Source organism: Pimephales promelas, chromosome 25 (genome assembly GCF_988280905.1).
Source record: "Pimephales promelas chromosome 25, fPimPro1.hap1.1, whole genome shotgun sequence".
Classification (NCBI taxonomy): Eukaryota; Metazoa; Chordata; class Actinopteri; order Cypriniformes; family Leuciscidae; genus Pimephales; species Pimephales promelas.
Genome location: NC_142793.1, coordinates 22,394,904 through 22,517,922, shown reverse-complemented (window position 1 = coordinate 22,517,922; position 123,019 = coordinate 22,394,904). Strand labels below are relative to the sequence as shown.

Here is a 123,019-nt window from a genome sequence, read left to right as displayed (position 1 = left end):
GTAGTAATAGTAGAATTAGTGGTAGTTGCGGTAGTAGTAGTAGAAGTGGTGGTGGTGGTGTAGTAGTAGTATTGGTGGTAGTTGTTGTAGTAGTAGTAGTGGTGGTGGTGTGTAGTAGTAGTATTGATGGTAGTTGTGTAGTGGTGGTGGTAGTGCAGTAATAGTAAAGTAGTAGTTAGTAGTAGCGGAGTTTATCTGATTAGAATTAGCAAAATGCTCCAGATGTCGGAGGCGTAATGCCTAAAGAAAGCTACACCCAACCTCATTCTGCACATAAATGTCTGTATAAGAGATTCGGTGTCACTGCCATTCCACCATCATACTTGAATAAACATTTCAGTCTATTTTAATTTTGCTATTACACAATTAGCCGTCTCAATCCTCTTTTGGGATAATTCTCTGAGATTGGCAGGTAGAAAGTTTTGCAAGTATCCCATTACCCATTCCAGCTTGCCATGGCCACAAAAAAACATTAATTCACCTGTTACAAAACACACAGAAAAATGAATTCAGGCGGCTAATGCTTGCTAATCACACAAATCCTCCTCTGGAACCTTTGAACCGTTTCTTAAAGAAACTCACACACTCCTTTAATATACTCCCTTGAAATGCCAGAGGAAACAAATATAGAAATAAACTGTGTGACAAACCCATCATTTTTATCAACCGGATATCACGTGTGTGTGTGCAGGTGGTTAATCTGACGAACACTGCATAGACCTTCGATGAAACGCTCAGATTGTATCTGTACACACACTTCATTGCTGTGTGAGCAGACTGCAGTGGCTGGGATTAGAAACCGGCCAATCGCGAAGGCTGCTGGGAGATTTAATGAGCCTGATTTCTGCCTGATCAGTTGGACTTAATGCAGGGCACACCTCTGAGACAGAAGAAGAAAAGAGGAAAAGAGTCAAAGTCAGCATCCTAAACGAAAAAAAAAAAGATTTTAATGATAGCATGTTGCTAAGCTAACATAACTATTATGCAAAACACTAATAGTTTTTAGTTTAATTTATTGTTTTTACTTGATACTCTTTTGTATTTAATTAAATATATTTATAATCAGCATTTCTCTTGACTTGTCCACCATCTTGGAAGTGTTTAGTTTTTCACTCTCTGGCCCGGTTTACACCCGTATCACAAGTAGACGAGGGAGACACATGTTTACACCTGGTGTTTTAATCCATCTCTTTTGGACTTTTTCATCTTTGCGGGTTAGCGCTTAGTCAGGTTAGACGTCATATAGGGTTTAATGAGGCTGTGAGGAATAGATGTACAGTCTTTACAATGGCACACACTGTATAAAAGTCCTAGATCACGTGTTTTTCTCAACTCACAACTTTTGTTTAATGGATGTTTGGAACATTTTCGTCGGATTGTTGTTAAACAACTGTATAATCCATTGAAAGCAATGGATTCTATCCCTCACAGACAACTTTCTATTCCTGTCAAATATGTTATATGGTGCTTCCCTGATTAAAGGTCTATTGCTCATTAAAAATGTAGGTAAGAGTCTCATATTCTTCTGCAGAATTGATAGGGTTTAGCGTAGGTTATCCAGGTGCCATTAAGTGATTGTGGCTAATCCACTATACGCTCTGCAGATCCCACTTGAATCACCCACGCATATGCCAGAGGACTTTGCTTTTCAGTTTGGAAAGATCACTTATGACGTATGAATAATCTGCCTCTCCCAAACCCCCATTTTAGATTTGCATTGAAATAATGAGAAAAAAAAAATCCAGTCACGACTAAAGAACAAATTAGCATACGTGCTGCTAACCGCTAAACCATGGCTATGACACAACAACAGACACTTTTAAAGTGCTAAAAAGAAACATTTTGGGACTCAGCGCCACAAAATGACATCAATAAGACATTGTGGTTTTATACCTCATGCGTAATATTTAAAATAAGTAGTTTTTATCCAATTTGAACCTTTGAGTTTCTTTTATTGATAGTCAAGAGAGAACAGGGCAAGAGCTGGAAAAATCCAGATACGACTAAATAACAAACTAGCATACGTGCTAACCGCTAAACCATGGCTAAGACACGACAACAGTCACTTTTAAAGTGCTAAAAGTAACATTTTGGGACTCAGCACCACAAAATGACATCAATAGTAGGCCCTACATTGTGGTTATATACCTCATGCGTAATATTTAAAATAAGTAGTTTTTATCCAATTTGAGCCTTTGAGCTTCTTTTATTGATAGTCAAGAGAGAACAGGGCAAGAGCTGGAAAAATCCAGATACGACTAAATAACAAACTAGCATACGCTAACCGCTAAATAAAAAAAATGGCTATGACACGACAACAGACACTTTTAAAGTGCTAAAAAGAAACATTTTGGGACTCAGCGCCACAAAATGACATCAATAAGACATTGTGGTTATATACCTCATGCGAAATATTTAAAATAAGTAGTTTTTATCCAATTTGAACCTTTGAGCTTATTTTATTGATAGTCAAGAGAGAACAGGGCAAGAGCTGGAAAAATCCAGATACGACTAAATAACAAACTAGCATACGTGCTAACGGCTAAACCATGGCTAAGACACGACAACAGTCACTTTTAAAGTGCTAAAAGTAACATTTTGGGACTCAGCATCACAAAATGACATCAATAGTAGGCCCTACATTGTGGTTTTATACCTCATGCGTAATATTTAAAATAAGTAGTTTTTATCCAATTTGAGCCTTTGAGCTTCTTTTATTGATAGTCAAGAGAGAACAGGGCAAGAGCTGGAAAAATCCAGTCACGACTAAATAACAAACTAGCATACGTGCTAACCGCTAAACCATGGCTATGACACAACAACAGACACTTTTAAAGTGCTAAAAAGAAACATTTTGGGACTCAGCGCCACAAAATGACATCAATAAGACATTGTGGTTTTATACCTCATGCGTAATATTTAAAATAAGTAGTTTTTATCCAATTTGAACCTTTGAGTTTCTTTTATTGATAGTCAAGAGAGAACAGGGCAAGAGCTGGAAAAATCCAGATACGACTAAATAACAAACTAGCATACGCTAACCGCTAAACCATGGCTAAGACACGACAACAGTCACTTTTAAAGTGCTAAAAGTAACATTTTGGGACTCAGCATCACAAAATGACATCAATAGTAGGCCCTACATTGTGGTTATATACCTCATGCGTAATATTTAAAATAAGTAGTTTTTATCCAATTTGAGCCTTTGAGCTTCTTTTATTGATAGTCAAGAGAGAACAGGGCAAGAGCTGGAAAAATCCAGATACGACTAAATAACAAACTAGCATACGCTAACCGCTAAATAAAAAAAATGGCTATGACACGACAACAGACACTTTTAAAGTGCTAAAAAGAAACATTTTGGGACTCAGTGCCACAAAATGACATCAATAAGACATTGTGGTTATATACCTCATGCGAAATATTTAAAATAAGTAGTTTTTATCCAATTTGAACCTTTGAGCTTATTTTATTGATAGTCAAGAGAGAACAGGGCAAGAGCTGGAAAAATCCAGATACGACTAAATAACAAACTAGCATACGTGCTAACGGCTAAACCATGGCTAAGACACGACAACAGTCACTTTTAAAGTGCTAAAAGTAACATTTTGGGACTCAGCATCACAAAATGACATCAATAGTAGGCCCTACATTGTGGTTTTATACCTCATGCGTAATATTTAAAATAAGTAGTTTTTATCCAATTTGAGCCTTTGAGCTTCTTTTATTGATAGTCAAGAGAGAACAGGGCAAGAGCTGGAAAAATCCAGATACGACTAAATAACAAACTAGCATACGCTAACCGCTAAATAAAAAAAATGGCTATGACACGACAACAGACACTTTTAAAGTGCTAAAAAGAAACATTTTGGGACTCAGTGCCACAAAATGACATCAATAAGACATTGTGGTTATATACCTCATGCGAAATATTTAAAATAAGTAGTTTTTATCCAATTTGAACCTTTGAGCTTATTTTATTGATAGTCAAGAGAGAACAGGGCAAGAGCTGGAAAAATCCAGATACGACTAAATAACAAACTAGCATACGTGCTAACGGCTAAACCATGGCTAAGACACGACAACAGTCACTTTTAAAGTGCTAAAAGTAACATTTTGGGACTCAGCATCACAAAATGACATCAATAGTAGGCCCTACATTGTGGTTTTATACCTCATGCGTAATATTTAAAATAAGTAGTTTTTATCCAATTTGAGCCTTTGAGCTTCTTTTATTCAAGAGGAAAGAGGAAAAGGGCAAGAGCTGGAAAAATCCAGTCACGACTAAATAACAAACTAGCATACGTGCTAACCGCTAAACCATGGCTATGACACGACAACAGACACTTTTAAAGTGACATTTTGGGACTTTGTGCCACAAAATGACATCAGTAGGACATTGTGGTTATATACCTCATGCGTAATATTTAAAAAAAAAGTCAGATAAAAAGTGAAAGCACTCGTTAGATATGTACACAACCATGTTCATGCTCCAGTTCGCTACGCTAGAAGAATGATTCTGGATAGCTAGTCATTAAAAGTCTCTCAGGAGGTCAAAGAAACAAAAAAAAAACTGCAGCAATTACTGGAAGTAGCAGAAAGAAAAGCAAAAGTTTGTGAACCGGAAAACAAATATGTTTCCGAATGTCGATATTGGTGTTACACAACTGCTAGCTTACTAGCGACCTACTAGCTTACAACAATATGAAGTCAGGTCTTGTAAAAGCTACTTTAGGGAGCAATAATGAATCACTACCAATAAAAGCAGGTTTTCAACAAGTTTAATTCTTATTCTTCCCCTGATCCTCCCCGTTGATGCTGGTTGTTTTAACAAGCCTGAAGCAGTCAGGGCATATTAGCGTCAGAGCGAAAGCAGCACCCCAAGGATTTGACGGTACTGGGAAATCTCTCATTAAAAGTGCAGCCAGTCGGAGCAACTCCCACTGCGAGAGATGAGGCGGGCATGGAGACTCTCAAACCACTCACTGTGTGATTTAGCTCAAATATATATGTGAAATGCGATAGAGCACCATTATACCTGGATAATCCAAGTTATGATGCGCTTATGAATGTCAGTTGAGCAAAACTAAACTTTTATAGCCTGTGACCGAGGTTATTGGATCAAAAAGATGATATTTTAGATTGAATTGATGGAGAAAATGCCCACAAAGATTATGATTGTGGAACTTTATATAGCTAAATAAGCCAAGGTTGATGCACAGTTCAAGCTAATGCGACGCAGAATTCTCATCGGTCATTAATTAATTATGGTTATTGACTCAGAATTACATCCGATGCCTTTGTTTGCAGGGTTTGCAGGGTTTGAGGTTGACGGCTGAGCTTTTTTACTCTTTTGTTACATTAAAAAGCTGTTTTTGGATGTGAATTCTAGTATTACACCACATTATTATTGAGAACTGTGTCAGAAGCAATTATTAGGGAAGGCAACATCCTTCAGACGTAACAAGGTCAGTTCTGGTCATTTTCCTCTGAGTGTGAATTCAGAGATGAATCATGAAAATAGAGATGCATGAGACTTATCAAATGTCATAGTTCAGTCTATCTTGCCTCTACTGTCTGGCAACTCCTCCACATTGTTTTCATTTTTCAAACACCCATCATGCAAACGTAATCAGCAGGCCGATATGTTTCCTCACAGTGTACAGAAATTAATGAACCCTTTTCACAGACTGTGATGATGCGTTTCCACATGTTAACATTCCTCTTTTTCATCTTTCATATTTCATCTTTATTTTCTGACCAATATAATCAATATTTCAAATGCTATCATAGATTTTTTTTCTTAAAAAAAAAAGGTTTATTGACGAGACCGTTCGTCTGTCAGTCATATAATGGAGGTCTATGGTCACCACCTAAAAGAGCATGCACAGATAAGTCCAAATTAAACATGATTTAATGAGTCATAAATGTAAGTACACATTGATGGCCTAAGACACGAAACGGGCAGTTTGTGTGAGAAAACGAACAGTATTTATATCGTTTTTACCTCTTATAACCACAGCCACACCCGCGCCTTCAGATCACTTGGACGTGGCTGTGGTAACGTGACGTAAAAACGATAGAAATACTGTTCGTTTTCTCACACAAACCGCTCGTTTCGTGTCTTAGGCTGTCAATGTGTACTTACATTTACGAGTCATTGAATCATGTTTAATTTGGACTTATCTGTGCAGGCTCTTTAAGGTGGTGACCATAGACCTCCATTATATGACTGACAGACAAGAACGGTTTGACCTAAAAATATCAAAATTTAAACTACTGCGGAAACAAAGACACCTACATTTTGGATGCCCTTGAGGTAAGCTAAAACATATCAAAACATACCAAAAATTTATTTCAAATTCAACTATCCCTTTAATGTGGTGCATCGAGACTCATTGCACTCAATTTGAAATCAATGAAGTGAAATAAATTGAAATAAATTTAAATAAATAAACAGGGAAGATTTAAATGAGTACTCATATTAGAAAGTCACAACACGAAGAAGATGAGGGAGGTGAACTATCCCTTCACTACATCTCACTGGGAGCATCTAGCAGTCACTTTCTTTCTCTTTGTCCTGCTGTCCCAGAGATCACAGCTTCTGTCCTGCCCCGGTTTACTTAAAGCGGAGAGGCCGGGAGCATCCAAACAAGGCTGGAGTATAAACCGCTCTTTGTTCTTCTTCTGTAAATAATAATCTTGTTTTCTTTCTTTCCGTCAGCTCCCTCCCCCTCTTGTTTTCTCGGTCTTTTGGCTCCGAGAGCCCAGGTTTGTGTAGAAGCTTTTCGATTTGCCCCCCAGCTGGCCTTCCCCCTCCCCCGTCTGCCTCAAAGCCAGATGCAGATGAAAAATTGATGGCAAAGTGCCTTGAAAAAGCCACCCTTCCATTCCATTTGAAGTGAAGCTCTCTTCCTCTGAAGTTGCCTCGTGTGATGGCGGCCATCTTTGCTCTCGCTTTCCTCCCTCTGCGTGTCCGTCCGATAAAAGGCGAGAAGGGTCGTCCAGCTGGCGTAATTTAGGGAATTGATCCAATCGACTATTGAGTCCAGTCAGTCGTGATTGTTATGGGTTTTATAATCAGTGATGGAAGTGAATCCCCAAGTAAATTTACATAGATAACCCTTCCCACTTCTCCGATCACGGCCCACTGAATCTCCCCGCAAGGTCAGACAGAACGATCCGGATTTATTATTCATAAGCGTCTCATTATTTGGCCTTCAGATCAAAAGGTAGAGAAATATTAGCACAGTGTCTCTTTCTTTCTCTGGGAAAAGCCTCCAGCCACATAAATGGAGAACAACACCAAGATTTGAACCTTTTGTTTCAAATCGACAGCACACACAAAGAGCATTTTTGCATGTAATGGCATGTATTTTTACAGAAAGTAAAATGGTAATATCTAGCATTTGGAAAAGCTTCTAAGATACTAAGAAAAAAGAGCATGATGATAGTCATTTATACAGCTGTAAGATGTCTAATAAAATATAAGTGTGTAAGGGATAATATACTTTGATATCGCAAAATAAACCCTCACTGGGGGATCAGGACCCAGGCAGGAGGTGGAGATTTGACCAATCAGAATCAAGTATTTCATAAAGCACTTTTTCCTTCCATTTTTTAAGGAAGATATCTCATATTCAAAACAGCAATACCAGAATGGTGTGATGTCTTAAAATGGTGATCACAATTTTATTAATGTTTGAGTTTGGGGTTTAAGGTTTCAACATTTATAGTAATACAATGTCTCTTGAGCAGGTTAATATTAGAGTGATTTCTGAAGGATCATGTGTGACACTGAAGACTGGAGTGATAATGATGAAAATTCAGCTTTTATCACAGGAATAAATTACACTTTAAAAATATACTAAAATTGAAAACAGTTCTTTAAAAAATAAATATATATATATATATATATATATATATATATATATATTACTACTAATATTTACTGTATTTTTGATCAAATAAATGCTTGGTGAGCATTTTCAAAAATATTTTAAAAAAAATCTTACGGACCCCAAACTTTTCAATGTTTGTGTATAAGCAAAATCGATGATTTGATAAACATTTAAAATAATAATTAAAAATCATGGTTTACCACATAAATCCAAATGCCATGAGGGTTGTCTAACACCATCTCAAAATGTTTTTCTTTTTTTTCCATTAAAACTGACAATTTGCCTGCAAAAACAACAATTAGAGCAAAGATTCGACGACCTCATATAAAACACACCCTCAAGGCTAAAAAATACATGAACTGTCCATGTTATATGGTCTCATCTAGTTCACTGTGTGTGAATCATTCATTAGTTTTTGCACACACACACACACACACAGAGAAGCTGCATCTCTTTCAAGAATTCATGTGCCCACCCTGGCAAGCAGATATTGCCCAATGTGGCGTGAATCTTCACTCACACCAGACGCTAAAAGCACCATTACACAGATCACTCCAGGTGGAGGTCAGGTTCCTTTTTTAATGACTACCTCAACCATCACGCTTCAAAAAGCAAAAACAATTACATTTAAATGACTATCAACTGGCGGTTCAGCAAATCGTTCTTTCGCTGGTCAACACGCCCGTGTTTCAGAGGTTCATATAGACCAGCATTATTGTTTGGTAGTAAGTCTTCCCTCAGATAATATGTTATCTATATTACTAAACAAAATGTACAAAGGGGCGAGGAACGTGACGGCTCATCCGCCAATCAGGAATGAGGAAGTTCACTTGAAAGGTCAACAAGGTGTTTTCAACCTTTATTTTACAAAAACTGTGGTTGTGGCTTTGTATAGTGATTGTATTAGCATGGTAAATTCAATAAACCTGAATAACTTGGCTTTGTATTGTTATCATCACGTTTCTGCCACAAAATAAAAAATGTAAAAGATAATTGTGATTTTTTTTTTACCTCTATTTTTCTAACAATTGTGAGTTTATATCTTGCCATTCTGACTTCTTTTCATGCAATTCTGACTTTTTTTTTCTCTCGCAATGGCGAGTTTACATCTCATAGTTCTGACTTTTTCTTCACAATTTTTTTCTTGGAATTCTGACTTTTATCTCGCAATTCGGACTTTTTTGATCCATTTTTGACTTCTTTGTTAATTTGGACTCACAGTTCTGACTTTTTTTTTGCAATTGCGAGTTTAAATTTCGTTATTGACTTTTTTCACAATTCTGACTTTTCTCGCAATTCTGATTTTTTAATCTCGTAATTCTGACTTTTTCTCGCAGTTGTGCGTTTACATCTCACAATTCTGACTTTTTTCTTGTAATTCTGATTTTATCTCGCAATTCTGACTTTTTGATGCATTTTTGACTTTTTTGTTAATTCTGACTCAGAGTTCTGACTTTTTAAGGGTTAGTTCTGATGATTGATCAGATTGATCTGATGATGATTCTGATGAAAATGAAAATTCTGTCAGTATTTACTCACCCTCATGTTGTTCCAAACCTCTATGTGTTTATTTGTTCGGCTGAACACAAAGGAAGATATTTGGAAGAATGTTTTAAACAAACAGATTTATTTAATCACTATTAAATGGATTAATCACAATTATTTTTGTTCGACAATTCTGATTTTTTAATCTCGCAATTCTGACTTTTTCTCGCAGTTGTGCATTTACATCTCGCAATTTTGACTTTTTTCTCACCATTCTGACGTTTTTTTCTTGTAATTCCACTATTTTTTCTTGGAAAACCATAAGCATCAGTGGCTGGTGAGCAAAAAAGTTAATGTCAAGCCCTGATCTTCTCCTATCTGTTTGGTAATTTCAAATTGGAAAGAGAATATTTTCAAATCTTAGATCAAGAATTAAGATAGGAAGTTTTTGTAATACATCCCCTGGTCTCTAAATATGCCTCAGGTCTCTCCATCAACTGAATTTAACCTGTTTTATCGCCCACCAGTACTTAAAAAAGTAATATAACACCTTTCCTCAACCCACGCCCACACTCAGGACAAACTATATGGGATGTGATACAAGCCAAAGCGTAATCTTTATAGGGTTAGGGGTTTGTTCAACGCAAGCACCACTAATTATGTTAAACGAAGGTTTCTTTGTATAAAGAATAACAAGGAGACCTTGGCTAAGCAAGAAAAGATCCATCCAGTCATAATGGTTTCTAAGCAACAGGTAATTTCACAATAGACGAAGCTGTAGTTTAAATGGCTATTCACAGTGGGAGTCAAATACAGCTCCTCTGGAAGTCAATGCATCACACAGAAACCTTGAAGCAGTCCGCTTCGCCCATTGCACTGGCTACACTGAAATGAAAGGTAAGGAAAAGTCTCTGCCTCAAGATAATGAAACCACATGTCTCGCATTTGCCTGAGACTCTCCTAATATAAAGAGAGGCCGGCTTCCAAGCACAAATCTAAAGTTCTGCCTGGGTCCGCCTCGATTTTTTATCTTCTTATGAAATAAGCTTCTTAAACGAAGGCAGTGCAAAGAAAACAGTGCTAAGGCACAACAGTATCAGTAAGCCGGCTGTTGCAGAGTGACGTTGTTCGCAACCGAACAAGAGTCCCATTGAAAGTTGCTCAACCCCGAGAAGCATAATCAGACGGGGTATTTCTGCAGCTGAACCTTGAAGCTTTTGGGTCATGAAACGCTGGGCTGGACACAAAATCCTCACTGGGAGTAGGCCCTTTAAAATATTTAAGTACAGAACCAGAAATGATTCCATCCCCTGCTTCATATGGAACTCCAAAATGGTTCTGTGTAGAACCATTTTTATTGGTAAAAGGTTCTATTGGCCAAGTATGGAACCCCAGGGTTCTATATAGAACCCAGAGGAACCCTTTTTAAGAGTGTATAGAACCTTTTAGGGGTTCCAAATATGTAGTGCTGATAGAACCTTTTAAACCTTTTACTTCTAAGAGTGTGGTATTAAATCAATCAATAAACCAATAAATCACACACCTTTTAAAAATATCAAACAATTTAGGTCAAAATAAATTGGAGCATTGACTCAAAGTATAAGATTGAACCATTGTGACAAGTAGCCCCGATCTCCACTGTAAAAAATTATGTTCATGATTTGTAATCACAACATTTTTTCTTTTGTCAAATCAACTTAAATAATAGATGTGGTTCAGATAACATAATATTTTGAGTTTCAGATCTCCTTCATTGTATTAACTCAATTTTGTCCATTTCAATCAACTTAAAATTTTAAGGCAACCGGGTTACTTCATTTTTTAAGTTAAACCAACAATATTTTTTACAGTGGCACCTAAAGTCTCATGTTTCTATTGACTGACACATGCCCAAACCTCTCAAAAACAGTAAACAATTATGATTATCAAGAACTTAAACACAATCTATATCATTTTCTCAATGTAGACATTGAGAAACATTCGGAGGAAATGTTCTTATCTGTCTGATTGTAATGGAGGACAGGTCTGAATTCTCCTCAGCGGTTCAATACAAACCAACATTGACTCAAGCTATTCACGTTCCACCACCTCTAGAGACTTCAGACTAGTCAATAATTCAGAAGCCGAGGCTGAAATGATATGAGCATGAACGGACAGCGGGAAAAGAAAGAGCAAGTGGAGGAAAAGGGAGTGAAATGGGCTCATTTTGAAGTAAACAAAGCAAGATGGACAGCATGAGTATAAAACAAGTTAACGTTATATAGCAACTTTACAGTCGATGGAAAAAAAAAGATTAAAAGATGGATGTAATTTATAACATATATGAAAAAATGAAAACACTAGTCAACATGATAAACGACCATCTAATGCTCATGATAAATAACCGCCACCTTTCATTTTGTGCAGCTCCAGCTGCTGACAGCGGTGGTTTGAGAAACGAGACGTTACATGTGTAAGACTGATGATTTAGATCATTATCAGTGTCTACACTTGTCTATGATGCTGCATCAGTTATTAGATTGAGTGGCTGTAAGGCTGGCGGACAAACTTCATTTACGGTTTAATTATTCCACACGCGGTTATTAATCCCAGCCAAAGATAATGCATGCGATTTGCTGTATAATTGTTTGCTAGTATGGTCTGTTGGACCATGTGTAAGGCACTGGTCTATGAGGAGCATTTATTCCCAGATAGCACAAGTATAATTAAAATGTCATTTCCAAATGTATGGACATTTTAATAAATTAAAAATTATTATTAAAAATTATTTATTATGTACTTAAATTATCATTTATTATTATTAGGCAGTGATAGTAATATATCTTTTCATCATTGTTTTGAATATATTTGTATTATATTATTTAGCCAATATATCTATTATTTATTATTATTATCTTTATTTTTAATTATTATTAATAATATTTATATTTTTTGTTTACCACAATTTGCATAAATTAGGGAGTGTTATAGTGATTTATTTTAATATATTTATTAATTATATTTATATAAATTATTGTATTCGCATTCTTATTATTATTCTCATTCGTATTATTAAGAATATAATTATTATGCTCATCTTATTTTGCTTATAATTAAAAGAATATATACTAATAAAAATACTACCAATAATAATAATAATAATAATAAATAGAAAAAAATTGTAATATATAACTGCTTAAAAATGGATATTTTTATGAAAATTAATGATATTAAATTATTCGAGTTACATGAATGATTAACGTAATGTGTACATGCACAAGGATTGAAGGGAATCCATGCATGAGAGCCAAAGTTTTCCATGTTTTCTAAAAGTTATCGTTGCTTCAGTAAATCTTTATATTAGATTTACATTGCCGCTGCTTACAAATGGCTGCCGTACGGATGTAAGCCCAAGTAGACGAGAACGCGCATGACGACACATTTTGTCATTCTTTCTATTACATTATGGTTGGCTCATAAATGTACAAATGAAGACTCTATCTTAAAGATTTTTAAGTAAAAACCTACACATAGCCCCTTTAAAACAAGAAAGGAACAAGATGCTGAGGCATTCGGTTGTTGATAAAAGTAGAACAAAGCCTGATCACGCTGAACACACTCGACGGCGCAGGGCTTTTGAAAACTTGCTCAAACAGCCGAAGGGCCGAGCGGCAGAACGGGGCCGACTCGATGAAAGTGAGGCGGTTTGACGTCTCCAGAGGAAAGAAGTCTCCCAGCAGGATTTAAAAGCCTCGTCTTTATCAGGCTCCTCTCGGCGCACCGACTTTGAAATAAAATGACACTCATTTGTAAATCTCTCTGTGAGCGACTGGGAAATTTTCAAATGCCACAAAATGCCATTGAGAAGATATCTTATAGGGAAGGTTTTGGATTTGTGTAGCTTTAAGCTTTCAAAAGGAATTTGCTTCTTTTATTGCCATCTTCTGTTCATTCAAATCAGACTAAAGGAAATAAGGGCTTCAGGAAGGTTATAGCAGGCCTTAAATTGAAAACAGGAATGAAAGTTACAATATGATGCCTATGCACAATACACACAGTTTCTGAGTGTTTGAAACTTTGATTTTCAGACATTTGCAAAAAATGTTCTGTATATAACCAAAGAACAAAGTGGAACTGGATGGATGGATGGAAGGGTATGTGGGTGGATGGATGGAAGGGTGGGTGGATGGATGGATGGATGGGTGGGTGGATGGGTGGGTGGATGGAAGGGTGGGTGGATGGATGGATGGATGGATGGGTGGGTGGATGGATAGATGGATGGATGGATGGATGGAAGGGTGGGTGGATGGATGGATGGAAGGATGGGTGGATGGATGGATGGAAGGATGGGTGGGTGGGTGGATGTATGGAAGGGTGGGTGGATGGATGGATGGATGGGTGGGTGGATGGGTGGGTGACAGACGACGGACGAATGGATAGACAGGCAGACAGACAGACATTTAGACAGACAGATAAAAGGACAGAAAGATGGATAGACAGACAGATGGAAAAACGGATAGACACAGACAGACAGATGGATAAACAGACAGACAGACAGACAGACAGACAGACACAGACAGACAGATGGATAAACAGACAGACAGACAGACAGATAGATAGACAGAAATACAAACGGATAGACAGACAGACAGACGGATAGACAGATAGATAGTTGGATAGACAGTCAGACAGACGGATAGACAGTTAGATAGATGGATAGACAGACAGACGGACAGACAGATAGATAGACAGATAGATAGACGGATAGACAGACAGACGGATAGACAGAAAGATAGGCGGACAGAGACGGACGGACAAATAGATAGAAAGACAGACAGACAGACAGATAGATAGACAGAAATACAAACGGATAGACAGACAGACAGACGGATAGACAGATAGATAGTAGGATAGACAGTCAGACAGACGGATAGACAGTTAGAGGGATAAACAGACAGACAGACAGACAGATAGATAGACAGAAATACAAACGGATAGACAGACAGACGGACAGATAGACAGACGGATAGACAGATAGATAGTTGGATAGACAGTCAGACAGACGGATAGACAGTTAGATAGAGGGATAGACAGACAGACGGACAGACAGATAGATAGACAGAAAGAAAGATAGAGACAGACAGACTGACAGACAAATAGACAGACAGATATAGACGGATAGACAGACAGACGGATAGACAGAAAGATAGGCAGACATTTGCAAAAAATGTTCTGTATATAACCAAAGAACAAAGTGGAACTGGATGGATGGATGGAAGGGTATGTGGGTGGATGGATGGAAGGGTGGGTGGATGGATGGATGGATGGATGGGTGGGTGGATGGGTGGGTGGATGGAAGGGTGGGTGGATGGATGGATGGATGGATGGGTGGGTGGATGGATAGATGGATGGATGGATGGATGGAAGGGTGGGTGGATGGATGGAAGGATGGGTGGATGGATGGATGGAAGGATGGGTGGGTGGGTGGATGTATGGAAGGGTGGGTGGATGGATGGATGGATGGATGGGTGGGTGGATGGGTGGGTGGATGGAAGGGTGGGTGGGTGGATGGATGGGTGGATAGATGGATGGATGGATGGAAGGGTGGATGGGTGGGTGGATAGATGGATGGAAGGGTGGGTGGGTGGGTGGGTGGATGGAAGGGTGGGTGGATGGATGGATGGATGGAAGGGTGGGTGGATGGATGGATAGATGGATGTTATTAAGAATAATGTGGTTTTGAAATATGCTTGGGAAAAATGTGAACAAAACATCGATTTGCACAATTATCAGTTTCAAACAAAAGCATCAAAGAAAAGACTGATGTGAAGGAAATAGAGTAATAATGGCAGCGTTTAAAGGGCCGGAGTTTCTTTGTTTGTGAAAAAACACCAGCAGGGATTAAAACTGCAAATCGTGTCTCAGAGGAAATGACACGTTTGTGACTAACAGGTTTGGTGGCGGCTCCATCCATCTTGAACAACAGAACAACAATACCCGCTGTCTTTCATATCTCAAATGATCTTGTTTTGTATTATAACAAGCAAATCCACCGGATCAACGCTGTTTAGCAGAGATTAACCAACGTTCATACATATTTTTTTTTTTCTCCACAGGGACGCATTGAATATGAGACGGCTTCTGATTTACTAAAAAGAACGAAACACAACAGAAGTGACCTCATCTTCATGGAAGTCACGTCAGATGCTGAAAGGCAATCAACACATTGCACAGTAATTAGCAGCAATATGATTATTTTACCAATGACTTTCTCTCCAAGGCCTGTTCAGGATTAAGCATTAAAGGGTCATCATCCCCAACTCTGGAACACACACCCACACCCACACACACACACACACCACGTTCCTTCCTCTCACAGGGACCTCCGCATGCAAATGACAATCTGTTATGTTATAATGAATGGGCTGGGTCATGTGACGTACTCGTATCCTGAGGGTGAAGAGTCCCAGTACGGAGAGAGGGGGAGGTGAAGGGAATGGGATTGCCAAAATTCCAAAATTCATTTTTAGAAACAGATTTCACACGGTTAATAAAAAATCTTGATAAAGGAATCATTTAAATATAACTTATACTATATTACAAGCTTTGTGTTAGGAACAAAATCAAAGATAAGCAGACAGACAGATAAACTAATATGATACAGATGTACACTCACCGGCCACTTTATTAGGTACCCCATGCTAGTAACGGGTTGGACCCCCTTTTGCCTTCAGAACTGCCTTAATTCTTCGTGGCATAGATTCAACAAGGTGCTGGAAGCATTCCTCAGGGAGTTTGGTCCATATTGACATGATGGCATCACACAGTTGCCGCAGATTTGTCGGCTGCACATCCATGATGCGAATCTCCCGTTCCACCACATCCCAAAGATGCTCTATTGGATTGAGATCTGGTGACTGTGGAGGCCATTTGAGTACAGCGAACTCATTGTCATGTTCAAGAAACCAGTCTGAGATGATTCCAGCTTTATGACATGGCGCATTATCCTGCTGAAAGTAGCCATCAGAAGTTGGGTACATTGTGGTCATAAAGGGATGGACATGGTCAGCAACAATACTCAGGTAGGCTGTGGCGTTGCAACGATGCTCAATTGGTACCAAGGGGCCCAAAGAGTGCCAAGAAAATATTCCCCACACCATGACACCACCACCACCAGCCTGAACCGTTGATACAAGGCAGGATGGATCCATGCTTTCATGTTGTAGACGCCAAATTCTGACCCTACCATCCGAATGTCGCAGCAGAAATCGAGACTCATCAGACCAGGCAACGTTTTTCCAATCTTCTATTGTCCAATTTCGATGAGCTTGTGCAAATTGTAGCCTCAGTTTCCTGTTCTTAGCTGAAAGGAGTGGCACCCGGTGTGGTCTTCTGCTGCTGTAGCCCATCTGCCTCAAAGTTCGACGTACTGTGCGTTCAGAGATGCTCTTCTGCCCACCTTGGTTGTAACGGGTGGTTATTTGAGTCACTGTTGCCCTTCTATCAGCTCGAACCAGTCTGGCCATTCTCCTCTGACCTCTGGCATCAACAAGGCATTTCCGCCCACAGAACTGCCGCTCACTGGATGTTTTTTCTTTTTCGGACCATTCTCTGTAAACCCTAGAGATGGTTGTGCGTGAAAATCCCAGTAGATTAGCAGTTTCTGAAATACTCAGACCAGCCCTTCTGGCACCAACAATCATGCCACGTTCAAAGTCACTCAAATCACCTTTCTTCCCCATACTGATGCTCGGTTTGAACTGCAGGAGATTGTCTTGACCATGTCTACATGCCTAAATGCACTGAGTTGCCGCCATGTGATTGGCTGCTTAGAAATTAAGTGTTAACGAGCAGTTGGACAGGTGTACCTAATAAAGTGGCCGGTGAGTGTATATGCCAGAGAGACGGACAGACAGTCAGACAGACAGATGGCCAGACAGACGGATAAACAGACAGACAGACAGACATTTAGACAGACAGACGACGGACAAATGGATAGACAGGCAGACAGACAGACATTTAGACAGACAGATAAAAGGACAGAAAGATGGATAGACAGACAGATGGAAAAACGGATAGACACAGACAGACAGATGGATAAACAGACAGACAGACAGACAGACAGACAGACAGACACAGACAGACAGATGGATAAACAGACAGACAGACAGACAGATAGATAGACAGAAATACAAACGGATAGACAGACAGACAGACGGATAGACAGATAGATAGTTGGATAGACAGTCAGACAGACGGATAGACAGTTAGATAGAGGGATAGACAGACAGACGGACAGACAGATAGATAGACAGATAGATAGACGGATAGACAGACAGACGGATAGACAGAAAGATAGGCGGACAGAGACGGACGGACAAATAGATAGAAAGACAGACAGACAGACAGATAGATAGACAGAAATACAAACGGATAGACAGACAGACAGACGGATAGACAGATAGATAGTAGGATAGACAGTCAGACAGACGGATAGACAGTTAGAGGGATAAACAGACAGACAGACAGACAGATAGATAGACAGAAATACAAACGGATAGACAGACAGACGGACGGATAGACAGACGGATAGACAGATAGATAGTTGGATAGACAGTCAGACAGACGGATAGACAGTTAGATAGAGGGATAGACAGACAGACGGACAGACAGATAGATAGACAGAAAGAAAGATAGAGACAGACAGACTGACAGACAAATAGACAGACAGATATAGACGGATAGACAGACAGACGGATAGACAGAAAGATAGGCGGACAGACAGACGGACAGACAAATAGATAGAAAGACAGACAGATAGACGGATAGACAGACAGACAGGCAGAAAGACAGAAAGAAATGTGAAAGGGAAGTCATTTTTACAAAGATATATAATCCATTTATTCCTGTATTATGACTATTTGATAAAACAGACTTCATTTATTTGTTCATTAGCATAATGCCTTAAAATATCTCTGGGGAGAGTCGATGAATCATGTAACATGTTTTCTGTCATTGATTTCCACACAGCAACAGTTACAAACAGGCATCATATTCAGTCATTAGTCAAGCTATCAATTTCATAAATGAGAGAGTGAACGCAATACTCTGGGTGCAAGCTGTATCATGGAATATAAAGTTCTTCATAAAACCACAGGAGCACATCTGTCCCATCCCAGGTCCAGTGGGCTTTCAGAGACGCCTCATGTCCGGTAAGAGAGATGACTCAGAGACGTATCATCCACCACCGTAACAATGAGGTCATCGTATGGTGGAAATGATGGAAACTAGCTATTGAGCCGGCCTTTGCCATCTCTCTGACTAAAAAGAGTTGCATTTATGCAACTTATTAAAAAGATACCTTATCTTTCTGCAAGTCCTGCACAACAAAACTAAACAATTTAATATGAATTCTGTATAAAAACAGAAAAAAAGAACTGAGTAGGGAAAAGAGTGAGAACAGCTGGGTCAGACAGTGGGGGTTTAGCTCTGAAACTCTTATCAGTAAGCTGAGGAGAAACTCAGCCTTTAACAGTTAATCATCAGTTTCTGTTGCTTCTGTATGAACATGAGGACATTGCTAGGCGTTTGGCCACAAGTACAGGATTAAGTCTGGCCTGCAACATTTCCTGATCCTATATTCCCTTATTTTCTTTAACAATAAAGCCATGATTTTCTGTCATTCACAACAATAAAAAGAAACCAAACAAAACACCACAAAACAAAACAAAGCAACAAAAAAACTAACTCAACAAAAAACAATAAACACACCACAACAAACAACACAAATCACCACAGAACATCACAAAACAATAAACCACCACAACAAACAACACAAAAAACACCACAGAACATCTCAAAACAATAAATCACCACAAACAAACAAACAACACAAAAAACACCACAGAACATAAACCACCACAACAAACAACACAAAAAACACCACAGAACATAAACCACCACAACAAACAACACAAAAAACACCACAGAACATCACAAAACAATAAAACACCACAACATCACAAAACAATAAAACACCACAACATCACAAAACAATAAAACACCACAACATCACAAAACAATAAAACACCACAACATCACAAAACAATAAATCGCACCACAACAAAACACACAAAAAACACCACAGACGATCACAAAACAATAAATCACCAGAACAAACAAAACAAAAAATACAAGACGAATATCACAACAAAATCACCACGAAAAGCAACACAACAAAACAAAAACAATAAAACACAACAAAACATCACAAAACAATGAAACACCACAACAAACAAAACACGCCACAGAACATCACACAACAATAAAACACCACAACAAACAACACACAAATCACCACAAAACAATAAAACACCACAGCAAACAAAACAAAAAACGCCATAGAACATCACAAAACAATAAAACGTCACAAAAAAGTAAAACGCAACAAACAAACAAACAAAACAAAAACACAACAAAACATCACAAAACAATAAAACACCAGAACAAACTAAACAAAAAAAATACAAGACGAATATCACAACAAAATCACCACGAAAACCAACACAACAAAAGACAAAATATTTACACCGTGAGCTTAGGGATATGCAAATAATGTTATATATAAATGTAATAAGAGTTATTGCGTTTTTATATTTAGTTTCTTTATACCAAATGGTATCTTTTTTCTACAAGGAAGCCACGTCATTAAAAAAAACAACAACAACACAATTTTCTAATTTTATCTAAAATGATCTGATCAGATGTTACTAATTCCTACTAAAGTTTGTGCTCATTTGAAGCGACTCCCAAAACAAGCTTTTACTGCTGTACTGTGTTTATGTGGTCTGGCCAAAGCCACAGGTCGGATTCGTTGCCAGGCATTTCTCTGCGTGATCTCAGTCAAGGAAAGGGAAGGAATAACACGCAGTTTTCCTTATGCCAAACAAAAAATGTCTGCAATGACTCAATTCACACATTAGCACAGTTAATAACAGCACCAGGCATTACTTTACATCCAGTGTTGTAATTACAGTGCGTTTAATAGAGTTGACAACAATCAATAGAGTAGTTTAGCTGGCGAAAGGTCTTTCCGGAAAGAAACAAAAACTCCATGAAACAGTTTTAAAAGTTGTGAATTATGAGAATTACCTTTTAGTTTAGTAAACACATTTTAATACATTTCATTTCTTAAAACAAAAAAACAACTCAATATGCTTACACTACCATGGCAATACCTTGGTTTTTTGTACACACTTCATGGCAAAACCATGTTTTATGGAGATTTACCATCTTGAAAAAACTATGATGCATCATTATAGCCAATATTGTACCAATATCAAAGCACCATATCACCTTCCACTATCATAGTCTCACCGCAGTATTTTTCCAATAGTAAGGTGATACAAACACTTTGTTCATCTGCATTTAAAATCAACGCTGACAAATTATGACCATTTGCCCTCAGTCCATTTACATCTGGAGGAACCAGCCACACGGTGACATCAGTATGTGTGAGTGTTTGTCTTCACAGAGGGGGGTGTAATGGAGGACCTCAGTCATTGATCCTCTCTCTCCACGGGACTCTCAGATGAAACGCATCAGGCTGTCGGGTCATTTGTATCACGATGACGTTCACAAACATTACGCTGACTGTTCATTGGCTTCAAAGCATTGGTTTCAGGTCTGAAAACAGCTGTCCGGGCCTTGTGTTGTTTCTGTCAGAGCAATTTTATAGTCACCAACGCCATATATTTGTTATATTTCTAGACTTCCGAAGCCATACGATAGGTTTATGCATGAGTTTTGCACACACAGATTAATATAACTGTAGGTGCCTTAAGTTTTCAGTCAGAGTGAAATTGACTTTATATTACATTTGACGTATTTTTAAGTTTGGTTATGTTTTTTTATGTTGGAGTGTGTGTTGTGCTGGAGGCAGGAGTTGTTTTGGTGTTATCAGACTCATGCCGTTCGATGCAGTGCCGTCGCATAGACTGTACGTAAAAATGAGGGAGGCCCACACGTGCACGTCACATCCGTTGGATTTCGCAGAAAATCAGAGGTAATAGCAAAACTCGACAAGTGGATCATTGTAATGTGTGATTACAAACCCTTCACACAAAGGCAATTCATTTTAGAAGAAAAGTTACATATAGCACCTTTAATAATTTCACTTCACCTTGTCTTAGAATTATCAGTTCACGCAGAATTTGATCGTTTCAATCAATTGTTCCTGCCGTCTGAAGTCTGTCTGAAGATGATAAGCCCCTTCCACAAGGAGAGACTTGCACAACACTATAGCTTTCTGAACTACAGAAAATTACAGCTTTATGGCTGGTGTTGAAATCCCACTGAGATAAGACTCACACAGCCTTATATCACTGCGAAATATTGGGTCTTTTCAAACACTGACAATAAACTCCCAGCAAATTGATGCCAAGATTTAATTCTGACCATCCCAGATGGCCAAAACAGAGTCCACAATATTGTGCCAAATCAATCATATAGCAGTTATACGTCCAGACTGTATTGCCTGCGCTGTAAATGAAATTTCGCAAAACAAACTCTTTAGAATATTTCATTTGTCTTATTTTTGCTGGCCTTCTGAACCCAATAAAAAACAATACATATAAAAGACTGTAGTGTATAAATCCTGATCAAACAAACAAACAAACAAAAATACTGCTGTAAATGCTTTAAATGAAAGAACTGCACAACAGACGTTCAGCCAAAAATAAAAATTCTGTCATGATTTCCTCATGAGAATGAGTTCCAAACCCGTATGACTTTCCTTTCACAAAAGAAGATATTTTAAAGAACGTCTCAGTTGGTTTTGTGCATACCAGAATTAAATTAGGGCCCAAAACAACAGTGGATCCCGTTGACTGTTGTGATTGGTCTACTCTGCTCTGATTGGTCAGATGGCCCAGTCTGTTGTGATTGGTCTACTCTGCTCTGATTGGTCAGATGGCCGTCTGTTGTGATTGGTCTACTCTGCTCTGATTGGTCAAATGACCCAGTCTGTTGTGATTGGTCTACTCTGCTCTGATTGGTCAGATGGCCCAGTCTGTTGTGATTGGTCTACTCTGCTCTGATTGGTCAGATGGCCGTCTGTTGTGATTGGTCTACTCTGCTCTGATTGGTCAAATGACCCAGTCTGTTGTGATTGGTCTACTCTGCTCTGATTGGTCAGATGGCCCAGTCTGTTGTGATTGGTCTACTCTGCTCTGATTGGTCAGATGGCCGTCTGTTGTGATTGGTCTACTCTGCTCTGATTGGTCAAATGACCCAGTCTGTTGCGATTGGTCTACTCTGCTCTGAATGGTCAAATGACCCAGTCTGCTCTGATTGGTCAGATGGCCGTCTGTTGTGATTGGTCTACTCTGCTCTGATTGGTCAGATGATCCAGTCTGTTGTGATTGGTCTACTCTGCTCTGATTGGTCAGATGACCCAGTCTGTTGTGATTGGTCTACTCTGCTCTGATTGGTCAGATGACCCAGTCTGTTGTGATTGGTCTACTCTGCTCTGATTGGTCACAGTGCATGTCAGAAACCAAACACCCATTTCCATATCTGAATTTCATCTCTGGATCTTCCTTAGTGCTTGATACACAGTGATGCGAACAGTAAAAGGTGTCATTTTTACCATATCAATTCTAGCCAGAGTCCTCATTCTTTGGAAGTGCATGGAAACAGCGCAGAAAACAGCGTCTTTTTAACATAATATCATGAACCAAACTCTTCCAGTCGGAGCTACAACTGCAGTGTTTGAGGGTTAAAGCAGACGTTGTTCAAGTTGTTTACTTGAATGTCATGTGCAATGCCAGTAAAAAAATGTTTACATGCACTGGATGTAAATTAATATTAATTAACAAAATATAGAAAAAAATAATGCACAAATTATCATGCAATCTTTAGAGTCTTTAAACCAAAAGCAATTAAACAAATGTTAGCAGAAAAAAAGTAACATTTTCCCCAAACTGGAGGAGGCAGGAAAATCAATATTCATAACTGTCCCCGTGTGTGCATGCATAACGTTTCATAATTGGATAAACTAGGGAAGATTGTGTTGCTGCTGCACTAGAGAAATAACACTGCAACCAATTTTACTGATGTGGAACGAGTGTTCATAAGTTTAAATGGGAGCAGAATATGAGATTAGTAAAAATCCCAAATGTCACATCTTGATTTTGCAAATTGGTTTTTTGTTTTATTTGACATTTTCAATATCTTGCACATTTACTCTCCTTGTGAAAATCAACAGAGGTATACAACAGCGAACTTAGTATCATTACAAATAAAAATAGATTAAGAAAATGCATTTAGTATTAAAAATATTAAACAAAATTTTAATTGTAAATATTGTGTTTCATTCTCAATAAAATGTTTAGATTTTTTGATTGAATATTTGTTTCTAGTACACTCTAAAAAATGCTGGGTTGTTTCAACCCACATTTGGGTCAAATATGGACAAAACCAAATGTCGGGTTAAAAAATGACATTTAAAATGTTAGCCCAACTTCAACTTTCACTTTCAACGGAACATTGTTTAATTACATTTTTAACACAACATTTGGGTTGGTCCATATTTGACCCAAATTTGGGTTCAAACAACCCAGCATTTTTTAGAGTGTACATATAGTTTTCTTAATTCTTGATAATACAGAGTTTAGTTTTTAGTACATTACTCATAATTTTTCTGAAGTAATAAATTAGCTTAAACGACGACAGATTTACCCCCAAATCTCTCACACACGTTCACAATAAAACCCAAATCCATCCATCCATCATCAGTGTAAAGTGCACTAATGGCAGAGCCACATGCAATCAGTCCTCGGCACAGCTTTCACACAAAATACTCCCTGAGCTACCATAAATTTGACCAATTAATTACAGCACTAATTTGCCGGAGTACATCTTTACAGCCCGTGTATACACAGCCACACTCAGCAGAAACACCTATAGATCTGATTATATTCAGGAAAGATCTTATTAAAATGACCGCAAGCTGTGTTCGAAGGAGCTTAAAAAAAGACGACCACAGGTCAAGGTCGAGACGACCGTGAAAACGCAGCAAGAGATGGGCAATCACCTTACAGAACACCCTCAGTGCTCTAGAGGATGGAGGTATAATATATATATATATAGAAAAAATGAAAATATTTGTATAAAGATCATAATTGTTGTAATCATCGTTATTTTAAAATATTTTAGATATTTTCATAAACAGTGTTGCACATATTGCAAGTATGAATTTGGCTCAGTCAAATATTTCAGTCAGATATTTTCATAAATAAATTATATCACTATAATAAAAAAGAATAAAATAATTTATTTTAAATATTTAAAAAAAAATTAAAGATATGATCAAATAACACTACATTTAAAATATTTGAAATAATTCTTTATTATTTTAGATATTAAACTAAATACTAAAATATTTTAAATATTAAACATTTAGTTTAGATTTATATATTTTCAAATAAGCGATACTACATATAAAATAAAATTAAAATATTTGAAATATATATGTATATATATATAACGTTAGAGGTAGTATGGTTTTTGAGAACATCTAAAAAAATCTAATATATTTGTATGTAATACACACACACACACACACTTTATCTATATATAAACATTTTACAAAATATATACAAAATAAGTAAAGTCCTTCTTTTGAGACTGAGATCTACATGGTATGAAGTGATCCAGTATCTGTATAGCATATCACAGTTTTTAATTAAATTCGGCTTGTTCCTGTCATAGTGTCATCATGGTCCGCTTCCTGCCAATAAGTCTTGGCACAGCAGATGACGTGATGTGTCACACACACGGCTCACCAATGTATTACAGACGAGAGCTGTGAGTTTACAGGGGGCCCGAGTACATGGCCAAGAACAAAGAGTAATTAAAGAGAACGTCGATTTCAATGTTCTTCAAGCTCTCCTTCTTAAAGTACCTTACACTCACACTCTGACCATTCAAGTGCATTAGAAAAACACTTTCCCTGCAGGTTACCTCAATTAAACGGCTACGTATAGCTCAGTACTCAAATCGTAATCTCTGTGCATAAGTAAAATGGAATAAACTGTAACGTTTTATGGCATCAAGATTTTACAAAGCTCTTGTTTTAAAGCAAAACTTGTTTCTAAATGACATCTGAAGGCCTGTAGAGGCCATGGTTTGCATATAATCTGGGAACATTGAGCTGTGGTGCTCATTTGGGAAAAACCGATTTGAATCCAGCATGCAACATAACCAATCTGATTCCCAGTTCTTGTCACCTCTGAACACTGTTGGGTAAAGTTACTTTTAAAATTTTAAATATTGTGTAACTCCCTTAAAGGTACAATATCCAAGATTGTTTCGCCACCAGGGGTCGCTAACCTCTTACAATAACAAAGGCGTATATTAATGACTTATATTCCGCATTATGGATCTTGTCGTCAAGCTGATGGATCTTTTATGGATGAGTGAATACATTGATGTTTTTAGCATGACTAACTTTAGTATGAAGCAGTGCGCGATTGCTAGACGTATACCAGCGCCACACGCAACGCGAGTCCCGCGGATATAAAGGAATAAGGAGATTTAATTCTACCGAACTACACGCTGAATTACTCAGTTTATTAGAGGAATTAAACTTGAGGTAACGCAGCGCTGCTTCACTTGCTCGAACAGTTTCACTATCACACTAAACTGCATTTGAGTGTGTTGAATGTTAGTTCGGTTGTTTCTTGGCTGTATGAGACTAAGCTAGATTAACATTACAGATCGTATTATAACTTTTCATTATGTTGAACTATATAACATTGATTAGTTTAATGCACATTTGCTCACCTGTCTAATAAAGTAACATGCAACACTCGCGTCTCTGTCAAGTCGAAGTTAGTCGCGGACGTGGAGCTCTCGGCATCTGGAAAGATGTTGATCTACGTTCTAGTCCTCTTTTTGTCTCAAAGTCTGCTTGCTATGGTCCATAATGTTTGAACAAAACCCTGCTAGGGACGAGCACGCATAACCGACCCAGTTGTCCACGTCTGTCGCCATGGTTACCATTGCAGTACGAGGTCAAACCTGGCGGAAACCGAGGGTAACACAGATATGACATCATTGACTGGCGACTTTTCACCCCTGCTCACACGCCCCGTTTCCTTGATTAAAAATCGCAATTTTCTCACGATTTACAAATAGTTGGAAACATTTGGGATATTATAAGTAATCAACTAAACAAAATATATAACATTGTCCTAGTGATTTTGGGATATTTTACCACAAAAATCCTGCATATTGTACCTTTAAATAGTAATTGTTTATGAGAAGTAACGTGCTACATTACAGTTGCGTTATGAGGAATACTTGGTTCTGATTGGTCAATCGCGCCATCCAGATGTTATTCCCAGAAAAAAAGAAAAAAAAACGTTGAAAATAGTTAACAGGCTCATATAGATAAGTCATCTGAGATAACAATCGGCTGGATAAACATTATTCCTTATGTAAGTACCTGCTCACATTTAGTCTAGAACTACAATAACATCATATTTACTCTGCACTTACTCCCGCTTCTCAACATGGGGAGTCAATAAATGTGAAAAATTGCATTACTCACTTGAAGTCACTCTGATTTTTGTTGTAAATTTAAAAGTAATGCATTACTCGTACTTGAAAAAAGTAATCTGATTACATGATTACTTTAAGTGTGATGTGTTACTTAAAACACTGCCCATCAAAAAAACATTTAAAAGTCCCCAAATATGCATCTATAGCACAAGCTGAATGAAAATAAGTAGTGTGACATCTCTGTTAGCCCTGGATTTAGAAAATCAAGGTGGAAGGACTACTTAGATTAGACAGCAAGTGCTGTGTTAGTAAATGCAGCAGTCGTACTCTGACATTGTGAATATGACAAGTGAGGAGCTGTCACACGTCCACGAGCGAGAGTAATTGCACACGCATGTCTGTGCGAACGCAGACTGCTGCTGTTTTAATAACCAGCGGAGTGATTTGTACATGTCAAAGAGAGTCTAGTCTGTAGATTCTGACCCAGCTCAGGCTTCATTACACAGCGGTGCCATAAATCCACACTCGCGCTCTCTTTAACAATGGTAAATCACTGAACAAATCATCCCCACTGACTAAAATTGATTTCCCCTCTTTTATGTCTAGTGACCATTTTAAAAAATCTAATCAACCTCATGTCAAGGCAGCTACTGTATATCATGTCTGAAAATCTCTCCGTGCGCTGCTAGCATGCGGTTTTAAGCAGAAACAACCACTTGAACATTAAACTGCTTTACATATTCTCTGATGCATTTATCGGCCATATTTTAAAACAAAAAAGTTATATTACCACAGGTAAAGATTGCGGTTACACATAATGCAAATTGGACATACTGCTTTTAAATGAATGGCATAATAAAAGACACTAAAATTCAATAAATTATTACATTTATTAATAATAATCACCAAAACAAATTCTTCCAGAAAGTGATATTGCTCATTAGACTAAAGTTTGCGGTAGCTTATTCTATATTATATTTAGAGCTGCGCAGATTGATCGCAATTAATCGCATCCAAAAGAAAAGTTTGTGTTTACATAATATATGTGTGTGCTGTATATAATTCTATGCATGCATGTATATATTTAAGAATTATTTGGACATAAATACTGTATATATATATATTATATAAATATTTTATATTACACATTTTCTTAAATTTTAAAATGTATACATGCATGTGTGTGTATTTTTATATACAAAATAATTGAAACAAACACAAAACAATCACACACAAATATAATTAACAAACTTTTATTTTGGATGTGATTAATCGCAATTAATCTTTGCACAGCCTTAATTATATTAATATATATTATATTATTATTTAAAATATAATATTTAATTATTATACAACTATTAAAAACAAAATATTTTCATAAAAAAACATTAACTGAAATGAAAATTTTTTTACAAAATATCAACATTTCTATTTTTAGTTTAACTTAAGTACTAAAATACTTAAAACTAAAACTATAATGGGCATTGTAATGTTGAAGCAGATGTAGACCGAGAAAACAAGCGGTTCATTCATAAATCCGTCAGATAACACTGATATATTCTCTATATAATCTGCAGAGTTTATACAGATTATATACAGAAATAAATATTGAGAATAATTGAATTAATTATTATTCTCATTGAATGTCTGTTATAAAAATAAAGATGTCTCTTATTATGTAAAAGGGGGGTATATAAAACCCACAGGAATGACAGCGAATGTGTAAGTGGTGTTTATCCTGACACAAGCAGCAGCTTCTTCAAGCTCTGTGTGTTAGGCTTGTCGACAGTAATAATCTGCTCTGTCTCCTCCAATGAACAAGCGACTGACAATTTCACCAGCAACACGCATCAATCCAATTAAGCCCTAATTGAGTGTTGCAAGGTCCATTGATTACAACTGCTGCAGAGTAATAGAATGAGCAAGCCTCAGAATTAGGCAGCCGACCCCGGAGGTTTCAGGGTGTCAGGTCGTAATGTAGGGGCCAATGGGGGTGAGTCTGCTATGAAATCACTGATTGCTTTCGTCTGTCAAGACTTCACAATCACTCAGTGTCACAATTCACAAAGATACGCATCAAAAACTAGATGTTCTGGAGCTATATATGAAAGAGGAGAGAATGATACCTACATGTGTGTGTAAAGTTCAACGTGGTCGGGGATGATTGTTTTGTAGGCGAATGAATTGCGCTTTGAGGAGAAAGAAGATGCGATTCGGTCCAACCGTTCTTGTCTGTCAGTCATATAATGGAGGTCTATGGTCACCACCTCAAAGAGCATGCACAGAGAAGACCAAATTAAACATGATTTAATGACTCGTAAATGTAAGTACACATTGATGGCCTAAGACACGAAACGAGTGGTTTGTGTGAGAAAATGAACAGTATTTATATAGTTTATACCTCTTGTAATCACAGCCACAATCATTTGGACTGAAATACTGTTCGTTTTCTCATACAAACAGCTCGTTTCATGTCTTAGGCCATCAATGTGTACTTACATTTACGAGTCATTAAACCATGTTTAATTTGGAGTTCTCTGTGCATGCTCTTTGAGGTGGTGACCATAGACCTCCATTATATGACTGACAGACAAGAACGGTTTGACCTAAAAATATCAAAATTGAAACTACTGAGGATACAAAGACATATCAAAAATGTGTTTCAAAGTGAACTATCCCTTTAAAAGGCATAAAATAAATACTATATTATAAAATGTTTTATTGTTGTTATTGAATCATTTAAAGTATAGTGACTTATAGTGATAAGGACTTATCACGCCTATATATATATAGAACATACTGTGCATATTTATACGTTTTGTTCTGTTGCTATAGCTAAAGTCAAAAGGCCAATCTGCTAGACGTAAAGAGTAAACAGATGTTGCAAGGTTACTAGAGACAATTAAAAGAGACTATAACGCTTCATCCAATGACCCTTATAATGTGTTGGTGTTCAAATGCAATAAGATACATATGTTTTGCATGGTTTGTAGTCCTGCGCTTTGATCCAACTATCCAATACTATGTGAATGCAGAGCAAAGCATGTATCAATTTCCCTCGGTGATGTTTCGTATCAGTGATCAAAGGCCACTGCTTTGAACTTCAGCCAAGAGGTGTCCTATCTTACAACAGCACTTTCCTTGTGTCTTTTTTCTTCCCGAAGTTCGTTACCAAGATATTGTGGCCAGTGCAAAAAAAGGGTCAAAGTCTGCAAAGAGGCATGCAGTGTTCAGACAAATCCTTATCCACCTTCAAAACATTGAACATATGGTTATTGCAAAAGTTTAAAGTAGGTAACCCAAGTGTGTGATGATACCTATAAATACACTTTGCTGAAAAAACTTACGGAATATACTGCATTTAGAGGAATTTTGCACTGCATCTCTTTGATTCAAGGTAAGGAGTGATTTTTGATGTTTTAAAATAGAGTCAGTTTGATGGTCAAATTGTTTCTGGTTTTTAATTGAAAAAAAAAAGTATTTGTATTGTATTTTTTCACAAATTTGAGAAAGGAACGGATTAGGAACTGGGAAAGTATTGGAAAATGTAAATACAAAATGTGCTTTCTCACAACAAAAATTATAAACAATTATAAATAAATCGATAGGCTACTGTATATATATTTTTTACGTAAATATAAACCTATTGGACAGAAAGCACGGACAACAAAATATCAATGTCAATGAAACAGTTCCATAAATGATCGATTGTTTTGAGTATGAATACTCGTGGGCCACAATTGACCAAAGATGCACAATGTGATGATGGATCGTCTATTACTAAAACAAGTGAAAGAACGTGCGCGCGCACACGCCAATCTGTGCGTCTTCATCTGATCTCAGGAGATGGTAGGCTAAGTTATTCAAATAAGTTGCTTTTCACACGCGCCATTGAAAACCACCCTAAAAACATTCAACTCCGTCATCCATTCATTCATAAAATTCATTCCGTTGCTCATCATCTTTCGACGTAAATTACAATTAAACTAACCAATGCAATGCATATAACATCCTTAAACACTCGTTAACAAACAAAAACAATTGCATCATTCATTTGGGCGTGTAACAAACCTCTTGCACCTTGCATGCGCCTCAAGAACTATTTCTCACGCGCTGAACTTTTGCGTCACACCGCTTTGTGCTACAAACTTAAATGATGATTGAGCTTTTACACTTACTATTGTCGACGATTAGACGTTGAGAAAATCCGTTGCATGGTGATGGTGAGACCTGATCCATTTCTCCAAATTTGGGGGTGGGATTGTTTTTTTCTGAGCCTTTTGGCCAGCTAACCCTAAAGAACGCCTTAGCAACTTGCTAAAAGCCTCTACACCTTAGCAACATCCTGGTATTGTGGCAACAGGTAGATTAGCATTGGAAAATCGCATTTTCACAGATGACAATAAGTTTGTAATTTATTACACAGATATTTTATGTATGTAAAAAAATGCTAATATAACATGCTATTTGAATGAAAAATGTAAGTTAATGTGATTTGGTAGATTTATTTGTATAGCTTTTCTCAATAGCTACACAGACTGTTTCAAAGCAGCTTTACAGAAAATTGTGCTTTTAAATAACATCTTCATGCCTTATAGTCACGTTTAGCAGATTAGAGCTTAGGGATAGTTTACATTTTGGAATGATATAAAGAATCAAGTAGTTTATATTTGCTATATACTAGCTAAATATCCTTAGGAAAGGTTTTTTTTTCCAATCCTTGATTCTGATTGGTCGATAGCTTTATTCATGATAAAACATGGCTATGACCGCTTCACGGTTATATTTATCGCTGCTCAACACTGCAGTTCCCATATTGTTTTTATTTTGAGCTTTAATGCATGTTACACATTGGCACGTTGTTGCTGTTCATGTTCAGGGACTATTTTTTTCTAGCGGAATTTTTTTTTCTTTTTACTTTAATATTTACATTGTGTGGTTGCTGTTTTATAAACGCAATAATGTACTCGAGGCAAGTGCTGTATCATGAATAAGTAACGGCTGAAGTAAAGGGGTTACTCCACATCGCATCGTGCCTAACAACGCCCTTCAGCCGTTACTTATTCACCATACAGCACAGCCTTTCTTACCATATTGCTTACCTAGCGCACTTTACACTTTCAAATTATTTTTCTTAATTTTTAATTTCATATTTTATACATTTCCAAAAAATTGAGATGCACTTGATGTAAGCTAAAGCCTATTGGCTATATTAAAAGGGGGAGGGGCATTCTGATATTTACCACGCCCATATTTTCTATTTCAGATAGTAAATAAGGATCCGTTCAAGTCCTCCTCGGAAGTTTGAATTTAAATGAGTTGAGAAGTCGTAATTGCATTTCCAGGTGTCAAATCATGGGCAGTGCCTTTTCTACAAAAATATACAGCATTCAAGTTCTTTATTGTCAGGAAGAATTTCGAGTCGAAATGTCAAAGAATTTTTGAATTTGGTGCCCTCTTGACCGAGAAAAGGCAGAAAATAACCGAGGGGCGCATTTATGACTACATATATGATCCACTTTCAATAAAGATTAATGTTGAAATGCGTGAAGTGCTCCTAAAAAGACAGTTTGGAATATGAGAGGAATGATTGTTTAGATGTGCCACGTCTCATCGTTCACATCTCTTATACTTTTATCTTCATCAACTCCAACAACAACTCTAATAGTAAAAAATTCACTGCCAGCTAAATGCAACGGCAGTCTCGGTTGTCACCTGACCTTCATTATCCTCTAAAAGCTTTACTGTCGACGGCACGGTCATGTTAGCACCATGGAGACAGTTTTCTCTGTAGGTTTTCCCCAGAGCCCTTGAGTGATGGTGGCTGATATGAAGTCATTACATGCAGCATCCATCTTGTGTTGTGTGCTCCATGGTGTTGCCTTCTTAATCAGTTTCACCCTTGTTAAGAGCTCCTGTGGACACTGACAGGATCCCATTTAGGTTTAACCGTGACAGAATTTCAAAGGCCACCCACAATGGCGGTCCATGATCTGTTTGGGTCATTCGTTACAATAGTACCAGTATGTAATATGGTGTGAATGGTGCGGTAGGAGGGATATTACACAGATCAGGAATCTACATGTGTACTGACAATGAAAATAAATATAGCTGTGAGATAACTTCATGTCTCAAGTGAATGGTGCACTATGTCTTTTTTTGGAATAGTTACATTGGGTTCTTTGAAATGGGAGAGGAGAGGAACTAGCCTCGTATCTCTCAGGTAGATCAGGTAGGTTTCAGAATCCATTGTCAATGTTATTTGGAAACTAGATGCGTCAACCTTACACACAGAGGCGTTTAATGGAAAATACCGTTGACCTTCTCCCAACCAGATATAAGCAAACTTTCAGCCACATTTCCATGATGTAATCAGAGCTCTTTAAAGCATTCTTTGTTCTGCGACTGTTATTAGTCAATCCTGATTTGTTTTTATTTTTTCCCTGATGGACGAATGTGGTTTGAGAAGTTCTCAGCATTGTTAGAAATGGATTTGTAAATTGCATTTGACTGTAATCCCTGCATAATCAGTTTAATGTGCAGCTGAAGGGTCCCTCATGCTTGTAAAGGGGGCGTGGTCAGTTGATGGGCGGGGCAACACACCTTGCGTCATAGCAGAGCATTCATTCATAGAAGAGCTTAACTGCACAGTGAAAACTCTTTGTTGAGCATTAATGACTAAATGTAATGATATAATTAAAAATTCAAAGCGTATCTCTGATCTTCAGTTTCATTTAAATGGCTGGAGCTCTTTGTATTGTATATAGGAGGTAACTATATGTTATAATAAATTCTGTGTGCTTATTTAAATCTGAGAAAGTGATCGGAGTTTGTACAATTAATTTTTTTTTTTTTGCTTGCTCAGTTTAGGCTAATTAATTAAAATAAGCTGAAGTAACATGATTTTTTTTTACATTTTGTCACAACTTAATTTAACTGTGTTCAATCAACCTAATATAAATAAAACTGATGTTTACTTATTCACTGTGAAAAAGGATTTATTACAACTTAAAATTCAACATTCGAATAAGAAATAATGTGTTGTTTCTACTTATGTATGTGCTTGACTCAAAATATTAAGTTTAGTTTCATTAAATTACCATAGTTTATTATTAATATAAAAATTTTAAGTTGTTATAACTAATTCCAGCAACATCTGTAGTGGATCTGTAGTTCCCAGCATGCTTTGCAAGGGACTGCTTTAGGAAAGTTAATTTAGGGATTATTGAATGTGTTTTTCAGTAAAGGGAAACATGTTGTTAATATAAGTGTTAAATGTTCATTTATCTTTGACATTTAGAGGAGTTTCTAAATTCAATTAAACTGTTTTTTTGAGTGTACGCACGTTCATATAGATCTTATTATGCTCTCTGGTCTCTAATAATATGATCTGAAAAATGACAACAGTGGATTTATTCATCTTAAAAATTTAGTTCAGCCAAAAATAAAAGTCCCACTCTGACTTTCATTTATGTTCAAGATGCAAATTAAGACGTTCTTAATGAAACCTGACAGATTTCTGATGCGCAACCAAGTTCATAAAGACTTTAGTAGAGTTAGTAGTTCAGTATAATGAAATATTAACATTATATCATAAGGTTTTTGAAACCTAAAATGTTGCTAGCTTATTTTTTTACAGTGAAGTTGCTGTTATTTCACCATAAATTTCAGTTTTTTTTACTGTGTAATTCAGAAAGTGTTCCTTCATCATGTGTGTGGTAATGGAAATGATTTCCTTATGCCTCACACACTTGGGAATCTCCACAGCCTGATAACTGCAGCTCACACACATGAATTTCCCTGTTATCACGCTGGAATATGTCAGCGTTCGGCCCACACACACTTCCAGCCTGCTTTGGCTGAGTTTTATAAGTCCAGCGCTCATTCAACCTCTCAATACCAGCCACAGGACGGCCCTTGGAACTACAGGTGGCAGGAGAGATCGGACGCCCCATCTGGAAATCAGGAAAACTTCTCTCTGGATTGCTTTCACACCCTCTCTCTCTCTCTCACTCTCTCTCTCTCTCTCGCTCGCTCTCCATTGCTTTCCTCTCTCTCCTGGTTTCCAGTGAGGTGGTAATCCCCAATCTGAAAAGGAGATCCAAGCTGAAGTAAAGACGTTTTGGGTTGGCATGTTTCAGAAAGGGACCCGTCACATTGCTCCTCACAGCTCTCGGTCGCAGTGGTAACGGCACCTGAACAAGGGGGCTGAGTTAGACTTTAGGAACACAACACAAACCAGCAGTTTCCAGCTGCCAAACTTTGGAGGAAACTTTTTTTCTTTCTTTTTTTTCGTCCCGCGGGAGTGTGAAAAGTGATCTCGGCTGCTCTCTAAGTTATTGGAGCTCTCTGTAACTTCTGTGTCATCTGTAGGTTGGCACCATGAGTGCTGAAACTGGGAAAGACTTCTACGATTACTCAGATTGGTACGAAAACGCAGCGCCAACCAAACCTCCTGTCGAGTAAGTATTCATACTTTGGTGTTTTGAAGATGTTTCTTTAGGGTGAACTCTAAACTCGATCTTTCAAAGTGTTGTGATTCATTATATGTGAAAAATAATCCAATTTGAAAAATGCAATTAAAAAAAAAAAAAAAAAATCCAATTTTTTCATGAAAAAATGTATAATTGAAAAAAAATCATACTTTTATTGCATTAAATGCATTAAATTGATCAAAAGTGACAGGAAAAACATTTATAATGTTACAATATTCAAATAAATGCTGTTCTTTTGAACTTTGTAGTCAAAGAATCGAGTTTTTCGTGTTTCCACAAAAAATATTAAGCGGAAAATATTCTCATGATTATAATCAGAAATGTTTCTTGAGCAGCAAATCATCACATTCGAGTGATTTCTGAAGGATCATGTGACACTGAAGGAGTGATGATGCTTTGACATCACGGGAATGAATTAAATATTAAAAACATAGATATTTCAAATTTGTAATACTATTCAAAAAATGACTTATTTTGATCAAATAAATGCAGCCTTGGTGAGCAGAAGAGACTTCTTTCATACTTTTGTACAGTAGTGTATATGTAGTTATTCATTTTAAATATAATATTTTTAAAATGTATACTAAATTACACATACATATTGTATGTTATAATATATAATAAAGGTGCATTCATGAGTCCGCTGGGTTTAGACATTAACTTAGTTTTGATTTTTAGTTTGATAACATGGGTAAAGTAATCAGATATGCATTATCATGTTTATTGCTGCTTGTCGTATAGTCTTGTTGCCATCCCATAATGCCCTACCCAGAATATTTATATGGTTCCAAGTCTACAGGTGTGCAAACATATCTGATTATATTTCTGCTGAAAGTGATATCCATCATTGCGATCCATGGCGAGATTTTCTTTTTGATCTCATCTTTGATTCTTTTCACATATGCAAGAGACTTTTCGGCAACAAGACACCAAACTGTGAAGATAGGGTTTCTTCAATGCGTCACATATTAGCTTCGTCCAAGACTTCCCCTGTTAGTAAATCAAATGAAATAAGGGCCTTTTCATTCATCAATTCCATCCAAGCATTCCAGTTTACTCGGAAGTGCGATCGGATCCGCGCGCTGGCGGTCCACGTCAGTCACATTACCTACGACAATCGGTTTAAATGAATAATCTTCACTTGAAGAGGTTCAGTAAAAGTGCTCTTGTTAGTAATGGTCTGTTGCTTAGGAAAGGAGGGACCGTGTGCAGGCTGAGTAATCGGCTGGGTCTCACCAGCTTATGATAAATACTCTGTGTTTGTGACATTTTCAGGGTTATCCTACCATGTGACCCCACAGCTGAAGAAGGCCTCTTCCACATATGCATTGCTGCAATATCTGTAAGTTCCCTTGATGTATTTATTATTATAATCATATTGATATTTTTTATTTTAAAAAAAACATCCATGGAATCATAGAAATTTGGGGTTGGGCTCTTTTGAATTATGCCTATACATAACCACCCAGAACAACCTTGCAATGTTTTAGTAACCTCTCGGAACAACCTAGAAACATCCTAGCAACCATACAGAACACCCTTGCAACGTCTTAGCAACCACTCAGAACAACCTAGAAACGTCCTAGCAACCATCTAGCAAACCCTTGCAATGTCTTGGCAACCTCCCAGAACACCCTAGAAACGTCCTAGTAGCAACCATCCAGAACACCCTTGCAACGTCTTAGTAACTTCTGAACACCCTAGAAACGTCCTAGCAACCATCCAGAAGACCCTTGCAATGTCTTAGCAACCTCTCAGAAAACCCTAGAAACGTCCTAGCAACCATCCAGAACACCCTTGCAACGTCTTAGTAACCTCTGAACACCCTAGAAACGTCCTAGCAACCATCCAGGAGATCCTTGCAACGTCTTAGCAACCTCTCAGAACACACTACAAAGGTTCTAGCAACCATCCAGAACACCTTGCAATATCTTAGCAACCTCTCAGAACACCCTAGAAATGTCCTAGCAACCATCCAGAACACCCTAGCAACATTATATTGGTATTGTCGTATATCGGCCATCCTAATCCCCAGTATTATTTTATTTTAGTATATATATATATATATATATATATATATATATATATATATACAGTAGTGATACTATTATAGTTTTAATTTATTTTTAGTTTTATATTTTCTGTTTTTATTTATTTTTTGTAGCAAAAAGAAATGTTATTAATTTGTAATTTTGTTTTTATTTTAATTATGTATAAATAGTTTTTATTAGTGCTGTCAAATCCATTTATCACATCTAATCTAAAAGTTTGTATATATAATATTAATGTGTGTTTATATATATATATACATACATATATATATACATTTATAATATTATATACATATATATATATATATATACATAATTAATATTATATATTAATATTTAATATTATATATATATATATATATATATATCACACAAACTTTGTTAGATGTGATTTAATCAGTTTGAAAATACTAGTTTTTATACATTTTATTTTTTATACACTTTCAGCTTTAGTACATCATTAAACTAAATGTTTAACTAAACTAAATGTTTGAAATGTGAAATTTGCTTTGGAAACTAGCTGAAATAATATCATTTTAAGAGTTTTTGTCCTATTTTTATGCTTTTAGTTAGCTATAATAGCCCTGCTAATTCCTATATTTTGATATGACCATTTGCCATTGAATACTCTATATAGGTTGGCAAAGCACCGTCATATATCCACCTGACACCATGGTACTGTCTTAGCACTTGTGTAAAGAAACCATTTAAAAAGTATACAATGCATTTGCTGTGTTTCGTTTTGTAACTGCCAGACTTCCCACTGAGTTGCTAGCCTTTTGCTTTCTTTGAAATGATACGAAAAGCCACATGCTAATTGACTATGATGAACCCATGTGGACTCGGACGTCACCTTAGGCCATGACGCTTCCTAAAAGTGTTACAGGTCACTTCAGGTCACTGACCCCCAGGCACTTACTCACACCAGACACAGAGACAGCTCGGCCCTTGTTTCATGGGGGTCTGTGATGCAGAAGAGGTTAAGAAGTCGTGGACGTCACAGCAACGCCAGGCTCTGGTGGGTCAGGGGGGTGTAAGACTGACATATTGTCTCTCTTTATGTCCAAAGCTGGTGGTCATGCTGGTTCTTGCCGTCCTGGCCAGACGACAGAAGTTGGGTGTCAATCAGAGGGGACTTACGGGTTTACTCAGGTCAGTTTGACCCTAGCAACACCCTGGCAACCACCAACAAGAAGTCTAATTTTCAGTTTTTATTTCAGCCCAGTCAACTTTTTAGACCACACACAACACAAGGGTCTTGCCGTAGCCGTGTATGGAGTCCTCTTCTGCAAGCTGGTCGGAATGGTCCTCAGTCACCATCCACTTCCTTTCACTAAAGACACCGTGTACAAAGGTACGACGGACAGATTTCTTGCTTTATGAAGTGGTGAAATGCATTTAGTGTGAATATTTCATAAGTGAAGATTGATGGTAGTGGCCAAAGGTAATTTCCGGTCTAAGGAAAACTGAAAAAGCATATTGTAGTTGTGGAAAAAATGTAAAAAAAATGAAACGTGACGAATTGCGTGGACATGATTTTTTGACCGGCTGTCATTCATAGAAACTATGAATTTCCTGTGAGCTTTTTGCATTTTTCATAGTAAAATAAATCGTGTCATTTTAATAAACCCTTTCTTATGCCAAAGAATTTTGTCAGGTTAATCTTCCCTCATATTTAAGAAAAAATATACAATATTTTCGCCATAGTTTGATGTTTTAATCAAACTTATATGGTCATTAACTCTTTCCCGAGCAGTTTTTGTTTAAGTTTCCAGCCACTTTGATCATTTTCACTAACAGAATATTTTGTTTTATGAATATCTGAATATGCAATCTATCAAAAGAAAGAACAGAGCCTCATGTTTCTAGGTCGATTCCCACAAGGAGCTATCCTTGATCCGCCAACATTTTGCACTAAACCGTACTTTTTTAAAGATTCAAAAAGAAGATTATTTTTTGTCATAATGTAAATCAATGCTGTTAGAAAAGATTTCAGGCCACCAAAGTGTTTGGGAATTGCATTGGTTTGCAGGGATATCACCCTGCACCGGTGCTATCGAATGAACATTGAACACTCTCTCTATTCACAAGATGGCACCTATCCAAAGTAGGCTCAGTTCACACAAGAGGATGAAAAGTAGCACCCTACCTGATCTTTTCCCCCTTCTGTACTGCTAGTCCTTCTTAGTTGTGTTTTGTAATTGGATTATCGCCTGCATTTTTTGTTTCTTTAGCAAACAGGGGCTCAGACATTATACATAATGCTGCATTTACGTTATGTAACTATTTGGTGCTTTAATTGAGACATAAGTCTGTTAATGTGGATGGGACACTATTGTTGTTCTCCTCTTTCTCAATCACATGACATATTTTGCTGTTCCCGAAGTTTAAAAAATCATATGAGCAAGTAGTCATTTTACTCAAAGTAACTTGCAGCAATCTGAGGTTAAAAGAACGATTCTGACATCATTTCCTCCACCTCTCATCGTTCCAAATCGGAGTTTTCTTCTTGCGTTGAACACAAAAGATGAAATGCTAAAGAATTATGATTGTAAATTGAGAATCAGAGCATCGTGCTCAAAAAATGAGAGAAAATCACTGGAACTGTTTAACACTTGAAGACAGATAATGGTAGATTTGACCATTATTTTATTGATACTTTTTTGTTATTGGTACTTTAAAAATGAGTGTTAAATGACTGGTACCTTTTGGTAAAAAATAAAATAAAAAAAGTGCTGCCTTAAGTTGAAATGACTTAAACTTTTAAAGCTGCAGTACAGCGTTTTTCCTCTCTGTCGCCATCTCTGTTCGAAATCTGCAATTGCAGTCATTCGCGGAGTTATCAATTTTACGCGAGTTGTACTCCGACACCCTCGACACGGCACAGCGTGGATGAACACAATTCATCACCGCGCCGGTGTGGATACTGGCATTCAGAATCACAGATTATTATTTTTGGAAATATGACCAGCATAATAATTTTCACCGGAAAATGTCCTCTGAACTAGAAAAATATTTTTGTCAATATCACACCCATAGATGTGTATTATTATATTGGATCCATCTTAAAGTGACAGCAGCCTATAAATACCTTCTGCTAAGTCATTAATGTTAATCAAACAACAAAACAATAGTACTCTTTTACATTTAGGCCTAATATCACATATCTGTACCTGAATCCAGTCTTTTGTTCTTTGTTTTCTGTAGAGTTCTGGATGATCCTGGCTCTTTTGTACTATCCCGCTTTATACTACCCTCTTCTGGCCTGTGGTACGCTGCATAACAAGGTCGGCTACGTCCTGGGAAGCCTGCTGTCGTGGACACACTTCGGAGTTCTGGTCTGGCAGAAGGTGGACTGTCCCAAAACACCACAGGTACAAGTTATTAAATGCATCTAAAACATTGCCTATAGAGTATTTTCAGCACATTTGATCTGGGTTCTAAGTTTGGTTTCTCTCTGTTTCTAGAGGATGTTGAATAAGACTGGCAGATAATTTTATTAACCTCAACCGGTTTTGTTCCCATTGTCCTCGTGTCTCCTAAATGAATGGTCAAACTTCAAAACAATTTGTTCTGCTTCTTGGGATCTCACCATGGAGCTTCCCTTCAGTTAATCACTTTAGTTTCTGTCAGGACTAAAGCAAACGTACCAGAGCAAACTGCAAAAACAAACTGACTGGGTTGCATGCTGAAAGCCATAGAATTTCAAACAAGGCTTTCTTTATTTCGCCCTAAAATAATTCAGAGTACAATTTCATGATTGGTTTGCACAGAATGTGTGGAAGGTATTGTGAAATGGCTGTGAACATTTGATGCCGTTTGAAATTGATTTGTCTGTTCTTTCTCCATGTCTGCAGATCTATAAGTACTTTGCGCTGTTCAGCAGTCTTCCTCAGATTGCCTGTCTGGCCTTTCTTAGTTTCCAGTATCCGCTACTTCTGTTCAAGGGCTTACAGAGTACAGAGACGTCCAATGCCTCTGAGGTGAGAATTTGAGGGAAATGTCTAAAATGTTAGGATGATGCAACTGTTCTGATATCATAATAAAGAAGAAAAAAGCTATATTAAAAAGATCAAATTCTTAATAGAAATCACTTTATGAAGGTAGTCTATTATTATTGTTTAATTTTATATTTTTCATTATTGTACATTGTTTATATATATATATATATATATATATACATGTATGTATATGTGTGAGAATTTAAAAAAATTATTCTTTATTCTTAATAAAACGTATTACGTTATGAAGGCATAATCTTTTCTTGTTGTTTCATATATATATATATATATATATATAATTATTTAATTTTTTTATTTGTACATTGTTCCATAAGACGTCATTTTACATAATGACATTTTTAACATTAATTTTAATTTAAACAAATATTTCAAATCTTTTTAATATGACTGCTTAACATTTGAAAAATAAGGTTTGTTCATGTTGTAAAATCAAATCATACTAAAGAATATAGATATAGAGATGGATGGATACAATTTTTGGAAATTAAGGCATGATTTTTTATTAAAAATCATGATTGTTTTCTTTAATTGCTCTACTCTGCTTGTTAATATTTGAAAACAAGGTTAGTTCGGGTTGTAAAGTGACGTTCAAATCCCTTATGTGACGTGATATTTGAAATATGTGAAAATAGTTTTTAATACTTTTTACCTTAAAAATATATATATATATTTTTTTTTTTAAATGACAAAATGTGTACGCTCACATGTCCCCACGATGTAAGGAAATATTTTTTGTTGCATTTTAGAGTCATTAAATTGAAACTTTTCTCAAAGTTTTCAAAACCACATAAAAACAAAGAATACATTTCTTTAAAAAAATACTTGTCTCGTGTGTTGCCTCTAGATTTTTAAAATCCTTTTCTTTACCTGTGACCCATTTTCGGGTCATGACCTGCCAGTTAAGCACCACTGCGTTAATTCATAATGAGGGACTTAGCAACATGGAAAGGCAAGAGGGGAGTTTGTAAACTCGGCACCTGCATTCCAGAGGTCTAATCATTGTAAGCAGCTCAATGGGATTGGGTTATGTTTGACTCACAGAGGACATTACACAAACAGCGTGCTGTTTTCCCACAGGAAACGCACAATGCCAGTGTTATTCAGCTATAATCGCAATGACGAATACGCTTGGATATAATAAGAGGAACAATTCCTTCGCAAAGCATCTAAACTTCGAGTAAATGATTTGACGAATCAATTTGATACTAAAGTTGCTTTGATATGATCTATTAAATGGATTGTATTGGGGTGTAATATGTCTATAATTGTCTTTTGCCTTTGTCTGTTTCGATGCAAGAAATAAAACTACCCTTAAACCTACCACTAACCCATGTAGTTACCTTGTATTACCCAGTACTTTCTTAGGGAAGTACACTGTAAGTACACGTATGGTCAAATAAAGCGCAACCGGTTAGTCTAACTGTATGACGGACACTGTTTTAGATTTGGAAGAATTCATATAGAATGATAGTCTGTATCAATTTATTGGTCTTTTTTTGTTATTTTTGAATCTGTTTTGCAGGACCTCAGTAGCAGTTATTACCGAGATTATGTAAAGAAGATTTTCAAGAAGAAAAAGCTCACCAAAATCAGGTGAGGCCCACATATGTGGACACCTTTATTTATTAACCCAAAGGTTCGAGAAGCTTAAAACAGCAGAAATTATACTAGTAACTCATGACAAGACTTTCACAGTGAGCTGACGCTTTCATTGAAGATTGCCCCACAATTATATATTATAAGATATACATTTTATTATGAGATAAGTTGGGGGGTTAAATCCCATAGAAACTGAAAATAAAATAAAAAAAAACCCTTCAATAATATTTAGAGGTTAACAACATTTTCTGAAGGTTCATTTTCAAAAGGTACATTTTGACCTGAAGAATAGTTAAATATTCCAGGCCTTGTTCTGTTATAACGTTATAAAGTGCGGTTATAATGCTGATGATGGTATGTAAACTAATCTTGTGAAACTGTTTTGGTAATGGAATGGATTACAATTAGGGATGCACCGATATGACAATTTTGGCCATACCGATAACCGATAATTCTTTAGATTTGAAAGCCGATATATTGGCTGATAAATCAAAATCCAAATTTTTAGACAATTTTTGAGAGCCTGATTATAAAAAAAAGTCTCCTCATTAAAAGCCAAGATACAAACACAATTATGATGTTCTTATTTTAATGTTGTGTAGCAGACTTGCGCTGCACATTTTGCACTTTCACTGGATTTTCCTTTTTTTAAAGTGATTTAAATCGTATTTCAAGCAATTTAAAGGCATCATCAAGTCCCTCAGCTGAAGGAAGTAATACATTATTTATCGGCTTTTAGATATCGGCTAAATGTTCTTGTTGGGCCGATAACGATATAAAAATGATCATATATCGGCCGATACCGATAATGTGGCCGATATATCGTGCATCCCTAATTACAATTACAATAAAGGAATGGAAAGGTGCGTTTTTTTTTCCCCTATTATAGCAAGTGGCACACTTTACAATAGCAATGCAGATGGGATATTGTGCATGGACTACTTCCTTATTTCCATTGACAGGCGATGAATCACACCTACTGTAGATTGACTTATGCAAAGAGTCATAGATGGTGATCAGCCACTGTTTTGCAGTCTCTGTATGGCACAGATGCTGATCTTCTTCATGCAAAAATATACTGAGTGTCTGGAACGTCATTGAAAATAGTCCCGTGAGCCATGTGATCACGTGTTTTCTGTTTCATGGAAACTTCTTTGTGTCTATGTACATAGGAGAGCGGCCTCTAGAGGCGAAGTAAAAACTGTCACTGACGCCTCGTGGAGTTTGTTTTGACACTTGAGCTGCTGAAGTGGATTTACTTATTGTAGAATTAGCTAAAGTTATCATGGCGAGGATGTCATAACAAATGTCAGTTGACCGGGAAGATTTTAAAATGAGCGGGTCATTCATAAATCTGTAAGATCTTTCCTTCGTGCTGTGGAAATACAAACCGGAAGACAGCACACAATGAGTGCAGTGTTGGAAAGGGGCGGAGCTACATAAGATATATATTGTATATATTAACAAATTCCAGATATAAATACCAAGAAGCCGTGAGTTTGAGACCAGGACTGGTTGTTCAAAGGTGGTATGTTTGAATCCCATTGCAAGCCATTGTGCAAAGTAATGCGTGTACTGCGAGTCAGTTTAGATGAAGCATCTACTAATTGTGTAATTGTGCGTTCGAAAGAATATGATGGGATATTATTATAGAATTCTGTTGAATTAAGTTTTGTTTTGTTGTTTATGAACATTTATCTCTTGTTTTGCAGTGCCAGCGCAACAAAACCCAAACTATTAGAAAGACTCAGGGATGCGGCCAAGTCTTACATCTATACACCCGAGGATGGTAATTATTACATTTGAATGTTTTTATTAAACCTAAAGTTGAAACCACTTTTTTTTTTTGTCGAAAAATATAAAAATAATTTTTTTGTCTTTCTTTTCCATCAGTTTTTAGGTTCCCTTTGAAACTAGCCATCTCTTTGGTTGTGGCATTCATTGCACTTTATCAGGTAAACACTTTAAGAAACGAGACCGTTTTTGAGTTATTTCTGTTTAAAAGTAATTAATGCGCTTTTCTTTCGTTTAACTCGGCAAAAGTAGCTTATTCCAGCGCATTTTTTCATTCTTTTGAATCTCCCAATCTCTTAGATGGCGCTCTTGCTGATCTCAGGAGTGCTGCCCACCCTACACATTGTCCGTAGAGGAGTGGATGAAAACATTGCCTTCCTGTTGGCTGGTTTCAATATCATCTTGTCAGATGACCGCCAGGAGGTGGTCAGGATCGTAATGTACTATTTGTGGTGTGTTGAAAGTGAGTCAGTCCTTTTTATCCATCTTTATAGACCGTTTCATGTAGTGTGTAATATTGCTGTTTGTGAATGTAAAAGGTACATTCACAAACAGCAATACCAGGTATTAAACATCAAAATGCAGATAAATGGAGTTATTGTCTCACGAAAAGAAAGACCCGCTTCTGAACTGTCTGAAACAAGTCTGTCCTAAACGATTTTGTCCTAAAACGTTCGATTTTGACATCTTAATTTAAAAAGGCGATATCTTAAAAGTAAAAAAAGATACTTTCTTACAGACTGGGCCATCTGACCAATCAGAGCAGAGTAGACCAATCACAACAGACTGGGCCATCTGACCAATCAAAGCTGAGTAGACCAATCACAACAGACTAGATCATCTAACCAATCAGAGCAGAGTAGAACAATCACAACAGACGGAGCCATCTGACCAATCAAAACTGAGTAGACCAATCACAACAGACTGGGTCATCTGACCAATCAAAGCTGAGTAGACCAATCGTAACAGACTGGGCCATCTGACCAATCAAAGCTGAGTAGACCAATCACAACAGACTGAGCCATCTGACCAATCAGAGAAGAGTAGACCAATCACAACAGACTGGATCATTATTAGGAATTTTAATGAACCCAAAATTAGGAACCTTAACAATACCATATTATGTGCTACAATTTAGATATACTAGAGGCATTTTCAAGCTGGAGTATTTTGGATCAGTGCAGTTGTCTAGAATGGGTTTAATGATGATCTCTGATTAGCTAATGGATGCCAACACAGATGTGAGCTTTCTGATGAAGCGCTTGCATTGATCCAGACTGTTAGAGGTCTGCATGCATCAGTGCATTTACTGTATGCAATCCAATCATTCGCTGGCATTCGCTTTCACTCCACTTTAAATACCCATATAAATCAACCGATGAATAATGACGCAGTCAGCAAAGCCGACCGCTGAACTGTAGCAGGACTCGTTTTCCAATCAGTCAGTGGGAAAAAGTGCTGAGGTCGTGAGTGCGTACTTGTGCATCTGATGTTGACTCTTCGGCTCATGTGATTTTTGTTTTTCAGTTTGCTATTTGTCAGCGGTGACCCTGGCCTGCCTGGTCAACCTGTTCATGCTCATGAGGTCCATGGTCTTGCACAGGTGATACTAAAAACTACAGATAGACTGCTAAAAATCTCACATCCTAATCTATCCCAGTTAACTATGCAGAAACAAATATATGCAAATAAAGGCAGATATATTTTACAAATAGAATTTGGAGTGAGAATTGGACATAAAAGACTTCTAATGTCAAAATTAACTTTATGATTTACATTTATAAATCTCTCATATATATTTATATATTTTTTACTCAATTCCAACTTTTTAAATTATTGGATTAAAATAGAATAAAATATTTGTTCAGAATTTCCTTTTAAATATATTAAATCAAATGTGATTTAGCAAAAAAAATACAAAACCATTGTAACTAATTTATTTAATATTATGAATATTAATATAAATATATTTTAAAATCTATATTAAATATGTATGTATTTAACAATAAATATCTGTGTTTTTAATATTACATATTTATGTATTTAAGATTAAATATTTTATTTTTTGTTTGTTTTATATTAGTTAATTTTATACGTGTATAAATGTATAACTCTAATATGAGAGCGCCAGTTTATATGATTTGACACATTTCCTCTTCTTTCTTTTTTGTTATTGGTCATCATGCACGTTTGTGAATGCACTGTTAATAATTTCATAACTGACTGCTTCTATTATGAATAAGAGCTAGCTGGAGGTGAAACGGGGAGAAATCATTTACTAGGCTAATGAGAGAGAGGTAATTACAGTCAGGAATACCAGATTAAAAATAATGACTTTTCAAATTGAGTTTTTAGATGTCATTAATGGCAGTTTGACTCCCTGACATGCAATTCCTTCTTGATAAAGAGACGTCCCCATTACATGCATTTCCACAGACGCTGTGTGTCTATTAAAGCTCTGAGTGCTGTCTATGTGTTGACTCAGGTCGAACCTGAAGGGACTGTACAGAGGAGACATCTTCACTGTGTATAACTGCCACAGGAGTATCAGACCATCCCGACCTGCACTGGTCTGCTGGATGGGCTTCACCAGTTACCAGGCTGCCTTCATGTGTCTCGGTGAGAACACGTTTATCAACTGTATTGAACGAAACTCCCTCATTCTCAAGGTATAAAAGTGTGAGAATAAATAGATTTGAAAGATGACATATAATATATATATGACAATAAAGCTTTTATTTACTTTATTATTATAAACCTGCTATTATTTTTATTATTATTATTTTATTGATTGGATAAATACAGAAATAAATAAATAAAAATAAATACAAATTAGATGAATAAAAAATAAATACAAAAAAATCAATCAATAATATAATAATAATATATATATATATATATATATATATATATATATTAAAGTGTTCAATTTGAAGTGGCTCATGAAAAATTGATCAAAGTTGTCCTAAGACAAGAACAGTTATTGTGCAAAATTAATTTAGGTGAAAGGTTTTGATCCACTTCAAATTACCATATATATATATATATATATATATATATAGTGGTGGAAAGAGTACTGACAAATTGTACTTAAGTAAAAGTAGGCTATTGCTACTTAAGTAATAATTTACTTGAGTACAAGTAGAAGTACTAAAAAATATGACTCAAGTAAGAGTAAATAAGTAGTTTGCTTAAAAACTACTCAAGTTACTACGTTACGAAGTAGGCTACTTTAGTATTTTTCTATTTTTACTCAAAATGGGGAGATGATAGCAAAATGGAGCACTAAACACTCTCATGTCATCATACTGAAGACCTAGTACTGATGCATAGAAGTATTAAACTTACACATTTCAGGAAATGCCTTATATGGATATTAGACTTGTAGTCAAGACCGCCTAAACCGAGACCAAGACACTAGTACCAAGACCAGAGGGTATCGAGACCAAGACAAGACAGACCAAGTCGAGACCAAGACCGAGACCAAAAAACAGACCAAAAACTAGTAAGATTTTGTTTTGCATTGCCTGTCTATCTCTGCCAATTTCGAAGTTTCCAAATGAATCCATTCTGCAACTTTTAAATACATAAATATTTTTAAAAACGAAATTATAAGCTTAAGTGCAGGATCCGAAAGTTGGTTGTTTTGTCGCACACACACACATACTGTTGGCGTTGCGCTCAAAGCCATCCGTCAGTTGTGCAGTTACCCAAAATCGCCTGAATGAAGTTAAAACCCATAATCTTGTCACTGATATGTGTTTTACTAAATATTAATACATCAATAATTGTACATGATATGTGTTTTTTTTTTTAAATCAAGTGATCAAAGTGCTCGTTGCCGCTGCGATCAGTGTTTTCTCGTGTGGCTCGCGCACACCGCATGTCTTCACTTGGACGCGCGCTTCAGTCCGTTGCGGATATCGTCGTGGATATTGTAGTATTGTATTGCTAAAATCCCTCGACCACTATGTCGGTCTGAGACAGCGAGACGGAGACAAGACCGAGAGGTCCGATACAAGACAAGACCAAGACCAAAGACCGTCAAGGCCGTGACAAGACCGAGACCACGTAAAAGTCTCGAGACCGGTCTCGAGACATACATCATAACAAGCGATATTTTGACTGATAAAACATGAAGACAAACAAATTATAGCTATAATATATCTGTGTTTATCAAACTATCGGGTATTCTCAAAAGAATGATGGGGCGAGCTTTACCATTAATTGAACTGTGTGCATGTATTTAGACACTTACATTGGTCTTGCTCCGTCCATGCAATAACTGCGTCCATGTTATGAGCCGAGCTTTTTTATTTTCTTCAACTGCTCAGTGCTCTGGTATTATCAGTGGTAACTTGTGACCCATTTCAGTAGTTGCCATAATTAAATATGAGCAGAAAACTCACTTACATTCACTGAAATATTGAAACGTTAGCGCTACTGATTCAAAACACGAGCGCCAAAGCGCGGTTTGAACGCCCCGCCCCCCAGCCGAACTGGAGGTTTTGATTGGTTTTTCACCCGAATCAGACCTGTCTGTTATTGGCTGAAGGGCTTTAGATCTGTCTGTTATTGGCTGAACTGCTTGGCTCCACCGCAATAGTTTGAAAAGTGTCTGTCAAATGTCAGCTTTCCCTGTTGCTCCGTCGGCACCTTTTTCATAATATTTTTTATGAAAAATAAATGTAGAGAAGTTGAATACTTTATTTTTATTTTATTCAAGTAAGAGTAAAATTACCTCAATTTAATTATACTCAAGAAAGTAGAAAAAATGGAAAAATCTACTCAAGTACTGTGACGAAAGTATTTGTAATTAGTTACTTTCCACCTTTTCACCATATATATATATATATATTATATATATATATATATATATATATATATTTCACCATATATAATATATATACTGTATATAATATGTGTGTGTGTGTGTGTAATAAAATTTATAATACACAAATTAATAATATGCACATGTATAAATATAATAACATAAGCATCATTTTATTTATTTTTTAAATGAAAACCATCTGAACAAGTATCCTGTAAATGAGCATGTCTGATGTGTGTCTGTGTCCAGGCATGGTGATCCAGACTCTGGTGTTCTTCCTCTGCATTCTGTTCGCCGTCTTCCTCATCATCATCCCTGTTCTCTATGGAACGAATCTCATGCTCTTCCATATCATCGGCCGCATGTGGTGAGTTGCCTTCACTCCGCGCACTTTAGATGATGACGGTGACCTTGAGAAACCTCGGGGTCATGACCCCGTGAGCCAGGAATCTCTTCTATCAGTCATCTCTCATCATAAGCTGAGCTGTTAGGGAAGGGCCTCTTAAGGGGGTTCTCACTTTTACATGTTGTCTTTGCCAAAGGCCTTTCTGGTTGACGCTGCTCCTGGCTTCGCTGATCCAGCACGTGACGTCCAGGTTTTTGTTCATCAGGAAAGATGCAGGGACGAGAGATCTGAACAACAGGTGCGAATTCATTTTACGACATTACGACTGGTTATTGCTTCTGGCAGGCCAACAATAAAAACGTCTACCGTTCTGTACATCATTGATTATGATAATGCAACAGAAATTTATGATGCAAACATGTTCAACTCAACGCCATTTTATTTTTGCAACGTCGTTATTACTAATAAAATTTTAACTCGTTAAGTCTTTAAACTTAAATTTATATTTGTGTGTGTGTGTGTGTGTATGTGTAATTATGTATATCACTTGTTTATTTTATTATATGAAATAAAATTATCAGTTGTATATTATTCTATATTACATTATATATTATTCATGTTATGACATACAGTATATTATATTTATTACTTATTTTATGATATAAAATAAAATTATCTGTTATGTTTACCAATTATCTTTATTATATTATGACTGAAAAATAAGTCATAATATATTTATATATATTTAATAATACATACTCGATCATTTGATTTTATATAATAAAAAAGAAATAAACAACTGGTGTGTGTGTGTGTGTGTGTGCATATATATATATATATAAATATATACTTTTTTTGGTTTTTTGTTATTATTTTTGATTTTTTTTTCAATCTCAAATCTAAAGAACAAATGTATATACAGTATATTTATTTTTTATAATACTAATTATATGTGTTGTTTCTCTGCAGAGGGAGTCTGTTTCTTCTCAGCTACATGTGTTTCCTGGTCAATGTCATGGTTGGTGTGGTAGTGGGCATCTGGAGGTTAGTGGTCACTGCCCTGTTCAACATAGTCCACTTAGGACGTCTGGACATCAGCCTTCTGAACCGCAGCGTGGAGGCCTTTGACCCAGGTACTGCATTCATGTTTGACCCAGGTACTGACCCAGGGTTTACAGCAAATCCAATGGATTGCATTTCGAGTATAAAAGGGGTTACACTTCTCTTCAGTAATTTGAAAGTGATTGAGGTGGCAGTTTTGGCCACAGTCTTACATATTGCTCCTTTAAACAACTTTAGAGATAGGTCGCTATCTCAGACTGAGTTCTGAAGCAAACTGAAGTACGAAGTCTAACGAAGTCAGGCTAAGACTGAATAGGTCCCGCGGAGGGCAAATTGAGTGCTGGTCACAATTAACACAGCTTTATGATGATTTAAAACATTATCATCTAATATTTATATAACGTCCCGAAAAATCACATCCACTGTACTGCACCTGAGCAAGGTGGTTAAACCTATTTAAGCCGGATTTGTAGCTACTACTTCCACCATATACTGTATTTCTGGAAATATGCAATACTGAAAGTCTGATGCTACACCCCTCAGATGTTGGCTGTGAGTGTCATTTGGTTGTCTCTCTGCAGGATACCGGTGTTACGCTCATTACCTGAAGATTGAGGTCAGCCAGTCTCACCCCGTGATGAAGGCCTTCTGTGGACTCCTGCTGCAAACCACGGGCCAGGACAATCTCTCCGCACAGAGGATTCGAGATGCTGAAGAAGGTCTGTGCTTTTCTTCTTTATGACTTCAGTTCATGACTACGATATGATACCATTCGCTTTGAGAGAGTCCGCTCTCAGACTCCAAGCTTTTAGACTCAGTCGTTTAGATCTGAGGATGTGGTCAGTGTTTTGAGGCTGTGTTTGTTTCATTTGAGGTTTGACAGTGAGTGTGTGGTGGAAACTGTACATTCCTGGACACTTTACTTTTAGAAGTCTTACTTTAAAAAAACATTGAGGGATTTCAAATAGGTGTGTTTTTTTATTTCATACTTTAAGTGATAATCAGTTCCAGACGTTAATATATAAAAAAGACACAATATGGTCAGCTGTTTTATTTTTGCTCAGCCATCTATTATTTATACTAATAACTACCATAAAAATAAATATATATAAAATTAAATATATAATTATTAAAATAAATAAATAATAATAATAATAAAAAGGAAATGTGAAACACCACTTTAAATATGTTTTATATTATATGCTTTGTTTACCAATTATCTTTATTGTGTTTGGCAGTTGTTATAAAAAATAATATAGTTATATTATATATTTACATATGCACCAATTCTATTTTTACTCAACCACCTATTAAAACACTACATATACAACATACATTTTATATATATATATATATATATATTAGTGCAGTCATCGTGATTAATCGCATCCAAAATAAAAGTTTGTGTTTACATAATATATGTGGGTGCACTGTGCATAATTATTTTATACATATAAATACACACACATGCTTGTATATATCTAAGAAATATTTTCATGTATATACTGTATATAGATTTACATATAATTTATATTATATATGAATATAAATATTTTATATATAAATAAATTTTTTTTTCTTTAATATAGATGCATGTGTGTGTATTTATTTATATATATATAACATAATTATACACAGTGCATCCACATTATGTAAACACAAACCTTTATTTTGAATGTGATTAATCATTTGACAGCCCATATATATATATATATATATATATATATAAAACAATGTGTGTGTTTATGTGTTCATACATGCAGACTACAAACAGATTGACCTCCCAGTACCCAGTAGTGTTCAGACTAATACCATCTTTAAAAGAACAAACTAATTTCATCTTTTTAATGCATTTCAAAACAGAAAGCAGTGAAAAATGATGTTAGATCATCTGTGTCAAATCTCTGACTGAAGCTAAGATATTTATATTGATCCATGTTTGATTTCTCCTGGGTGATTCATGTCTATATGCACAGCCGGCTGGTTGGCCTTGTTTTTAGAATAATTGATTCATCATGTTGCCCCGCACGCAGCAGGCGAGCGTTCCCGCAATGATTAAATTTGTCAGGATAAATTGGGCCCTGATGTGCAATAACTCACCTCGGCCCTGCTACTGCTCAATCAGACCTGTCGTAGACACGGAGTACACGTCTCGTAGTGTGAACATTCACACTTCTTTCATATAGCTGAGCGGAGATGCCATTAGAGCTTTCTAGTGTGTCTTAGAAAGTCAAAGCTGTTGGAGCAGGACAGATCCTTGCTTTAGGGCTTTGCAGGATGATAGGCAGCAGATGGTATATATACCACATTTAAAAAAAACTGTCTTTTGTTGATTTTACACCTACAAATGTGATGCTTTTTGCACACAAAAAACTCTAGGAATAATATTTGCTTGTTCGCATTTGCATACAATACTTTTTATGTGTCTGTTACACCGACTGAGCTCTGTTATTGACTGTGTGGCTCACAGTTCTTACACTCTCCGTATGCTAATCGCACCTCGTATATTTCAACTGTGAAGTGTACATTCCAGACCTCGTTGCTTTCATGCAATTTGCAAGCATTAGTTTTTTTTTTGTTTTTTTTTATTGTATTATTTAAATGAATTGATCTGTTATGTTTAGCAATTATGTTTGTGTTATCTGTATTATTGATATGAATGATTTCCATAATTATCAATTAAATTAATAAATTGATCAAATGAAATACATTATATAATTAAAAATAAATGTAAAACACTAATATATATATATATATATATATATATATATATATATATGTGTGTGTGTTGTATTATTAATCTACAATTAAAATAAATTATAATAAAATTAAAATAAAATTATAATAAAATTAAAATATGGGCAATTAAATATGTAAATATTTAAATGCCTGTGTATATACAATAAGTGATAGGTAAGAAGGCAAAAATTAAAGGTAAAAATATTATATGTAGTGTGGTAAGATGGCCTCTTTAAATCATTTACATTTTGTTCTATAACAAATATATATATATATATATATAGATATAGATGTAGATATATATCAGTAATCAATTAAATTGACTTTTTAATATGTTGACTTAACCTCTTTCATGATGTTTAAGGTATTCAACTGGTCCAGCAAGAGAAGAAACAGAACAAGGTGTCCAACGCCAAGCGGGCACGAGCGCACTGGCAGCTCCTCTTCACGCTGGTCAACAATCCATCCTTGGTGGGCTCCCGAAAGCATTTCCAGTGCCAGAGTACAGAAAGCTTCATCAACGGAGCGCTCAACCGGACCTCAAAGGAGGGCAGCAAAAAGGAAGGCAGCATCCAGGAGCCGAGCAAGGAGACGGAAAGCGCCGCCACCAACAACTGAGGACTGGACATCACAATGTGGAGAAGGAGACCCCCCACCCAGCCCCACCCCACCCCGTCCCGCCCCGCCTCGCCTCTCTTAATGGCTGCTGGCCAGATATTGATGATAGTATTATTTGCTTTGGTGTAGCGGAGAAGCACATGTGTTTTAGCTAAGTGCACTTACAGCTCAGTGCCTCAGGAAGAACTCCAAGCAGTTGTAGTTAACGGATCCGTTGCATGTGTGTGGATGTGTGGATGGATGGATGGATGGATTGTGTCTTTTGTTGCATGTCTGAGTGAGACTGTCTTTCCTTCTTGGACTTAGCATATCAGGAAATCTAGTTTGGCACTGAACTCCCATCTAACCGCTTGATGCGAGGTTAGGATGTGTGACTATTTATGAATGTACAGGTTCTGCTCTTTGGCAAAACTGATGAATTAATTATTTCCACTCATTTTTGCACTCACTGGTGTGAGTTTTACCAGTGGTGAGAATGTTCTTATATTAAACAAACAGATGAAGCCTATAATGTCTATTATGGGTTGAGCTGTATCTGTTCTTTTAAGACAACATAATTGCATTGCAATATTTTTTTTTCATCTCTGACTAAATATAAACACAATCTGTCTCACTGTTACATTTGACACTTCATTTTGATAGTCCCCTCTATTATGTCTTTTTTTCTGCTACCTAGGGCATATTTGTGATTTATGAAATTAAATAAATATTAAAACTTAAAAAATCTGTTCACTGTGTTGAATTAAGGGAAATTGTGCCTTCTCGCGCGTCACGTAAAATCAAACGCATGTTTTTTTATGTTCAGTTAAAAAAGAAAAAATAGAACCATTCGAATTATAATATACTCCCACGAATATAGTTATGCATTATTTTCCTTGCGGCAATTTTAAACATTGTAAAAAGATTTTCGTTCGTTATTCAAACGTATGGTTTGTAGAGTAAGGTGTGAGCAAAACTATACCGAAATCTCATTATTCCTTTGTTCTGCCCTAGCTATTACAATATCCATGACGAAAAAAAAGCTTCTAAAAATGGGATAAATTATTTCGTGGATTTAAATGCGTTTAATATAGCTATAGAAAGTCCTAGGATGCATGCTCATTTATTTATTTATTTTCAAATATTCGTTTTAGAAACACAAAAACTAAACATGTTAGTGGTTACCTGTTCCCCTTTCGCACGGCGTTTCACAGGACCTTAAATTTCCTTTTAAATCATAATTTGAAGAGTGCTTGCTGGATATTGAACAGTCAGTTGGGTGGTTTATGTGAAAAGCTTATCCTCATTTATATAGGCTATATAAACACTTTTCTATATTTGCAAATAATTTCCAATACATTCGTTCGTTCAGTATTTTATTAAGGTCACGTAGTCCTACATAAAATCATATCAAAATATTTAAAAGGTTTGAATATTTTTACAACATCATTGGACAGCTGGACAAGAAACAAGCCACTATATGCGTCAGTTTACTGGACACACGATGTCGTGTTGACATGGTAAAAACGGACCATTTATATATATATAAAAAAAGAGAGAACAGTTTCTCAGATTACTTGGCTTACATCACAAATCGACATTGAATATCTACAGTCTATAGTAACCTAATAAAACACACTTGAAAATACTTTTGTGTGACATGCCACGATTAAAGGCTATCTCAAACAGAAGAAAGGAGACGTTTAGTCAGTTCGTAAAGGCGAGAGATATTTTAAAGCACCCGGTCGCAAAGATATTAAAAATCACACACGTATGTTGGGATCCCACATTACACTTAACAAACTTTTTTTTCCAAGGTGACCTGGTTCGTTTTCCAGACACACACATGCTGTGAAAAGAGTAGGGTCACATTTCCCTCAGAAGCGCTCGATGTTTGTCCACTATATCGATGACTTAAAATGGATGCTACTTGACAATGAAAGTGACGAGACTCACGGAAAGTGAATTGTAGCTATTATGAGGGGTTTTTTGAAGATAGATTTACGTCCAGTCCACTGGATAAAATGTCAAACCCCTATTTGTAATAATGAACACTCATCGTATGCACGTACTGATAGTGATATCTTGCTGAGGTAAAAAAAAGGCTGTAGGCTATAGACCTTATTCACAGTGGCGCCATCTTCCATTTTTTAACGGAAATTCAAGCGAGGCGTTGAGGGATAGATATCTTTTCAGTTGGTTGTATTTTTCTGTAATGTGTTTTTTATTGTTCTGCTGACGAATAACTGCAAAAATATATTTGCAAGAAATTCAAGTAGACAAAAAAAAAACTGAGCTGTGGAAAATTAGCTTTTTACAGCTGATGCTAGCCTATTGAAAACACTGTAAGTCTATCTCTCACTGCCCCGCTTTCATACCTGCCATGGCGCAGCTCTGAATAAAGTCTATTACATGAGAAGACAATCCGTATTCACCTGGTTTGTATTGTGTTTCAGAGCAAACGAAGAATAAACATCTCAACGGGGTTGTTTGTAATTACCGTTGATCTCCGCAGATATGTTTACTGCTTCAGCCCCAAGTGGCAACCGATCGCTGTACTCAGATCCAGCTTCAAAATCCTCCTGCGTTTTGGATTGTGACTCAGGAATAGACTCGGTCACCACACTGCCCTCGATATCCTCACCTTCTCCGTCCTCGCCATCAGCCTCGCCTTCGCCCTCTCCCAGCTCACTCGGGTCAAAGTTCTTGTCCGATCCCACAAAAGATGCCCTGGGGTCGAAATCCGTCGCTATGTGCTTTTCCATCTGATCTGGGTTTTGTGTCTTCATAATCAACTTGTAGGTCTTGCCTTGATACTTGTAGAGCAGATGGCAGCAGGTGGCTCCCAGCAGGGGCACGGTTGCCAAAGCTAGCAGAAAAATGCTAACGACCACTATAATCAGCAAAGATGGGATTTTCTTCCGGGTTGTGAAGACCACTTGGACTTGACAGTCCTGGCCTCCATACGTGAGGCATAGGGTGTAATTAGTGCCTGGCTTGAGGCCCTGAAAGCGATAGGCGTTGACGCCCTCCTCTATCTTGGACCACTGCACCACTGAATGTCCATTACCAGTACTGACGCAAAGGTACAACATATCCAGGGGTGCCTTTTTGGTGGACGTCTGGAAAAGGCTAAAAGGCTCCTTATTTACAGTTTGGAGGTCTTGTTGTTGACTGAGGTGAATGTTTGACTTTGCGTTGGCCATCTGGAAAGGGTTCAGCTGAACCTTGGCCTCAGTCTCTGAAACCTCCAGAGCGATAACCCCAAAATCAAACGTGTACTGTTTGAGTTCGTCCAAGCTGAGATTGAAAGCATGGTTGGAGATGTACTGCGTACCATCATTTATTCCGCATTTGCCAACAAATGGCAAATTATCGGCCCCTTCTTCCACTTGCTCTCTACCCCTCGCAATAAGAGATGTTCCGGTTGGAAGGCTCTTTGTCTTCTCCTCAGATTTGGACCACATGTTAATAACGCTGTTTTTGGAGCCTTTTGAACCAAGTTTGTCTTCTGGTGAATGGATAGGTGCTTTTGTGTCAAGCATCGAATTGATGGCGTGCTTTTTGGTGCCTGCGACAACAAGTCTCACCGAGCGCTCGGCTTTTCCCATGTCGTTGACGGCAGAGCAGGTGTAGTTGCCGTCTTCTTTCTTGCTCACGCGAGGGATGATCAAGGTGCCGTTTTGAAACACAAGGAACCTTGTGTTCGTAGGCGGCCCATTAACCGGAATCTCAATTTTTTCGACAACGGCGGGTAAAGGGAATGTAATTAGTTGGTTCCCAGCGTATATCTCCCATGTGACGTCCGGTTTAGGGGTTCCTTTTGTTTCGCAGTATAGCATGACCAAATATCCCTCGTAGAGTTCGGTTTTTTCAATGTTTGGCTGATATGTGATGGACACGGACGGAGCCTTGCAATCCAGTTTGGGCATGCTAGTGACCTGTGTACCTTTGAGGTAGGAAGGAGCATCACAGACAATGTTGTTTGGGTCAGGGATTGAGATTGAGGATTTGGTGATCCAGTCCCTAAGCCACTCAAGGTTGCAGGAGCAGATGAAGGGGTTGTGGAAGATTTGGAGGTGGGACATGGCAGTCAAAGCATCGAACGTTCCCTGCACGATGGTGGTAAACTTGTTATTGTTGATACGGACCGAACGCAGGTCCTTCAGGTTGGAAAAAGCGTTCTTGGGGATGCTGACCATCTCGTTATTGTTCATCTTTAACAACTGCAGGGCAGTGAGATTGGTCAAGTCCTCCCATGGAAAATGCACAATTTTGTTGTGGCTAATATCCAAATTTCTCAGCTGAATCATCGGAGCCAAGGTGTCCCTCTCGACGGTGACGATTTCGTTGTGAGCCAGCCAAAGAGAGGTCACCTGGGTCACATTTATAAAGGTTTTGGATTTCAGCACTTTAATCTTGTTCGCTGAAAGACTCAGGGTGGTCACGTTGGGCGGCAAGCCCACAGGTACTTCCAGAAGTTCTTTGTAGGCACAATCTGCAAACTGATGGTTGTATTTATCAGAGCAGATACACTGCTCAGGGCAACAGTGCGCACTGCCAATCACTGCAGTCCCCAAGGCAATAAGCATCAGGTATTTGGTTGCCATTGTCAGCTCCTGCCAAGCACACATGAAGGTGCAGATTAGTACAAATTATTTATGTATTTTTCACACTCAAGTCATTTATAGTTAACTATTGCAGCGCTTGATGTTATCGTAGTGTCAAACAAATATATTTTGAAAACTTACCAAAAACGAAAATGCTTTTTTTATTATTATTACATGCACTTACTCTAGTAATAACTATAAATTATGCATAATTGCAAGCCCACACCAAACCCTAATCCTAACCCTATAATTACAGTGTAACAAATACATCTTAAAATACAGTGTAACCCTTTATTTTAAGGTGACATTGTTACACTTACTCCCATAAGAACTGAGTAACTACATGTACTAACTACAGTAGTGGTATGTAATTATGCATACACACAATGTTATTACAATAAGTAGGCTACATGTAGTAATGTGTAACTACCTTAAATTATTTATTCTGTTTATTTTTATTATTATTGTCCTTTTTCTCGCGTTATCAAGTTCTTGTAGACTAATTGAGATGTCTTTTTTGTTTCTTTTCGTTCATCTCGACATCCTCGAGCGTCTTGCTGTTACCGGACGACTGAGCACCGAAGGCTCGTCAACGTCCCGTTCTTGTACCGTGTTCGCTGTCCAACGTGCTGAAAACGCGCTTCACCTCATATTATAAAACTTATTTGTGTTGCGAATGTCTTGAACATCTCGAGATGTAGCGACTGCTGCTTAACCACACAATCCTTACAATCTTTCGCTGAAAGTTTAAATAAGAAACACTTTTACAGTTTATTTGCTATTGTTTCTGTCTACATTCTGGGCAATTGTTGCTTAAAAACTTTCTCATAGTGCCTTACCTGTGGGTGATATATTCCTAACGCTCGCGCGGATTTCAGTCAACACGACACTTGATGAGATTTAAAAACAATATTTAATGCTCAGATGTCAAATCATCCCAAAACATAATGTAGCCTTTTATATCCCGCTGGAAATCTCTGCTATTTTTGTTAGCAGACGGCAGATGATACATTTTAGTGTCCGTGAGATGCTGAGCAGTCCAGAGGCTGTTTTCTCATGATCGCGCTTGAGTTTGGACAGAATTCTCTGCGCGCTCCCGCTTGCACAGTGTAAGGGGAGGGATTGTGAACGCGCAGCCTCTCCCTTCAATTCCGCATTAATACCACAGGGACTTTGCCGTCCAGATGAAGGTTATTCATAATTTAGATACAGTTGATAATTTATATCACATCACATGACCTATGCCCATTGTCTTTTCGAAGTGATTATTACCGATAGCCAGATAATTATTTTTCATATATAAACAATAAAAAAGTAATTTAAAAGATTGAATATGCAATTACAAACACATTTATATTTTGATTTGCTTGTGTCCGAATGAATTTGACAGGTTTGTCAGTTTTTTATATTGTTAAAATCGTAAAATCAACCCGATGTTAAAGACAAAATGGTGAAGTCCAAACATTGTCTAATGACTATCTGTCTGTCAAGGAGGAACAGAAAATCATGCAACATTATCTTTGCAATTGTTATATATTTTTTAATGTCAGAATATATTTTGTCAGTGCCTAAAGTTAAGTTATTTTCCCCGAGATGAATTTTGAACACTTCGCTGCTGTTAGCGAACCAGATATTAAAAAACAAGCGAACTGAGCTGCAGAAACAATGAAGCGTCATGAAGCTCGTGAAAAGCTGTAGGCTATCCTGTTTGTAATTGCGGTGACTTTAGTTAAAGTTTCTTAATTTGTTGACAAGTCTTCTCAGGGGTGAACTCCTTCTCAAGAAACGAAACTAAATACAATGATAATGTGAACTCACTTGGCTTTGAGGGAGTGACACAGATCTTGTTTATGTCTGTTCATTGCGTTTTTCTTTCTTTTTTTTTCTTTTTCTTTTTCTTTTTGCGGTTTGCGGTGCTGACGGCCGAACCCTTTCACATGCTGACATCTAGTGGTCGTTGTCGTTGTTGCTGTTCCTGGAGGGCCACCTGCAGAGTTTAGCTTCAACCCTAATTAAACACACCTGATCAATCAAGTCCTTCAGCCCCATTTGGAAACTGCAAGTATGTGTGTGTTGAAGCAGGGTTGGAACTAAACTCTGTAGGGCAGGAACTGAGTTTGACACCCCTGCTCTAGTAGATCTTTTATCAGATTTTTTTATTCTTTCTTTTCTGCAATTTCAGAAAGTGTTTAATCCCATTGCATTGTGGTAAATTAATGGCCAATTTTTAAAGCAATCAATTGTGCAGGTTTATATATATAGCCTAAACTTGACCTTTGATTTTCTCTTTCTGCTCTCTCTCTCTCTCCACAAATTGGTCTATTTTAAACACTTCGGTAGGCAGGCTATGTGAATATTGTATCAGCATCAATGGTATTAATAAATCTTTTTATTTAGAAGTGTTACCGTGATGAAACCGAAACACAACGGTCATAAAACTACAGCAAATGCATTATACACTCAGTAAGTTTCTATGTTGTGCTGGCTTATACTGACACCTGGCAGTTATTTTTTTATTAGCTATTTTCACAAGGGTTTTGATTGGATCAATATCTAGAATAGGCTATTGAATGACAATAGGCCTACTGTTAAATAGGGTCACTTTTTAATTCCTACATGTAGGCTACAATGTATCATGAGCATTATTTTAGCAAATTTATAATGTATCGCAGCTAGAGCTCACTTAGGCTATGATTATACAGACACAAGGTGGTGCTGTGCATCTAGCCACTGACTGTACACAGTCTATGCAAAATACCTTGGACAGTGTTAATAAAAGCAATTTTCTAAAACATTTTTGTTATTTTATTTAGTATTTTATTAAAAGAAATGTCGCTAAAGTCATTCATATATTCATATATTGTCATTCATTTATTATTTTTGCATTAAAGGGTTAGGGTTAGGGATAATTTACTCACCCCCATGTCATCCAAGATGTCCATGTCTTTCTTTCTTCAGTCGAAAAGAAATGAAGGTTTTTGATGAAAATGTTCCAGGATTTTTCTCCATATAATGCACTTCAATGGGAACCAAACAGTTCCAGACACACTGTTATTTCCATCAGATTGTATTTTATAAACTCAAGGATGTGTTGAGGAAGTGAACACAATGAGACAATTTTGTAATAAACTTGAGTTTATTCTGAATTCTTTTTAATGCCATTTATAAATTGATCAAAAAAGTAGAAAATTGTAGGCATATTTACATTATTTTATTCTAACTTTTATCCTAAATCGAAAATATGAGGTCATTGTAATTGCAGTCTCATAGTTATGTTGGGCATATCTTACGTTCACTCTTTTTCGTTTATATATTTTAAAATCCAAATTACATTCTCTTGTGGTCGGAAAAGTGTGCAACACACTTCCATTCTGTGACAAAAGTTAAATGTGTGGGTAAAGTTGTAGCTGTAACAGTTGTAAAAGTCACAAAAAAAGTGAATATAATTTATTTTCCTAATGCAGCCAGTAGTAGTGTTAAAACAGACAGGTGCTGTAGACGGTAACTTTGTGACTGATCTCCTGAAGCACTTCTTTCACCGCCTTCTCCAGATCCACCAACTCATTGGCCTTGTCCTCCAGCAGCTTCTGATTTTCATCGTAGCTCTTTTCAAGATCTGCAAAACAACACAAGTTTAGCTCTTCTTAATTGAGAAAACTAAAATCTAAATTGAAAACAGTTGTATGATAGTTCTTTTAAAACTAGTGATGCACCAAAATTTTTCCTTCCAGTGACGTTTAATTAGTAAATAATTAATAATCTTTGTGCTTTGTTAATATAAAACGGAGTCTCAACTTTTAAATTAAGTGCATTTTATCACGAAATTCAAAGAATAAATGTAATTTGGGCTTTTTTTTGTATCCGCTCAATTAGTGTTTCGATGCACTGAATTACGCATTCATCATATTTTTACTGTTAGTAATGTCTTCATTAGAAGAAACAATTATAAAAACCGCCTAATGTGTGATTTTAAATGTTTATAGAACTTTTTTTGAGTGTTGATTATTACATGAAAGATAAATTATTTGATTATCAAATAAACTTGTGCATCCTGAATTTTGGTTTTCGGTCCAGAATTTGTATTTTTCAGTGCATCACTACTTTAAACCTCAATGTTTAAACAGTTTAAACCCAGAAATCACTTTAGAGTCGCAGCTCTGTTCCCCAGTGTAACCGCTGATGTTGCAGTTGCGCTTATTTCATATGTGTAATATTTCCTTCGCAATTACAATTAGAAATGCACTATCGACTTACTTTTCAGAAGCTGAAGTTTCTCGCTGGCCTGCAGCAACAGAGTTTTGGCTTCCTGTTGGAGTTTCTCAGCTCTTTTCTTGGCCTCTGCCACTCCTCCAGCCTTCTGTGTGATCAGCTCTTCAACAGTACTGTACTTGTCTTTTAGCTCTGAATCCAGATCCTGCAGAAATGGTAAACCACAACATAAGAGGTTACAAACGCAAACAGTTAAAGGAGTTCACTTAAAAAAAAAAACTTTTGCTGATAATTTACTCACCCCCATGTCATCCAAGATGTCCACGTCTGTCTTTCTTCAGTCGAAAACAAATTAAAGCATTCCAGGATTTTTCTCCATATAATGGATTTCAATGGGAACCAAACGGTTCAAGGACCAAATGAGAGTTTCAGTGCAGCTTCAAAGGGCTTTAAACGACACCAGACGATGAATAAGGGTTTTATCTAGGAATCATGATTCGAAAAAGATTCGTTCATTTTGATGAACGAGTTTGAACAGGAGAGTTACGAACGCTCATCAGAGAACAGAGCACGCGAGCATTTGTGCTTATAAAACTTAAACTTTTTTATTTATTTTTTAAATGAGCGATCGTTTCGCTAGATAAGACCCTTATTCATCGTCTGGTGCCGTTTAAAGCCCTTTGAAGCTGCACTGAAACTCTCATTTGGACCTGTTTTTAGACCATTTGGTTCCCATTGAAGTCCATTATATGGAGAAAATCCTGGGATGTTTTCATCAAAAACCTTAATTTCTTTTCGACTGAAGAAAGAAAGACATGGACATCTTGGATGACATGGTGGTGAGTAAATTATCAGCAAAAGTTTTTTTTTTAAAGTGAACTACTCCTTTAATACCAAAAATTTGTCACATGTCCAGATATTACAGCCACCTTTTTGAGCTGCTCGGCTAGTGCGTTGATGCTATCAGCCTCTTTCTCTGTGCTGTTGGCGCTTGTAGAGGTATTGAGAGCCTTTTCTTTCAGCAGAGCCACATCGCTTTCCAACTTCAGGAGCCTTCGTGTGGCGTTACTCAGTTTTAGCTCTGAGTCGGATGTCTCTGACTCCACCTTTTGTACAAAAGAGTCACTTAGATTCATTCAAAAGCAGCAATGTCCAAAACAGGTCTAGAATTAATGACTGGTGATTATAAAGCAGTGCAAAGTGACTCACCGAGACCAGCAGGTCTTGTGTCCCCTTGATGTCAGCAGTGGCCTGTTTCAAGGCCTCGGTCACAGAGCTCTGAGCGCGCTCAGCATGCTGCAAGGCCTCCTTCACCATCTCAGCTGTGTCTTTGACATCTGTCGCCTCCTTCCTGTGAGAAATAGAGACCAAACAAACGTGTTGTTCAATGAACTGACACTAGGTGGCAATACTGCCACAATCCACACATTAAAGGGATAGTTCACCCAAAAAAGAAAATAAGCCCATGATTTACAATCAAGGTGAAATCAATGATTATTGATTTTATTGAAGAACATAAATGGAATCAAGTCCAGTCAAATCGATTTATATAACTCTTTACCAAACACACAGTGTTTCAAAGCAGGTTTACTGACAATCATGTTGTTAATGATAATAATATCTTAAAGGGATACTCCACTTTTTTTGGAAATAGGCTTATTTTACCACTCCCCCAGAATTAAACAGTCAAGTTTAACCGTTTTCGAATCCATTCAGTTGATTTTCTGATATTTAGAAGAATATTAGTAATTAGACAGTTTCTGGTCTCATTGACTTCTATAGTAGGAAAAAAATATACTATGGAAGTCAATGGGACCAGAAACTGCCTGGTTACTGATATTCTTCTAAATATCAGAAAATCAACTGAATGGATTCGAAAACGGTAAAACTCGACTGTTTAACTCTGGGGGAGTGGTAAAATGAGCCTATTTCCCAAAAAAGTGGAGTATCCCTTTAATACTAACATGCTTTATAGTCACATTTAGCAGATTGGAGATTAGCGATAATATAGTTTACACTTTGCAAAGATACAAGATTTGCAATATAGTAGGATATACTGCTTTGCGTGAGGGTGCTGTATGTATGCGTTTGAAGTTTGATATAATATATACAATTTTATATACAGAGCTGGGTGACAACGTAGTTACATTTTGCAACAAAATAAAAAAAAAACAACAAAAAAAATCAGCCAGTTGAGATTTGCTATATATTATCGTTTTGTTAGTGTGCTGTGTGTATGCAAATAAAGTTATATATCCAACTTTACAAACTAAAATTAATTTGTTGATGATATAACAATCAAGCAGTTGAGATTTGCTGCTTAGCATGAGTGTACTGACTGTATCCGGGTTAGGTTGGATATACTTAAAATAGTTCACAACATGAATTTAAAATGGTAATTTAAAATGCTAATACTCACAGTTTTCTAATTAATTTTTTTATAAAGGAGCGAGAACCTTGAATAATACAGTATGTTGGACAATGAGGTGCCTTCAAGTAAAAAAAAAAAGTGGAGAACCTCTGCTTTAGTGTCCCATTACTTTAGCACTAGAGGCACAAATACTGACAATTGCAAAAAATAACCTAGCATGCAAAGTTTTGATAATCAGGTTGCAAAAAGGGCAAACCTCATAGAAGGAAATAGCTCAGATTTATGACGGGTGCCTGTTCAAACTTTATCAATGTCTCAGACCTGGCCTTGCGGGCTTGTTCCAGCAGGCTTTCCGCTCTCATGACGTCGTCGGCGCTCTGGTTGAGGATGTCCTCGACGTCTGTCAAGCTGCCCACGCGCTCCCTGATCTCCGCTGTCAGGTTCTGCAGCTGGGCTGGTGTGGTGGGCATCTGCATCTGCAGAACCTCATTGGCCACAGCCTCGATGCTTTCCAGGTCCGCTCCATCTTCTGAAGAAACGGACACAGTAGGAGTTGAAATTCAAGCCAATGTTAACCATCCGAGCAACTTGGCTCGAGGAAACTTGCTAAGTGTGTCTTACGAGTGAGGAAGTCTCGGATCTGTTTGATGAGTTGGCGTAGCTCCTCGTTGCTGCCGTCCACACGTTTTTTGGTCTCGTTGGTCTTCGCCAGCACCTCCTGAGCGTTTAACTTTGCTTCGTCGGCTTTCACTTTTGCCTCTGACACCTGAACACACATTAAGGACTCTTTACGGGAATTTGATTTTTGCACATTTATGCAAATGTTAGCATTAGCATGTTAGCCAAACAATTCACCATTTTTACTGTTACTCGCCAGTTCCCCGGAAACTTTTTTCTATTAATTTGTGAAATGAATGTGAAATGGCTCAGTGCGATCATCAAAATGTTAATAAATCATATAATTATATGGTCTGACGCGCTGCATGTTTCAGAGTAAAGCCCAGCACTGTGTTCATTTTCAGTTTCCATTCACAGTAAATGCTTCTCTGCAAGCGCTTATAATTTGCATTTGGGAATGTAAAATGTGCCATGAGAATTGTTTATCTGATGTTTTCTATAAAAGAGAAGCCTTAATGCCTCCCTGTGGTTTTACGACAAAATAAAAGCTTTTGGTCTGAGCTCACAGATCTGAGCTCCCTCTGGAGGAAACGGGTGCTCAAGAAGGCTAGACAGGTTATGAGACATCCTAACCATGTTCTTAGTCAGGAATTCTGTCTTATGCCCTCAGGACGGCGATATCTCGTCCCCCCAAGGAAAACTAACAGATACGCAAATTCTTTCATTCCCTCTGCAATTAGGTTTTTAAATACTGTTGACAATAATAACTAGATATGGGTCAAGCATCATTTACCTCTGTATTTCACTTATTTATTATTAGTATTTCTATTTAGTATTATTAGCTATTATTCATTTACTTATCTTTTTTTTTGAACAGTTGTTCTCCGTGAGTCCATGTATTTTTGGCCTGTGTATTTGCTGCTCTGTTCCCAGTGCCCAAATGCAAAATGATGTCACTGACAGCGTTTTTTTTTTTTTTTGATGTTGATTAAGTGTTGTTGTCTTGTCTTGTTGTTACGACTGCTAGGCTAAAACTGAATTACCCTACTGGGATAAATAAAGTTGTTTGAATCTTGAATCTCTTGAATAAAAGCTCAATGGTTTTACGTTTTGAAAGCAAATAAATTCAGACAACCATAAATGTTTCTATTGTAATTCTACTGTTGTCTTGTAAAATAAAACATACCAATTATTGCAATATCAGAAGATACTTTTAATAATAATAATTGGCGAGGTGTGGTTAGGTTTTTCTTTTTCTTTTTTTTTTTGTCCTTAGCTGATCACATGCCTGTCTTTAAAGAAAGGATCCGTTTATAGCCCTTAATCCTGTAATTGTGGACAAATGTGGGCACAGAGGACTCTAAAAAATTAGGACCCTAATTTTTATTTATTATAAATGTTATATCACTCCCTTCGATAAAGTTTTATCTATCTATTTATGGTGTTTTTCTTTATTTTGGGGGTATTTTTGAATTTATTTACTTCAAAAAGTACCATATTTTTTATGTAAATTATTTCTATGTAAATGAATTGCTATGTAGATTTATTTAAAAAAAAATTAACTACATTAAAATATCATTCCAATAAGTTCTTAGAGCTAAAACCTAAAGATGAAATGACTTTTCTGTCACCTGGTGTCTTATTTTGGCTTATTTTACAATGCTCTAAATTACAGTTTTTCCCATTCATTTCTATGGGTGCCCATTTTTGACCCAACTACAAAATTAAGGAGGGTTTTTTTCACCCACTTAACATTGTAAAATTGAGTCAAAAAAAATGTGTGTGTTCAGGACTTAGAACTTAGGAAAAGTAGCCAAGTCTTGTACCGCTCAGATCAAGGGAAGTATTTTTTAAAAATAAATCAAAACTATTTTGCCCACATTTGTCCAGAATACGGTTTTAGGGTTAAAGAATAAATCCGTACAATAAAATGCATTTTTACAATGGCTAAAATGTCTTCAAAATGGCATTTAGCAGTTGTCAAGTGAAAAGATCGGAATAGAGAACGAAAATGCAGAACATCTCTAGAAAATAATTGCACAATCCTTTATCATATCAATAGCAGATAGTGTCTGCTGAGAAACCTCACCATTTTGGACAGCTTGTCCACTTCCTCCATGGCGCTGGTAATCTCCAGGTCAAAGTCCTTGGCTTTCTGCCAGGCATTGTGGGCCAGCGTGGCGAGGCCATCACATCCCTCTCCTCCACACTTCCCGTTTCCTTCCCCGTCCACACAGCTCAGGCCTCCACAGGGAGAGTCGGCACAGTTCTCAGAGCCAGCTGGACTACCACATGTCTGTACCCGAGGAGAGATCACAACTAGGTTTAAAATGAGCGAAACTCACTGTCATGATACTAGATTGTTCTGAGTGGTTACAAAATGTGGCTGTTTGTTTATTGGCCCAAGCAAAAAAAAATAAAAAAATAAAAAAATAAAAAGTTGAATCTAATTTTTAATGTAAGAGTGCACCTGTCCTCAACAAGCTGCACAATTTGGGAAAATAAAGTGATGTCAAAATAGTTTTTCTTGCACTTGATTAGTTTATGTTAGAGCCCGACCGATAAAGGATTTTGAAGGCCGATACCGATACAAATATTTTTGGGTTGTAAAATCCGATATTCCGATATATCGGCCGATATTTTTTTTTATTAGATATTGTTGGGTTTCACACACGTGTAAAATAAAAGCTAACTTTTCTGCACAAGATACGTTTGATACCTTTTGTCTAAATGTTCACTCCTCGCAAGTCTAACTTACATTTTACAATGCAGGGACGGTAACTAGAGATATGCTCGTTATAAATACAGTAATCATTACTTTATTTAGGCAGAAAAAGTTCATTGTGGATTCCAACCTCATTAATGTTAACGTTAGCGGTCTTCCACTGATGATATAACAATATAACAGGCCAAGGAGAGATGATTGAAGCGTGTTTCGTCCGTTTTTATTTTATTTTTGAAATATTCATTTATCGGCCATTATAACTGCCGATACCGATATTATGGAAAATGCCTAATATCGGCCGATATATCGGTCTGGCTCTAGTTTCTGTTAAACTTCAGCGCTTTCAATTCACTAGATAAGCACTTGGATCATAAATCAGTTGACTGCTTTACCTTCTCGCTAAGCTCAGACAGGTCCAGAGTCTCTAGTTGTCCTGCCAGGTTGTCCAGTTTCGTCGAAAACTCATCCTGCCTTTGACTGAACTCTTCTTTGGTCTGGTTCATCAAGTCCTCCGTTTCTGTCCGCAGGACGGCAGACTGATTGACCAGGTTGTATGGGTCACTGGTGGAGGCATTGGCACGGACCTCCGCATTCTGGGACTGCTCGTAATATCGATTCACGCTGGCTCTGGCCCCTGTAGACCGAAAAAAACCCGTGATTTTCCTGGTTAAGAAAAGTGGTTTACATCTTGGGCCAGGTGCGACAGTTTTCATTTTCACGTCCTGCTCCACCTGGTTTAAATAGCAAATGCATTTGTGCCCATTTGTGCGCCCATGGGCATGCTGGTCTGAAAACGAGGTGTGTTCAGGTGCATTGTTGGCATGTTTTGAGGCCGCTGAAATAGACTGCGTCATTGACCAACTCAAACCTGGTCTAAAGTCGATGGCGCAGTGTTTGTTTTGTGTTATTAGTAATATGCTCCTATAGGCGGGTCCACGACGCACGTACAATCTGCTTATTACCAGCACACAGATATTGAAAATAAAAGGATTACAATTTAAAATATTAATATTGTGTACATATATATTGAGCCTGGGTTCTCCCTTGCGTCACTTGATGGAGTTTTTCGGTTCCTTGCCACTGTTGCCTTTGGCTTGCTCAGTTGGGGATATTCAAATTAAATTACCCATCATACCATTGATCAGCTCTACCAAACTTGGATGTCTTTTTTTTTTTTTTTTTTTTTTGATTGATACTGTGAAGCAGCTTTGATACAATCTGTATTGTGAAAAGCGCTATATAAATATATTTGACTTGACTTGAGTTGACTTGACATAAAGATATGGTGGGCTTGTCCCATAGATGTTCTGCTTGCGCGCTTTAACTTTGCGCACGAGCAGATCCGTTTCCTCACAAGAGGAGCGTTCAGTCTTTACGCTCGCAAATTCTGCCATTTAAATAGCGCATCCGCCATGGCGCGAACTGGCTTATAAAAGGGAATGGGAGATGAAACTGATTAGTTTTTTGCACATTACGCTGAAAACACACCCGTTACTCATTAAGAGAATAGGGACAACCCTTTTAGATCATGTGCCGACCGTTTTTCCCTTTGTTAAACTAGCAAAAGTGGATTCAGACACTTGCGCTATGCGCTTTTTGTTAAAATAGGGCCCCTTAAGTTATGTTACTCACCTCGAATGTCTGAATTCTTCACAAACTCCACCTGTTTCTGCAGGTCTTTCACCGTCTGCTCCAGTTTCTGAGCTTCTTCTTTGAGGGAGTTCAGTTTGGAGTCCGTGCTGTTGTTGTCAGATGAAATCTCAGACAAGGTCTCCTCGGTCAGGTTGAGGTTGGTGTTCATTTCAGCCATCAAGGCCCTTTAGAGAAAAATGATTAGAGTCAATGTGAACTAATAAGAAGGATCTGAACTTAAGTAAGGATGTAACTTACGTAGCTTGTTCGAGAAGTCCCTGGATCTCCGTTAGAGGCTGAGTGGCTGGATTCTGGGCGAGGATGTTGCGGATTTTGTTGGCGCTGCTTTCAACATTATTGATGGTGGCCTGGTAGGGTCCAGTAATGCCAGTGGCTTTGATGGTATTGACCTTCTGGACCAGTCTGTGGGTCTGATTGGTGAGGTCGCCTACAATAATGTCCCATTCGGCAAAGCATTGATGGCAGCGCTCGCACTGTGGGAAGTCGCCCGTGAAGCCTCGAGCGCACGCGTCACATCGGGGTCCGGAAACACCCTCCACACAGACGCAGTGACCTGTGGCCTTATTGCACTGCTGCTCCGCGATGCCTCTCGGGTCACAGTCACACGCTGAGAAAATATACAGGAACACTGAGGTTTAAGTACAGTTATTATCGTCAATTTAAACTATTAAAAACATTTTTGTTAATCGAAATTAAGCTGAAATATAAAAATATTTGAACAAAATAAAATCGAAATTTTGCATTTTGAAACGAACTAAAATTTGTTTAATTTGAAGCAATATAATTACTTACAGGATGTAATTAGAAATGAACCACTGAACAAACTAAATCTGAAATAAAAGTCAATTAAACCTAAATAGTAATTATTCAAAAAATAATTTAAAAAAAAAAAATCACAAAAGCAAAATATCTCAAATACACTGAAAATATAAAAATAAAAGCTTATTTAAAATATAAATAAATAAATAAAACTATAAGATTGTACAACTCTGGTCTAATTTCAATGCAAATCCATACTCCACGCTTAATAATAATTAATTAAAATATATAATGTATTTAATTTATAAATGAGCATTTTTTACATGTATAACAAATGTAAATAAATGTGTGTGTATATATATATATATATATATATATATATTAGGGCTGTGAAACGATAAATCGCATCCAAAATAAAAGTTTGTGTTTACATAATATATGTGTGTGTAGTGTATAATTATTTTGTATATATAAATACACACACATGCATGTATATATTTAAGAAATATTTGCATGTATATACTTTATATATATTATTTATACAAAATTAATATTATGCATAACTATAAATATTTGATAACACATTTTTTGTAAATATATATATATATATATATATGCATATGTGTGTATATATATATACAAAATAATTATACACACTACACACACATATATTATGTAAACACAGACTTTTATTTTGGATGTGATTAATCACGATTAATTGCTTCACAATCCAAATATATATATATATATATATATATATATATATATAATTAGTTAAGAAATCAACAATGATGTGGTGTGTGTTTTAGTTAAATAATGAATTAGTAAAAGCTTGGCCAGATTTATGTAGATCGACATTAGAAAAATACAAATCTTAAAGGCTGAAAGAACTGAAATCTTAAACCTGTGCAAGATTTAAGACAGCAGCATTCACTGGCATATTCTGTCAACGGCTGCAAACTTTGAGTTCCAGTGACCTTATTAGTGAGTGATGGAGGTGGGAGTGGAAGCATGAAGGAAAAGACTGTTTGCCCACTTTAGTGCTGCACTGCTAGTGTTGTCTCAGAGTGTTTGGTGAACAAAAGCCAGTAACTGCCCACAATGACAGACGAGACGCTTGGCAAACACCACATCAGGAATGACCTGACGTGAGGCCCTTAAACAAACACACTCATCTACAGAACATTCTAGGAGGTTTAACAACCTTGTTAACCTTCATCAAGACCCTTTTCACCCCAAAAAATAAGGAAATCTCTTTTTAGATTCACAAGAATCTGAATTCAATTTTTTTATACAACTATCAACAACAATTTTGCGCTCTTCCAAAACCTAGATAATAACATTTGCTTTCCAAAGTCATTATTTTTTTCAAATTGTTATATTTTTTTAGTATTTTAATTTTTTTTTTTACTCATTGTCGTAGATCACAAGATGTTACAGTCCATAGAAATATTATATTTTCTGTGAAAAATATCTAATATAGCTGAAAATCATTATTTCTTGTCCGAATTAGTCGAATTAGTTTTTTTTGTTGTTGTTGTTGTTGTTTACTTTTGGTAATATTTCATTTATTGTATTTTTTGGTATTTTTCCTAATTCTAAAATGTTCCTAACACATTCAACTGTTTAAAATTAACTTTTAATCTTATAAAAATGTGTCCATAAAAATGGCGTCAATTCTAGTACCATCCTTTGCCTTTAAATTGGTGGAGTTGTACACCTTTGAGCCGATTCAGCATTAGAGGGCAGGAAAATGATGCTACCTAGATAGGTTGGTAGCTCATTAGGAGTTGGAACAGAGCCCGTGTCTTTCTGAGTAGATAAGTAACCAGGAATTCAGGACAATGCATGTGACATACAATATGTGAATGGAGACCCTGTCTGGGACGGTTAATTTACTTAAAACGCATTCCAGTGTGTAGTGATTACACACACATTCCACGGGAAAAGACTCCTTCACCTAAGGGCACTAATGCACAAGGTACTAGAGATAGGGAATTATCTCGGATGTTAATCCCTGCTATTATCCAGGGGGCCTCAGGCGGCACCAGGGGTGTTACTTGTTGGGACAATACGGTGAATGTGAGTTTTTGTGATGGAGATTTGTAGCAATTTACACTCTTTCTAAACACTAGGACATGCTTTTACTGTCTAGGAGGAACACATCTGCATTTTATTGTTTAAAACCTGGCTTGAGGATTAAATGGACCTTTTAAAAGTAGGCCTAAAATAAACACGCTTCTTGAAGATTGAATGCAATGCGTTTGTGTATTCAGCAATCGTTTTAACACTTTACATAGACGTATATGGTTAAGGCAGGGGGGAATGTAAATCTTTAACATCTCACACGCTGTTAAACATTCATGACGGTGTTAACAAGCTCTCGGAATTTATGCCTTTAAAAAACGTACCGACTTCTGGGTTAGTGATGTATTTGCCAGATTAGTGTAAACAGTAACCAGCCATGAAGACTTCAGCCGCTGCATGAGCAATGTCCTTTTTATGTCAATAAATGTAATCTCAAACCAACTAAAGACCTGCAATAAGTTCTAATCTAAACTGTCAGTAGGTTTTTATTCACAAATATAGTTTTACATGGTTATCCGATGCAGGAAGGTATGTATCCCTTCCATCTGTGTTTCCTCACTATGCAGATAAGGTTATTGTAAAAATGCATGGGAGGAAAGCTATCCAGCGTAAAGAAATAAAATACATGCTTTCACATTCCTTTAATCCCTCCCTATTCTAAGAAAAGTCTGAAACTTTGTATTTTGAGAACTTGTAACCTCTTCACAATGAATCGCTTGCTGTATTCCTCTGTATATTTGAAAGCCGATAGCCGATAAATCTAAATCCAAATTTTATATATAGCCTGGTTACGAAAACTTAAGTATCACCAATTAAAGCCACTTCCCAAGCCCACAATTATCATTTTATGTAGCTTATATAACAGACTTGCACATATAACTATATTTTCTTTGTTGTTGTTTTAGGGATTCAAATAATATTTCAAGCAATTCAAAACCATCATGGTGAACAGTGCGCATCAGAAGATATATACTGAAAATATGTCTTAATATCGAATGCAATTTTGCATCTAAGGTACAATAATCATTATTTAAGAAGAACAGGACAAAAATAGCACTACATTTTTCTGTCAAAGTGTAGCTAAAACATGTCTATAATATATAAATCATAATATATATATATATATATATATATATATATATATATATATAAATGTAAAAAAATATATTTCCTTTATATTAATATTAGTATGTTATATACAATATTTAATTTATACTGTATATGTATATTTGAGTCACTAAAAAACTACATAAATTATATATATATATATATATATATATATATATATATATATATATAAAATGCAGTCAAAACGAAAAATTGCAATTAATTGCATCTAACATAATGTTTCCATAATATATATATATATATATATATACAGTGTATATTTAAGTGTATGTATATACACAGACACTTACAAATACATATGTACATATGTAATATGTATAAATATAATATATGATGCATACATGTATTATTAATTGTGATTCTTCGATTTGACAGCAATATATATATACATATATATTTACACACACATATCACCTTTAAAAGCTACAGTATACTAAAAAGCTTGACCTCTAGTCTGAACTTAAAAACTCAAAAGCAAAAGCACTTAAAGCAAACCAGACACACAATGTACAAGATAAACTACAACCTCCAAAATCTCTAAACAAATCACATGTGGTTGGACAAATTTCAAAGCTTGGGATTTCACAAGATTATCAAACTAGTATTTAAGAGGAAACCACACAAAGCACAGCTCAAACTGAACAGACGCTCAGTCCTGTGTCGGGAAAGGGAAGAGCATGTTGAGGGCGAGTCAACACAAGGGTTATAGAGGGGGTAACTGGATCTTAGAGGAACACAGGGGGCTTCCTGCTCCATCCGGACTCTTTAAACAAACCGAGGAGTGTGGGGGTGGAAAAAATCTTGGTTAGCAAACCGCCTTTTCTGCTCAGAGAGTTCAAAACCTGCTCTGCTGAAGGCCAAATGGCCAAGTTATAGTTTTAGCAAAAAATAAATACATAAATCTGCATTTCGTTTCCTTGTGCGGACAACCAAATCGTTATTAACTGAAAATCTCTTTTGACAACTTGATGGTGTCATATTTTACAGTACATACATCATTCTTGATTATGAGCTGTTAATTGGTCAGAGATTAGAAGTTCTCATGAAAAGCTTCACAATCTTGTAGGAGATCAGTAGATAGTAAACGCTCTTACCCTGCCAGAAGCACTTTCCATTAAAAATAGTTCAAATAGATTTTCAAAGATATGTTCTGCACAGCCACAAATACAGTCAGAGAAGAGGACAAAACCTCTTTTCTGTGAAGAGGTACTGCTTCAGACAGCCATCAGGGGAAAGCCCACGAATACAAAGGTGCATTGTGGGAGTAGAGAGGATATTGCGAGGCTTCGACAGATCCCCCCAGACTCGTCATGGTCACGCACATCTGGTCCGCATCAAAGAGTGGGCCGAGGGCTTTTCCATTCTGCTCCACATTCCTACAAAACTGGGTTGGCTATAGTTTTTATGGTTTCGAGGTTTTGGCAGAACTCACCATTGGCTTGTTTCCACTGTTGTGTTCTTTGGGTTTGTTTAATGTTCAGCAGTGATCATTCAATTTTAAAGGGATAGTTCACTTTGAAATTAATTTTTGATATGTTTTGGCTTACCTCAAGGGCATCCAAGATGTAAGTGTCTTTGTTTCCGCAGTATTTTCAATTTTGATATTTTTAGGTCAAACTGTTCTTGTCTGTCAGTCATATAATGGAGGTCTATGGTCACCACCTCAAAGCGCATGCATAGAGAAGTCCAAATTAAACATGATTTAATGACTCGTAAATGTAAGTACACATTGATGGCCTAAGACACGAAACGAGCGGTTTGTGTGAGAAAACGAACAGTATTTATATTGTTTTTACCTTTTGTAACCACAGCCACAAAGCGCCCGCGCCCTCAGATCACTTGGACGTGGCTGTGGTTACAAGAGGTAAAAACTATATAAATACTGTACGTTTTCTCACACAAACCGCTCGTTTCGTATCTTAGGCCATCAGTGTGTACTTACATTTACGAGTCATTAAATCATGTTTAATTTGGACTTCTCTGTGCATGCTCTTTGAGGTGGTGACCATAGACCTCCATTATATGACTGACAATTTTCAAAATAAAATTAACAAAATAATAACCCATGATATATTATTTCCTGGAGAATACATAATGCACTAATATTTTTCATTATTTTCTGAACTCACCGTGACATCTGACCTCAGGGTTCCCCCAGAAGAGTTCTCTACACTCTCGGCAGGTTCTGCCACCAAACCCAGGTTTACAAGAGCACTGGCCCATTATCTAAAGCACAGAGGATAAAAAACACACACAAATGAATCCACCTGAAAATGTGTACTTTGTTACTATCCCAAACATGCGATGGCTGTGAATGTGGCCTAACCTCGTTGCAGGAGGAGCCGAAGGAATGGTTGGGGTCGCAGTCGCAGGCCTCGCAGCCTTTCCCGCTGGCCATGTTCCAAGTGTCCGGGGCGCACTGGTCGCAGTGCTGGCCCACCACGTTAGGAAGACACTGGCACTGTCCGCTGTTTAAGTCACAGTTGCAGTTCCCCTGAGAAGGGCACGTCTCCTCAGCAGTGCCCATACTATTACAAACACACTCTGAGAAAGAAGAGGATAACAGTTTGGAAAACTCATGGGATAAGAATCAAATACATATTTACACAAGATGCACAATATAAATGTCCTTTTAATTGTTTTTTATATATACTACACTGTAAAAAACGTATCATGTTTTATGTATTAATCAGGAGTTTGGCAATAATAATTGGTATCACCCAAAATTTCTATATCACTGCATAACTCGATTTTAAATGGCAAAAATACTTCATATTTTTGGATCAAAAACGTACTTCTGCAACTCTGGGTCAGTGCATTGCCGTAATAACCAAGCTTGCAACGGTTGCAGTCCTCGCCCTCCGTGTGGTACAGGCATTTGAGACAGGCGCCCGTGCGGGCGTCACAGGACCCCGGGTCCATCATGTCAATGTTGTTATTGCACTGACAGGAGCGGCATTCTCCGCCCACCTCATGTGGGTTTCCGTAATAACCAGGGGCGCAATCTTCACACCTGGCACCTATGGGCGACATGAGAGGAGATGTGTTAAATTACAGCTTTCACTACAACAAAAATGACATATTGCACGATACAAAAAAAAAAAATATATATATATATATATATTTCAAGACAAAAGAAAGCATTACACTTGCAAACACTTGATTAGCATGAAAACATAATATTATTGTAAAATAATATTAGAATTTAAAATAACTGATTACTATTTGCATATATTTTAAAATGTCAATTTATTCCTGTGATCAAAGCTGAATTTTCAGCATCATATCTCCAGTCTTCAGTGTCACATGATCCTTCAGAAATCACTCTAATATGATGATTTGTTGCTCAAGAAACATTTCATATTATCATCAGTTATTTTAAATGGTCATAATATTTAATTCAAACTGCAGCCCGAGTGAGCAGAAGAGACTTCTTCCAAAAACAATAAAAATCTGGAAGATTCAACACTTTTATGACAAGTCCTAGCGTGTGTCATGATAATGGAAATGCACAGCGTTCTTGACAGATGCGGTTATAAATCAAGTAAGATGTGTGGTGTTTACCTTTATGTCCCTGGTTGCAGACGCAGAACACCTGGTTGGATTCGAGACTCTTATAACAAGCGCCGGAGAACTGTCGGCCGCTGCCGGGACCGTCGGGACACATGCAGGGGCGGCAGTGGTCTCCAGAGCCCAGGACAGGGTCACCATAGTAGCCGTTCAAACACCTGCGGACGTGATTTGATGAGTAAAAGCCTTTATTTCAACCTATAATGTTGAACAAAGAGAACGGTAACTAGCCTCTCGCAGTTGTGGCCAGTGGTGTGGTCTCTGCAGGACAGGCACTGTCCGGTGTGCGGGTCACACTGCTCAGCGTGGCCGTTGCATGTGCAGGGGCGACAGTTAGGGAAACCCCAGTGTGCAGGCAGACAGCGCTCACACTGCCGCCCATACGCTCCAGGGACACATTCACACTGACCCGTGGCCTCATGGCAGAAAGAGTGGACAGACCCTTCAGGACTGCAATCACATGCTAAATAACAAGAGACCAGAATTACACTTTAGGAAGACATTTTTCTATAGATGGTGCAATCTAATGTTGTCACGATACTGGATTTTTGACCTTGAATATCGATAATTCGATATCCTACACCTTTTTTGATAAACCATGGGGAAAACTGCCATATATACCGCCATACAGAAAATGTGTTATTATATTATTCATTTCGTTCTTCTAGCTTACACACAGCACTGGGAAGCTTTATGTGAATCATTGAAATACATTTACAAAAAAAAAGACAAGTAAACAGTCAGTAGTAAAATAATAACAAATAAACAAATTGAAAACGATAGCACAGATAAATACAATAGAATAAAGAGACAATTGAAATAATCGTGGCTTTAAGTTTTTCAGGTAACAGTAGTATTCAGGTAAGAAATAAGTATAAATAATAAAATGTAAAATAACACTGGATAGTTTTCGTTGTAAAAATTAAATACATGGTTAATGCTTACAATTAAAATTACAAAAGTTATTCAGTCAAGAGCAGAGAGTGATTTTCTCTTTGGTTTATTAGGCTGCTGTCACTTTAAGATTTTATGCACTAATCCAATATACTGTTGCGTTTTCTCTGCGACATCATTACCATTACCATTTACCTTACCATTTTGACATTACCATTTTGACATCATTTTGTATGTATTTGACCATTTAAGCGCAATAAGCCACAAAAAGGAAGTTCATTTGGTACTCGCGAGCTCGAAACCAGTGGGAATAACTAAAATTATTCTCAAAACAAGTAAAATTCAAGCCAGAGCGAATGAGACGAATGAGTGACAGGAGGTGGGTGAGTGTCAAATCGCTGTCAGAGGGATGGTATCAGTGTATCCATACAAGTTGTACTTACGCCTGCAGCCTTGCGGCCCAAACAGGAAGGTAGACGGGGCGCACATGTCGCAGTTCCTGCCAACCACGTTAGGGCGACACTGGCACTGCCCACCGCTGGGGTCACAAACCGTGCTGAGAGAGCCCTGCGGGTCACACTGGCAGGCTGACAGAAGAGAAACACATTCAATATTAGCAAATTGACAGAATTTAATTTATCTGTTAGAGCATTTTCTGCACATTTGAGTTATCCATCATTTCTCTGCATTTTTGAGATCGACCAATCATTTCTGTCTGATATTTAAGCACTGGAAATCAGTTTTGTTATCCATTCTCTCTGATGGATGTGCACACCTCATAAATCACACTGAGATAATTCACCAAAGTTAAAAGGAGTAGTTCACTTAAAAAAAAACAAAAAAAAAAACATGTCATCCAAGATGTCCATGTCTTTCTTTCTTCAGTCGAAAAGAAATTAAAGTTTTTGATGAAAACATTCCAGGATTTTTCAATGGGAACCAAACGGTTCAAGGTCCAAAAGACACTTTCAGTACAAACTGTTCAAAGGGCTTTAAATGATTCCAGACGATGAATAAGGGTCTTATCAAGCGAAACGATCGCTCATTTAATAAATAAAAAAAAAACTTTAAGCTTTATAAGCTCAAATGTTTGCCTTGCTCTGTTCTGTGACTCTCCTGTTCGAACTCGCTCATCAAAATGAAATTCCGAGTCAATTCGTTCATTTTGCTTGTTGAATAAACCAAAAGACACGAAAAAAGATTTGTTAATTTTGATGAACGAGTTCGAAGAGGAGTGTTATCCGAGTTTGCACTGAAATCGTCTTTTGGACCCTGAACCGTTTGGTTCCCACTGAAGTCCATTATATGGAGAAAAATGCTGGAATGTCTTCATCAAAAACCTTAATTTCTTTTCAACTAAAGAAAGAAAGACATGGACATCTTGGATGACATGGGGGTGAGTAAATTATGAGCAAAAGTTTTTCTAGTCGTCTGTGTTTTGATATGTTTGATTTTGTCATGTGGAGGTGAAGGTTTTCACAGCGATATTTAGAGTCAGCAAAGCTTTTGTTCTGATTTATGCCTCAAGCCATGTCTTTTGCTTTTCTTCTTGCCCTGACATTCGATGAAATGGTAAAGTCTCAGACAGGAAGCATGTAAGGCACTATAATTATGCCTGAGGCCCCATTGCAAGCTCTGACACGAGGCAGGAAAGCACCTCCGCTGACGGAGGAAAATGAAAGCTGATTGAATGATGACATAATGAAGACTGGAACGTCTATCATAAAGGGGGAAAAGGGGATGCTTGTGTGGTTAGAGAATGGAGCCACTCTCATGCGATGATGACAGAGTGAGCATCTGTACGTGTGTGCACTTTAAACAACAGATCAAGTCGAAATGCCACATTTGATTATGCAGTGTAAAAAAATGATGATCAATAAGTTATGACAACATATGTTTTTACATTTACAAAGGAGTAGTTCACTTTAAAAAAAAACTTTTGCTCTCTCCCATGTCTTCCAAGATATCCATGTCTTTCTTACTTCAGTCGAAAATAAATTTTAAGGTTTTTGAGGAAAACATTCCAGGATTTTTCTCCATAATGCACTTCAATGGGAACCAAACAGTTCAAGGTCCAAATGAGAGTTTCAGTGCAGCTTCAAAGGGCTTTAAACGACACCAGACGATGAATAAGGGTCTTATCTAGCGAAACGATCGCTCATTTAAAAAATAAATTAAAAAGTTTTTTTTCACCTTGCTCTGTTCTGTGATGAGCGTTCGTGACTCTCCTTTTCAAACTCGTTCATCAAAATGAATCTTTTTTTGAGTCATGACTTGAAGGGTCGAATATAAGACCCTTATTCATCGTCTGGTGTCGTTTAAAGCCCTTTGAAGCTGCACTGAAACTCTCATTTGGACCTTGAACCGTTTGGTTCCCAATGAAGTCCATTATATGGAGAAAAATCCTGGAATGTTTTCATCAAAAACCTTAATTTCTTTTCGACTGAAGAAAGACAGACATGGACATCTTGGATGACATGGGGGTGAGTAAATTATCAGCAAAAGTTTTTTTAAAAGTGAACTACTCCTTTAAGCGATTATAAACTTTAATGTAAGTTGAAATGACTTAAATGTGTAACTTTCCTATAGTGTAGAACTAGATTTATGTTTTTCTGAGGGAAATTCTAAGCAAACATAACTAATAATTTGAATTTGTGTAGATGTACCTTTAACTCCCTGGTGCAGAAGAGCCGACACGCTGAATATGTAATTTCTGCAGATGTCAGTCATGGGGGTTTTCACCACAGCTTGGCTGCTCTCCAAACAGCGGTAGCGCTGGAAGGTTTCCCAGGCGCTGTTGGTCACCAAGTCTCCAGCCTCTGATCCAGAGCCAGAGAAAATATCCAGGTTTTTGCAGTGTGGCATGAGGACGATCTGAGGGCAAGAATCGAAATCGAACGATCAGCATTTGAGGATTCCAATGCAATTGAGACAGTCTGTTTTGAGGGTAAAGCTTACCGAGTCAATGAGCGTGTATGGCGACTGCATATCGCTGAGAGCCGAGTATAGAGACAGACTCAAGCGCACGGTGTAGTTCAAGCCCTCTTCAAAACACACAGGCCTGGGCAGCACCACATACCTGATGGGTAAAACCAAGAGGATTCACTTTCTCAAACCCAAAACCTAGGGAGCTGCCTTCCATACACAGTTAACATTGTTCGGCATATGATCATGGTCATTTCAAGAGATTTCCCCATGCAGATTTCACAGTAGTTCAAGAATGCTGTGACTTCTGTGTGAGCTGCACTACATACACTACACTTGACAACAGACATTTGCACCTTCAATCAGCACCCTAACTGAAGTGACACCTCATGATGACTGATTTTGAATGAAACTCTGTGTCACACAAACAGACTCAGCTCAGTGATTACAAGGGAGTTTTACATTAGCATGTTGCTAAGCTAACAGTGTGATGCTTAAATACGCATAAAAAATTATAGCACATAAACCTTGAGTTTTAATTAAATGTAATTATTTTTTGTTCTGTTTATTATTCGATTTTTTGTATGAAATACATATATCTATAATCAACATTTGTGGCAATGCATTCTGGGATTGCATTCTATGTAAAGGACACACATTTATGTTTAGTTTAGCTCAGTTCATGGACTTTTAGTTTGTTTTTCCTCGGTTCCTGTTTTCCTTTGTTTGTATTCCCGCACTTCCTAGTTGCTATGGCCACTGTCATTATTAGTTCGTTGAGTTCAGCTGTGTTTGATTTAGGGCTGTACACATTTATTCGAATATTCGTTCGGTGGGTTGGTAATCGATTTGAAAATGTGACATTCGAATATTGCAGAACGGCGGAGTTTGTATGGCTGGGCTTGTATTTTGGGTTAAGCTGCGTTGCTTTCACATTGTGGAAAATAGAATAATAGAAACAAAATGTATTATCCTTTTTACCTATTATTATAATCTTATAATTATTTTATCTAATCTTTAAATTATATTATTATAATTATAATCTACTGCGAAATATAGGAGAAATTTGTTTTTTCTATATTTAAATTCCGTTTTTATTTATTTAAATTTTTTTTTTATTTCAATTTCGTTTTTTTATTATTATTTTTTTTATTTTGTTTCCATTTATGGCAGATGACACCACCATGCACTTTATTTACTCTTATAATAATATTATAGTCATTAAAATTAAGAAATTGTATAATAAATTACTTTTACGAATCAGAAAAGACATACATTTGAAGGAAGGAATGTTATAATCATCATGTTTCCTCAAAGTTAAGAGCAGCTGTGCTGATTGCCAGTCGTTGTCATGGAGAAATCCTGCAAAAACTCTGTAACGGCAGAGTCATCGCCGACGACTGATGACGGACGGGGTTCATTAAGGGTTGTTCCATTTCGTAGGGGAATATTTCAACCCCTTGGCCCTTGTAACTCTGTTTTAAGGGCCAAGGGGTACACTCGAAAACAAGGGGTGAATTGGGATTGAGCCATAGTATGTGAAAAAACTACGCCAACATAGTATATCCAAATACTTAGTAGCTGGTGAAAAGTACCTGGATGACCTACTACTTCTGTCGAGATTCTGAAGTGCGCATACCAAGGACAGTTTACTATCCCATGAGGCCACGGGACAGGATTTGTGAATGAAAGTGAAGCGACCCAACTGACGCCGTAGGTCACTCATACTATATAGAATGCACTTTTTAACGGTCGCAAAGTAAACTCAACTCAAGTGAAACAACTCAAAAAAGTATGTGATTTCAAGACTAGCACATACCTGGATCCAGGATGCAGAGACACCATCTGGTTGTCATCGTCAGGCATTGTGTTGGCACAGCGGCTGTCGGCGGTAATGACGTGAGGCCTGATGACAGTCATCAACACTTCTTCCCACTGCTCTGGCAGCTACAGACCATGAAAGAGCAAAAAGATGATGTAATGATGCCTACTCACCCTTGAACTCAAGAGAGGACTGATGAAACATGTCCCAGCTGACTTCAGTTAGACACTCCTAATCTTTAAAGGGATTCTCCACTTTTTTTGGAAATAGGCTCATTTTAACAACTCCCTCAGAGTTAAACAGTTCGGTTTAACCATTTTCATATCCATTCAGCCGATTTTCTGATATTTAGAAGAATATCAGTAAACAGACAGTTTCTGGTCCCATTGACTTCTAAAGTAGGAAAAAATATATACTATGGTAGTCAATGGGACCAGAAACTGTCAGAAAATTGGCTTCAAAATGGAAAATGGATTTGAAAACTCTGGGGGAGTTGTAAAATGAGCCTATTTCCAAAAAAAGTGGAGTATCCCTTTAAGAGTCAAATTGTGTTATACAGTGTAATTAATACGACGCAATTGTAGAGGAAGTCACCTGAGGTTCATATCGGATGATGATGTCATACTCCATAGAGTGGGGAATGTTGTCAATGCTGAATTCAAGATAGGCACCTTCAGGAACATTCACAAAACCAATGCCAGTCCAAGTAGGGGATCTGTCCTGAGGGTGTGTTCTTGGAACAACGGTCACACCCTGCAGAGAGACGGGGAGATAATTGGGTCAACCATTGGGTCAAACAAGGACTTTGATAAATGGGAATAATGAAGACACCTACTGGTCCAAATTTGGCGTCCTCTGCTTCATAAGTGTAGTGGTCCAGAGCGATGAAGTAAAAACCAGATTCCACCTGGTCGCAGCGCCTGCCGAACATGTGCTCGCGACACTGACACTGACCCGTTTCAGGAGAACAACTGGGAAATGAGAGGTTAAGAGGTTTAGATGGTTCGTCTGAATGGTCTTGAGAAAAATAACTCAGGAGAAAATATTTCACGCTGACACGCACACATAGTAAAGATACAAAACCTGTGAGGAATGCCACCCAACTGATTGTTGGACTGCGGTTAAAGCCTGCCTTTGTATTTTATGTAAATTGTGTTTTCTTATTGGACGATATTGCCGGCTCAGGGCTTAATCTGGGACTAAGAAACTTTCTTTTTCATTGCTTTTTCAGGCCTCCTGCCAGTAGTTTCTCCACAGGCTGATACAACATGTTAGAAGGACAGTGCAGTAGGAGTAGAAAGTATGTTTTTGTGAAGAATATGTGAGTGGTTTCTGCAGTTTTCGACAAGGTACATTTGAGACGTTTTAATGCCTTTTAAAGGCCATTATGAATGCAATTTAAGACCTCTCACGTCTTTTCACGTCAAAAAAAGTGTGGAAAGTCCCAGAATTACTTGTAAAGTAAATTAATTTATTCACATTCAACATGAACATCCAACTGAATATGATAATACAGAACTGTGTCACCAAGAAACTGATTAAAATAAAATAAAATAAACACCAAATTACGACACATGCTAAATAAAATATAAATAAATTCTGAAAAAAATGAGTAGTAAAATACGCCCCAAAAATACATTAAAAAACTTTTTCCAAAAAGAGTTTAGTTAAGAACAATTTAAAAGTAACGTTAAATATAATCCAATCAATAACCAATTGTATTTAAGACATTTTAAGGCCCAAAATTCGGATTCGACTTTTTAAGGAAAGACTTTTTTTTCAGACAGAAAGTAGAACTTCATACAGAAGGAGTAGTTTTACTCACTGGTTGTTGATTGCACCACCATGATCACAGTCACATGGTCTGCAGCCATCCATATCATTACTAAGACCCCAGTGCTGAGGCTATGAGCGAGAGACAGAGAGAGAGAGCGAGAGAGAAGGGAGAGCCTTGTTAAAAGACCATTTCAACAGACAGACCTCACAAGAAACAATATGTAAACAGCAGTTCTTAAAGGCAAGAGATCACATTTTTGCACAACAAAATGATAGAAATCTGTAAAAAAATAAATAAATAAAATGTACGTATTTAATGCAAATTTTATGATTTAATAAATAAAAATTAAAGGTTCATTAAGCATTTTCTGAGAATCACTGTTGATATTTAAAATCGCCAAAGCAAATTTGTCCCATTTATGTTCAGTTTAGCTCAGTTCATGGACATTTATTTTGTTTTTCCTCAGTTCCTGTTTTCCTTTGTTTGTATTTGCCCTTATAAATATAATAACAAATATAAATGCCCCAATCCGAAAGGATCACACCCCTATCTTGATAGCTCCGCCCCCAAATTCACAAACACGCTATGCAGCACAGGCCCCTCCCCCCTCATGAGTGGACACGCCCCTTACTGTTGGTTGGCTACAAGTGAGTTTTGGTGCTCGGCCCAATCCACTTTCAATAGCGTTTCTCTAAAATAGCTTACATGCGCAAAAGTGCTATTATAATGAATATCAGGGTTATTGGAACACTGATCAGCCAATCAAATTCAAGCACATACTTTTGTATAATTTACATTGTTGATTGTCCTTGATTCTGATTGGTTAAGCCGCATTCAAAGCTGTAGTAAATGACTCAAACATACACCTTGTGACCTCATTACATCAGTATTACTACACCACTGCGTCTAACTAAATATTAAAGTAAATATTTTTATACGTTAAAGCAATAAGCCCTGTGAAGCTCCTCCGCGTCGTGCCTGACAATAATTATCTGTTCAACGTAAGTCACGGTGTTTATTGCTTTATTACAAGCATCACATTACTTACCATAAAAGTAAAATATAACGTTTTTTAAAGGGATACTCCACTTTTTTTTTTGGAAATAGGCTCATTTTACAACTCTCCCAGAGTTAAACAGTTGAGTTTGACCGTTTTCGAATCAATTCAGTCGATTTTCTGATATTTAGAAGAATATCAGTAACCAGACAGTTTCTGGTCTCATTGACTTCCATAGTATATTTTTTTCCTACTATGGAAGTCAATGAGACCAGAAACTGTCTGGTTACTGATATTCTTCTAAATATCAGAAAATCAACTGAATGGATTCGAAAACGGTCAAACTCAAACGTTTAACCCTGAGGGAGTTGTAAAATGAGCCTATTTCCCAAAAAAGTGGAGTATCCCTTTAAAATAAAATAATTTACAGTTTTATTCCGCAAAGACATAATAATTGACTCATAAAGTAAGCAGAACACCCACCAGACACTGATCACAATTCCTTCCGGTAACCAGACGTTTACAATAGCAGTTTCCTGAGTCAGTATCGCATGGGCTTCCACCTGGAACTGTCCCCAAAGCATTGCACGTGCATTCTGGGTAACAACAACACAAGAACATCTTTCTTTACAGTTATGAAGACTTTATTTTCACACTGACAAATTATTTGGATTTAGACTGGCATCGACTTACGCTGGCATCCCAGTGGGTCGTCGCTGAGTCCGTAATGGCCCTGTTTGCACTGGTCACAGCGCTCTCCCTCCACATTCGGCTTACAGCGGCACTGACCCGAAATCAGCCCGAGAGACACGTCTGTCAGCGGATCACAAACTCCGCCGTTCAGAGCGCCGACCGGATCGCAGTTACAGGCTGGAGAAAAAATTCAGACTTAAAGACAATTGGAGGAACTGTGGACAGCTGGGAAAACTAACAAACGAAGCCATGCTAGATCTTATGGTATATCAATGCAGCACAAGAAAATCATCTGTATCTCATTATATATAATAGTGCAGTTTTTAAAAAGTAATTTGTTCCCCATCAGCACAACAATCTATTGGTTACACTTAACAATAAAAATTAGTTTGATAACATTAATGCATTAACAAACGATGAACCATTTTAAGTAAGTGAAGACATTAATAATGTTACACTGTAAAAAAAAAATATTTTTATGATTTGTAATCACAACATTTTTTCTTTTGTCAAATCAACTAAACTTATAATTTATGTAGTTCAGATAACATAATATTTTGAGTTTCTGGTGATTAAATTAATCTCCTTCATTGTATTAACTCATCTTTTTCCATTTTAATGAACTTAAAATTTTAAGGCAACCAGGTTACCTATTTTTTTAAGTTAAACCAACAATATTTTTTTACAGTGTACAAAAGATCTGTTTCAAATAAGTGCTGTTTTTTTTCTTACTTTCAATTCATTAAAGAATCCTGAAAAAAAAAATTGTTGTTTCCAAAACAAATATTAAGCAGTAAAAACTGTTTTTTAACATGGTTAATAATAAAAACCGTTCATAATAATTGAGCACCAATAATAATTAATAATATTTGAGCAGCAAATCTTTCATGTCACACTGAATATATTGAGTTTTGAGTTTAGAAAATAGTAATGTTAAATGACATTATTACTGTTTTTACTGTATTTTTGATCAAATAAATGCAGCTTTGATGATCAAAAGAGACTTCTTTTCAAAAACATTAAATATCTTAAGTATTCCAAACTTAATTCACGTTAATTCACGTTTGATCATAATGCATTAAATAATGATAATTTATGCAACTTGAAATTGAAATGTTAAAAGTGTATTTTGACACTGACATTAAATGAACATGAATTAACCCAATTAATACATGTTGTAAAAAATATTTTTTGTTGTTATTTCACATTTATTTTCACATTTATTTTTGTAAATGGTTACCAAAGTTTGATGTAAAATTCACAGACCGCATTTCTGCTTTGTGGTCAAAGGGTCCAAACTCAGTCACCACAACAAAAGAGGAATGTGAAACCTTAGACCCGTGTGCTTTAAAAAAGGGAGGAGCTCTGTGGTGATGGACAACTTCAAAGCCCAGGTGTTTCTACTTTTTTCTGCCCAAATCTGCACAAGCAGAGGTAAACAAAGAAACAGCTGGACCAGAATCACATCACAAACTAGACCAGACAGGTAGAGGAGAAGTAGGGGGGGGGGGGGTGACAGGAGAGGAAATGAGAGGGGACACGTACACTCGCAGATGTTGGGGTCGCGGATGTCTCTCTCTGGATGTTGGTAGAAGAATGGCTTGCACTGCTCACACTTGTGACCCATGGTGTTGTGCGCGCAGCCTTCGCACACGCCACCGCTCACGTTACCCGAGGCCTGAAACACGGCCATGTCGAAATGACAGGAATCAGAGTGATGATTGCAGTTACACTCTGTAAAAGAAGCAAGACAATGTTAGTGAGATAATGCAGATAATGATAGATAACAATTGTGCAACAAACTAAAACAAGGTTGTTTAAAAACTATTTTTGGAGTCATTTTTGACTATGTGGTTTTAAGGAGTTGCAATAATCTCACAAAACATGTCAGTACTTTAAAAATAATCTTAAAGGAGTAGTTCACTTTAAAAAAAAACTTTTGCCCTCTCCCATGTCATCCAAGATGTCCATGTCTTTCTTTCTTCAGTCGAAAAGAAATTAAGATTTAATGAAAACATTCCAGGATTTTCTCCATATAATGGACTTCATTGGGCACCAAATGGTTCAACGTCCAAATGAAGAGAGTTTCAGTGCAGCGTTAAAGGGCTTTAAACGATATCAGACGATGAATAAGGGTCTTATCAAGTGAAATGATCGGTCATTTCAAAAATAAATAAAGAAGTTTACGTTTTTTTAAGCTCAAATGCTCGCCTTACTCTGTTCTGTGATGCGTGTTCGTGACTCTCCTGTTCAAACTCGTTCATCAGAAACATTTTCGAGTCATTTCATTCATTGAATGAACCATGTGACTCGAAAAAAGATTCGTTCATTTTGGACCTTGAACCATTTGGTGCCCAATGAAGTCCATTATATGGATTTCATCAAAAACCTTAATTTATTTTCAACTGAAGAAAGAAAGACATGGACATCTTGGATGACAGAGGGGTGAGTAAATTATCAGCAAAAGTTTTTTTAAAGTGAACTACTACTTTAAGATCTTAACATCTTAAGAAATTAGAATGCAGTAATAATGGTACAACAAAAAGAACAACAACGTTGTTCAGAAACTGTCATGTAAAACAATTATATAACAAAGAATGATGAAAACGATGTTTAGAAACTATAATGCAGTAACAGAATATATATATATATATATATATATATATATATATATATATCATTAATAACTCATAAATATTAAGTTTTTGGGTTTATACAACATAACATTGTATAACCTGAACTAACCTTGTTTGTTTTAGAAAGTTATTTTTTGATAAATTAATTGATCTTGACAAAAAAACTAGCATGATTTCAATAGCCCATGATTTAACGTAGCATAACATCATACTTTTACAGGCGTTGGTGTTACGTCCCTCGGCGGGCCTCCAAGGCAGGTCATGGTGAAAGTCCTGACAGCGCTCACAGTTCAGACCCATGGTGTTGTGATTACACATACAATGGCCATGGACCTACGGCAAAAGCAGACATAATAATGATAACCAATAACAAAACACTTAAAATAATTGTAAACTGACACTATTTGGAATAGGATGTTTAAATGCACCAAACAATTTTAACAGAAGAGAAGATGAAAATTCGGGGAGCTAATTTCTAACTCAGACCCTGAAATGTTTTGTGAAAAGCTTCTTACAACAGAAACTTGGATAAAAGATGAAGTTGCTCAGAACATACAAATCCGTCCCTAAACCAGATGGCAACAGAAGATGTTTATACTGGATGCATCTGGTCTATATTAAACAAACTCCAGCTCTGGTATACGCAGATCTAGACACAGTCTATGTGAGCTTTCATAGAACTGCTTCGTACCTGGAGGAAATCTAGGGTCATTTAGTTGAATAAAATGTACTGAGATTGAGATCTGGATGTATTTTCAGTTCATTACTTTGTAAGGGCTGCAACAGACGGAGACGCATTTCAGACAGATTGCAAACAGAGAAGACAGCAGACTAAACAGGAACCTTGTTCCTTTGGTGTATTTCATTTTTTTCTCTAAAAATCTTTGATATAAAACCGCAAAAACACATGCTACAAACATAAATGACACAAAACCAAACAAGACACTCGACAAGATCCTCTGCGTGCATTTTCTCTGCCACATGGTTATTTGCACTGTAAACCATTCAATAATGAAAATGAGACGGTCCACATACTTTCATACTAATGTGAAACAGATCCAGACTGAATTACCAGCAGACTGTGAAGGAAGTTCAAAAGATTTCTTTCCATGACAAATGTGTGTGAGATGTTTTCTTCAAAACAGAGGTTAAAAAAAGCCACAAAAAATGTCTGATGCATTTAAATTTGGCATAAATCAAAAACTACTTCCTTTTAAATTTGCTGTATTTATTTGCTATTCATCATCTTATAATACCGCATTACATTTTTAAAATAATTTCTTGCCATTTGTGATGTGATAAAAAGTGTAAAATGGAGTAATACATTGAAATTAGTAAAAATAGTCAAAAGCACAATTAGTATAAATCAAATATAACAATAAGTAATAAATATTACAATATATATGTATGTATATATTGACCAATCAGAGCAGAGTAGACCAATCACAACAGACTGGGTCATCTGACCAATCAGAGCAGAGTAGACCAATCACAACAGACTGGGTCATCTGACCAATCAGAGTAGAGTAGACCAATCACAACAGACTGGGTCATCAGACCAATCAGAGAAGAGTAGACCAATCACAACAGACTGGGTCATCTGACCAATCAGAGCAGAGTAGACCAATCACAACAGACTGGGTCATCTGACCAATCAGAGTAGATTAGACCAATCACAACAGACTGGGTCATCTGACTAATCAGAGAAGAGTAGACCAATCACAACAGACTGGGTCATCTGACCAATCAGAGAAGAGTAGACCAATCACAAGAGACTGGGCAATCTGACCAATCAGAGAAGAGTAGACCAATCACAACAGACTGGGTCATCTGACCAATCAGAGAAGAGTAGACCAATCACAACAGACTGGGTCATCTGACCAATCAGAGAAGAGTAGACCAATCACAACAGGCTGGGTCATCAGACCAATCACAACAGGCTGGGTCATCTGACCAATCAGAGAAGAGTAGACCAATCACAACAGGCTGGGTCATCTGACCAATCAGAGAAGAGTAGACTCTCAGAATGGAGGAGTTTAGAGAGACTGAATCATTCAAACCATTTCAGACACTGAGAGAAAAGAGGTGATCCTGCAATGTATATTATGAGAAAATCTAAGTGTTTTTGACCATGGATGCATGTTAACCTATTGTAGGAGAGCTTTAAAACAAAACTATGAGCCTTTAAAATAGCATAATAGGTGCTTTAAATTACAATAACAAATGGCATTTGCATGGCTTGATAAAACATACCATGCCCTCCATGGCCTCTTCAGATCCATCGACTGGGGCGCATTCAGATGCGTGTCCATAGCAAAAACAGTTTCCTCTGACCACCATGTCGTAGATTGAGTAGTAGTACTTCTCCTTGATCTCTATACGCGAGTCCAGAAGGTTGTCCCCGAGAGTGTGCAGCTTAGTGAACTTCACTCTGAGATTAGTGATCTTTAACATGTCTATAGAAGGGAAACGTAAATTATAGAAAGCAAGAAGTTAGAAATACAACAATTTGGTTGGTCTGTTAGGCCGACAAAGATGTATGCTTTTTAAGAAAAGGTATTTCGTTTATATCCTTACTTTGGATTCTGGGGCTGTAGGGGTCATCAATCCTGAAGACTGGATCCAAAACCCTAAAGATGACCTTCAGAACCAAAAGGAACAAGAGTCAATGTAAAATCCAGTATTTAAAGAGGACGTGCAGTAAATTTCCAGATGCTCACCTCGCCCTCAGTTGAGGGTTCAATGTCAGAGTAGCGAGAATCACAGATAACATCATCCACTTTGGTCATGGGTCCTTGAGAGACGAACGGGAAGGAGGATTCGCAGTCATAAGCAAAGTAACGGTACACTTGCCAAGTCTTGCCAAAGTCCGAAGAACGCTCGATCACCATGGCAGCCGGTCGAAACGTCTATAGAGAGGGAGAGCACAATAGGACATTGCAAGCTTGGGATCAATACTTACAATATTGATGATATCCCGCATCATCAGGAACAGGATTGATCCTTACATAATATCTATACTTATTTTTTGGTTACACTTTATTCTAAGGTGAAGCTGTAACAGGGTATTTACACAAATTAGTAATGAGTAATATTAATTAACTACATGTACTTACAATAGGGTTAGTTGATTGTAATTATGCATAATTTATTAGGTATTACTATAGTAAGTGTATCCAACATGTAACTACATCACCTTAAAATTGTTACTCTACTTTGAATTTGATTAGCATGAAAATAACAGTGTGTTAAAGTGCAGCGTTGAACTTTTCATGCCATTAAATCATGCCGTTTATTATAATCAGGTTTTTTTTAAGGAATCATAGATATAAAAATTCTGACCAATACAATAAGCTGATAATTAAATTAATGTAATGGCCAATAACTAATAAATAGACACTCAAAATTAGAGTAAAGTTAAGTCCTTTTAAATGCTACAAGTGAATTTAGGCATTTCATTACAATGCATCTTTTAAAAAATGGATACTTATTTTTATTAAATTTAAGTGCTATTAAATTACCCAGAAAAATAATATTGACTTGTATGGTAGTGTTGTTTTTTAATGACTGTTTTGAATTAGATTATAATCAAATTTTATTACAAAGTTTTAGTAATTTTGTTGTGTGTTTGTTATATTTGATTAGTTATTAGTTTTAGTTATTTTGGTAATTCAAGTATAACTATACCAAAATAAGTTTAACTAAAACAAGTATGCTTTTTTATATTTATTTTATATTTTATAGTTATATATTAAACACTTATTTTAAGTTACAACCATGTATTTTATAGTTTCAGTTAACAATAATAGCCCTCATCTAGTTTCATAATTTGTACTAATTTGCTGTTTATTTGTTGTTTTTGATTAGATTTTTTAAGATATAATGTTAAAATGTAAGACAGTACTGTTAGAAACATGGAATTGGATTTTAATATATGATATGATATTATATTATATCAAAAACAGTGAATTGTGTCTTGTTCAGTGCCATTTCACAACCACCTTGCAATGAACATCACATGATCACTATTGTTCTCTAGAAGCCAGTTGTTTAACTGTGCTCTCTGATATCTTTTAACTGTATTGCAGAAGTGAGATGATGCCGAAATGTAATCTTTAGCTGAAGACATTCCTTCGGTCTCAGTCGGCTGCACAGCTGGGTTTATCCCAGACCTCCCACGGCTCCCACACACAGAGCAACACTTCCCCTCCTGCCAGCAAAATCCACATCAACCCCCCTTTCCTTCCCACATTCTCTCTTAACGACCTCAAATCTCACCTCAGCCCGGGGCTGTGGCGACACCTTCCCCCTAAACGCACATCGCCAACTGCCTCTGTCCCCTAAGCACTTACTTTAAAGGTCATGATGAGGTGGGTGAAGTGGAACTCTGCCTCAAGGTTCAACTGGATTGTGACGTTCTCCAGGCCTGAGAAAGAGGAAAAAGACATCAAGAACGAGAGTCCAGTCAAAAGGTTGTAATTATCCACAATTATTAATGCACTTCCATTTGCCTCTTTCATTATTGGCCTCCTATATGGTTATATATGGTCTTTTCAGGTCTGAGATTTGCTCTGTCCCTACTGGTGTCCCCCAGGGTTCAATTATAGGCCCCTTACTTTTTCCGCATTTATTATAGCATGTTCCCTTGCTCTAAAGTTCACTCTGGCTTTATTATCAATTTTATGCAGACCATACTCAGATTTACAGTATATCCACTCTAAACCTGGTCAAAATGTTTCTTTTCTCTCATACTGCATTTTTTAGATAACGTTTAAAGACTGAGGCCATGCCTAGGAGCTCTCCTTATCAGCTTCGTAAAGTTGGTTCAATTATTTGAAATGTGGATGGCTCTGTTTTTGGAGTTACTAAATAAAAAAAAGTAGGAGTAGTACTTAGTTTCCAGTACAAATTGCACAATTTCACCAGGAACATCTGCAGCTTGTACATTAAAAAGCCATGCACAATTGCTCTAATAGTACTTCTGAACTCTGCTGCTCTATGATTACATTGCTTTTTTTTATTTTTTTAGTGCTTTAAGGGTCTATACACATAAAAAATAAGAACAAACAGAGTCATATCTTTAATTAAGTAGGAGTCTCCCCCCCCCCCCCCCCCCCCGGTATTCCCAGGCCTTTGGTCCAGTTGGCAGCTGTATCTCCCATGGGTAAGTACATCTCTGTCCTCCTACCACATACTCTCTCCTAAACCATACATTCACAGGCTTCTCTGGTTGCATTCATGGTCCCTTGTTTCCTGTCCCGCTAGATTTCACACTCCTCCACTGCAATAACCAGTAAATCTCTGGATTTCCATTCCCTGTTTCGGTTCATGTAAATGAGGAACATATGGCTTGTAGAAACTGTACATTCTAACAGATTGGAACAGCTGAACCTTCTCCTTTTGGCTAAAGATGTTTCGTAACTCATCTGAGTGGCTTCATTGGACATAGAATAATGGGAGCGTTCCCAGGTAAAATATACTTGTCTTAGGGGCCGTTCACACAACACTGTGTTCAACTAAAAAAAAAAACTTTAAATGCGTTTTGGCCTTTCATTTAGACAACAACGACGATTCGTGGGCCTAAAAATGCAAACTTTTGAAAATGGGTTTCAATGATATGCTACCATTATAGTCTCAGTGTAAACTACAAAATCAGAGATCTGTTTTAATCAAACAGATCTCATTCCCCATTGACTACCATAGTATGTATTTTTCCTACTATGGTAGTCAATGGGGAATGAGATCTGTTTGATTAAAACATTCTTCCAAATATCTTCCTAACACTAACATTTTTGGGTGAACTAACCCTTTAATCAGTGTTTGAGTGTGAGTGTCTTAATAATCCTAATAATGCCCAGCCCTGTTTGTTTGAACCGGTTTAAACCGCCAAATGCGTCAATTGTCATCATTACGCTGTGCCTCATGATGGATTACTCTTTTGGCGTAAATCGATGTGTACGGACGTCTGCCAGAAGCTAGTTAGTATATTATAATATACTATTAATAATATACTATTAATATTTATATGTATAATATACTATTAGTATATTATACATATAAATTTTACTACATTTAAAAAAAATTGTGACATCTCATGCTGTTTCAAATGAGTTTCAAAAAACATTTTTGAGAGAAATTTCAACACCATCAGAAGGGAAAAAAAAAAACTCTTTCCCAAGGGAAAAAGAGTTGTCATCCCACACTTTAAAGACAGGTCATCACCTTAACTGGTCAGCAATTACACAACTGCTTTGAAGTTGTTAGTGCCTTCATTGGTCTGATTATAGGGGAACTAACGGACACACTAATGAGAGAGAGTTCCCTATAATAAGTGTTTCACTGCCTTCCTATGTTCCCATGAGAACTACACAGATATTGCAGTCTTTCATACTTTAGGGGCTTTCGCACCGTAAGAACCTTTTCATAGTTCCTAGAACTTTTGGCGGAAGTAACCGGATGTCAATTATTAATGCACTTCCATTTGTTAACTACCATATATCGCCTCTTTCATTATTGGCCTACCATGAAGAAATTTCCATTCTTTCCAGTCTGAGTCTTTTCAGGTCTGAGATTTGCTCTGTCCCTACTGGTGTCCCCCAGGGTTCAGTTATAGGCCCCTTACTTTTTCGCATTTATTATCGCATATTCCCTTGCTCTAAAGTTCACTCTGGCTTTATTATCAATTTTATACAGACCATACTCAGATTTACAGTATATCCACTCTAAACCTGGTCAAAATGTTTCTTTTCTCTCATACTGCATTTTTTTTTTGATATTGCAGTCTTTCATACTTTAGGGGCTTTCGCACCGTAGGAACCTTTTCATAGTTCCTAGAACTATTGGCGGAAGTAACCGGATGTCGGCGTGTATAATAGTTCTCTCTAATAACGTATTATTCAACATATATACGTCAATTCAGATCGTAACTTAATGGACATGGATAATGCGAGCATTCCTATGTTTGCTCAGACTCTGGAGTTCTCCAAAGTTCTGGCTTACATCACTTCAGAGTGTTCCTACTAGCGGTGCGAATGCAACAGGAAAAGGTGGGAGCTATTAATTCCCATGGGAGTCAAGTTTCTAGAACTATCCGGTGCGAAAGCCTCGCTTGACTGAGCAAACACTTAAAATGGTACTGAACATTGGTATTGAAAAGGAAAAAGGATGAGCAATTGTCTTGTTTGGAGTCACAGCTCAGCTCACCATTTTCCGACTGCCACCAAGTCTTGAGGCGGTTCGGAGCAAACGTAGTCACAACATTTTCAATTCCGTGGCTGGTTTCTTGGTGCAAACTCTCATCGTAGGTCTCCCTGGAATCGCACACAAAGCACTTCTTCTCTTCCTGTGATGGTGGGGGAGGGAAAAAACAGATAATGTCAACTGCATTCTTGTGACACAAGAAGTTCTTCAAATGAAATGAATGACTGACTGTAAAGGTCTCCGAGATTCCAAAGCAAGTCAACCCACTTGGTCTGATTTACATTACGCAGCTTTTTCACAGTCTGATGACCTACAAAGAGCATTGGTTGCATGTGCTGTCCAGATGTTAAGAGTTGCTTTGGGACATTTTTCTCTTCATTAAAAACATAGTAAAGCAATTTAGTTCTCTTTAGGAGCATTAGCTTAAATTTGAGACATATATGGAGTTGTAATTCTGACCAGTGCATTAAAATGAGTTCCTGTCTACCTCGGGGCTCGGGCTCATTACCGCCATTTGACCTCACGAGGGATGGATGACATCACCAACACCATTTTAATGACTGTCTACATGCCATAAGCTTGAACTCAAAATATTGCACTGCAAAGGTTTGTCTTTGATGACACCACCTAGCTTTAAGTGATTAAACGTGAAGAGATGAAGGTAAACTGAAGACTGGTGATCAAAAGAACCAATACAGTGGTTTAAAGCAAATTCTTGGTCTCGAGATAATACTCAGAAGCAATTATCTCTGTTAAGTTGTGGCATGAGTGATAATAACTCAGACAAAGCATCAATGAACCTCTGCAGGTTTCAGTTCTGAAGATTCAGAAGACCCTCATTATATTTTCAATGGACCTACGTAAAACATTTTAAGGCGTTTTGTCTAGAAGGAAGTCGTCTAGACAAGGTCACGGGTACTGAAACAAACATAACTTCATGTTCCAAAAACACCCACATGAAATAACAGGACCGCAATAAAGCTCTTTCTGAAGATGTTCCAGATAAAAGCCCAGAGGGTTGTTGGGAGATATAAAATGCATAAATCCTCAATTGTGGTGTTGAAATATAATTATCAGGCCAAATATAGAGCCCACATGGGATGCGGTTTTAATTTCAAATGAACGTAAATCAATTGACATCATTGCGTTAAATGATTGAATAAAATGAATGCTTATCTTTGCAACATGAAAAAAGTCCTTATAATTTCCACCACTATGGAATGATGTTAGCTCATCATTCAAAGTCAGTGTTTCTGAGCCTTTAAAACATCTGCATTTATTCAAAAGGGTTTTGAGATGCAGCACATAGGTTACCTGCAAATGACTGACGATACAAAAGGGCTCAGGTTTATGGAGTCCGCATGTTGAGGTGGCCGAGAGTTGGTTAGCTCTTCCAATGAGAAGATCTCCCGTGGCAGGATAACAGCTGCCCTCTGTGCAAACATCTCCCAGCTCAGGCACATCCGCAAGAGCCCATGCCCCTAGAACTTTGTGGAAGAAAAACTTTTATGTACAATTGTACTAAAAGAAACATAATAACATATGGACTTTGTTTGCTTGAATTTTCAAGGTCCTTTAACTTTTAGAAAAGCTCAAAAGAGTGAGTAGTGATAGACCAACTTATCAGCCAGACTGCTAAATGTGTTATTTTAACATGTAAAAATAAAGGATCTTTAACCTTTAATATCCATGGAATCTTGCAAAAAAAACAAAAAAATCTTTATATTGGAAATGACTCTTCAGATTATTACAAAAAAACAAAAAACATTCTTTTAAAAACTGTTCACTTAAAGGTTCTTTGAGGAACAAAAAATGGTTATTCTGCGAAAAAACCTTTTGGAACACACATTCAAACATACACACATACATAAACATACACAGACATATATCCACATAAATATAAATTGGACTCTATGCTATCTGAATAAGATTACTTAAGTAAATGAAAAAAGTTAATTTAAGTGTAATAAAAACAAAAAATATACATAGGCTAAATTACAGGTAAACGTGCAAAGGTGTAAATACATATAATTTGTCAAATTACTTGAAGTAAATAAATTGCAAAAATATAACTGCTTGAAGTTAGAGAACCCATGTTTTGTGGCAGTTAAAACTGGAAAACCCTTATTTTGAGTGACTTTGCCTCAACCAAACTAAAATGAAACTTACTTAGAAGGGCTGTGAGCTGTAACAGCATGTTTCTAGATTCTTTCTTCAGTCTGTGTGAGCCGTAATCCTGGTTTTGAGCTGAGTTTGATCTTGATCCCTGCAGACTGAGCTGATGTCTGCTACAACTGCACTGCAGCTGCCTGGAACAGACAGAGAAACTTTTTCTCCTCAGTCTCAAAATCTTCTGCGCATGCGTCAAGTCGCGCGACTCGCGCCCTCCTCCCCCAATGACAAAGGTGGTCTTGAGGTAAGCAACGGTCGGACAAAAAAAGGGATAAAACTAATTAAAAGAGCACTAAGTGTAAGTCTAAGTAGACTGATGTGTACACGTCAAGTGACAAACACTGATTGTAAGCATTTGCATACACTGAGATAAACGTGCCTTTTGTGAGATTTGAAACGGTATGGAGACTCGGCATTTTTCAACAGGTGTTCGGTTCTGACGACGATTCGAGATTTGCTACTTACCGGTTATGCGCATGTGCGGACTCAGTTTTTTTTTTTTTTTTTTTTTTTTTTACAAAAGGTACAATTTCCTGTTATATGTATAATTTCCCTTTAAAAATGCTTACTATCATATGAATATTTGTACGGTGATAAAAGAATATACTGAAAAAGAATAACTGCTGTAGCCTATAGGTAAATATTTACCAACAAGATATCAGATATTTACCTTAATGTACTTACTGTGGCTTACCATGTTTTAAAAATGATAATTATATCACATGGCTATATGCATGTATGGCTACTTTACCATGGTATTAACATAGTAACTTACATGTCCCCGAACACCATAGTTTACCATGCTACTTTTTTGCTAGAGTTAAGATAAATATAAAACCACCTTATATCTGGTTGCAATAGAAAATATTTTAAACAAAATGTCTCACAATAACAATTACAAAGTCTTAAATGGATGGTATAATAATGGTATAAGTTTTATCTCAAAATACCCCATAAATATGTTTATATAACATTTTAGAATTGTCACTATTTTGAGGGAAAGCAAATATGTACCATTTCTGTCCCTTTAAGTGCAAATGAATTGTTACTTACAGCACAGGGGGCAGGGCTACAACATCTTGAAAATTTCAAAAACTTTTAGTTCAAATCCAAGTCAGACAGAGATGGAGAGACACAGTAAGAAGAAGTGACAGCATCCACTTAGATAATTCCTCAATAATTGACAGTTTAAAGGTGAAATAATCCAAATGACAAGGCAGAGAAAAACAGTACTCCGTCAGTTTAGACATAAGAAGTAACCCAGAGCTTTTGATTATCAGTGTATTCCTTAGGCAGTAAAAGTGCTCAGTTGTGTAGATGGAATGTTCTCCAAAACACAATTGATTTCTTATTTAATGCCATTTTACCCAACATCATGTCACCTTTAACCAGATCACATATTGTTTTCTTTGTTTTCTCTTTGTAAACTTTAGGAAGAGATTAGGTGAGGTGGATCTTTCGGATACCAGAAAGACACAGTTTAAACGTTCAACAGACTTGCTTACACCAGAAAAAAAAGCTCAGTCAGGTAACTGTACTTTACGTTGTAACACTCAAATGAACTAGTTTTATTCAAGTAAAAAGAAAAAAACAACACTATTTATTATATCTGATTTAATGTGACTACAGGTTACTCCTAAAAGTCATTTTTAAGTATCAGATCAGGTAGAAATATCTATAAGGTAACAACTGCACCTTTTCATTTTTTAATTGTTTAAAAATTTCATGACTTTTCCCTTTGTCTTTCCTCAGTGAAGATGAAATTATCTCAAGATAAAATGTCTCAACAACACTTAAGTAGCTTAAAATGTGGGAAGATTCACTCAGACAGATCAATGAAATAACATCAGTGGGGCTTTACCTTTGGTTTTGCAATTCAATAGTAAACGGAGAGGCTATTAACACCACAGGACAAAAGCACAGACCCTCCACCTCCTGCAAGAGACAAACGAACACATTCCACAAGCAGCAGGCGTCTAAACTTGAATGTCTTATCTTATTGCACATGGAGCAGCTGTAGAGCTGAACTCGGGAAGTAATGATGAAGTAGATTTTTAATCTAGTTTTTAATTACTTAACCATGAACCAAAATACTTCAAAGCATTTGAACTCCTTAATGTTGGAAGAAACTTTTAGGAATATGCTTAAAAAGCTCAGTTGAATTGATCAGCAATTAAATTTGCATCTGATTCGTCAGTCTAATTCAAACATTAAATACATTTTTGTCTTTTTGAATGATTCATTTCAAAACCTGGCTCACAAGACTCATTGTGACTCAACTCGGTTGAAAAAAGGAGCTTTTGTTGCCATTATTTTTGTCATTTTTTTTATCTTATTCAATACAACAAACTCATAACTTGAGTAAAATATGATTTGTTTTGCTTTTTGCACTCTAGATTCAAGCAGTTCAGGAAACAATGCTGCATGGTTTGTGTAATGCAGGTGGCATTTTTAATTTTACTCTTGCGTCCTCTAGTGGACAGTCAGAGTTGTACATTCCCTATATGACATTGGCATAAACGTTAAAGAAAATACCACTGTAGTCACATTGACTATTTTAACGATGTCGTGGCCGTCAAGTTTCAATCCCCCAAGAAGCCTTTGGACTAGTACGGAGGAGTGATCCAGCTCTCAGATTTCATCAAAAATATCTTAATTCGTGTTCCGAAGATGAACGAAGGTCTTACGGGATTGGAACAACATGAGGGTGAGTAAATACTGACAGAATATTCATTTTTTGGTGAACAGTCCCTTTAAGAAAAATATCAGATAAAAAAAGGACAAAATTGGTGGATGATGATATCCAGTTTGTAGCACTAGATTTAGCAAACCCTTAAACCAGGGTTTCCCAAATCCGGTCCTGGAGGGCCACTGTCCTGCAGAGTTTAGTGCCAACCCTAGTCAAGCTCTTCAGAGTCACAAGAAAGTTGCAGGTATGCAAGTTTGATCAGTGTTTGAGCTAAACACTGTATGACAGTGGCCCTCCAGGACCGGATTTGAGGAATCAAGATCAAAGAACTGCCTTCATCCCATAATCGTAGTCCTAGGCAGTTTTGTCCTGCGTTGCCTTCAGCATTCTCCCATGGCAAACACTAAAAAGGCTTCCTCTAATTTTGAGGATGGGAAACCCTTGTAGGCTTAAGTGGAACACAGACCATATTTTTCCACTTTATCAACAATAAAGTTCTTCAAATAATCTGCCTCGTTCTGGAGTGCCTCCAAATCTTTCATCCTTTCCTCTTTTTTTGCAGTTGCATCCAGAATCCTTTTCTCCAAGTCTGAAACACAAACATTTCACATATGGAAATCCATTAAACTCAAGGTGCATACTGCTCTGTTTTGATGGTATTGTACCTTCAATTTTCTTCATTTTATCTTCCACATATTTAGCCAGCTTCTCTGCCTCCATTGTGATGTTCTTTAGACGTTCATTAGCCTCTTCATTAACATTCTGGTTTGTGCTATTCAGTTTTAATTTTTCAAACTGCTCTTTCAGTTCCTCAAGATCCTGTAAATGTAGAAAAGCAATCAACTCTCAACAGGACAGGTTAAGGTAAGCATCTTTCCAGTTACTATGATTATACTTTTAAACAGTAACTATGTTTGTACATCCAACATACTGCATATTTACATAAAATATATGTACTTAGGGTTGTAAGACTTACTTTGTCGACATCTTTGGCACTGTCGAGAGCTGCATTGGCAGCATCTTTGGCCTCCTTCCCCTGGGCTCTGTTCATCTCTGTCTTATTCTTCAAGGCCTGGATTTCATCCAGTAACTTTTTGGCTTGAGTCGAATCCAAATTATCCTCAATGTTTTTCAGTTTAGGTTCAGTCTAGTTAACATTGATGAGAACAGTTTTTTATTAACCCTCTGGGGTTGTTCGGCCCAAATGGACCCGAAGAATTTAAATATATATATATATTTTTTAAATCACAGCTTCCTCGGAATGGTCCGAAATTTGGTGTCTTTGTTGGTATTTGGTATTTGAACACCCCAAAGAATTGGGGACAGGGTGTGAATAGTCTAAGTGGTTGTAAAAAAAATAGTCACACTTGGGGTGTTCAGGTCCAAATGGACCCGCATGGAAAATGAATGGAAAATTGGCAAAAATGTGAAAATACTGAGTTTTTTTGTGCGTACAATCTACAAATCAGCCACGATCTTGAAAAAAAGCACACAACAGTGAAGGAGTGAATCTATAAAACATCAAGAGTGCAAAACAGACACATCCAGACACACACACACAAACACACTTTTATACACAAACACACCAAAAAATTCAGATTATAGATGTGTTTTGCATTTTTAAAATGCTCAGTTTGTCCACCAGATGGCATCCATCTCATTTCAAAAATTGCTTTGATGAGGCCTAGGCTTGACTCTAAAATGAAACACAGCTTTAAAAAAAATTTTTTTTAAATATTTTTTTTAAATAGTTTTTCTATTATGTTCAATGGGGGGAAATTTTTGTCATGATTATTGCATTAATACTAATTATTTATTTTTTTTATTTTTTTTGAAATTTTCTCAAAACACCAAAAAAAGAAAAGAAAAATATTATAAAAAAAAACGAGTAAAAAAAAAAAAATCATGATTTTTTTTTTTTACTTGTTTTTTTTATAATATTTTTCTTTTCTTTTTTTGGTGTTTTGAGAAAATTTCAAAAATGAATCCCGTCCTTTGGGTTCATTTGGACCCGAACACCCCGAGTGTGACTCTGAAACGAACAACCCCATAGGGTTAAGCAGTATATTGGTGATAAAATAGGTGATAACACTGAAAGCAAAATAAAAGAAACTGAATTCGTATTCGTTTTAAAGGGATAGATAGATCACACAAAATAAAATGGTCTGACGTTGTGGTGTTACACCATGCAGGTCTAGATTGACATGATTGACTAGGAATTAAAAGATTCCTTAAACATGCATGCATTGCATAGCAAAATAAGCCATTACCTCTTTAACTTTGCCACTGATAACAACGTTGTTTTCTTCAGCCTCATCCAGATGATTGACTATCTTGTCGTGGAGCTCTTCTGTATCATTCAGTGCTTCCTCTATCTCCCTCACATCAATTGCCTCGGTTCTGTTCCTGGTTACACACCAACCAAACAGGATAAGTGATGCTGGTGACCACAGGTTTAGCTTTATAAAGCACACTGAAATAGTAAAAAACTACAGCTGTGAGACAGACTTCATTACTACAGCCTCACAAGATTTCTTTGGCCCTCTCCTTCAGGTTTTCTGCAATTTTGGCTTGTTTTTCTAAGTGCTCTAGATCATCGTTGAAGTCTGTGATGTTTGCCAGAATCTTCTTGATGCTCTCAATCATGTCCTTGATCTCATTAGGTGACTTGGGCAGCTGAATGGACAACACAGCATTGGCCAGTTTCTCAATGTCTTCTGGCCTCACCATCTCATCTGTTAAGGTAAAACACTCAACTAAATTGACATTTTACAATGTACATTTTACTTAACTGTAAATGTAAACTAAAGTAGTCGTTTAAATCTTAATATTCCTCATGTCACACCGACCCAATCTATAGGATTTGGAGGCATTTGACAGAATTAAGCTGTTTACATTTTATGGTCAGCTGATAGGCTCAATTGAAGGCCTGTTCACACAAACTAGATGTTTTGTAAAGCACAAGTTTTCAGCAATTAACTTCCTCAATTCACATGATCGAGGAATATCAATGGTACTTTTTGACACTTTAATTGTATGAAAAAGAGAAGTTTGGAGCTCTGTTTTTGTGCTCCACAAAATGAAGATACTACTACTGATTTGTCAGAGAGTGACCTGAGTAGATGATAAAATAACTACCCAATTACTTTTTCTGACTGGATATGATCAAAGACCAGGCTAGCTTTTACCAGATTTGTTAGACGCAGTACCTCCTAGGTAGTTCTTGAGCTTCTCTATGAGGTTCTTGGTGTCAATCTTTTCCTTCTCATATTTGTTCTTAGTCTGATTAATTTTATTCATCAGCTCCTCTGCTTGATCTTTGATGTAATTAGTCATTTTTGAGGTGTTCATGAGCTGTAAATAGAAAAGAAAACAGAATGAGGTCTACATGTGAAAAGACAAGTTGTTTTTCAGAAGCCACAATTTCTTTCTTATCATTTTAAGTTCCTCTAGATACCCTAATATAGACACTTTGAACTACAAACCTATTCAAAAAATGATAAATAAGAGTATGCAAGAGTAGGAATGTCCTGGTAAGTTTTTGACATGCCTTAGCATCATCTTCTTTGAGTTTACTGCGCAGAGCAGAGATGTTCTTCTCGGTCGCATCTGCCAGTTTGGAGGCATTGAGGCTGATGGGTAAACTCCCTGTACAGGCCGGTCCCCCGCACATCCCACACAAAGCTCCACCACATTTTGCTTTCTCACATTCTACATCACCTGGAGCCCCACAGACCTACGGCAGAAAGATTTGTCACACCGTGGATTTATTTATTTTTCTTAATTTGCAAAACCCCAGTTTTACTCTTCAATCACCTCCTCGTTGAGGTTGGCAACGCTCAGAGCTTTCACTTTCCTTTCCAGCTTATCCATTTCTCCTATACGACACTTAGCAAGCTCCAATGTGGCATTCTCTCTTGTCTTCCTGGAGGCTTCTTGGACCTTTTTAGCCGTTTCCACTTTCTTCACGCTGTCGGTGAATTCGTCGTAGAGCTTTTTAATCTTATTCAAAATATCTGAAAAAAATACACACAATAGTTGCATAGTAGTGACCTTAACTGAAGTGTTATATTGATATTGTTCACAAATGATATGATTCAGCCATAACAACTTGTCATATTGGTATTCATTGAGATTTAACAGTTTTCACACACAAACCATTAGCCTTTACGTCTGTCACTGGGACCTCTTTTGCCTTCTCTCTGAGATTCTTCAACAGCTGATTGAACTCAATGCGGATGTTGGCGATGTCAGTGTTGAGAAGTATGGTTGGATCAATAACGATTATGTTTGGGTCAATGGTCTCCGTTTCATTCCTGAGGAGTAAGTAGAATACCAAGATATAGGTTTTCATTGTACAAAGACTACTGTATACATTCCCTCCAGTTGTACATGTCCTAAAAAAAGTGCTCACTATAACAATTTCCTTTGATTCCTTTGACTTTGATTCGGTGGCAAGGGTTTTTCACTAATCTGTAATATTTTAACAAAATTAGTGCACTATTTTCCCTAATTTGTTTCTGAAAAAAAAAAAAACATTAACTACATTTCAAAAAGTATTTTTTCTTCATTATGATATCACTTAATGATTTCACTTAATGTCCCCCAAAAATATTGAAATACCTAATGCGTGCGAAGAGCTCTTCTAGTTTTTTAAGCTCATCCTGAGCGGTCATGTTAAGGAGGCTCTGCAACTTCTCCAACAAATTCTCTAAGTGTTGTAGATCAGATGGAGGCCGGAAGTCTTCAGGGCAAGGCATCATAGTTTCAATCCTCTCAGCATCTAGTCTAACGTCTGAGACGATTTTCTCCCAGAGGTGATAGCAGGCATGGCAGGGTTCACAGGAAGGGAAGTTGGTGTCGTGACCCGGGGCACAGTCATCACAGAAAAGGCCCATCACCCCTGGCTTACACAAACACTCACCCGTGTAAGTGTCACAACCTGGAAAAATGGTGCCCTCCATGTTACAGTCACAAGCTGAAGGAAGAATGAGATCATTTTAAGTCGGCAGACAGTGACTTGGGAGAGAACAAAACTCTTCATATAATCGCTTACATATGCACTGTATATCTGGGTTTCCAAAGTGATTCGGGCCACACTCGTCACATTTTCTGCCTCCATACTCTGGCTGGCAGAAACACTGGCCTGTGATCTGGGAGGACATAAAGTGTAGGCGTTGAAGACCTTGGGATGAGATACTTTTTGTGAAAAGTGTATTTATTTTATGAATTATTATGTTAACACAAGATGCAATATTGACCTTGTCACAGACATAGTTGAGAGCATGTTCTGGGTCACAGTTGCAGGGCTCGCACCCAGACTCGCCATCCAGGTTCCAGTATCCATCCGCACACTCATTACAAAGGGCTCCTTTCACACCTGTTCGACATGGGCACTCGCCGGTTTCCTGGTCACAGAAACAGGGGCTTCCAGCTGGACACTTTGTGTCATCTGTGCCTCTCCGGTCACAAGAACACTCTTAAGTATACAATAAAAACAAGACAATTGTTGTTTATGAAGGTGTTTTAGTGTTAAATGTTAAAATAAAAAAGGAATAAATATCTGTTGCCAAAATTTTATGTAATTTTTTAAAGTCCCCTTGTGGTGAAAATTAAGTTTTTAATGTTGTTTATAGTTCTATGTGGTGTTTTTACCATTTGCAAATTCATTTCAACACAATTGCTGAGTATTTTCTCATTAAACTGCATTAGGAAAAAAAGACATGGACACATTCAGCCGATTTTCTGATATTTAGAGGAATCTCAGTAACCAGAGAGTTTCTTGTCTCATTGACTTCCATAGTAGGAAAATATATATACTATGGAAGTCAATGGGACCAGAAACTCTCTGGTTATTGATATTCTTCTAAATATCAGAAAATCTGCTGAATGGATTCGAAAACAGTGAAGGAACCCTGAAGGAGTTGTAAAATGAGCCTATTTCCAAAAAAAAGTGGAGTATCCCTTTAAGTGGAATCCGCATGTTCGTTTGGCCGGAAGCTAGTTATTTTACTTTATAAAGTTTTAAATATGGATATATATTTTTCTTTTATGATGGATAGATCCACTTTTTGGACTTTAAAACATGAAACAGCCATTCACTGCCATTATAAAGCTTGGAGGGGCCAGGACATTATTGTATATAACTCAGATTATATTCGTCTGAATGTCATGAACACCTAGGATGACTTGAGGGTGAGTAAATCCAGCCCATTCTCATCCTAGTGCGTCATATAGTGACACTTTTGACATTTCGTCTAAATCCAACGCACATGGCACCCTTTAGCGTCAATATGAGACGCAGATATACATATGGGCCAGAAGGTGCCTCCTAGCGGTGTAACACTAAACCTACCATAACCCAACAAAGCTCTGCGTATGTTATATTGATGCTAAAGGGAACCATGTGCGTTGGATTTAGACGAAATTTCAAAAGTGTCACTATATGACGCCCTAGGATAAGAATGCGTTGGTACATCATGGGTGAACTATCCGTATAACATTAAAATGTATATGTTTACATTCTGGGCCACATTAACAGTTTTCTCTTTATCAGCTATGTATGGGACAAAAAGTTTTATCGCATTGTCCGTCCCTTTTGCAGTGTCTTTGTTTGCCGTTACAAAAAGGAGCCATGAAAAATTGATGACTTTCATTTGAGTTTGAAACATTTTAAAACCTGTACCTTTGCAGTCTTGAGCGAATGCATTGCCATAGTATCCAATTTTGCAGCTCTGACATTGCGGCCCTTCCGTGTTGTGTAAGCAGCGCAAACACTCGCCAGTCACAGCATCGCATGATTCCCCATCTCGGGGATCAATGTTATTGTTGCAACAGCACTCCTCGCATCGGCCACCCGGCAACCTCAGGTCACCGTAATAACCAGGAGCGCAGGAGTCACAGCGTGGGCCTGCAAGAGAAACGGTAAGATTTATAAAATCTTTTTTTTAAAACAGTGTTGTATAGAGCCAGACCGATATATCGGCAGGCCGATATTATCGGCCGATATTAGGCATTTTCCAAACTATCGGTATCGGCAGTTATAATGGCCGATAAATGAACATTTCAAAAATAAAAATGGACGAAACACGCTTGAACCATGTCATGAGTGTTGGAGTTGTATAGTTTGTCCACCAGAGGGCACTCTACACCGTTCCTGTTGGAAACACTCGTTGAGATGGTCACGATACATACATTGCTTGAATAACAATTAAAAGAACATTCGCATCAGTTCTCTTAACTCAAATAAGCATGACAAAATTTGTGACTATCATGTCCAGTTTTGCTGCTGTTAAAGAAGTCGAGAGTGAAGCGGAATTAGCTAGTAATAGTTACGTTGCGTTGTAACAGTGTAGTTGACTGTCCTTTTAACTTTTGACAATATGACTGAAGTATTTCGAATTTCTTTAATAGCGCGTGACAGTTATAGCAATGGGACGGATCATCTCTCCTTGGCCTGTTATATTGAAAATGTATGTTTTACAGTTTGCAGTATAACGTTATCCATTGCTAAATTATGGCTCATCATTTTACCTAACCACAAAGATAGCTAATGCCACTATCATCAGTCTGTTCTGTTGTGACAATAAAAGAAACAAGTTTCTTTTTAAAATGCATTATCATATTATTTTAGTTAAAACTCAAATAACTACAAATAACTAACGTTAGGGAAATCTGTTAATGTTTTGTTTCGCGCTTCTGAAATAAAAAAATATCGGCCGATATATCGGAATATCAGATTTTAAAACCAAAAAATATTTGTATCGGTATCAGCTTTCAAAATCCTTTATCGGTCGGGCTCTAGTGTTGTATCTTTAGTTCCCTAACTATACGTTACATCAAACAGGTTACTGGAAGACTCTTTGATGGTCTCGGAATTGCTATGAATGAAAGCGTGTACAATGACCTGTATATCCAGGCAGGCATTCACAGTTTGGGGCTCCAGAGTATGGATCCTTCCTGCAGGAAATGGCAAAGAAACGTCCACTTCCATCCACATCAGGACATAAGCATGGCTCACATGACTGCCCAGACACAGGGTCACCAACATAACCATCTTTACACCTGGAACAGAAAAAGACCATTAGCATCTAAATTCCAGTCAATATTATTTATTTTGATTGAAACAATTTGATCTCAATATCCTCTCTTGCCTTTCACAGTTTTGTCCCGTGGAGTGTTCCCTGCAGTCCAAACAGTCTCCAGTGATGGGGTCACATATGTCAGCCAACCCGTTGCATGTGCATCGTCTGCACTGCGGAAACCCATAGTAACCAGGGTAACATTCACCACAACGACGGCCAGTTACTCCATCTCGACATGGGCACTGGCCAGTTGTCTGGTCACACAGTTCAGCGGTAGAGCCAGATGGATCACAGTCACATGCTAGAAAGTTCAATGAAAAATGGATAATAACATTCACAATTCATATGGGTTTTAAATGTTTATTTTCAACATGTTTAAATTTAAATTGTATAAAACTAAACCTGAATTATATAATGTCATAAAAGATCACAAAATCTGATATTGTAAGAGAACTTGTTGACCTTATGATATCAGGACAGTAGAACCACCTGGATATTTTTTTACTTAATGTCCCTTAACAGGGTTTCTGCAGGTTTCACAAAGTCAAATTTAAGACTTTTAAGATCTTTTTAAGACCATTATGAATGAAATTTAAGACCTATATATATATATATATATATATAACGTACAAAGGAAACGCAGAGTCTCAACATTGTAATTTAATTTATTTAAACTGAACATTCGTCGAAAAACAGCACGAACGATCCCGTGATTTTGGAAATTAGTTCTGTTTCTGTTTTTATAAAATCCCCTTTTCCAAAGGGCCGTTTTATCTTTCCCGCACATGAAGGATTGAGTGATGTTAGAGTCCAGAAACATAGTTTGAAACAATGTAGGACTGGTATCTTGTCACTGTGTGGAGAAACCAGAGCACAATAACACGAAACTCAAAACTGATTGGCTGTTGCATGTTGGTCTATTTTGTAGTCGCAATACATTGAATTATATTTGAACTAGCAAAATAGGGAACTAAAACCACGGAATAAAAAAACAACAACTTTCATTTCAATGGACGTAGGAAAATTAAGACCCGTTTAAAATGAATTAAGACCTAGAACATAATACTTTAGAAAATGTAAGACTTTTTAAGGCCTTAAATTGTAATTTTGAAATTTTAGACTTTTTAAGACCCCGCGGAAACCCTGCTTAAAAATAAGTCCGATTAATTCATGTCAACTTTAAAATATAGACAGTCACAACGTGAGAGAATATGGCTTACATGAGCAGCCGTTGGGTCCAAGCCCGTACGTCACAGGAGCACAGGAATCACAGCAACGGCCAATAACATTAGGTTTGCATTGACACTGTCCACCGAATTTACTGCATGATGAGCTGAACGCTCCAACTTGATGACAGTTGCAAGCTGTTGATTTACACAGATACACATAGTATACATATAGTAACATGGAATAAAATCTTATGTATATCAGTGGTGTACTTTTAGATCCTCACCCACTGCACCATTGTGAATAAAGGCAGACATGCTTCCAATATGCTTCTCACATACTTCAGAGAGGGTTTCCTCTCCTGCCTGTGCTCCCAACTCAATACAGCGGTATTGCTGAAACTGAGATAAATATGACTGCGAACAGAAGTTTGGGGGGGAGTCCACTTTGGGAATGAGGCCCAACTAGAGTGAAAGTGAGCAGGGGTAAATATATGAAACAAAAAGCAGTTTGTTTAGTAGTTTTCTATTTCATAATTTTCAATGATTTGGATTGGTTGAGATCTTACAGAGTCAATCAGGATGTATGAGCCGGTCTGAGGGCCTGCTCTGTGCTGGTTTCTAAAAGTGACGTCCAAATGGTGTTTGTTACCATTGTTGAGGCACACTGGAAGATCCAGAGTGCCTGTCCTGAATATATTAAAAATGTTATTTGAGTTATATGGTTTTCAGAAACTGAGTACAAAAAAAAGGGTTAATTGATTCCAAAACAATATTTGACACCATTGACTAACAAAATTTCTTGGTAAGTGAACAATGTGTAAGTAAACTGGTTGAACTCTATACCCTTAGTAAACTATCACTCGACATAAACCTAATAATATATCCGTTAAATACTTGCAAAAATAAACCCAACAAAAATCTTCTCACCTTCCAGAGCCTGGAAGAGTAAACACTTTGTTGGATGGGTCATACTGACAACGTCCATCCCCTGATCCAAGTGGGAAAACATTCACAATAGCTGTCCAATCATCGGTGGACTGCAAAGGTAAAGTTTAGAAAACATAAATGTAAAATGGACCAAAACATTGATATTCAAATATTGATTGAAAGGGCTGGCTGACCTCTGGTTCATAGCGGACAACTACATAGTAATCAAGAGTTGCTGGTATATTGCTGACTGTAAATCTGAGTCCTGCCCCATCCTGAACTCGCACAAAACCTGGTCCAGTCCAAGTGACAGACCGATCTGAGACACGTTCTCGCGGGATGATCTGTAGGGGTGAGCCTGGTTCAAACGGGATTGTCCTCTGCATGCATGGGAACAACCAAGACAATCAGATTCAATTCTGTAGCATTATAACTTGGACAGTTTGTTTATCTGTCATTTCAAGCTTCACCTGGCCTTGTCTTCGTCTTCGTCTTTTCCGTATCTCAGGTTTGTACACCACAACCCTTCCATTACTGATCTTGAAGTCATAACCCCTCTCTCTGAAGTAGTGCTCACAGATGGGCAGGGTGAATTGGGGGTTGTATGGGGTCGAAGATGGCTTCACCGTTTGGGGTTCAGGTTCTTTATTAGGTATTGGGGAGGGTTTTGGAGCAAGGGGACATAGAGGGAGCTTGGCTGGTCGTTCAGGTATCGGTTCTGGGAGGACTGTTGGGGCCTGAATAAATGGAGAATTTGCCGCCTGTGGAAGTAGAAAAGTATATAATTTTTTTTCTGTTAAATCAAATATAAACTTTTAAAATTTAAAGATTATTTAATGACAGTAAAATTATGTGGTGTAACAATGAAGTAAAAAGTAATAGCAAATTCCTGAATAAATTTATTTTTAGGTAACTTGACATTTCCCAGCCTTAACTCAACTTGCCTTGTCATACAAAGGTAAAATTATCTTTATTCAGATAAAGATAACGAGTCATGGGGTCTCTTCATACTTATGAATGAATAAAGTTGCAGTGGCACCACACTTTTCATTCCATTGACTTCCATTCATATGTATCCACCACTATCTCACGACCAATTCGTACGAATTCGACGAATGATTAAAAAGTGTCTAATTCGTACCACCTCACTCGTACGAATTTGTACGATTTGTCTAAACCCACGTGATGGTTAGGTTTAGGGGCGGGGTAAGGGGTAGGTCATTCGTATGAATTCGATTCGATTCGATTTGATTTTTATTTAAAAGGGACCATGTGCAATTAATAACATAAATGTAAACATTTGATGCATTACACCAGAGTTCGCCTTAGGCTAATTTACATCTGCAGTCCCCAGGCACAAATAAATACAGATACATACAGCACAGATTAAAATATCAACATTATTCAAGAATATGTGGCATATCAAACATAAAACATCAAACATTCTTCAAGAGCATATAACATGTACTTAATGACCTCACTAACACGCACACACACACTAAAATCACAACATACAACGGTATGTCCACCCACAACCCCTCGTAAATTCATACGAGTTGGCCAATTCGTAAAATATGTACGATTTAGCAAAATCATACTAATTCGTACGAGTGAGGTCATATGAATTGTTACGATTTAGCCACTTTTTAATCATTCGTCGAATTCGTACGACTTGGTCGTGAGATCGGGTTGATGTATCCAAATGCGGGAGATAGGAAATGTAAAATCGTATGAATTTGGTCGTTTCAAATTCCAAGTGTGGTGAACCCTTTCCAGCGAATTCATATCAAGTGAAGACGTGTGACCAAAAGAAATGGCATGACCTATTAGCTGAATTAAAATAATGCAAACTTTAAATTTTTAGGATTGCGGCGTTGCAAAACAAAAGAGTAGATTGCTTATTTTTTATACTTTAGATGTAGTATATGTTGAATTATGTGTTTAAAAATGTCATATTGTGACCATTGCAGTGTCTATAGAAAAGTTGGACAAAGTCAAAGTCTAGTGTGACTGCAAATAATTAGTACAGAAATCACATCCAATCTCTCACCAGAGGCACTGCGTTCTCAGCCTCGTAGATATAGAAATCAAGAGGAGCCAGGAAATATCCAGGGGCTGGATCACTACATTTCTGGCCCACCATGTTAGGCCTGCATTCACACTGGCCATCCACAGAGGAACATCTGTGTGAACAGTATGCACTATGTCTTGTAAACAGTTAATCAGAGGTATGTGGTTTGCTGCAGAGGTAAGTGGTTTGCTGAGAATCTTACTCGGGTCTCAGGGCCCCTCCAACGTCACAGTCGCAGGGTAAGCAGCCATAGACTGTGTTTCCCAGACCCCAGTAACCTGGCTAGGAAATTGGAAATCATGATAGAACATTATAATTTTCAAGCATTTTCAATGGTTAAGTTTAGATACTGTGGTCTGATAGAGATGTTCAGCTCACCAGACACTGGTCACACTGTGGGCCGTAAGCAAAGTGCTCACAAATACACCTTCCTGTGGTCCGATCACAAGGGTTGTCCGTGCGTATCGTTCCCATGAAATTACACCTGCACACTGGATATGTATACATTGATGAAGGAAGACCTTATAAAAGTTCAGGCGAATGCATACATTTTGCAAGTTGGTGAACAAAAAGAGTTTTAGATATTCAAAACTCCCGACCTTGCGACCTCGCATCCCTGCAGCTGCTGAAAAAACCATTTGATTACCAGTTTAAGGTAAGTTTTACATGCTGGGACCAGTATTGGATTCTGGTTACTGGCTACCCCAGATCAGTTTTGCTTGAGAACTGCATGACTATGCTATCCCGATCACACCATGTTCGTTCATTGCCCCGCTTAACCGTAAGTTCGAATTTTAACTAGGTTCAAGGTTCAAGGTTCAAATTTATTTATAAAGCACATTATAATACAACAGGAGTTGACCAAAGTGCTGTACATACGATAAAATAAAGTAAACTGTACATAACATGCTGTACAGAAGATAAAAAAATAAAAGGAAGTAAAAAATCAGTGATTCACAAATAAATTCTACGCCTTTCTATGGACATCACAACCTCTCAATAAAAATCAATTTCACCAATACGTACTCAACTATTCAAACTCACTTTTACAGCTCCGTAAATTCCCATTTTGTAGTTTAATGAACACTCACACTGACAGCCGCTTGGGTCGTCCCGGTTGAACCCGTAGAACCCAAACTTGCAGCGGTCACAGCGCTCTCCTTCAACGTTCTGTTTACACACACACTGGCCAGTCACTGGATCACACACACCACCGTCCACTGAGCCATCAGGATCACATTCACAAGCTGGACATTGAATAGAACAAAATAAAGACATTTTGGAAACTTCTAGAAAAAAACAATATAAAACATTACAGAATTCCTAATGGTTTTAATGGTTATAAAGTGAAATGTATTGGTTTTAATGGAAACTGTAATGGTCCTAGTAGGTCTCTATTGGTAATTTGCTTTCTTCTATTGGTGGCATGTTTTGTCTTTTTCTCTGTATTGGTTTTAAGTGAAACTGTGATGGTCCTGGTAAGTCTCTATTGGTAATTTGCTTTCTTCTATTGGTGGTATATGTTTTCTATTGGATACCATTAAGGACCAATAGAACACCTTTGAAAATTATAGGTTACATGTTGGTATCTACTGGACACCATTATGAACCATTAGGACTCCAATAAATTTAGTGTTTCCTTTGGTTTGATAATAATGATTAAATGTAGGCTATAGGCTAGATACAGTTTTTAAAAACTGGTCATTGGTCAAAACATTGGTCCCATGTGATTTCAGGTTTAACAGCTCTTGTCGGGAGTGATCAGGTCAAATCCTGACCCAAACACATTGCCCTAACCATTAAATATATTCAAATAATGACCAATACAAATTTGTAATGGAAACCATTAAATATGTTCAAATCATGACCAATACATATTTGTAATGGAAACCATTGAATATATACAAATCATGACCAATACATGTTTGTAATGGAAACCATTACAAATCAGAACCAATACAAACTGTAATGGAAACCATTAAACATATCATTACCATTACAAATTTGTAATGGAAACCTATACAAACCAATACATCCTAATAGAATATGGTCCAAAACACACTACATAATGGACACCATTTTGTAATGGTTGATGGTTTGTAATGGTTTTGAAGTGGAAACCATTACCATTTCTGTAATGGTTTCTAATGTTTTTTTCAGCAGGGCTTACTTCCTGAAGTATTATTTTAGAGGACAACAGTGTAAAACATACAGTGTAATAAATTATTTGTAAGTCTAGAAGATTATTTTCACTCACGTATACAGGCATTGGGGTCGTCCACAGAGCGTTGAGGGTCCTGGTAGTAATACGGCCCACACAACTCACACTGAGATCCTACACGGTTATTTCTGCAGTCATCACACACACCACCACTAACCCCGCCAGTGGCCAGAAAGCGTGCTGGGTCAAAGTGACACTTCTCTGAATGGCCATGACAGTTACATCCTGAAACATTAAAAGAGGAGTTACATGTACTCCTAGTGTGTTTTAATCCGTGTGCCTATATTTTATGTATTATTATCTCATCTTTAATCTATAATAATATAATAATAATATGAACCAAGATCAAGAACCCAAGCTCGCTTCACAGTGTAATACAAATACAAGCTAATAAATACAAATGCTATCTGCTAATGAGACAAAACAGATGGAAACAAGCATACACTTATTGACATGAGTCAAAGAAAGACATATTGTGATAAAGTATGTTGCAGATAGAGCTGAGGAAGTGAAGAACAGAGAGTAAGGATACTGATTTATTGGGCAAGCTTGAAAATATGAGTTGATCTATCAATTGTCTGGCCGAGAATGCTTACTTCTGCAAACATCTGAGTCTGTTTTTCCCCCTGGCCTCCAGGGGGCGTCATGGTAGAAGTCTTGACAGAGCTCACAGTTGTACCCTGCGGTGTTGTGTTGGCAAACACATCTACCGTGAACCTTGAGCAAAAAGTCGTGTCACAATTATTATAAAGCAAGGATAATTTCTTTAACCAAAGCTACTAATTTATGATAAAAGAAAACAGGCTCAGATAAAAGTAGAGCAAACCAACTGAAGCATGACAGGTAGTAATTATAGTTATCTACCGTAAAAAGAAAATTGTATATACATATTTGTACAGAAACAGGCTAAAGAGTAAAGAATGTGACTATACTTAAAAAAATTCCACAATTATAGAAATAACAGAATAATAATTCATTACAATATGTCAACACGATTAAGCTTTCTCTTAGCTTTCTCTTAATCAAAAGGCAACAAAAACTATAAATGTGTGTAAACAATTTGATATCTTTTTGTAAATCTGTACTACCCCTGGGAAAATGTGATGTAAGGAATGTTCATGTAAACTGTGCAATTGTTGAATAAAAAAAAAATAAAAAAAACTTTGACAACATGAAAAAAATAATAATAATAATTCATTACATTTATGTAGCGCTTTTCTCTGTACTCAAAGGGGGTAATCTCCTCAAACACCACCAATGGCTTATTATATATATATATAAATGAGATAAATTGTTGACCGTAAGAGTACATCAAATTTATGTCCATGGTCGACAAAATTTGACAGAATTTGGATGAGAAGAGTTCAAAATATACTTTTCATGACTGCAATCTGAGCACAGTGTGAGACATTAAGATATCTTATGAAACTGTAAAGAAGATACATGAGAGACCATATGGGGTCTAGAGAAAAGTAATGCCTCCATTAATCTCCATTTAATTCCACTGCTGTCTAGGAGAAACAGTTCAGACATCAATGAGGACTCATGTGGTTTTTCTTTCTTGCAGGAGTATGCTCACCATGCCAGGCTCACTGAAGGTGTCTCCACGTGTGCCGTCCACGGGAACGCACTGACTGGCGTGGCCATTGCAGAAGCAGCTCCCCCGAACGACCATCTCATAGAGGGCATAATAATACTTCTCCTGTGGGTTCCTCCTCCGTCGCGTGAGCAACGTGTCCCCCAGGGTGATCAAACGGGTAAAGTTTACTCGCAGGTTAGTCAGGGTGATCAGTTCTGAGGACCATAAGAAGTAACTGATATTGCTTGTGTTTCATGATATAACAGCATCATATCTGTTATTGGCCGATATTAATATTTTTTACCAATCTCAAAATGAATTTCTTTTTTTTTTTTTACTTTACATTACAAAGTTTTGACTTCTAAATTAATTTGAAGCATTTCATTTTAGTTTTTTTGAATAATTATTGGCTTATCTATTCTAATATACTTGCATCGCTAAATAATCTGGGTCCTGAAAAAAAAAAGCCCAGGTGAGAACCGATGAAACAGACTGTGATATGACATGTTTAAACAGGGTAAATTTTCTTTAAAGTGATTTTTTTAAAATGTGTCAAACACACTATGAGCTCATCATCTAGATATCAAGGCCTTTCACATGTTGGACATGCCTTTAGGCATCATCCCGACTTGACATCTAAATTACTGTGTTATTTCTAAAACAAACTTCACATTCAATGAGACATGAACCTTGTATAGTAGAGTCGTATGGATCATGGATGTCAAAACTTGGATCCAAAGCTTTTAACACCACCTGGATGGAAAGCACAGTAAGAATTATGTGTGTTAAATGTAAGTCATTGGATCATTTCTGAATTGCTCTGAGACTATACCTCTCCATCGGTGGATGGCTCTGCCCCAGAGTAGCGACTGTCACAGATGAGGTCATCAATACTGTCTGCTGGCTCCTCAGAGACGCCGGGGAATGAGTTGGCACAGTCCTCCGCGAAGTAACGGAAAACCTTCCAGGTTCTCCCAAAGTCTTTTGACCTCTCGACCAACATGGCAGCAGGTCGGAAACTCTGTTTGAGAGCGTGTTGTCAAATAGCTTGCTCAATCACATGCGAAATATAAATTAATCAAATTATTTCAATAAGATCTGTCATATGGGAAGTGTTGAATGTACCTTGAATGTCAATATCAAATGACTAAACTGAAACATTGCTTCCAGATCCAACTGAATGCTGACTTCATGCACACCTAGGATTTTAAAATTAAGTCTAAATTCAGAATACCAGCAGAATTGAATGACAAAAAGTCCATTAAGTTCATGCAGAGAAGTTACGCACCATTCTCAGACTGCCACCACCTCATCTTGCGTTCGGGTCGGAAGGTGGTGATGATGTTCTCTATGCGGTGGCTGTTGGGATTGTGGGGGAGATTGTAGGGGCTCCTGGAGTCACAGGTGAAGCACTTGCGCTCATTCTAAATTTTTGAGATAAATGGCGATAGTGACGATTAAATGGCAGTATACAATTTTAGTGTGATGTACAACGAAATTTAAATGGTTCAGCACTTTTCATTGGACTTTTATGGCTGGTCAATAAGCTGAACTAGAGAACTGAATCAGATTCAAAAAATGAATAATTCAGGGTTTCTCGTACAACAGTGACTGCGTTTACATGCAGCCAAACCCGTTCGCGAACGGCCATGTAAACACCGGCAAAAACCCGAAAAATGCTCATATCCCGGATTTTAAAAACCGGGATATTATACCTGGGGTAGCCCTTTTGTAACCCAAATTTTTGGTCATGTAAACGCGTATCAGAATATCACCATAGTGATTTGTGTTCTGCGCATGTTCTATTCGCAAGGAATCTTGGTCTTTTGAGTAGAGAAACTTCTCGGCGCATACAAAAATCCGCGTGCTGTATACCGGAAGTAAACATGGCGAGACCAGGTGAGACACAGCACAGCATACTTTTGGAGCGAGCTCAGTAACGTTACCAGCATCTAAGCGCAAACAAACCGATCGCTATCTGCCCCGAACTATTCATTATCCGCATGCTGCTCTTGTTGTTGTCTTTGGATACAGGAAGAAGAATCGGAAATGACGCATTTTGCGTCTTAAGGTTGTCCGTACGTCCAGACTCTAACCGCGCGTCAGCGTTACATCTAGATATTGCATTTCCACAGGAGAAACTCTCTCTGCTCACGCATGTAAACGGGTTATTCCTAATGTGTCAGAAACCCGAATAGTGACCTTAACCCGACCATAACCCGAAAATTGGCTGCATGTAAACGTAGTCAGTGTAGCTCGCTGCTTGCTGTTCAACTACCATAAAACGATGCATTGTTTGAGAAATCAAGTTGCTGCCACGACTGTTTCCCAAAACCATGATGGTGACTTTGGTTGCACATTTGGCACATTGTACTTTATGTTAGCTTGGTTATAACTTATTTTGCTCAAAGGCATGATCTGTGGAAAAGTCTACATGCCTTACTAACAAGAAACTATAGGCCTACCTCTAACCACAGCTCAAGAGCTGTAGGTCCAATCACACAACTTTACGATGACGTTTGCGATGATGTTTGTTGGAACTATGGTTTCTGGAAACAGTTGGACTATGTTATGAATGGCAAGGTAATGACAGATCTTCTATATTTGGCACACCAGATTGTAAACAGGCTCAACTGATGTGTTGAAAAGATCTGATTGAGATTGGACATGACTATTCGCCAAGGACAGTAAGGGCGGATGCCGGATGGCAATATTTTAAGCGATTAACGACTTACATTTCATACTATTCTACATACAAAACCAGTGAAAGGTTTCAGAAAGTTTTGTAAAATAGTGCATAGAGTCTTATAGGCTACATTTATGGGGTTTCTTTGGAGCTTGACAGACGCAGTCCTTATTCAGTTTCATTATTTTACAAAGACCCACCGGATTTTCTTCAGAAAAAAGGGGAAAAAAATCACCTTTTGTGTTCCATGGAAGAAAGAAACTTCTAAGGGTTTGGACCAACATGAGAAAATGATCCAATAAAGATGGGATTTTCCAAGTGAACTATTCCTTTAAAAACTTCATGCAGCTGGGAGTAAGTCACAGAAGCTCCTACAGTAATGTATTATTCTATATAATTAGTGTCTCCTGGCAAAAATTCAGAAGCGTTTTCTGAAGTAAGGCAGAATATTGTAGGGACAATGAGGGGGGATATGCAAGGTTTACATCTTAGTTGCGGGCATGTATGAACAAGAGCTGTCCATCACATTAATAATCTGATTTTAACACCTGAAAAACCAACCGAAATTCATTCAGGATTTTTGCAGCTTATTTTATTTATACTGTCTGTTACTGGAAGCACAATTACGGTGGGCTCTTCGGGACAAGAAAAGGACTATAAGTATACAAAATGAGTGTTAAATGACACACCCACATACCAGCTTTATCACCTGTATAGACAGGGCTGGAGGTATGGGGCGGGAGGAAAGGGGAATATGGAAACAGGCATAAATTAGTCTCGTGACAGAGAAGAGGTAATGACCTATACGACAGCTCAGGAAGGCACATCAGAACTTGTCTGTAGTATGTATTACCCAGGCCAAAAAAAAAAAATGTAAAGAAGTATGCCGTCTCTTTTATCTTAGTGGGTGCTGAAAAGGGACCATTTTGGGATGGAACTGTATTCTGGGTAGTTTGGATAGGGAAGATGTTATGCAGATATGTTTGAGAAATAGGGGCTTCACTGTACTCAGATTCCTGAGGGAAATGTATTTTCTTCAGGTTTCATAGACAAGTATTTTTCCAAGTTTCAAACGTGTAGTTTAGTACCAAATCCCAGAGAAGTCTTTCCCTGTTTAATCCTTCTTTTTTAAAACACTTCCCCCTCATTGACATTCTGACTCCTTGAAGTGTCGCTATTTTTACAACTGACCTCCAGGTATCCCAGGATACAATAGTTTTGAGGTCCGTAGAGGCCACAGGTTGAAGAAGCAGTGAGTTGGGCGGCACGGCCCACCATGAGGTCACCGAGGTTAGGATAACACGAATTCCCAACACATTCGTCCTGGAGGCGGACTGGAGCTGCTACCACTACAAATCACAAATGCTCAGTTATTTCAGGTTTCACATAAACTAAGTTAGCTGGATTTTGATGAGTCATCCTATACTACATTTTTTTGTCCAATCAAATGCTCTCTAGAATCAGAATGCCCCTCCCATTAAATTAACCCTATAGTCCATGCATGTTCACTTCAATGATCACTTTATGGTAGTGTACACGATAAAGATGACAACTATTAGACTTGAGGTTACTGACTAAGGTTTTGAGGTGTGAAAAAGCCAACATGAAGCAGTGTTTAAAAGGATATCCACCGTTTTTTTTTTTTTTTCATATTAAACTAAATATTAAATTTTTCATATTTCAAATTATTCCCTTAAGACGAGTTGATACATACCTCTGTCGTCTCAATCGCTCTGGCGCGCAAGACACTTTGATAGCACTTAACTAGCCCAGTTCATTCAATATGGGCCAAGCAGAGAAGTGACCAAACATCTCCACCGCGTTTTCCTGTTTAAATACAGTTACTCGAGCAGTGTATCTCGACCTAGGATGATGACACAAAATAAAACGTTGCACTTTTCTAAGTGTGTAAAATGGATAACTATATTGTATGGCGGAATACCACAGCAAGTGCTTGGGAGCACTTCGACTCGGCGCAGTAATATCATCACTCGTGAAAAGTCCTCTCTCACTCTCCGAAGTGATGATATTACTGCGCCGAGTCGAAGTGCTCCCAATCATTCCATTTAAAGTTTACGTTTTAAAGTTTTACGCAACGTTTTATTTTGTGTCAGCATTCTTGGTCGAGTTACACTTGTGTAACTTTTTTTAAAATAGGGAAAACGTGGAGGTGTTTGGTCGCTTCTCTGCTTGGCCCATATTGAATTAACTGGGCTAGTTAAGTGCTATCAAAGACCCCATTTACACCTGGTATTAAAATGCGTATTAAAAGTTATCCGG

The 123,019-nt window shown here is 37.2% G+C and overlaps 4 protein-coding genes across 7 annotated transcripts; 1 reads left to right on the top strand and 3 right to left on the bottom strand.

The window, feature by feature from the left end:
* Positions 1-30,121: 30,121 nt before the first annotated feature.
* On the top strand, positions 30,122-55,211 carry stra6 (signaling receptor and transporter of retinol STRA6). 3 transcript variants are annotated; one of them, XM_039695228.2, is made up of 18 exons: positions 30,122-30,327; positions 35,304-35,392; positions 36,701-36,767; positions 38,546-38,628; positions 38,697-38,830; positions 40,684-40,850; positions 41,334-41,459; positions 43,021-43,091; positions 44,810-44,886; positions 44,991-45,052; positions 45,192-45,354; positions 46,419-46,494; positions 47,377-47,510; positions 49,972-50,089; positions 50,265-50,366; positions 51,038-51,201; positions 51,712-51,849; positions 54,234-55,211. In XM_039695228.2, the coding sequence occupies exons 2-18, from the start codon at positions 35,313-35,315 to the stop codon at positions 54,485-54,487; spliced, it is 2,016 nt and encodes a 671-aa protein (XP_039551162.2). In that variant the 5' UTR covers positions 30,122-30,327; positions 35,304-35,312; the 3' UTR covers positions 54,488-55,211. The 3 variants fall into 3 exon arrangements, with proteins under 3 accessions (XP_039551162.2, XP_088983856.1, XP_039551161.2); XM_089127730.1 differs by lacking the exon at positions 30,122-30,327 and adding an exon at positions 30,742-30,779; XM_039695227.2 differs by lacking the exon at positions 30,122-30,327 and adding an exon at positions 31,070-31,153.
* Positions 55,212-55,829: 618 nt separating this feature from the next.
* On the bottom strand, positions 55,830-61,021 carry islr2 (immunoglobulin superfamily containing leucine-rich repeat 2). Of its 2 annotated transcripts, none has more exons than XM_089127729.1 (2): positions 60,895-61,021; positions 55,830-59,085 (listed from the first exon to the last, which is right to left on the bottom strand). In XM_089127729.1, exon 2 carries the CDS (start codon positions 59,074-59,076, stop codon positions 56,944-56,946), a length of 2,133 nt encoding a protein of 710 aa, XP_088983855.1. In that variant the 5' UTR covers positions 59,077-59,085; positions 60,895-61,021; the 3' UTR covers positions 55,830-56,943. The 2 variants fall into 2 exon arrangements, with proteins under 2 accessions (XP_088983855.1, XP_039551160.2); XM_039695226.2 differs by lacking the exon at positions 60,895-61,021 and adding an exon at positions 59,916-60,213.
* A 1,172-nt stretch (positions 61,022-62,193) lies between these two features.
* Positions 62,194-99,471, bottom strand: lamb1a (laminin, beta 1a). The gene is made up of 33 exons (XM_039695225.2): positions 99,311-99,471; positions 98,456-98,628; positions 97,145-97,283; positions 94,294-94,367; positions 92,662-92,850; positions 92,519-92,582; positions 92,195-92,397; positions 90,154-90,274; positions 88,851-89,039; positions 87,306-87,482; positions 87,096-87,208; positions 85,664-85,743; positions 84,674-84,809; positions 84,433-84,591; positions 83,836-83,963; positions 82,050-82,170; positions 81,758-81,965; positions 79,535-79,678; positions 78,429-78,660; positions 78,192-78,355; positions 77,423-77,647; positions 76,954-77,171; positions 76,757-76,853; positions 70,890-71,259; positions 70,632-70,816; positions 69,392-69,633; positions 68,364-68,570; positions 66,278-66,422; positions 65,978-66,185; positions 64,495-64,636; positions 64,215-64,391; positions 63,331-63,490; positions 62,194-62,692 (listed from the first exon to the last, which is right to left on the bottom strand). The coding sequence occupies exons 1-33, from the start codon at positions 99,336-99,338 to the stop codon at positions 62,553-62,555; spliced, it is 5,358 nt and encodes a 1,785-aa protein (XP_039551159.2). The 5' UTR covers positions 99,339-99,471; the 3' UTR covers positions 62,194-62,552.
* Positions 99,472-100,968: 1,497 nt separating this feature from the next.
* lamb4 (laminin, beta 4) lies at positions 100,969-122,074 on the bottom strand. The gene is made up of 33 exons (XM_089127722.1): positions 121,931-122,074; positions 119,342-119,477; positions 119,179-119,252; positions 118,886-119,074; positions 118,743-118,806; positions 118,054-118,268; positions 117,071-117,191; positions 116,511-116,699; positions 115,345-115,500; positions 114,632-114,744; positions 114,456-114,535; positions 114,233-114,365; positions 112,653-112,943; positions 112,377-112,562; positions 112,183-112,292; positions 111,822-111,942; positions 111,540-111,717; positions 111,307-111,450; positions 110,156-110,387; positions 109,909-110,066; positions 108,688-108,912; positions 107,264-107,481; positions 107,059-107,155; positions 106,626-106,980; positions 106,161-106,318; positions 105,819-106,018; positions 105,553-105,738; positions 105,212-105,356; positions 104,530-104,737; positions 104,273-104,408; positions 102,979-103,149; positions 102,668-102,821; positions 100,969-102,591 (listed from the first exon to the last, which is right to left on the bottom strand). Exons 1-33 carry the CDS (start codon positions 122,015-122,017, stop codon positions 102,452-102,454), a joined length of 5,370 nt encoding a protein of 1,789 aa, XP_088983848.1. The 5' UTR covers positions 122,018-122,074; the 3' UTR covers positions 100,969-102,451.
* Positions 122,075-123,019: the final 945 nt, after the last annotated feature.

Bases quoted from the DNA above. Each gene is read 5' to 3' on its own strand.
- islr2 (XM_089127729.1), bottom strand. From the start codon at position 59,076: ATGGCAACCAAATACCTGATGCTTATTGCCTTGGGGACTGCAGTGATT.
- lamb1a (XM_039695225.2), bottom strand. From the start codon at position 99,338: ATGCTGTTACAGCTCACAGCCCTTCTAA. The intron at 94,368-97,144 runs GTGAGCTGAGCT...CCTCTTTCTCAG, and splicing joins TTGGTGGCAGTCGGAAAATG to GCCTGGAGAACGTCACAATC. The intron at 66,186-66,277 runs GTAAGACACACT...CCGTTTCTTCAG, and splicing joins GATCCGAGACTTCCTCACTC to AAGATGGAGCGGACCTGGAA.
- stra6 (XM_039695227.2), top strand. The intron at 38,629-38,696 runs GTCAGTTTGACC...TTTTTATTTCAG, and splicing joins GGACTTACGGGTTTACTCAG to CCCAGTCAACTTTTTAGACC. The intron at 50,090-50,264 runs GTGAGTTGCCTT...TCTTTGCCAAAG, and splicing joins CATATCATCGGCCGCATGTG to GCCTTTCTGGTTGACGCTGC.
- lamb4 (XM_089127722.1), bottom strand. From the start codon at position 122,017: ATGGTGGGCCGTGCCGCCCAACTCACTGCTTCTTCAACCTGTGGCCTC. The intron at 112,293-112,376 runs GTCAGCCAGCCC...TTACCTTTGCAG, and splicing joins TTGTCCGCTATGAACCAGAG to TCCACCGATGATTGGACAGC. The intron at 111,943-112,182 runs GTGAGAAGATTT...TAATATATTCAG, and splicing joins ACTCTTCCAGGCTCTGGAAG to GACAGGCACTCTGGATCTTC.